This window comes from Tyto alba, unplaced genomic scaffold (assembly GCF_018691265.1).
Source record: "Tyto alba isolate M040663 unplaced genomic scaffold, T.alba_DEE_v4.0 Super-Scaffold_1, whole genome shotgun sequence".
Taxonomy (NCBI): Eukaryota; Metazoa; Chordata; class Aves; order Strigiformes; family Tytonidae; genus Tyto; species Tyto alba.
Genome location: NW_024881261.1, coordinates 36,791,396 through 36,909,109, shown reverse-complemented (window position 1 = coordinate 36,909,109; position 117,714 = coordinate 36,791,396). Strand labels below are relative to the sequence as shown.

The 117,714-nt window shown below is 46.7% G+C and overlaps 4 protein-coding genes across 8 annotated transcripts; 1 reads left to right on the top strand and 3 right to left on the bottom strand.

The window, feature by feature from the left end:
- Positions 1 to 3,267: 3,267 nt before the first annotated feature.
- Positions 3,268 to 21,090, bottom strand: TSPAN15 (tetraspanin 15). Its single transcript, XM_032994594.2, has 8 exons — positions 20,995 to 21,090; positions 15,360 to 15,545; positions 13,098 to 13,172; positions 10,628 to 10,723; positions 9,035 to 9,151; positions 5,449 to 5,496; positions 3,932 to 4,048; positions 3,268 to 3,452 (listed from the first exon to the last, which is right to left on the bottom strand). The coding sequence occupies exons 1-8, from the start codon at positions 21,088 to 21,090 to the stop codon at positions 3,300 to 3,302; spliced, it is 888 nt and encodes a 295-aa protein (XP_032850485.2). The 3' UTR covers positions 3,268 to 3,299.
- Positions 21,091 to 27,408: 6,318 nt separating this feature from the next.
- Positions 27,409 to 37,077, top strand: TACR2 (tachykinin receptor 2). Its single transcript, XM_009972359.3, has 5 exons — positions 27,409 to 27,827; positions 31,197 to 31,391; positions 34,576 to 34,732; positions 35,361 to 35,557; positions 36,850 to 37,077. The coding sequence occupies exons 1-5, from the start codon at positions 27,424 to 27,426 to the stop codon at positions 37,043 to 37,045; spliced, it is 1,149 nt and encodes a 382-aa protein (XP_009970661.2). The 5' UTR covers positions 27,409 to 27,423; the 3' UTR covers positions 37,046 to 37,077.
- Positions 37,078 to 39,533: 2,456 nt separating this feature from the next.
- Positions 39,534 to 88,501, bottom strand: HK1 (hexokinase 1). Of its 2 annotated transcripts, XM_032994557.2 has the most exons (19): positions 88,392 to 88,501; positions 85,707 to 85,815; positions 70,359 to 70,521; positions 65,343 to 65,491; positions 60,421 to 60,540; positions 57,736 to 57,831; positions 56,363 to 56,462; positions 56,088 to 56,271; positions 55,712 to 55,867; positions 53,722 to 53,955; positions 51,867 to 52,171; positions 51,156 to 51,304; positions 50,935 to 51,054; positions 50,281 to 50,376; positions 49,281 to 49,380; positions 46,692 to 46,875; positions 44,458 to 44,613; positions 43,502 to 43,735; positions 39,534 to 42,767 (listed from the first exon to the last, which is right to left on the bottom strand). In XM_032994557.2, exons 2-19 carry the CDS (start codon positions 85,770 to 85,772, stop codon positions 42,623 to 42,625), a joined length of 2,757 nt encoding a protein of 918 aa, XP_032850448.1. In that variant the 5' UTR covers positions 85,773 to 85,815; positions 88,392 to 88,501; the 3' UTR covers positions 39,534 to 42,622. The 2 variants fall into 2 exon arrangements, with proteins under 2 accessions (XP_032850448.1, XP_042642273.1); XM_042786339.1 differs by lacking the exons at positions 85,707 to 85,815; positions 88,392 to 88,501 and adding an exon at positions 77,790 to 77,954.
- Positions 88,502 to 94,262: 5,761 nt separating this feature from the next.
- HKDC1 (hexokinase domain containing 1) lies at positions 94,263 to 116,934 on the bottom strand. 4 transcript variants are annotated; one of them, XM_042790280.1, is made up of 19 exons: positions 116,870 to 116,934; positions 114,490 to 114,689; positions 110,342 to 110,504; positions 107,746 to 107,894; positions 107,535 to 107,654; positions 106,649 to 106,744; positions 105,302 to 105,401; positions 104,479 to 104,662; positions 103,768 to 103,923; positions 102,778 to 103,011; positions 101,810 to 102,114; positions 101,353 to 101,501; positions 101,145 to 101,264; positions 99,331 to 99,426; positions 99,140 to 99,239; positions 97,961 to 98,144; positions 97,099 to 97,254; positions 96,098 to 96,331; positions 94,263 to 95,445 (listed from the first exon to the last, which is right to left on the bottom strand). In XM_042790280.1, exons 2-19 carry the CDS (start codon positions 114,550 to 114,552, stop codon positions 95,301 to 95,303), a joined length of 2,754 nt encoding a protein of 917 aa, XP_042646214.1. In that variant the 5' UTR covers positions 114,553 to 114,689; positions 116,870 to 116,934; the 3' UTR covers positions 94,263 to 95,300. The 4 variants fall into 4 exon arrangements, with proteins under 4 accessions (XP_042646214.1, XP_042646217.1, XP_009964633.1 ...); XM_042790283.1 differs by lacking the exon at positions 116,870 to 116,934 and adding an exon at positions 115,064 to 115,372; XM_009966331.3 differs by lacking the exon at positions 116,870 to 116,934 and having other exon boundaries at positions 114,490 to 115,057.
- Between the last annotated feature and the right edge of the window lie 780 nt (positions 116,935 to 117,714).

Here is a 117,714-nt window from a genome sequence, read left to right as displayed (position 1 = left end):
GAATAGACAGCTGCTCTGCACAGCCACCCCACAACAGGCAGGAAAGCTCTGGGGTGCAGGCAGGAGAGAGGCAACACTGGGCAGTCAGGCATCAAGGAGAGGTGGGGGCGATTTTTGCAGGCAGGGAGCACAAAAATCTGCAGAAGGCAACGCGTTCGGGGGCATGGGGAAAGCAGAAGCATGCAGAGGATGAACCATGGGAAGTTCACAGCTGTCAGAGCACTTTAAAATTACACACACATTAAAAAAAACCATCCCACAATGGTTCTTGGATTTTTGCAGAGTTGCCTCAGCCTTTTAAAGAGCAGGCAAGGAGCATTTTTAAGAGCAGGTTTAAGGATGCATCTGCAGGGAGTGGTCCAGCTGTGGATGCTCCTGCCAGGAAGGCAGGGATTGAATTAAATCCCTGTTCTTCACCCATTTTAAAATCAACTTTCATGTCAGCTGACTGAAAAAGCCCAGATGACCTTCACTAGTGTGGCCACACTGGGTTTCACTTACAGCCAAACAAAAAACCAGACCAGGGCAACATTTTGGGCCTGGCCCTTCACGTGCTTCCAGCCAATTTGCTTGTGGGCACTGGGGAGGCACACATTTAAAAAGAAAATGCTGGCACTTGGGTCACATATATGCAGAGCACCAGCCAGAGACGAGACGTAGGTTCACCAACACTGCACCCCATCCCCTCCAGACCTCGCTTGTGCAGATGAACGGGGCAGGACAGAGCACATCCCTGCAGGCTCAGTGGCTCGGGATAAAAACTGCTACCTGTAAGCACACAAAACACCTTATGCACACTACAAACCCATTCCAACGTCAATCTACTGACGGGACATAGCATGGCACACTGAGAGGAGCTAAGCCTCCTGCTTAAGAGCAAATTCACCCTCTGCACCATGGTCTCCCCATCATCTCCCACAGCCCAGGAAGCAGCTGAGCAGAGACCTGTTGTATCCCTCTCCTCCAGTCCTGACTGGCATCACCCTTCCCTCTGGTCACCATGGGCCTGGGAAGCAAAGAGTTAATTTCCTCAGATCAGAGGGAATGGAAAGGGTCAACAGTATTTGAATCGATCATTTATTAAACAAAGTCAGGCATGTTTAGTTCATGACTGTCAGGTAGACACTCCCCCACACTCCAAACCCTGTGGTTGAGACAGAGGACCGAGGATGGTTGAAAATTCAGTTCAGCCCACAAATTTCCTCGCTAAAAGAGAACTGCTCACTGGTATCCCAAAACGCTTTTCCTGTTCTATTTAAACCACCCAAAGTTCAACTACGCTTCTGTCATCTCATGCTTTCCCACATATCTTGTAAGCGTTGTGGTGGTTTGAAGTACGAGACTCTATTAGTAAAGAAAGAAAAATTACCTTTGTCATTCCCTCCTTCACGATTCATTACAGCCTTCCTGCTGTCTCAAATCGGAGTGTTAGTCCCCTCTTGCTGAAGGCCAGGGCACGGCTCTGGTGACACCTCAGTGCCTGATGCCTTCAGCTCCCACCTTCCCAGCCCATTTTCCACTTTAAACCAATTTCACCTTCAGTCTTCCTATCCTTCACCAGCAGTCAGCTCGGTCCTCCAAAGCTGCCCCCCCATCTTTTCACCTTCCTCTCTCTGTACGGAAATCCACCCTCAGAACACCCCTCGCTTCTTAACTTACCAAAATACATTCATTCAGGACATGGACCAGGAAAATTTAGGTGACAGCAATATGGAACGATTAAATATGTAACCACGTGCGGGACCCAACGCTAGAGTGTGCTGTGTAGGAAATAACCTCGTGCCGCAGCTGATGGGTTTAATAACGCTGCAGGATCTTTCTCTCTAGACACTGTCAGAAACACTGAAAAACTGGATGAGTCATTATTTTGGCTCCTGGAAACGCACGAGGCTTCCTCAGAAATCCTTGGTGAAGGCAGAGAGCTAAGCAGCACACACTGAGTTTTGAAGAAAGAAGAAAACACATCCAGAACAAGGAAATTTAAAAAAAAAAAAAAAAAAAAAAAGCCAGCAAGGAGAAAATAACATTAGATACTCCTCTATGTGGCTTAGTGGAGAGTCAGATGAGATTCACAAAGACAGAATATAAACCAAACCCACTTTATTCTCATCCTAAATTTGTTTATTTGAAGCATCATGATAATTAGGTTTTGCATTTTGCATTATGGCTGGAAAGACTGCAGAGAAATGCTCAGGAAAAAGCAACAACAACAAAAACCCCAGAGCTCTCGGTGACTTCCCCAGTATTGTCTCTGATTCACTAAGAGAAGCAGGCGAAGCACAGACCTTCAGTGACTTTGTCCAAAACCCCTGGCAAGTCAGCACCCAAGCCAGAATCATGGCTCAAGGTATTTTTACCTTTTGATTCAGCATTTGAGGGACAGGCTTAACTTAGATAAGAAAATAAAAAGCATTTTAAACAAAATCTTTGTGTTTTTTTTAAAAAACAAACTTATTGTTTTTATTTGGACAAGAAGAATAAAATTTAGAAACTTCTCAACATAGAGAACTCTTAAAAAAAAAAGAAAATCATCAATCACTCAGTTAATTTACTAAAGAGGAAAAATACAGTATGTACAAGACTCAAACATCCCATAAGTTTATACAAAAGCTGGACAATAATAAATTTCATTAAAAATATATTAAGCATTACCTGACTGATTCAACATTGACATTTGCCCCATTATTAAAAGGCACAAAAGACTGAGTAATGAAAGTGTTCTGCATCACATCCATTATTGTCAGTAAATTCATCAAGATTAGCATAAAAAATTTATTAAACACATGTTTAATATTCACCATGTAGATCAGTAAGAAATCTTTTTCAGAAGGAGTAAGAAAATAAAGTCGGAAAGGACAAACATTTAAATACAGCATCCCAAGACGCAAAGGCTCTTCCTAGAAACCTTACCTTCAGATCTTCCCAGAACACTTTTCCCAGCTGCGCATCACTCAGCAATCATTAAAAAAAAAAAAAAAAAAAAAAAAAGATTTAACGATCCACAAGCCCACCTTCCTGGTGGATCTGGTGGATGACACCGCGGCAGCATCGTCGGCTGCGCGGAGCCTTTGGTTGCAGACACGCCACGAGCGACGAGGCCACGGAGGTATCGGCGCCCTGCCAACCCACCCACCGCCGGTCTGCCGGCTGATTCACTACACCTGCAGTCTGTAACAGCCACAGAAGCCAGCACGGACCAGGACAGGTGGATTTGCCTTTTTTTTTTTTTTTTTTTTTTTCTTTTTTTTTTCTCCTCTCTCTCCTTTCTTCTTTAAAAACTATATTTGAGGTTTCTGAAGTCACCCTGGGTAACACATGCAGCAGCCGGCTCCAGCGAACTCGGGGGCAGATCTCTGCTGTGTTTCTTCAAACAGTCTTTCGCCCAGCTTGTGCTCGGTGATGATATCTTCCACCCGAGTTATGTAAAGCAAGGATAACAACACTCCCAGGAACTGCGAAAGGAAGGGGCATCCCTAGTCAGAGATCAGATACTGCTGACCTAATGCTGCTCGCAGCAGTTTTTACAAAGTATGTATACATACATTGGCTATATGGGCAGCTATGCAGTATATATACAGACAGCAACTCACATTGTTATTCTTCTTTGCATACAGGGGTATAAATGGATCATTTTTGTGAGGAGCTAGTACAGCAGAAGAATTACCACCCCGGTGCCTTGAAGCATTAGAAAGTCTCAGTGGACACAGCTACTCAGAGGAGAGGACTCAAAAAAACCACAACAAAATTAACCCACCAAATCCTGCAATATATCACAGCAATGCTACTAAATTACTGGAATGACACCTCGGCTTATCAGTTACATTAAATTTAAGTAAAATACAATAATACAGTATAGTCAAATGGGATTTCGCATGCCGTAGCAAAAAATCAGACATGCCATTTAATGGCTAATGCACTGGCCCCTTCTTACCTGGGGTAGCAATATGCCAAGCAGCACACCAGCCATGATGCTGTAGTTGTCCAAAAACCAAATAAGCACTGCATTCGTGCATCCACGGACATATATAACGTGCTGAACGCTCAAGCGCTGCAAAATAACAGAGCAGATGTTCAAACAGGCAGTTGCACTACTGTATGATACGGTAACACATGATCATTCAAAATTCAGGGAGGCAAATTTGGTCCTCCTTCCCATCTCTTGAAACTCACTGAATCTCATACAGACCTCATCACTAACTCTTCTGTCTGTTTTTAAGTTGTTCCACACCTGAACAAGTCCTTTTTTTTTTTTTTTTTACACTTTTTTTGCAACTCCTTTTCTAAAAGAAATGCATCCAATTCTCATTTCAGATCACTTGGAAAGTAGAAAAGTCTCTCCTTAGCTTTTATCTCTGCTTCCAAGTTGAAAGTACAGCAGCGGGAAAATATAAATTGTGGACCAAGTGCTTTGCAATAGGCTCTACAAAGGGCAGGAACAAGAGGATTTCAGCCCCAGTCCTGCAAGCTGCGCTGCACCGTGACCTCAACCCATAATATAGAAAGCACTTGAGGGGGCAGAGAATCCTAAGCAGAAGAATGGGGTGAAGTTAAGCATATGCTTGAGTGCTTCGGGCGTTAGAGCCAGGCTGGACCATTTAGGTGATTAAGCCGTAAATTAATGAACCTAAATGAAGACAGGTCACATGGAAAGATAACCAGTAATCCCCAAACCCAACAACTGAAGCTGGCATTGTGCGCCAAGTGCCTCCAATGAGCTGGGGAGAGGGGCTTTCTCAGACCAACCCCCCCCCCCCCCCCCCCCCCCGTGCCAGCACTCCAAAGCTAGGAGTGGAGAACTCGTGGCAGACCCAATCACGGATTTCTCCTTCTTAATCACTCTGCAATTAGCGCCCTGAGCCAGCAGTCTCTACCCTGGAGCCCCTGGGGTATTCCCAAGAAGTCAGACTGAAGAAGGAGGGTGTCCCATCCCACTCCTGGAGGGAGGAGAGGGCTGCCAACACAACCCGGGAAGTCCCACTTATCTTCTAGGAATAACTATTACAGGATTAAAAATAAAACACCTGCTATTGGCATATAAAATACTTAGAAACAGCTAAGTTGGCTTTACAGAAATCAATTTTATTCAGTGAGAAACTTTGACTTTTAAGTATTAAAACCTTTCCCCAGCTCAGGTCACTACGTAAAAGTATGAAAGCAGCTTTCTTGGCATTAATTGTGCAATTAGCTTAAGGGGGATGAGCTTTGGGAAGACGTGCTTCATGCATGTCCAACAAGGAATCATGGAAGACACAAAGAAGGGAAGATACCACAATCGAATAAGATGAGGGATTTTTTTATTTTATCTGGAATAACTTTCATATACTATTTTAATTGCTGATTTAACTGTCTGGTAGATTTAAGCATGCAGAAGACAATTTTTTAACTGAACAAAAAAATGCAGAGAAGCACCACCCTTTGCCACAACAAGGTGGACACCGGTTACGTTACCTCTTTGTCAATGGTTTTGTATCCACACATGGTGTTGATAATGTCTGTCTGTAAACAAAACAACAAATATAAACCATAGCAGAAAGCAAAAATCATTAAAAAATTATTTTTACTCTTCTTGTGTTCACCCAGCTCATATAAAAGCAACAACAGGGTTACTTCCCAGTTCAACACAGTTTCTTCCAGCAGCCCCAGGGTCAGATTTAGATAGAGCTCTACATGATTTTAGAGAAACTAGTATTGCCAGTGTGTCACAACACAAGACATTTGAACCATACCTAGCCAGCAAAACCAGCGTGGCATCAGAAACCAAAGCTAGCTAAAACAGAGCCGTATGCCACAGCTGTTTCCACAGAACAAACAGCTGGTTTTAATTTTAAGGCCTTAATAACTTCACACATCCGATTAAGATAGCAAGGTGTTAACATGGTTGTCGTGCCATCATGATGACAGATTTAAACTCCAAAATATCTAAACCCCCAAAAGCATCCAATACTATGAATGCTTACACGAACATTTTAAAGACCACATTTGTTATAATAGAATATATATTTTATATAGCATTATATATATGAATATAAAATTTGTATATTTTAAAAACGCCTGAGTGCTTTCATTCATCACAGATTACTAACTCATCTTCCATAGCCATTTAATGTTTTGTGTGGGGTCCCAAAGGTCTACCTGGTCTGGCAAAGCTAACCTGAAGATACCACCCTTCACTTACAAATCAGCCAATGTAAAGCCCACTGGCATCGAAGGAAGCAATGAACAAAACCAAAGACATGGAAGAAAATGAGAATATGCAAATGAGGAAAATAAGGCAGAACACACTCTACTGTATTGATATACCCTCCCTCAAAATTAAAACAAGATATAGAAATGAGATTTCTAAACGCTGGTCGCCTCTGAGATGGGGGTTCCCAGGTCACCTCCCCAAGAAGGAAGAGGGACATTTGCAAAAGATGGAAGGGCAATGGATCTTACAAAAGGGCAGAAACACCAGCCAAGAGTCAAAAAAATCCAAAAACAACAAAAAAAACAAAACCAAAATAAAACAAAAAAAAACCAAACAAACAAAAAAACCCCTTTATTTCACAGGTCTGTCAGGAAAACGTGAGGGGTACCCAAGACGCCAGCTACAGGGAACAGATATTCTTGGAAGTCAAAGTTTGCAACAGTAGGCATCAGTGTGTTGCTGCGCTTGCTGTGAGCGATCTCACATTTACAAAACGCTTGGGCCCAATCGACAAACGCGCAGCCATCCCCAAAATACGTGACCACGAGGAACACAGTCACATCATTTAATTTTAAACACAGCATTTGCTAACAGGACATCGTGGCACAAGGAAATGCACACAACAGAGATGAATGCATTAGAAACGGAGGTTTATGAGCATTTGGGGACTATTTGATAAATACTTTGACTTGCAAACAGTCCCTTTAGAGCCGCCCCAAGGAGGAGCCTGGCTCGTGTTAGCACAAGGCTTTTTCAGAGGATCAGAATCCAAGCTCTGACACTAGTGCGAGTTTTCCATGACTACAAAGCAAATGAGTAATCACAAACCATATCTGTAGTTTTCCAGGACAGAAACCAGCCTGTGTTTGGAAACATTTGTCAAACATACAAGATTTATGCATCTTCTGGTTGGGGGTTTTTTGGTGCCTTTTTTTTTTTTTTTTTTTTCCCCCCCCCGAGGCAGCCAGCCACACAGCCACAGTGCTAGTGCCATCCTGCCAAGCACACGTGCGTGACGCTTGGACCTCACAAGACACGCCAACGGCATCCCCGTGCAGTGAAGCCACAAGCCCTAACATACCGCAGCGTCTTGCTGAGCAGCCTACCCTTAAATAAGAAGTTTGCTTGTTATTTTGGGGCTTCTCCACACCTTTCAATTAACTTCCCTGAGCTTAACATTTTGCAGGCTACCTTTAGGCTGTAAATGGTCTCCTCCCCATCTCTCCAGTTGCCAATGAAGATACATACGGAGAATATATTCCCTGTTTTCCTCAGAGAAGTTTTTATTTTATCACTTTCCTGCCTGACAGGTTGCATTTGAAATCTAAGTATCTGAATATTTGTGCCACAGCTGAAAAGGCACCTGGCATTATTAGTCACTGGTTATTGCAGAGCTTCACCTTCACAGTACTGCTTTACTTTCACACACATCAACTAATCTTTTAAAAGAAGACTTCAACAGAGAAACAAGAGCTACAGGAAAACAAGCAGTATTTTCAAATGACCCCTAAAAAGCCAGATTGCTCTTCACTAGCCAGCTCTATTTTTCTTTGCCATCAACTGAGGGCAAAATCCTGAGCTCTCCTGCTCAGTGCAGCTGTGGATCAGCAGACACTATTTTCATATACACAACTTTCTTATTCTCAAACACCTAAGACTTAAAGCATAACTGTTTATCTTTGGTTTCTGAGAATAACTCAAAGCTCCGTGAAGATTTAAACAGGCTCTTTCTCCCTCTTTCTAATTTTAGCTTTCTATTACTTGGCAAGAGTTTCTAGCTTTTCTTTAGAAGGCCACTATTAATCCTGTTCATACACAAAAAACGCGTAAGCATATGTAATGTAAAACCTTCATATTACACACATTTCTCAGCAACACCTAGCAGGATTACTGACACAACTATTGCATTTATTTTCCCTTTTTTTAATTAAACATCCATGCTCAAGGCAGACATTGAAAGGGCAGCACACAGCAGGCATCCATCATGATCTCTACTGTAGCTGCTCTTACACGTACCCGGTTTCTCTGCCTCATGGTCAGACCAAAGACCACAACCCACTGAAGCGAGGATTGCCTATGCTGGTTTTAAGTTGAAAAATAGTTCTTTATCAAATTCAACATTACATCCATTCCGCAAATGAAGAGCGATGAATTTAAACTGTTAAAAGTTACGTAAAGCATATTTACATGGAACTTAGTGCCTGCTCCTAGTGCTGCCAGTTAATACCAGTTCATCGTAGACTGAAAAACTGGTCCAGACTCCAGCTGACAGGGTGTCCTTCCAGGGAGGATTTCACAGGGTGGCAAGGCGGGCAGTTTTCAAGGATGGGCTAGGGCAGAGCAGCAGCTCCAGTGCAGACCTGCCCCCACAAGGGTGCACTGTCCCTGAAGTAATTTGCCCACATTTCTGGATTTTTCTGGATGATGGGGTGGTTCCGTTTGGTTTTTAATTCATGCAGCAGCTGGTGCACTTTGCTCCAACCCCCACCCACGGAAGCAATCAGGGCCCAGGCTTCCTGGCAAAGCTGGAGAAGCAAACCCTTGGGAAAACACCAGCAAAACTTAATTTTAAGCAGCCCTGGCCTAAGCGAGCCATGAGGTTAGAGGAGTTCCAAAGATCCCTTCTGCGTTTCTAGGACTGCGTGGTGTGACAGTAAGATGGACCAGGGCCAACACATCCAATTAATTATTTTCTCCTTTTCAAGCCATCAAGACCCACGGATCCACAGCTCCCGCCTTCAGGAGGGACCCGTTTTCCTTCGCTTCATCCCCCAGACCTCCTAAAGCAAGGTACCTTTTTAAGCGAACGCCGGTGACCGGGCAGAGAGCAGCGATGCCGGGACTTACCTTATTTGTGACGCAGCAAGTGTAGGGCACCCCGCAGGCCAGCGGTCCCGGGGCCCCACAGTTGTGGTACACGTTTTGTGACCAATCTTTATAATCTTCCCCACCGCAGCACTTAAACTGGAAAAAATTACACAGAAGGAAAAGGGGGGGGAAAAAACATAAAAAAATAAGAATTGTATCTTAACAGAAACTCTTCTAATAAGTAAAAAACAAAATAAGAATAAAACAATTTTAAGAACCCTGAGCTAGGCAGCAATTCTGTAATTTTATCAGCAAGGCTCATATGAATGTATATGATAGATATAACTGAACAGAATTAAAGATATAGGTAGCGTTCCTCTATCTCTCACTGAGCTATTGTCCAGGGTGCCAGATCAAAGTAATCAGTGCTAAAAAGTACTCGCACCTTTTCTGAGTTGAAAAATTATCTTTTCAGGTGTGGACATCATTAGGCAATATTTGCACATTCACTCCATCTCGAGCTGTAATATACTTCTTCGATTTCTTTTAAGGATTGTGACTACATTTTTAAATGAGTCTAAAAGACAAAAGTGTTGCTACAAGGCATAAAAATAAACTCATCAAAACATTTTGGTTGTAGTTTAGTAGAACTGCAATCTGGTAAACAACTACTGTAAATTTACACTGGCTTAATACAAATATTTGCTTTATATTTTAAACGAAGGGAAAAGGAGCAGCTTATTTAATCACTAAAATGTATATTTGCTGTACGTATACATAATTTTGGGCAGTGCATGGAAACTTTAAAGCACTCTGAAGTCTAATGACAAAATTTCCTCAGGATGGTTTGCTTTTGACAGACTTTCCATGATAACTTTGTTTTTCAAAGCAGGCTGCCATCTCCATAACGATGTCATAAAACATACGTATCACTCCCAAAGTTAACTTTTTTTTTTTTTTTTTAAATCATTATTTGGCATGGGCCCTGACATCGCATTTCTGAACATTTTCTGCTTCTTCTATAGTCTCTGAACTGCATGGCAGAACTCTTCAATAATCCAATAAACATTTCAACACACCAGCCTTATTAAAAAAAAAAAGGCTGTGAGTCAACCACACGTGCCATTAAGTAATGCTCAGCTGGGCTCAACACAGTTTCTGAATTTTAATTGCAGGTATATACGCTTCCACGGGCATTTTCTTTGAATAACCACCTTGTTAAAGAGCCTGCTATGTGCCCTCGAGTGAAAATACAATGGCCCAGGTTCAAACAGCCTAGCTGCCACCTCATTTCTCTTTACCCGCTGCCTCCCCTTAACAAGATGCTTTTGAATGTCTTGGACCAGCCAGCAGAAATGCTGAGCGCAAGAACTTGGGTGGAATTTGGACTGAATTTGTCTGGATCCAGATGTGGGGCCCCTATAAGCCTACCTGTGTGCAGGATCTGGCCTGGAGCATCCCAATCGTACCTACCGAAGCAAAAGCTACATTTTGCCCCACCACACACCCCCACACTCCTTCTTGCAGTAATTTAGAGTGCTCCATAAAATCACTGGAAAAACTCAGAGCTGTCGCCAAGGTCCTACCGCATCTCGGCACTGAGTTAGTCCCAGGAAAAACAAAAAAACAAACCTGCTTTTGTACAGAATCCATTATGTTCTTGAAGTCTAAATCATCATAGTAATTCTCAATTCCTCTTCTAATATTATCGTTCAGAAAGTTGATTGTCTACAAGGCAAAAGTAAAGCAAGATTCACAGGTTACACATGATGAAACAAAATTAAAAGAGCAGGTTAAAGTGACAAGTGTGTAATCAGTGAGCACAAAAGGAAAGGTGCTTTTTCTTTTTTTCAAAGAAAAAACAAACTCTGGTTAAAAATAAATCACAGCACAGTCCTTCATCCATTCTCTTTTAAGAAGCAGCCTCACTGCTGGTTTCGTGCTGGGAAGTGCTAACAGCACAACACCTCCCCAGCGAGGTGCTGCGTCTCGGAGACCCTCCAAGCATCTCCCAGAGATGGTCCCGTTATCCCCACGCAGGGTCCCTCCCACCGGGCACTGGGGATCCCTGTCACCTTTTGGGTGACAGAACAGCGGGTTTGGGTGGTGGGTGATGGAACCACGGTCTGCGCCACCCCCTGGGCGACAAAGGCTGACTCTGTGTGTCCCTGATCACCATCCTCCATGGATTTTATTTTCCCATTAATTTTATTTTCAACTTTTTATTTTACAAGGAGTCCATAATTGCCAGAGAAAGAGGCTTATTCCACGTTAAGCAGAAAAAAAGTGTGTCTCTATGTTTTACAGTGGTTGTTTTGGGAAATACAGCAGTGGAGCAGTGGCAGATATAAAATGGTATCTCCTCAGCTTGGCACATTAGAAATTAAACCAGCAAAACCTTTTTAAAGTTCAGAAGATGAGAAAAAAAAAAATATATAGTATTTAGTTTTCAACATTCAGCGCAATCACAGCATAGCAAAAACTGGGTCTAATCATAACCAGAACATAAAAACTTTCCTTTTAACCCAGCTTCTAAAATTATCAAACTTAAATCCTACAGGTCAGAAAGAAACCTGAAATACACCTACTAATTTTCTCAGTATTACAAACTGCAACACTTAAAACCAAAACAGAACAAACCCAATTATTGCATCAGTAATTAGAAATAACACGTGTCTTTGCAGGACTATCCTCACTGCCCAAGAACGAACAGCAGCAAATAGCGACGGCTCTCACGCTACCTGTATCACCTCATTTAGACCTGACAGATTTGAGAAGGAAATAGAGAAAGAAATGGGAAAAATCAACGAGACATGCAAAACAATCAGAGTTTCAATAGAGGCCATTACCCTAAGCTTTTATTAAAATCCTTCCTTCTCCTCCCCATACTAACCCAAACTTCTCCATTAACCTCGTAAAACAAGCAAAGAAGCCTGACCCTGAGCATAGCTGTCCTGCTCGGCCAGCCAACACACGTCGGGAAAAGGCTTACTGCACAAAACCCCCAACAATACAGTTTCTTTGTCCAAAAGTCAACAGCAATTCTTACTCGCACTCTCAGCAAATACCATCTTTGGCATTTACTTAATTTTCTGCATCCCAGGATGCCCACACTCTGACACCAGGCAGGCTGATCAGAGTAAATTTACTCAGAGTAAATCTCTGCATGAGGCCAAAGCGACTCCGCCGGCAACGGCTAACAACAGCTTCTAGAAATTAAGATAACTCATCCTCTGCTCTCACAGCTCAAGCTCATGACCTCCAGTCCAGCAAGGAGTAAGAAGAAAACACTAGCTAGGGCGAACATAATACTACTTCAAAATGACAATGACATGTTATTTTTCTTAAAAAAAATCTTTTTAAAGTTGTATTTTTTTTTTTTTAAATAACATACGTAACATCATAGGTATGACTACTTCTTGTGGAGATCAGATCAATAGGATTGGGGTGGGGAGGAAGGAGGCTTTATTATTCAGCATCTCCTTTTAATGCTCATAATTTTGCCGGATTAGAAAAAAATCAAAGCATAGAAATCTAGTACTTGCCATAGTGAACACATCTATGTTTTAAAGCATTCCTAACAGAAAAAAATAATAGTCTGCTGCTATTTAGAAAAATTAAAGTTTTTATCTAATTGTAGCATGCTTGTAAATAATGGGGTCTCCTATAGAAATTAGTTATGTTGCTTATGCATGTGGGCAGGGAAGAGCCGTCCCTTATATACGGTAAAACATTTTGGCTACTAAAAAATAACAGTCTCCAAATCCACCTAAAAACTTCCCAAATCAGCCGTCTGAGAGCCATAAGGCAAATGAGAAGAAAGCACTTTGTAATAGATGAAGTGCTGGGACGTTGTTTTGCTCATGTTACACATTCTTAGTTACCAGATTTTCTCCAAATTCTTTAATCTAGAATTCATCTCCAGAACAGGTGACCAATCCCACCCATCCCCAAACCTGAAAGGCCCTGAAAAGTCTTCAGACCTCCATCAATTAGTGCTCAGGTGACAATTTTAACAGACATTTTATTTGCTCAGTAGCACAGCTGTAACATCATGGACTGTGAGTAATTGGTGGTCAAAACCAAAATACAAGCGGCTCACCTGGTTTCTGAAGATCAGGGCCACCACTCCCCCAGTCAGCTCAATCAGCAAGCAGATACCGAGGATGTACATGAACTGCAGAAAAACAATTGCAAGCGAGTCCTTAACCAGAACAAACCCCAATTACTCTCTCAATTAGTGTCCTTAACTCTGTAACATTCAATTGCCAACAGACTTGGCTTCTGCATATGAGATGACATCTTAATGAAAGATATAAAATTATGGGCTTGTTCTTATAAAACTGTTCACTTAACAATAAAGCATTTTTTTTCCTCACCTGAGTCATTCTGGGTTTTGCCCAGTTGGCAAACACATTATTTTTCTGCTCTGAATGAACTCAAAACCAACAGCTCCAGTTATCACGCCAAGATACTGCTCTCTATAGCAGCACCCCAGAGAAGGAGATTCATAGACTGCTAAAAACCACATGGAACTTTATGCTTTTATGCTTCCTACAAACACAGCACTTACCTGTTAGCTTCCATTTCTTGGGTAAAGCAGTGTTTTAAGACAATCCAAACCACCTAAAACCCAATCCACTAAATTGCCAGTGTTAAACCATAGCAAAACTCTGGGCTTAGTAACTTTTAGTGTGTTGTTCAGAAGAGGGAACGGAGCAGCACTGCATTACCGAGCCAGCTGAGCGCCGAGGCTGCATGGTGGGCACTAACAGGACTTACTATGTGCAGTGGTAAGAAAACTTATACCTGCTAGCTCTCATTTTATTTATTCATCTGTGTGGAATACATATACACACTCACTCACACACAACCACAACAAATGCACCTGTGACTACTTATCAAAGCGCATGCAAAATATGAATAATATGAAGAAATCCATAGCAACACCACAAGACAGCTGCGACATGCCAGTACTCGAAATGTTTTTCCAGCCCGAAGGATTCTTAGGCATAAAATATGACTGTTATGTGAATTTCCGTCTGCTTTTCAACAATTAACTTAATAGGGAGTGAAGTTTTATGATCTCTCATTTGAAAATAATCTCTAGTGCTCCACCCCAAAAGCTGGTTTAATTTCTGTGCTCTCAATATCAGTGTCATGAATTCACTGGACAGATAACTTTTCTCCTGCTAAATCAGGAATCAGCCTGAGCAGCAGACATCAGGATCTTTCTCTGTTTCGATACCCTACCGGCTTTGCTAACACAACAGGAACAGAAAACGTCCTCGGCATCAGATGAGGACACACCACCATGCTCAGAGTGAAAGAGGCCACCACCGCCTAAGGACAGACGCTCAGCAAAATTCCAGTCTAATTTCAAAACGCACACTTAACTCTTGCTTTGGCCTAACGTAACCACACGTTTACCATTTCTTTACATTGAACTGACATGAAGGTGAAAACGATGTTTTTGCTCTTTACTTTTAATTAGTCACACACGCAGCTCCCATCTGCGACCACAGCGTTATACTGGGATTTCCCTAAAATATCCCCGCTCAGAGGCATTGGAGAGAAAAAAACGCGTCCCATTCGGTTCATTTCCTCTCGAATTGCCCTCTGCTGTACAGCTAACATCACACCACACATCCCTCCATCGCCCCCGCCGAAGGCAGGCAGGCGGGCAGACCCCAGCCACTGCCAACCTGACCTGGGGTTTCTTTCTCTACCGGCTTCCTCTGGGTTGAAACGAGAAGCGTTTGGAGAACCGTCGGAGACCGCAGCTCAGTCTCGGCACTTAACGCCCCAGCAAGCAGGTCTGCAGCTTTAGGAAACCCCCCCGGAGCGGCGGGGGAAGCCGCAGCCAGCCCCAGCCTTCTCCCTCGGCCACGGGGCAGCACTATTTCCTCTTCTCCGAAATAGTTCCCCCGAGCAGGGCACGTGCCCACGGCATGGCCAGACCAGATTAAGAGCAGGCACCGTGGTGCCAGGCTAGCGTCAAATGGTATTCCAACAGCTGAGTTTGCACAAGATCCATGCCAGCGGATAATAATTCACATTCCTAGTTGTTTTCTGTAAAGCCCTTAACTACTGGAAAGCTGTTTTTTTCAGCGCCGGGCTCTGACCCTCGCCTGTCCTGCCGCTGGCAAGACGAAATACCGCTGGCTCCCTGATGGGGGGACATCCACAGGCCACGGTTAGGGGACCACTGCCACAAAGCAGTTTCAGATTTAATTAAAATCAAAAAAGCAACCTCATTAAAATATTTTTCAATGCAGACATAGTTACGGGTTTGAGTTCAGGTGACACTGAAAAGCAAAAGCAATGAAAATTAAAAATTAAGAGTGAAACCCCCGATACTTACTGCTTGAAGAAGGCATAAATTGTCTCTTAAAGAAGCCAATACACCCACAAAAGATACCAGGAACATTATAATGCCCAAAAGTATTAAAATGATTGCTGGGGCTAGAAAGGCACTTTCTAGAGTTTTGTACTTCTGTCTTTCAACTTCTGCATAAATCCCAACGGCGAGGACAAGGGCTCCAATCACCTGAAACAGAAAAGGAGAAGAGCACAGATGTTACTCTTTCTCCCAGTAAACACAGAGATGACATTTTGTGAGTGTACATAAACTGTGACTACTCACTTCAGAATTAATTATAAACAATGAAACATTCAAATCAGAAGTTTGGATATAAAAAAAAAAAAAAAGAAAAAGAAAAAAACAAACACAAAAACACAAAAATGCAAAAACGCAAAATAAAACCCTCAAAGATTAAAACAGAATAAAAGCCAAGTTAGAAAAAGCCTTGAGATTTGTTCATTTCAAAAATATATTTAATGACGTTTTAACATTCTGGAAAACAAATTGAAACATACATCACTGGTTGAAAAGTAATTTAATACTCATCTGAGATCACATATATTACATATACTAGCAAATGTCATGGCATTAATGCTCCTCCTTCGCATGTCTGTCCATCCTTCCCTCTCTGTGTGTATAAATATATATACGCCTCTAACATAACACAATTTCTAAGCAATCAACAGCTTACATGTCCCTTCATATCAGCTCCTATTGCATCTAGGCTCAGTAAATACAGCCTGGTGTATCCTATACCTCCACTCCTCCTGCCATCAGGGGAAATGCACCGGACTTAAAAAAAAAAAAAAACAAACAAACCAAAAAAAAACCAACACACAAACCAAAAAATGCAAGTTTGAAATGACATCACTTTCTTGAGTGACTACCAGATAAAGCTGATGAGTGAAGCAAGAAGTGATGCATTTCATTTAACGAGGTAAAGATATTTCAATCAAAATAATTACAGCTAAGTCAAAATCATTTGGTATTAAACCTACGGTGTGCTGCAAGTTGAATTATGCTGAATTTGGAAAAAAAAAAAAAAATGCAGCTCACAGCACTTTATCAGGAAAACTGCAGTGGAGAAACTTTCCTGCCAACTCCAACATCCAGGCACATCCTCAGGGAAGAGCCCAGATTCAAATCAATCATTTTGGCAATCCGATAAACAGCATTCCCCTTTTCTGACCCAACATTTCAGCAGTAACCCCGAGCCTGCTCCCAGCACACCAACAGCGAGGAGAGCACATTTCTTAAAAGTACAAAGCTTTTTTATCTCACACGGTATATCCCAGACAAAGGTCTAGACATACTTAGTTGCAAGATTGTGAGCCCAAGAGATGAAATATTTTTTTAATTATGGGATATCTTAAAATAAGTAACAACTTCCTGGAAATTCTTGATTTTTCTACAGGTAAGAACATCCCAAACGACTTTACGTGAAGAATGCCACCAAGCTCTCATTTAAACAAGAAAAATCTCAGAAGAGTTCACCCACAAAAATAAATACACTGAAGCTATTTAAAAAGCAACTTAAAATTTACACAACCAAGTGCAAAGCAACCCTCCTGATAAATTCAGAAATTGTACTGATTATGGAGGGCAGAAGAGAAAACATGGTGGACAGATAACAGGTACCCAAATTTACCATTTATATGCTTCCACTGTAAAACTGCAACTAGGGTTTTTTATTACCACATGGTCAATTTGTAATGAGTGTTAGCTTTATTCTTTAAAAACTTCAATTATTTGAGTAATAAAGTATAAATCACTGTTCAAGCAGAAGGCAACATAAACAAATCAGTTTGAAGTTTTTAAACACAGATATAAGAATTAAGGAAAAAGTCTCAGAACCATACAAAACAATTACAGAATATAAAATCAGTGACTGTACATGTATATGTGATTCAGGGGTTCTATTATTTTTATTTTTATAAATTAAAAACATTTTAACCCCCCCCAAAAAACCTAGAAACCTGATACCTTCGTGTCCCGACCACATTTACCCTGCTTGAAAAATAGCAGATAATACCATTTAAAGACAGACTACCCTGCAAACTAAAGAACCGTTAACAAGCTCAACAGAGATTCTTTGTTTACAACATTTTTTAAAAAGCCAAAACATCGGACATAAAACATGGGGATTAAATATTGATGGGGATTATCGGAATTTCAGAAGTGTGTTGTTTCAAGACTAAAACATTTACTGAAATGTCTTTCTTAGCCACAGTTTCCTCATCAAAACATTCAATTTAAGGTGGCCTTCAGTTTTAAAGATTCCAAGGTGCCTGTGAGTAGAAATACAAGATGTATTCCCACTTTAAGAGCTTAAGATATATGGACACATATAGACATACTGATATACTCATCCTCTTCCACCTGCATTTTGCTCACACACCCTCCAAGACCACTTCTAGCATTTTAAGTGTACAAGAAACTTCAGTCCTGCCTTTTGTCTTCAGACACCAAAATTCTCCACCCATCACAGCTTTTAGCATCCCAAGGACCAAGGTGGACAACGTCCCAGCCCAGGCAAACGACAGGATTCAGGCTATTTTGTGACCCACGGGGGATAAACGGGGAGCTCCTCACCACCCCTCTGCTCTCTCCAGACGGGCACCACGCCACTCGCTCCGGAAGGCTTCAGGATACCAGACACGGAAATTATGTCGCTCCCCAAGAAGAGGGCCACAAAATATTCACCTAATAAAACTCCCTGGAGCCATCCTAAACTACCAGTTCTGCAATCTGTGGCACGCAGAGGGCACATGCCACGGGGAGGCAAAAAGCAAATAAAAAACTCAAATCAACCTATCATATAGCAAACACACACATCCAAGTTTTATACAGATTTTGAAGCATAAAAAACTATTACCAAGGGAAAAAAGCCCACCTAAGTACACAGGTAAAATCTTCATTCCTTACAATATAGATTTATGCTTTTATTATAAATTTTTTTTTTTTAAGCATTTAATAAAAATCTTTTAAACCTTTAATATGGTCAAACCAATAGCAGCAATCCTTTACACCAAGCAGATGTGCTAACTTAGCAATCATCCCACCTGTTCCTATTCTGTGGGACCGTGCTCTCCCTTCCTGTGACCAGGGGTGGAAACACAACTCTTACGTAGGTAGCCCACAAACATACACACTGTTTACATCCTGCATCCTTCACAACAGCTCCTAATCTGGCAATTCATACTGTGTCCACAGGAAAAATTAACTGATGCTGACTCACATGAAATATCTACCAGCGGATACCAGGGGTTTTCTCTGGGGCTTTTGCACACGCAGAAGTTGCTTTCCCAAGAGAAAGTAAAAGCATTTATTTATAAGATAAGTAGTGGTTTTAACCCTGTGTTTATAATACTTATTCTCAAATAAAGTGCCTGTTCAACAACAGTACCTTCTGTTTAAAAGTGCTGGATGTTTTTTCAGCCAGGCCAGAAAAATTACATTACAGCCTCATTCATCAGCAAAACAGTTGCCAGAAAAAGTTACAGTGACTACTTATTTTTAAAAAGCCCTGGGTGACATAGGAAGACATAGCAGCGACAGGGCCTGTAGCAAACATCCCCTCCGGCACTCCCAGCAATGCTTTCATTTCCTTTGTGCTTTTGGATAAGGCTGATATTTAGTTCCTGGTGATTTTAAGCAATCCTGGGGACTTGAATCCGGGTGTTCATCACTCACAAATGTACTGGAGGAAGAGCAACAGCAGGGAGGAAACTGAATGGCCTCAGCATCCCGTATGTCACAGCCTAAAGCAGCAAAAGAACATGAATCACCTGAAATTTAAGCAAGCCAACCCTTCCACAGCCAAACTTTACTCCCATTTACACCAATTAAAAAAAAAAAAAAAAAAGAAAAAAATGTCACTAACACAGCTGAGGAAAGAACCAGGCCGCTGATATTTACGGCTAATGAGAGCTGCTTCACTAAACTAGAATAAAAGAAAATTTCAAGCGAGGAAGCCCCGCGCCCCACCTCGCGCAGTACGGTGTGTGTTCGGCACGGCAGCCGGGAGCACGGTGCCCGGCACCAGCCTTCCCGAGAGCAAACGCTGACAGCCCCCCATCCCTGCCCTGCCCGCACCCCCCGGCACGCCGGCCACCCCCTCTCCCCCCACAGCAAACTCTCTCCCTGGCAGAGCCGGCAAACGGAAGCTCTTGGTTATAAACACGGGCAGAGCGTTGAAAATCCAGAGCGAGCAACTACAAAGCGTAAATGAAATCCTCAGGCTGCTTGAAAGAGGCTTTGTCCTCCAGGGATACTCAGAGAAACGTTTCAGAAGGGCCCTTTTTCTGCTACCAGATTAAATCTTATATCCCACGAGCAAGGGCCCTGGCTGCCAACGGAAAACTTGGAGTAGACAACGTGCACGGTCCTTCGTACAGGACACGCGGCAAAAAAAGGGTTCGAAAATGAACACCACAAATTTCCCTCTTCTGAAAAATTCCACCTGCGGAATCGCTGCTGTGGAGTAACGCTGGAAACTTCAGGGTCTAAACTCAAGGGTTTTCCTTGGTTGGTTTGTCTGCTAACAAAAGCAAAAGGCAGCCAAGATCCCAAAAAGTCTGAATTACACCCAAACGCTTTGCACTTCAATTTTTGTTCATCCTTAAATCATAGCTTTAATCAGACACCTACTATCAAACCTCGTGGATCTAAACCTCTACTCCTCTGCAACGTGCCAAAAGCTTTACACTCCCACCTTGGAAAGACCGTGTTTCCTAAGACAAGAAATGCAGACCAGCAACACAAGAACTTAGGCGGCGTTTAAACTGAAAGAGCCAGAAAGAAACCCTGCCTAAGCATCTCATCCACCCGTACAGCCTGGAGCCAGCACAGCCGGACAGCATCACCCCAGTATCCCAGAGCCTGAAAAAGCATCTTTTAAGATCACGGTCCTCACAACAAGCCCCGACAACTCCTTCCAGCCCGGGGAGTGCCTGGCCAGGGCAAATCTGACACATTTGAGGAGTCAGTGGTTGCAGACTGGACCCATCGGCTGGGACTTTTTATCACTTTCAGGAGACAGCACGGGGGTTTTACCCAACACCTGGCTGAGGACAGCAGGCGTGGCACACCCCTAGAAGTTTTAAAGCTTCGCAGTAACCTCTAGCCGAGGCTCTGAAAATTAATTATCCTATATACCGATGACTGATTTTGTAGGGCAAAGGCTTTATATTTTTTTGCCCAGCTCACCCAGGGGAAGAAAAAGCGATATTTCAATACACGCATAAATGATTTTATCTGGCAAACTTTCAACTCTTGCAAATCCCCAGCCGCCAAAACCAGTTTGCCGGTGCCAGTGGAAGGCCAAGGAGCTACACCCACGGACACAGGTGTGCCAGCCACCGGCTCAGCAGCGGAAACATTTATTATTGCAAAACCCCCCGGTACCTCGCACACGAGTGACCCCGATTCCCGGGGAAGACGAGTCGCGCCCGGGACCCCACGCACCACCCACACACACACACACACACCCCCCCGCCCCACGCACGCCCCCGGCACCGCCCGATGCGAGGCCGCACGCTCGCCCACGCGTGCACAGCCCCTCTCCGTGTGTGTGTGTGTCTGTCTCTGTGTGTGCGTGTGTCCCCCGCCACGCGTGGGCGGCCGCCGCCCTCACCCAGAAGGTGGTGGAGTAGGTGATGAGGGTGAGCTTGAGGCAGAGGTAGGAGAGCCGCCCGCAGTACCGCACTTGCTCCGCGTCCCCCGCCGCCATCCTCCCGCCCCGCAGCACCTGCTGCTGCCGCCGCCCGCCCTCCCCGGCCCTCCCGCCCTCCCTCCCTCCTCTCCCCTCCCCTCCCCTCCCCTCCCCTCTCCTCTCCTCCCTCCCCTCCCCTCTCCTCTCCTCCCTCCCCTCCCCTCCCCTCCCCTCCCCTCCCTCCCCCTTCCCCCCCTCCCTCCCCCTTCCCTCCCTCCTCTCCCCTCCCTCCCCTCCCCTCCTCTCCCCCCTCTCCTCCCTCTCCTCCCCCTCTCCCCTCCCCTCCCCTCCCCTTCCCGGCGGCGGGAGCGGCCGCCCCGTCGGGCGGGTCCGGGGGCGCCGCCGCTTCCGGGACCGGCCCCGGGAAGGAGGCGGGGGGGGGTGGGGGGGCAGAATGGAATCACACAAGTGGTGGCCCGGAGGAGCGATAAGACGGGGGGGGGGGGGTGGAAGGAAAAGCTCCGAAATGCTCCCGGCTGCGGCTTTTTCTTGTTGGTTTTTTTTTTAAATCACAATTTCCTTTGCAAACGCCCGGCTGCCGCGGGGATGCTCGTTCAGGACTGAGCCCGCTGCTGGAGGCATCAGGAAGAAATACGTCGCTACTGGTGTGGGAGTCGGGAGCAGCGCACGCAACCCCCAAACCTCTGCAAGTGCCCTTTAAGACAGCGTCGGCAAAAATCCATAGAATCACAGATCGGTTTGGGTTGGAAGGGACCTTAAAGCCCATCTAGTTCCCACCTCCCCGTCATGGGCAGGGACCCCTTTCCCCCAGCCCAGGGTGCTCCCAGCCCCGTCCAACCTGGCCTTGAACCCTTCCAGGGAGGGGGCAGCCACAGCTGCTCTGGGCACCCTGGGACAGCGCCTCACCCCCCCCACAGGGAACAATTTCTTCCTTATGTTTCTTCTAATCTAAATCTGCCCTCTTTCAGTTTAAAACCATTACCCTTCAACCTACCACTTAACTCCCTAAAAAGAGTCCCTCCCCCCCTCTCCTGTCCCCCCTTTAAGCCCTGGGAGGCCGCTCGAAGGGCTCCCCGGAGCCTTCTCTTCTCCAGGCTGAACCCCCCCCAACTCTCTCAGCCCAGCCCCCCAGGGGAGCTGCTCCAGCCCCCCCAGCATCTCCGTGGCCTCCTCTGGCCCCGCTCGAGCAGCTCCGGGTCCTTCTGCTGTTGGGGGCCCCCGAGCTGGCCCCAGCACTGCAGGGGGGTCTCCCCAGAGCGGAGCAGAGGGGGAGAATCCCCTCCCTGGCCCTGCTGCCCCCCCTGCTCTGGCTGCAGCCCAGGGCACGGGTGGGTTCTGGGCTGCGAGCGCACGGGGCTGCCTCACGGGCAGTTTCCCCCCCACCAGCCCCCCCAGTCCCTCTCCTTGGGGCTGCTCTCCAGCCGCTCCTCGAGGGCCCAGCCTGGGTTTGTGCTGGGGATTGCCCCGACCCACGGGCAGGACCTTGCCCTTGGCCTTGCTGAACTTCATCGGGTTTGCATAAATGCGTAGCTGCTGCTTGGGTGCTGGGCTTTCCAGTTAAGCCTAAATAAACATTGCAAAGCAGAGTCCCTACACTCTCCAGCAGTGTAATTAAGCAATATCAGAGAATTTACCTTTCATTACAACACCCAGGCAATTGCCTGTGCAAAGAGGGTCCAGTCCTGCAAATAACACTGCTCAAGTGCAACAGTTAATGGGCATATTGCACTGGCCCCATTTTCTGCCTATGCCGGCATTTATCCACATCCCGCTGTCGTGACAGTGGGTCAGTGTTGGATCTTACACAGCAGTTATGAACTGCAAACACCATTCATGCCTATGAGATGAAATAAACCCTTTCAAGCTGGCAGCGCTGCACTCCTGTCCCACAAAGGACTATTTTCCTTGGGGAAAAAAAGTCTCATTCAAAGTGGTAGACAACTGTCACAGAGTCGGTTGTTGCGTCCTGGCCCAGAGCAGAGACAGACGGCATTGAAAATCAGCGTCTGGTACCAGAAAAGATGAAGTGCAGCAGCATTTATTCTTAAATTATCTAGCAAAGAGACTATGGAAAACCTCCGAGCTACGTAAAAGTGGTTGGTCGCATATCATTTTGTTAGGTACGCACAGTATAGCAGTAGTTGCTACCAAAACCTCTTTAATACAGCCTGAAAAATTCTCCTGGATAATTCTGTTATTAAAACTGCCACTGCTTTTACATGCAGTGCTAAATTCTGCTTCTGGGAAACAAATAATCCAGCCCAGGTCCCTGACAGTGACAGACAGCTCATCACCTCTGACGTTTCTGACAATATGTAATACAACGTCCTAAAGCATCCATCTTCTAAAATATCAACAACTTCAGTCTTGAGACAAATTTGCAAATATTCCTGACACTTACCCATGGCGTGCAGGCTGGAAATCATGTCGCATATTGTGTAAGCACTGGGAATTAGAGTCTACCACACGTTCTTCATGTCTCACTGGCATCGTTCACATCCAAACCCGTTCCTGTCACTTATGTTTATTCCTTCTTTGTGTATTTAACCAAATTAATAATTTTGGTTTGACTTTCCTAACGCCTTACCTTGTCGTTCGTGCTCTGATTTCTGCAAATAAAATTTCAGGGCACGACCAGCTGGATGGGAAAGCTGATTAAAAGGAGTGTCCATTTTCCTGTTGTTGTCATTCTGAACTGAGCCAATACGTCAAAACTGGTTCCTGTTATGAAACAGAATGAAAATAATTGAATAATCCTTTTCTTTTTCTGAATCTCAGACTGTCTAGACAATGAAATGGCAAGATCTCCAGACACAGTTAGTATAGTTTATCAGCAAATGGTGGTTTAAAGTAAGATGTTATGAATTGCCTGCAGGGCTGAGGGTCCTCCTTGGTTGCACGCTCTCCCCCTCAGCCCAATGCAGGACAGAGCTGCAGTTTTCCAACCAAAAGTTTGGCATCTCTGCCGGCATCAAGGCAGATTGTGCATCACTACATCTGCTCCCGAGAGCATCCAATGGCTCAGTTAGGGATGGTTTTGTTCATGTTAAGGATCAGTAACTTCTACACTGCCTCCCTCACCTCCAGGGTTACCGAGGTTGTTGCGAGGATGCACAAGGCATGGTAGATCCCATGGACAGTCTTCAAAAGCCATGGTCTGTAGAGCATTTGACCCAGGGCTTTAGGAGGTCTGCAGAAAAGGCAGGTGAACCCACAGCTAGCCCTGCACCAAGCTGCGTCAGAAAGACCCCAAGCTTTTCAGAGCTCCCAGCAGCATTTTTGCTGCTTTCTTCCAGCCCAAGCCTGGCAGATAAAGCCACAGTCTGGCTGCATGTTGCCCCTCCCTAGGTGGATGCTCATGGTCCTCACGTGCCTCTCTCAGAGCTGTTCCCTGGACAAAGGTCCTTCCTTCCAAAACAGAGTCCAACGTGCAGTACAATTGAAGCCTCTGCTGCCTGTATTACCTCGTATTATTTTTCCAAACCACAAAATGCACTTTATTCACCCTTCCTGACCTTCCAGACCCACATCTTTTGTTTGCATCTCTCACCCTTTGCTCAGCCCTGGGATGGGTGACTCAGCACGGTAATGTTTGGCCTTGAACAATCCTGCCCGTAATAAAAACAACAGTGAAACCAGCCATACCCAAAACTCCTGATCTCAGATAGTCCCTCTCCCTGGTATAACTCCAAAATCACTGGAGAGGAGGGTTTTGCCCATAGTGCTTAGCAAGTGCAACTTTCCTGAGGAATTTGGAGCCCGCCTTTGTAAAAAAAATAGCTCCAGTTTGCAAGTCAAAAGGCCAATAGCCCACGCTCTGTCTCTGGCTGGGCTCCAGGGAGATAACCTTGTCAGTGCACAACCAGCAAACGAAGAAAAGGTGTGGGTGTGTATAAAAGAAAGCAAGTCCCTGATGACTTGTATGATGAAATGTTGACCAAAGGGTGGCTGCTCCCCGATTATCACCTGAGTAACAGATCAGGGTCTGGGGCAGACGGTTCAGAAGGGAGCAATGGTGCTTCCTAGGAAACGTGGGCAACCTGACCATCTTCAAAGTCAGACTAGAGAGGCTATGGTTTCACCGCTGAAACATCAAAAAGTACAGCCCTTCTCCTAAGTGCTTGCTTATGTTCTGCTTTCTATAACAAAGACTGTTAAAGCACTTTAGCTCTGCTCTCAGCAAAACATACAGAGGTTTTTGCTCATATTCTCCCTGGAATTTGAAGTGATTTGAGAAAGATAAAGAAAAAAAAATCTGAAGAACGCTATTAGCTGTTGAATTCGTATTGCAAATCACGAACAGCCCTCCTGGACTGTGTACAGAAAGTGGAAGGTTCATAAGCTGTTTAATGAGATGTCAGTGGAAGACTTTCAAGAAGAGCCCAGAACAGCTTTGCAATGCACATGATAAGATACGTACAGGTGTATATTCGCACTTTCCGGGTAGGGAAGTGAGTGGGATTGCCTTCAGGAAAGTCCATCGTGAGGAGGAGATATTACATGTTGTGCTACAAGTATTAATTTCTAAAAAACAACACTTGGGTAATACCGTATCAGAGACGACCTGCTTTAAAGAGCCGTGGTGGTTAGGTGATGGGTTCACTGAAGGCTGCCTCCAGAAATTAATGAAGCAAGGAAGGAGTCCAGGCTGAGCTGGTGGAAAGGATCCTGAGCCGACAAATACTGGCCTGTTACAGAGGTGCCTGGCACAGCTGCAGCTCCAGCTACTACAGGAGCTGGAAAACTACTGCCATCCCAGCGCCACACATAGAGAAGGAGGTTTTTTTTCCTTTATGTTACTTTCTCAGTTCTGAAAACAGATTTTAATGTCTGCAAACGAGTTTTAATACCTGAAATGCTTTCATCTTCCAGCAGATCAGGCGCCAGCCAGTGCCAAGTACTCTTTGAAATCTCAGCCTCGACGTGTTGCTTATGTTTATGTCCTTTACTGCAAAGCTGGGAGCGAGCAAGAGCTCTGTGCTCTGAGGAGAGATGGGAATCAGCGGTTCCCCTTTTCTGCGAGGACCAGATATTCCTTCTTGCAGGCGTGAGGTCAATAAGTTTCTACCGCACACGCTGGGCAAGAGGATGCAGCGGTCCGAAGGGGAAATGCCCCTTGTTCAGCCCCTCAGCACCACAGAGCGTGGAGGCTGGGAGCTGAGGCTCCTCTGGATATTTCTATGCTAGAGAGCAACTGAAGAAGGATTTCTGAAGCTCCGGATGAGATCCTGAGTGCCAACTTCCCATTGAAGCCTTATTAGAAGTCCCAGATCAGGTCTGGCCTTCACAAATGCCTCTCTCCTGGCAGCGACCCTTCAAGCACCAGCAGGACATGTTGCTGTAATTCAAATAAATTAAATCATACCAAATCTACTAAATGTGGCTGGTTGAGTTGTATTATAGAAGGCAGTCACCATTAAGTAAAATGTATGAAAAATGCAGATAGGCCTCCAAATAGTTGCAGAGAGCAAGACCACCTTGCTAAAATTGAGCTGAATATATTTTGTTTCTTTCTTGCTGTGAGAGCTCACAGGCAGGGTCCTGGAAACGCAAGGATTGAAGGAGTGGTAAATCTGGCAAAGTAGCTACCCTTGCATTTAAGCCTGTAAAATGCTGCTACAGCAGCACGTCCATTTCAGAGGTTATTTCAAAACAAATGGGGGGGGAGGAAATAGGGGGAGGGGGAAAAAAGAAGTTTCAAGTACCACTTTGCCATGTTTCATTTGATGTCAAATTGGTTGTTTAGTTTTTGCCTGCAAGAGACTCCACCTCCTTTCAAGGTCCTGTTAAACCTCGTAGAGAATTTATCCCAGTACGGCTCCTGCCTGTGTAACTTAACGGTTACACAGGCAAAGAAAACCAAATGTCCTCAGTCCCGCTGCAGAGGATTCACATACCTGGTGCCTTGAAAAAACGCTGCCCTGAAAAAGAAGGATTTCCACTTGGATTTAAGTATTTTCTGGCTTGATACTTCCATTTATATTTTCTTGACCCTAAATATAATCTAAAGGAAGACATTGCCAGCCACTGACCTGGAAAACACCTTCCTCCCCACCCCTTTTTTTTTTTTTTTTTTTTTTTTTTCCTTCATTTTTTCTTTCTTTTTTTGAGGAAAAAGAAACTCGAGGGGGAGAGTTGTTCTTTAGTTTCTGCTCTTCAAGCGCAGGTTAAAATGCCAGGCAAGGAGGAGGCCTTCAGTATCGCTCATCTCCTCCTGGAACTGCATTGCATCACTCGGAAAACAGGACAGGAGGACACGAGACATCTCATCCCGATGTCTTTTTAACGGCATTTAGTCATATGCATGGGGATTCATAACACCAGCATCCACGTCAAGAAAATGAGCAGATGCCAGAAGATTTTATTTTACACTTAGCTGAAGAAAAAAACATGAGCACATTTTCCATCTTAAATGCTAGCAACGTTTCGCAGGCTGACTCCCTCGAGGACAGTGGCAATTGGACGGCGGTAACCCAGTTTACCCAGCCAGGATGGCAGATTGCTTTGTGGGCTATCACCTACTCCTTCATCGTTATCACATCCATCGTTGGCAACATCACCATCATCTGGATTATTCTTGCGCACAGGAGAATGAGGACTGCTACCAATTACTTTATCGTTAATTTGGCTCTTTCGGATTTGCTGATGTCCACTTTCAATACCATCTTCAACTTTATTTATGCCAGTCACAACGTCTGGTATTTTGGTGAGGAATTCTGCAGGTTTCAGAACTGGTTCCCCATCACCGCAATGTTTGTGAGCATTTACTCCATGACAGCCGTGGCTGCAGAGAGGTAAGAGGCAAACGGAGAAGGTAAGGTCCTAAAAATCCACCATAAATTATCAAAAAATTATTGTGATACTATGTGCAATTGGCCCCCACCTACTGTGTCAGGTGCCTTATCAGCAAAGCAGGAGGAGTGCCAGGCAAATAGACTATGGGGTTAGATGCTAGTTACAGCATGAAAGGAAGGCTCCTCTGTTTTATCCCTGGGCTGAATCACCCCCAAATCTGTAACAAGTGGAAGTGGCTGGTATTTTATCGTTCCCATGTCATTAATCATAAGTTGTTTCCCAGTCATCCTACAAACACTTTTGGTTGTTTGTTTTTTTTTTTTTTTTAAACAATGAGAAGGACCTGTCACTTGGACAGAGCTGGAGCAATACGAGTATGCTGTGGGATGATGAAAATATCAAAATCCACAATCCCATTTGTGAGTCCAGCAAACCACCAGAAATAGTGGGAAGTGGATCAGAAATAGCAAATTCTGCTTCAGTAGTTCACAGGAAGGACTTATTCCAAGAGGGAGGAAAGCAATTACAGTGATTTTTTTTTTTTTTTTTTTCTCACTTCTGAGGTAATTTGGTATTTTCATAACACTCTTTTCCATCTGCCAGGTCTCTTTTACTCAAGCTTAAATTTGTCTGAATGCATTTACAGCTCATTGTTCAGTAGCATAATGCCGTTTTTCTTTTTACTAAAAAGTAGCCAAAAGTCCATGGGAATTCCCTCTCTTAAAGGCAATGGCATGTAAAAGAGGCAGAGGAGCTTAAACTCCCTTCTAGGCTCTCTGCTCTCTTCCCTTCACCTTCTTGTCGTCCCTCTGTTTCTTCCACTCTCTGCCTGGTGCTGGGAACACACGTATCTTCTCCATCCTATGTCCCTGCCACAACCCCATGGCGAAGGTCTTTCCCCGGGCAGCCGGACCCTGCGCCCAGAAATACCTGGCGGCTCGTTATCCAGCCCTCCTGTTGACTTTGCAGTTTCCTTCAGGTTTCCTCCGGTCCGTATCCACAAAGGACCCTTCCAGCTCCCTTGGGAGTGGAGCCAGCATCCCTCCGGAGGTATCCGAAAAGCATCGCTCTGTGAGTCCCCGGAGCCACTTTCGTAACCCCCCGCCTCGGCTCGCAGCTCAGTTCACCCCGGCACACCCCGGGAAGCGAGCGATAGGGACAAATCAAAGCAGATAACCAAACTAGCAGGAGAAAGGTGACGTTACCCTGTGTGCTTGGAACACCCGCTGAAACCCACCGCGGAGCTGGGGACACGGCACAGTACAGGGCAGTGGCCCCTGTGGTTGCTGGAAGGATCGCTCATACGCACAGGGATGAGCGACGTGTTTATCAGCCTGCAGTTGTCCAGATGAAACCAAATCCCTATTTAGAAGCAATGACAGCTCAGTTTTAGACTCGAATACTGTTTTGCTATTCCTGGCTTTAAATCAAGAGTTGTTGGTAACTGCTATTTTATACATGTGGTCTGCCAAAGAATTTTTTTTTTTTTTTTTTTGATAAATCCATTTCAGCCTGTCCTCGTGTATCCCGACTCTCGTTCCTCGGGGACTTTTGGTGAAATTACCTATAGAGCCAAAATTGCTTTAGTCACATGGCATAGATCAGAAAGAACACTTGGCATCTCGCTGCTAACCATATTTAGCTATTCTTTGCTTAACCTTAAAATAGATCTTGACACTGTCTCCTGGAAACTTGCAGCTTCCATTTATTGTTATAAGAACTTCTGTCCACTTGGGCTCCGTTGTTTAGCTGTCTTTTGAAGTGGTTTATTGTAAGGAACGAGACGAAGAAGTGTCAGCTCTATAAGTCATCTTTGCTGTGGAAAAGGGCCTGGCGATATTGCTCACTGGTGGTTTTAGGAGCATTCTGCTTCCCCATTTTGGGCTGCTCTGTGTGCCGGAGCAGCCGTTTCCACTGCCCGCTTTCCACAGCGCTCCAGGCAGAAATGCAGTATTATCAGCTCAAGTTTCGCACTCCAGTTAGCAAAGCCACTTAGGCCCTCTTCAGAAAGTGTACAGGAGCATCTGAAATTCAGCTTGTTTCGCCTGCATGGGACAAGGACCGGAGGAAAAGTGCCGGGAGCCTGGTCCCAGCATCCTCGGACATCACAGGGAGCAGGGCACGGAGAGAGGGCAGAGGGGGCACAGGCAGCCCTGCCACACAGCAAGAGCAGCCAGGAGATCTTCACAGATTTGGGAAACCTCCCAACTTGCAGGAGCTTGCCTAAAAGCACAGCTTGCCCTGTAATACCTCCGGTATCTGCAGCACGGGCAGCTGCGGCAGCACAGCCGCTGGCATCGTTTATACCCGGGACTGCGAGTTCACCGAGAGCCACAGGTTTGGGCACTCCCGTGGGCAAATGTTCTGGAGAATATTCGCCACTTGATTCCTCCCCCAGCCACATTCGAGCACTGTACAATACTGCCTACGACGAGCTGAAGAAAAGCAAGGTGACGTGAAAATTTTATAGCTAAATAAGGCTCTGCTGCCTTGCAGCAGCTCTGGCTTGCTCACTGTGCGTCTGTCCGTGCAGCCACCCTCTGTCCTGCAGCAGCAGCCAGGCAGAGCTCCCTCCCACCAGCCTGGCCAAGAAATGGTCCAGAGTTTGTCAGAGTTTTGCTATGAAAACGAGGAGGCAGTGGGCATTTTCCACTCTATTTTGCCTTTGTAACAACCATGACAAAGAGTACGGAGAGCATGACAAGAAATGCATAATTGATTAGGTACTCATTACAATACCATGCATTTCTACACAGGGAATTTAAAACCACAGAATGCCCCGGGCTTGTAGGTAATTTAATAGTCAGATGTGCCATGAGGGCTCTGAGCAGGTGTGGGACAGAGGGGTCAGCTTTTCCCTTCCACTGCAAGCACAAGCGCTCGAGCATTTACAGGCAGAGGTGGATGGCACAAGAGTTTTCCACAGCTGAAAATCTGTGGGGAAGAATTCAGGGTGGAGGATACTCATGACCCCAGGCTGCTGTTGTGGTAGCATAGGGCATCAGAGATTGGCATAATTAGGAAGAAACAGGGTGCTTGGGTTTTTGGGGGGGAGAGGAAGGAGAAAAGGGCACTGTATTAAAAGGTGCAGAACTCCAAACTAACGTGAACAGTTCACAGCATGAAATTTCAGACCAAACACATAAAGCATTTGAAAAATTAATTTGAAAAAAAAAAAAAAAAAAAAAAAAAAGAAAACAAAAATTCAAAGAGGATTTAGCTCCTTCTAATCATTTATAGCCTGGAACCTATCAAAATGTCTCTGTAAATAAAGCCCACTATACAGTCCTGGTGAGTTTTTACAGTTGCTATATTTGTTGTAGAGTTTACCAATGCAACTGTAAAAGCATTACCTCTTTTTCTTGCAGGTATGTGGCAATAATTCATCCCTTCAAGCCCAGGCTCTCTGCTGGAAGCACCAGAGTCATCATAGGGATAATCTGGCTGGTGGCGTTTGGGCTCGCCTTCCCGCAGTGCTTCTACGCTGAGATCATGACGGACAACGGAACGACGAAATGCATCGTCGTCTGGCCCGATGACGTCGGATCCAAGCACCGGCTCACGTAAGAGAAACGAGAAAACTCCCAATTCGTGCAAAAGTTAACTAGGAAATTAATTAATTTATTCTCCAAACTGTCGGCTACAGGCAGTACTGGGAGAGAGAGCAGGGGGGAACCATGCAGCAGGGGAAAACAGGTCTGGGGCAGCCCATCTAAGCTCAGCTTAAGCTGGCTATGAAACAAGCTACCGGGTGATCATGGGTCAGGGTAAAGAAGGGTGGTGTGCCATCCTACCCTGCTTTGAAAACTGGTTATAAGATCTAGAAATCCTAGATACAGGGCTCAGTGGATTTAAGAGAAACCAGCGCAAAAATTCTCTAAACATGCAATAAATACTGGTTCCAAAGGTTTTGGATTTTCTCCTTCCGTCAGGCAGGAAGAAAGTGGGTATCTTTAATGCTGAGAAGCCACATAATTAGCTAAAAATTATGCTGCTCTTTGGAGGGAGATGGGGGACCTGTAAGAGCATGTTTCAAACATCCTAAGGTTTTATAGACTGACTTATCTGGGCACACATCTGTGCTCCCAAGAGCTCCTAACCCTCATAGCAATTTCCTCCTGCTTTAAAGCAAGACTGTTCAGCCAGATGAAACAAGCCATACCCCGCATTTAGGGGATCTGCTGTGATTAACCATTATTCAAAGCACATGATACACAGAGCAGTTTGAGAAATGTATCAAGCAAAACATGTTTATACGAAATAGTAATGGAAGAGCTGTGGAAAAGGAACAATTCGATTAACAAAAAGGAAACAATTTTTCAGACCAAAACCAAGTGCTAAGCTCCCCACATCCATTCTTCACTGTGAATGCTTTTTCTCAGCTCCATGCACCAGGGACATTTTTTCACTTCTCAGTCTTCATCTCTGGCAGACAGCTGGATGCCTCCTATGGCTAGTTATTGCCAAACAAACTGGTTTTCACACTAATATGTGCCAAGTTCCAGGAGCTTTATGTAAGTTTGGCCAAGATGCAGCATATTCAGCCACTGGCAGTCAGTGGTCCGCAGCCTCCAGAGTCACAGAGGAGCGAAGAGTAAAATCAGGCTCATGTCATGCTGGGTGATCTTCCTCCCAGGGCCCCTCGGTTGCCCTCATGGCACATGCTGGGGAGCCCAGTGTGCCAGGCTCCTGTCGACTGAGAAGGAGGGATAGCAGATAATCACTTGTATACAAGTCTCTGATGATTATTGAATTCAGAAGAAAAGCGTGAGGTTTATTTCTCCCGCATCCACGGATTGGGGAGGATTGAAACAAGAGTTTCCCAGCATGAAGACAAAATCTGCACGGGATGGAAGGGCTGGTCCCGAAGGTGGCAAATAACAGGGCAGTTTCTTTCAGGGATCCCCAGCTGAAGAGCAGCAGCTCCCAACCACGGTGCATCACTTCACCAGCTCACTGTCCCTGGGCAGCCTCAGATTTGCAGGTTTCAGTAGCTTTCCCAGAAAGGAAGTTGGAAGCCATGCTCCCCAGAAATCACCTGGAGTGATGGATCTGTTGGGACAGATGCCTGCAATACAGACCAGGGAGAAAAAGCCACGTGTGGCCATTCATGTGCTAGTCCAAATACCGAGGAAAATAAATATTAAGAAACCCCAAAACCCCCCCCAAAGAAATGGAGAACTGCATTCCTTTGTTGACTGTGGATCCTCCAAATCCTTTATAGTTGAGTAAAACCAGCCTTCAAGATTTCTAGACTTCGGAACAAAGGGAAATCCTTTTCAGCAGGAAAACCATGTATAATTATGATAAACATGTTAAAAAAAAAAACAAACCAAACAATGCATTACTGTGGCTGCCAGTGCCTGAGGAATCTTGGATATGAAGGGTCTTAATTTGTAGAAGTTTAACCAAATGAAAGAACCTTAACCACAGTGGATTTTTTTTTTCTGGTGACAGGTTAACTTTGCAGCAAAGTAGCAAAGCTACAAGACTAAAAGTTTCTTTTTACCACGTGCTCAAGCTTAGGCTCCCATCCTCTCCTCTTCCTCCCAGGATGGGGATTCTAAAAGGGCTTTGCTGGGCTTCACACGCAATTATTAGCCCTTCAAAAGAGGTACCGCTCTGAGAACAGGTGGGAAGGTTGAAAAACAGGTAGGGACAAACTTTCCACGTTTCATAAACACAATATTGTTCTATACGCAACCACCCGAAGGAGCAACCACCGCCGAGGCCCCGACACCCATTCCGGCAGTGCCCTGCAAAGCAGTGGACCCCGCTCGCTAATGCGGCGAGCAACTCCAGCGCGTTGTCATACCGAGAAAGATCATTTGCACCCAGCCTTTTGTGGTCATTGCCAGCAGCGTGCGCCAGAGCCCTCCTGCCTAATCCTATTTTTTACACTGTTTATGTTAATTTGACAGCTGCTGTAACCCAGTGAGCAGGTTGCTCCCTCCCCATAAATGGTGGTTGCTTAAAATAATCAGGCCCCAGCATGAGGGAACCATCAGAGGCTTGCAGGGTAAGATGGAAAGCTAGGAAGGGCCGAGCTAAAACCCAGCCGAAGGAAATGCCAGCACTTTTGGCAGGAGCAGTCACCGCGTAGCCCGTTGGTGATACGTAACTGTGTGTGCACACGCAAATAAAACCAGCCAGCAACACAAACACAGCAATGACCGCCACTCTCTGCATGCTGCCAGCAGGAGATATTCCTTCCTTGCTATCTGCGGCGTCTTCCCCGATGACTCCGTGCACCCTGTTAGCAGCCAGCTACATTTTGCAGCCCGTGATCCAGGATTTTTCACTGTTGCTGAATTAGGCTGTTGGCACTATTACGTTCATCGAGTTACTCTGTAGTTTTCAGAATATTCCTTTTCCGCATTCTGTGAGGTAAAGGTGTATTTTTACAGCCACAAGTCTCAGATGCCTCTCTTCCCTGACTGCAGTGGGATAGCAAGTTCAGCACAGGTGGTCACGGACTGTAACTCTCTGACAAAAGATAAATGATATTACTCCATCTTGAAAGAGCAGTGGATCCAGCCCAAGGACTAATCATCACAACACAAGAGAGATGAGCTTTTGCTGTTTACAGACATCCCTGTAAAGTTGTTTGTAGGCAAAATTTCTGCTTCTTTATGCTTTGAGGTTGAAGTTAATGGGAGCCAGACATACATGTCCAAAAGACAATTTCTGAAAGAGCCCTTCAAGAGACATGCTGACTATGAAAATGTGCTTGTTTTTCTTTTCCAGGTATCACATTGCAGTGATCGTGTTGATTTATTTACTGCCTTTATTGGTGATGTTTGTTGCATACAGCATTATAGGAATTACTCTGTGGAGCAGTGCAGTTCCAGGCAACCACCTTAACAGAGTCCGCTATGAGCACCAAGTTAATGCCAAAAAAAAGGTCAGAAGTGAAACTTAAAAATAATTACCCCCAGCGCACCAGCCCTGCTGGCTACAATCCCAAAACGGAGCTTGCATTTGATACAAAAACTTGCAGGATCGGGTATGACAGGTTGACAAAATATTTTGGGCCACGGGTAAAGGGCATCACCCAGCAAGTATGAAAAGAAATGGTGATCTATATGCAGGAGCCAGCCTCCAAGGAGGAAAGGCTCACCTTGGCAGGCAGCAGGGCAGATCCCAGCAGTCCTTAGAGAGTAAGACCCGGTGTCCAGCAAATCCACGTGTCGCAGGATAAACGGGGGAAAATGTCTGGACAGGGTGGGGAGGGATCAGTGTAACAGCAGTTATCGCATTTCCCTACCACGTCTCTCCAACGTAGCTATAGCAGTTCCTCTGCAGAAAGTCCACTCAGAGCCCTGGGAAACATTTGCTCCAGCTCTCTCCCTGTTCCCAGTTTCCATCATCAGGGCTGGTTTCTTTGCCATAGCAGCCCAGGTCTACATACCACAGAGCGCTTCAGGGGGGTGAAACAGACCCAAAACCAAAGCAGCATTTCCCATTCCCCCAGCAAGCTCAGACGATCACCCAGGGGCTCAGAAATAACTCACTGGTTTTGTTTTTTCTAGTTTGTAAAGACCATGGTGGTAGTTGTGATCATTTTTGCTGTCTGCTGGCTGCCCTATCACATATACTTCATCCTGGGGAGCTTCAAGGAAGACATCTACCAGCAGAAGTACATTCAGCAGGTTTATCTCGCAATCTTTCTCCTTGCCATGAGCTCAACAATGTACAACCCCATCATATACTGCTGTCTTAACCAAAGGTGAGTAGCGTGCATATGTGTGCACAGCCAAAATTAAAATCTCAATATGAAAAAGCGTAAATCTCCGGAGGTGAGAACAACTGTGATTTCCAACTGCAGTCCATAGGCTGAGTAGACAAGTTAATTTATACTCTGCTAAAAATGTGAGATGAACCACACTCTGTGAGTGAGATTTTAACTCGGCCCTTAAGATTTTCTGCCTCTGGATAACGCACAGGCAGCAGGTGTATGGTCAGTGCAGCCACATTTGCACCCACTCCCACGCGCAGACCACCTTCTTTCAAGGAAGGAGGGAGGAATCTGCAATCCCTGCAACGCATTTGCTGACCCAGTGCTGGGCTGGCCCTGCCACCCGCTCCTCCCGGGCCACCACCACCAACCCCCCCAACCCCAGCCCCCCCACGCAGGCACCGGGCTCGCTCCCTTGGGGAATAGGAGCGGCCCACGGGTGACTACCAAGAGTCCCATCCGGGCACACCGCCACGAGCGAGCGGCTGGGAGAGCACAAACCCCATCGTGCCAAGAGATGTCCCTCTTGCTCTGCGCTGAGAACGGGACGCTGAGCGCGGGGAGCCTCCACGCCAAATCCTGCCTGCGCATCCCGCTGCTAGAGCTCTCCCTACCCCGCACCTCTCTTCAGCCTAGCTGCGCGCGCAGAGGGAGCTTTTAGGGTAACAAAATGGTTATCGGCACACCTCCTCCAGCACCTCCAGTGCAGTTTCACTGGGACTCCGCCAGCAGAACACCCAACTCCAGAGCGATGCCAGGAGGCTCGCTCCTCGAGAGCGTTTCGAGCGGCATTCTGCCCGTAGGCTCGCAAAAGAAGGCAGTTTGGCAGCCCATGCAGCTGACCTGCATTTAACGCGAAGCACCTAAACATACCCCCCCCCTTCCTCCCCTCTCAGAAAGCAGATAGCTTCCTCATTTAATTGTTGATTTTTTTTTAAAAAGCTTCCAGTGAGTAAACACACGTACTTGCCTCAGAAGCTCAGCTTCTCACAAATGCTGTTTCCAGAATGGTCAGCACCTCACCGTACTGAGCACATCAAACATCCTGCCGTGTCGCTGATCCTATATATTTACTTAAAAATATAAGGAAATCTGACCATAAACTCTTACTGCGCTTCCCTCCATGGTTTTATACATTTGCCTCTTCACTTCACTCCTTTCATTTCAACAGAAACTTTATTTCCACAATCATTCAGAGGTAGAACCAAGACATGCATCCGCTCTTTCTCTGTGCAATCAAAAAGGTAATTTTCCCCATTTGATTTCTTTTCTTACACTTGCAGGTTTCGTTCTGGCTTCAAATTAGCCTTCCGGTGGTGTCCTTGCATAAAAGCAACTGAGAAAGACAAACTTAAACTTATGTCCCCATATCTTTACCAGACAACACACGGGAAATCAAGAACAATGAGTTTCAACACAGAAACTCAATTGAATGAGAAAGAGAAGACATCATTTACCCTCACCCAGCTAACACTTTGATTTTCTCCTCCCAGTTCTGTCTCTATCTTAACACAACATTTCAAGGCAGCAGATTTGCAGGAGCCTGAGGCAGGTCTTTTTTTTCTGGAGCAACTGTTTCCTACAGGACTTTTTCAGATGCCATCAGCATTGAAAGCAGTCTGCTGATAATACTTAATGTCCATTTAGGTCCAAATATCACCCAGCTACAGATGCAAGAAGTTCATCAGTCCCTTACACCAACAACTGCAATACAGAACAGAGAGATTTTGCCCATGAAGTCAAAAGAGCAGTGCAGCAGACCTGAGGCAGTGCCCATCAGTAGAATATCAATTATTCTCTTCCAGATAGACATCTCCTGCTCTCTGTTCCACCAAGACACTTAAATCTGGAAAAGATGTGATGGACCAGAAAGGCTGGGGCACACCTGGCCCAGTTTGGATGGACCCTCAGGGCTGTGTGGGCAGCTAAGTCCCATGGCTCAGCAGCCCCGAGGCGGACAAGACCGTGGAGCAAAGCTTGTTTATGGCAAAGGCAAATACTAACACATCGAGACTGAAAAGCCTGCCCTGAAAGTTTCCTGAATTCTGAAATTTTCATGCCTGCAATTTCAGCAGCACCATCTCTCATCAGTTCAAAGCCAGAAACAGTTTCTTAAGATGTTGTCATTGCATGGATTTCTATAACCTTGTACAAAAATATGATGTCTTTTTCCTATTAAACTGTGCTCAAGCGACTCCTCCAACTTCACATAGTTAATTGTGGTGCTTAATTTGGAGAGCAGTGCTCTCTGAAGAGTGAGTAGCAAGGTGTGGGTTTGCTCATTGGCTCGGTCAGGGCTCATGGATCCAATCTGGTTCCACCTCCTTTACCTCCTCTTAGTCCTAACCACAGTCCAAGACATCACTGTCTTTTCCCAGGTCCTTCATCTTCACTTTACAGACTTACCCCATATTTGTCATCCCTGTCCTTCTCTCCTCAGATATGAAAATAAAGGCTGAAATATGTTGTCTTCACAGCCTGAGGCATTATGTGCAGTCATGCAAAACAGCAGAAGCTGAAATATAAACATTATATAAAAGTAATAGAGCATTTAATATTGTCATGGTAAGTCGCACCTCACAATCACCTTCGCCTTTCATGACAGGTTTGTATATAATATCACAGAGCCATACCTTAGCACACAAAAGGTTCCTATAGTGGTTGACAAGACCCAGTTATTTTAAATATTCCCCTTTGCTCTGTGAAAGCAAAACTACCAAGTGTTGCCAGCTTTAAATTCTGCAGTAAATTCAGAGTACAGATTCGTGGCTTGAACTTAAAGAGTACTCAGGGATATGATTTTCCCGATTCTGTTTCAATACAGGAACCAGCAGATATATATCTTCTTTCTCCACTTCATCTTTTTCACCTCCCTGGCTCCTGTGGAGAACAACTACGTTACACAGAGGCCCAAGAAACTTGACTCGCTAATGGGACAACAGAGCACAGGGCTGTATGCCCTTCTGAAAAAGTTCATAATTTTAAATCATTCCAGCAGGTAGTTTCTAGTCTAGATGTTATCTGTCCAGCCCTCTGAACCGGCCAGCCAGCTCCTCCCGAGCCTGCGCTGCTGGGGTGCGCGCAGGGCAGAGGGAGAGCAGTAAGAGGCCTTTACAGACACCCACCACCAAGCCTTTCTTCTGAAGGGATTCAAAACAATCTGGGAGGGACACTCTGCAAGGCACCCATCTCTGGGATCAGGCTAGAGGCTGCAAAGACTCTTGCTCCGAGGAGCTGAAGGACACCTACACGCAGAGTCCGCCATTTCATGTACGTAAGCTGTACCTCTCCCATGCCCAGCCTGTGGGACTGCAAGGCCTTTAAACCTTTTGAGCCCTGCAGCTTTCTAACGTGGATCTTTTTAGACCAAACAGGCCCGTCTTGAGCATCCCATCTTCAATCACGCCCTCACGGCCAGCCAGAGCCTATTTCAGACGCCCAAGTGTCACACACACGCACTGGCAGTGTCTCCCCTTGTGCAGTCCCTGACAGGCACCGACGTTTTCTGACAGTTCAAGGCACATCTCGCTCTTAAATCTGAGTGCGGAAAGCGGAGGACGATTTCTTCAGGTTGCAGGCGAAACTCTCTGCGCCCTGGAGGACTCACACTGCAGATCCCGAGAAGTTTCTCTGCCAGAAACAGCACCAGTTAGGAAAGCAGAGACGCTCTGAGCCCTTGTTAGATACTGGAAGAAACGGCATGCCAAGGCAGACTACATTATTTCCTGTGCTGTATGAGGTAACAGGAACACCATGCTCCATAGTAAATACATGCAATTCTTCATATAAATATAGACACGATCAAATACCATGCAGCAGTAAAGCACCTCCAGGTCAGCAATAAATCCTTCCTCTGCACCATTACTCGTGCTCTAAGCAGCAATGGAGTCCCTGCAGTCAGTAAAGAAAAACATTTGAAGAATCTCATTTTTATGGCACAGGAACGAACAAAAAGCACAGACCGGGGTTCAGAAGTTCAGAAACACTTTATTTTGCCTTCTGCTATTTTCTTAAGAAAACAAAACAAAACAAAGTCTGCTTGTTTTAAAACCCATTCAAAAGGCTTCTGAGAGAACCCCCAGAGGAGTAAGGAGTGGATGACATTACAACAGTGGTATGCAAATGGTCTTTTCCCCAGGAAATATAAGATTTTTGTGTTCATATTGCAGTAATTACAGCTTAACAATTAAGAGGACTATGATCTTATTCACCAAGCCTAAAAGCTTTAAGTAAGACATCTCAGTCATTGCTTGGATAACATTGGAGACATTTCTTCAGACAGTTATAGTTTGTGATTCACTTGGAACAGTTTCCTAGGGGTAAGAAGTAGTCTGGAAATGGAAATCCCACCAGGTCTCCCTTTGGAAAAGAACTGCCGTGTCTTATCGAGTACATCACCTATGGTCCACAGTAGGAAAAGTTGCACTGTTAGAAACACAAACTCACTCCCTATTTGTTATGAGCTGGATCCAATAAACAAAACGACCTATGCCAGCATCTCCAAAATTCACAGACACCCTGAGACCAAGTTTAACTTCCACTTCTCATTCACCCTCTATCCTGCACTGAGCCTAGCCCTGAAATGCTGAAGAGCTCCAAACCCAGGTCCCCAGGCACAGCTCACACCACCCCTACAGCACTGCCAACGGCAGGCATAAGATTTGCAAATCTTCAAGCAATTAAAATGCAATGTGTCCCCTGTGCCCGAAAAGTTTCTCACCTTCTTCTGCCTCCTATTTGGGGTCATAGCTGCACATCAAGGGTGTCAGAGACTATTCAAGCTGTAACGTAAAATGGGTTATTGGAGAAGCACAACCTTAGTGTATGCAAAAGGGGCTTTCATATACAACTCCAGCGCTGGCTGTGCAAACCAGAGTTGTAGGAGCACCTGACGCTGCGATTCTGCAAACGTTAACCCCGTGCGCACAGGGAGCTGACGGACTCTGACAGGCAGCAGACTTCTGCGGGGACACAGCGACTGTAACGTACCCGTCACTGTGTATCTGGCAAGGCCTAATATAATCACACCGGCTTCGGTGCAGCGGGCTGAGGTGTTCCTGCTCTGCAGATCCCCCTGCATGAGGCAGGGCATGAGATGCACCCGGACAAGCTACGTGCCCCCTAAGATTTGGGCGTTGTCAGCTCTGTGCCTCTGCTGAACTACATTAGGAAACAGGAGGCATGGGGACCTGGGTGAAATCCACCCTGTTTGAATCTGACCCCGAATGCCCGGGAATAAAAACACACACACAAAACGCAGGCACCACTGGGATTAGGTTGCAGCTCTCCCTACACAATAGCTCTTCCCAAAGCACTAAGCCACCGGCCAACAGCACCTCTTCCAGAAAGAACCACTAAACACCAGTTAACGCACATCAAAAAAGTTTAATATTTTCACAAGTATCACGTAACACTAGTATCGGAGCTACTAGTGTGCAAAGTAAAAAGACTCTCTACCTTTGCAAAACCAGTTAGGCATGCAATTTTTCAGGTAGACACACACTTAAAGCTGCAATGACTGTTTGTGACTCACATGTTACTTTACAACATTCACTCACAGTGCACCATAATGCATATTGAAATGTTATCGATAGGTAGGGCAATCCAAATCTTAGGGGAGTGGAACGAGGACAAAGAGGAATAGCCTGCAAATTTCCATCTACAGTCTGCAGGAAAAGGCAGCAGGGAAAATTCATGCAGACATCTCAAATTCATTTTTGGTAGAAGAGTGGGAATTAAGGACTACTGTGTCGTCTCCCTCTTTGCAGAAAGAGGCGTGACTTGCAAATGTTATTCAACATTTGCCTTCCTAACTGCTTCTCAATTTAAAGAATGCAACTGGTATGCAAATATAATAATGGCATCGACTCAACAGAGGACAGGATACACCAAAGTGTATATGATCTTTGTTGTTGCTTTAGTCCTTGGAGTAAGCTGGGTCCGATTTCGGCTCTGTGGTTTGTTTAGTTTACGCACCCGGGTCCCCAAGGCAAGATGAAAATCAAACCCTCGTATTCCTTTCTGATCACTAACTCTAGCTGAGTGTTTGTGTTTTGAGTGGCTGCTTAACAGTATTAAAGATTAAAGCTCTGAGTGGAAGCAAATACCCATTTTAAGGCGAGAGACGGAAGTATACACATCCGAGTGACACTGCCTAGCTGCAGATTCGGTAGAAGGGCAGCTGCAGTGCCCTGATCTAGACTAACAAGAAGAGATAGAAAATATTTTTTGTAAGAACCCTTAAACAGAAGAATACAGCACAGCCCGTGGAGGGACCATAAATCTACCGACTTCCCAGGTCTGGAGATTTGGATTACCCCAATTGCCAACCACTCTGTTTTACTCTTTAGGGATTTCTTGCCAAAACGTGACAGGTTTCACCCAGTAACACAACACTATTCACAGAAGCAATGGGAAATACCAGTGGAACCAGATCTGTGGGACAAGGGCGTTTACTTTTACCATGACAAAACAAGCATCAAAGAAGCAAGTCGTATTGTCAAGTCCCACTATAGAGTTACGTGCGTGCACAGTGCTGACACACCATAATGTTTTCACAATCGCTTTAGACGAAACAACAGCAGGTAGATATGCAGGAGGGAACTGTTGCTTCCCCTTCACTAAAAGCATCAACACCCAGGTCTGGTGGTCAGCGTGCTGGCAGTGCGCTTAACAGGGATGCTGCAAAGAACACATTTGGTACGATGCAACGGTAGCTCTCAACGCACATCACTTGGGGGCAATTTCGTCTCAGACAACAACCGATTTTGGACAGCTGCAGAAATTATAGACTGATTTTTCCATGACCTACAGACGGGAAAGGTACTGACAAGGTGAATAAGAAACATGCAGATTGGGGTCCAGAAACAGGAGATATTATTAACAGCACACATTCTATCCTGTATCCTAATTTTTTATGTCATTAGTTGATGATTTTTTTTTTTTTTTTTTCCCCCGATAAAGCAGTGAGTTCTGGGTTTTTACCAGTTCTGACTAGGCAGTCGCTGCTTTATGAGAAAGTGCTCACAAGACAGAACCGGGGCCAGGATGTGGAGTTCAGTTCTGCTCGGCATCGCGAAGCCTGCATCCCACCGCTGTGATGAGTGCTGCCCCTTTCCCGCTGCCGTCCTCCGACAGCAGGAAGGTCACGTCGCAGTTGGGTGCCAGGTCTTTGACTGTTTGGTGCATGATCCTTGAAAAGCTGCGGAAGGAAACAACGGCAGTGGGTGAGGGAGGTCCCGCAGCACCCGCAGAGTGTAGCACTGCCACGGGCCTTTGCGGTGCTTCCCCTTTCACCGGGGAATGAACTAAAACGCTGGAAACTAGGGTGGGTTTGAAGAGCGGGAGCAGTGGAAGTTAAAGGAAAGAAGCATTTGCACCCCAGCCCTGCCTCTCTGTCTGCGGGGGGGTTAACCCAGATTGCTGGTACCACAGCAAAGGGGAGAGAAGAGACCGCAGACAGCTTTTTCCTTCCCACCCATCTCCCTCCATGCACACCAGAGACGAGCACTAGTCCTCTCCTCCTCCTGTTGCCAGCTCTTTTAGATTCCTGCCCTCTCCTGCCGTGGCTTCGCAGCAGCCCGGCTCCTGCACACACTGAACAGAAACACCCTCCGAAGAGGCACCAGGCATTTCAGCACTGCTCTGTCATCCCCTTTGCATAGCCAAGAGATCCTTCCCTCGCTGTGCGGCTTCCAACTTGTTCGGCAAGCTGCGTCCCCTTCAGTTTGTCACCGCCCCAAGAATCCTTCGCAAGTCCTTCTTGATCCTCTTGTTGCCCTTTAGAAAGCCCTCACCACCCCTGATTAAGACTTCTTTTCCCTGGCTCTTATCCTAGCAAGTAAGAGAGACCAGTTTGGTGAGTCAAGAGAAAGGACGTACAAGCAACACGCTGCAGACTGCAGGCAAATAAATGCTGAGGAGGCGAATACTCACTGTGGATGTAGTTTGTACAGAGTCCCATCCACACCAACCGTTATCTCCAGGTGCTCTAATCCTCTGTTCTCCCTAATTTTATCTACAACCGCAGCCATCCCAGCGCCGCACAACTGGGCTGCTCGCCTCGACACCGCTCCGCACACCGTCTTGACAATGATACTGTCGTCGCAGGTGCTGTTGAGCCCCAGCTGCTGGAGGATGGCTCGCACCTGCAGCAGGGCTAACCTGTCACTGCAGAAGCAGAAGAGCACAGCGGTAAATTAAAGGTTTCCCCCACTCAAGCCACTGCCACAAACCCCCGCCGCGTTGGTGGCTGCCCTCACGCACCCCACGCCAGGCAGCGAGCAGCCTTTCCTGCCAGAAATGCAAGAGACCTTGGGGAATGCAAATTTGTTCGCCCCAGCACCGTGCTGCAGTGCAGGAGAGGGGCACGGGCAGCAAGGGAGGCTCTGAGTCCAGCTCTGTGTTGCCTTCCCTTCTCTTACCAAAGGGCATTTCAGGAAAATATTTTTAATGACCAGCTTGGGGTTCTTCCCACCATAAAGACTCAACAGGCTTTGAGACTGCTTTAAAATACAGAGTCTGAGCAATAAAGAAACAAAAATATCCAGTAAAGAAATGCTCATTCAGCTAGTGTTCATTCAGTTTAACAATTATAGCTAGACACAGACAAGGGGCACAGGAAAATGGCTTCATTTCCAAGCAAGCAAATAACATGATACAGGAAGGGAACCCTTGACAGCCCTTCCCATGATTTAGCAGTGAGCACTGCTAGAAATTCAGATGATGTTGTAAAGAGTCCTTCTGTGCATGTGCAGGCTCTTACTGAAACCAAAATCATCGCTGGAGAACCAAGCAATGCTCTCCAGCTGTCCCTTCCTTCCAGCCGCGCCACCAGACAAGCGTTGCCAACGCTGTTTCACCCTAAACAGCCTCCCGTGGGGTGCTCTTACCTCTCAATCTGAGAAAGGAACTTGGTTTCAAAGATATGCCTGGTCTTCAGCGTCTCCGAAATCTGACCTCTGAACAGGAACCCCCGCTTGGTGAAGTCGATCAAAATGTTGCGGACTATTTCCCCCAGGTACATCCCACTGATCATCTTCTCGTACCTGCAGTGAAAGACAGCGTCACAGCTCAGAGGGATGCTGCTCACGTCGGCAGAGGCAGCATCGCAGCTGTGTTATCAGCCAGGTGTCCTGCCCACACACACTGGGGACGTGAAATACGCAACCCGATTTACACGGAATGGCCATTTACTAGAAAGATCAAGCAAGAAAATGAAGACTCAGTGGGAAGCCTCGCGAACCCATCTACAAACACTTCATCTGCTCCTCACTACCATGTTAACAACAGCCTGGCTGGGGGAATGATGGCTGGTATTTCTCCCAGATGGAAGAAATGAAAACCTGTCGCCAGGGAGAAGAACGGTGCCAAGATGAGGAAAAAATTTGCCGTGCATCCCCCCATGACAGCCCTGAGCAGGCTGCAGGGAAAAGTTGTCTCTGCCACGCAATATTTGGGAGCCCTCTTGAAGCACGGCTGAGATCATCAACAGGAAAAGCTCAGTGGCTCCATGCAGCAAAATTACAGGAAAACCCAAGGTACAGTCACTGCGAGTGCAGCATTTTTAAGGGAGTCCTGTGCTGCAAAACCCTGTGAAAGACAAAAGATGTGCAAAGGTATGTCCGGCATGTTTGCAGGATCATTGACCTGTAAACTACCAAGCTGGGGGTCCAGGGCTGGTTTATGCTTTTCAGTTAATCCCAGCACCTGGCTTCCAGTAAGGAACCAGTAGTCTAAAAACCCCAGAGAGGAACCAAGCTGTCTTGAACCCCTCTTATCCCTCACTTTATACACAGGACCTGAGTTTCCCGCTTGCAGGCCTGTCCCCAGGCTAGAGAGAGGGAATATCTTCCACCTGCAGACCTCTTCCCGACACACAACAAGGAGAGGTCCATGAACGATGCTCGGCACCAGTACAGGGCAGCCCTGTGCCGAGCAGGGCGGGAGTCTGCTTTGTGCTCCTTCCCCTCCAGCATAATTCTGGTTCCAGTGAAGCATTTTGGGGTTCGTGAGCTGTGCCCTTACTGATGAGAATTGAACACTTTTTCCATTTCTTGACAAGTGCATTCAGCAATGCATCCTTTATTTCACCCCGTGAAGCTCTAAAGCAGGGTTTCTGCCCTGGATTGAGGTGAGCCCAGCGCACCATCCCGCTGGAAGCAGGCCACGCAGTCCATTTAAGACCATGAGCTCTCTCAGGCTTGTACCCAGCAAGCGTCCTCCCTCTCGAGTGCTTAACTCTCCCTGGAATAAATTATTCCCCTGGCAGTCTCCAATCCTGCCTTTGGCTGCTTACTCCATGCCAACTCTGCCGCTGCATCAGCCTCACTCAGCATCTGCCTCTCTGGGTCCGTTTCAGCCCTAACTTCTAAAGGGCTTCTCGAGGGACCTGCCAGATTGTCTGCATCCCCCAGGTTTTCAGGCAGATTTCGTCTAGTCACAAAATCTTTTTAAAAGCTCCTGGCACCAAAGCACTGCTGCAGAGTAATTATGAACTGGGCATGCAGCAGTCTCAGCCCAGTTTTCTCGGTGCTGGGTACACCTCCTTGTCAGCCCTTTCTTGAAGGGGACAGGGAAGCACTTGCCCAAACAAGAGCTGGACCCCAAAAGGGGACCAACCTCCAGGGCCAAGAAAGGCAGGCCCTCTTATTTCATCCAAAAAATTGCCTGAAGTAAGAGCTGGCTGCAACTGCTAGAAAACTCCTGACTGCTTTACAGTGAGCAGCTCCGGCCACACCAGCTGGTCCAGGCTGAGGATTTCTAGAGGCAGAGCCCTCTACAAAGAGAGTTCAGCTAAAAGAGATTAAATTGAGACCAAGAGCAAAAGAATGACAAGCTATCTTAACCCCCTCAGTACAACACAGGGTGAGAAAAAGGGTCTCTTAGTAATTTCAAGACTCTTGAAGTTCTCTCCAAAAACTCTGCTGCAGTCCCATGGCAGCAAATAAGCTGCAAAAAAGCAGCGACCATGAAAAGCACAGAAGAGGGAGATCCCACAGGATAGGGCTGCAGTCATTTTCCACTCTTAACCTCTCCCTTCTCCGACTGGGAGAAATCCTGTTCTCTCTTAAAAGCATTTAAGGCAACCTGGCTTATACTTAGCACACCATTTATCCCACAGTACCTTTGCTTTCCAGCATTTAGTGAATAGTCATCAACGGCTTTGTCATATATTGTCCTGATATCGTCCAGGCATCCATTATCCCCGAACGCTCCCCACTCCGTGTTCACGCACATCCGTCCTTGCTCACCATCCACCATCTCTATGTTTCTCATCTCTTCCATGTAACAGGCATTGCTGCCAGTCCCTGAAAGAAGAAAATACTGAAATTACTCTTTGTATGGAACGAAACAACACTAGAACAAGCACGACAGCCCTGACAAAACCTTGGGGGGCGGGGGGTAGGGACCTTGAATGTACTTTTTCTGAATGATGAAGTCAAAACATCATTTGAAACAACACCAAAAAATCCTGTTCTTCAATAATCCTAAATCAAAGGAGAATATAATATATAGGAGAATATAACTGAAGATCCAGCTGGGCTGAGGGTCCCACGTTACAGAGCGGAGCAGCAGTGTGGCCTTTTTGGCACACCAACCCTCACGTGCTTCTGAACCCAAAACTGCAGCAAGCAGCCAGCTGGATTTGGAAGTTAGGAACCACCTTCCACAAAGCCCACGGACCCACAAAATTCAGGGGAAAATTTGCTGAACTGAAGAACCTCAGCAAGTTCTGAGGCATCAGGCAAAGAAAACCCCAGAGGTTTTACCAGCTAACTGCAGGGTATTTTTTAGTTCTTGCTTGTTTGTTGTTTTTTGGGTTTTTTTTTTTCTGATTTAAATTGCTTAAATAATTTCTTCAGCAGGGAGGTTACTTCCATGTTGAAATGATGCTGTATCTGATTCTGCTTAAAGGGGATCCTAGGGACTGTCACAATTACAAAGCACACTGTGTACACAGAGGCCTTAGGGAGCAAAGCTTTAGAAGCAAAGGGAGACAGCTTTTGCTGCTACCTGGGGCGAAAGTTTTCCTGAAGTTGCACACCAGACTCTCCTTTAACCCTGCGTCACGACTCTGCACCAATTATATCATCAAGTCTGTTTTTCTTTGCAACTTTTTTAGGGTACTGTATCAATAAAGTCTGAGCAAAAATAGATCCTCCCACAGTACTCCCCTGCTGCAGAAGAGCTGAGCCACAGCACAGGGCCTGGGGGAGAAAGTCTAGGGACTTGCAGATCAAGACCCACGTTCGCAGGAACAAATCAAACCAAATCAAACCCAGTTGTGGACCATCAGCACCGGCCAACCTCCCGACAGAGTCTCATCATCCAGAACAATCTACCAAAGGGCTGCTTGAGGATGTGATACCTATTAAATACAGGTTGTTTGACAGGTTTTTAGATGATCTCCTCTCGCCAGCAGATGACAAGCAGAGACCTGGTCTCATCAGTGGCAGTTTCCAAAGTATGCAGCAGCAGCAGCAGCAGAGACTCAAAGCATCGTCTCTCCTGGACAGGAGAGGTGGCACTGGGCAGAGACAGAGCACCAGCGTGACGCGGACTCGTCCTTGCGAGAATATTTTTCCCTGCCAAGCAACAGCGGGAAAGTTTCCCCACCTCCCTGCACTGGGGAGAGCAGGGCGACTGCCGGCTCACGCAGTCGCCGTCAGCGTGGCCAAGGCAATTCAGGCAGGGCAGAGGGAGCTGTCAGAGCCCCGGGGCTTTCGCCCTCCCTATCCCAGATGTACCCAGGCCACCTCCGAGTCCCTGCTCTGCGGGCAGACACGCTGGCTGGAGAGCATATCTGGCACAGCTGTAGCAAACGGTCCTCAGAGGATGCGTTCAGCACCCCAAGGACGCGCCGTCCTCCCTGCAGGGAACTCTGTCCCTGAAAGCACGCCAGCGACGGCGCTGCGCAGACACGGCTTCCTACCCACGCTGCGCTGTGCTGACTCATCCTGGACATTTTCCAGCTGTCTGGAGGAAAAATTGGTGGCGTTTCATCTTCCTACAAGCCACCCCGCAACTGAAAGCGTTCTTAGAGCTTGCAGGTGCCTCGTCCCCCCCTCTCCCGCCGAGAACTCATTTCTCTGGACAGGTTTGGGAATTCACACCGCCCCGTGCCGCAGGCACCCCAAGCGTGGCGTTTGCGAAGGCATGGGCAGTCGCCTGTGGAATCATTTCAGCTGTCTCACTGCTGGGAAGGGAGCTGTCAGTCGCTGCACTCGGTCTGTCGGTGCTTTCCATCACGTGCCATTCGGGAATTGTGGCTGTGCTTTCCAAGTTTATTCTGAGAGACCACGTGCTCAAGGGAAGCTGTGAGCTACCTGAACACCCCAGCAGGGAAACTCTTACGGCTACAAGACCAGATACACCAGGAGCTGGTGAGGCCACACGAGCCCACTTCTGCTCCCTCCACGAGCAGCACAGTGCCCTTCCCAGACAAAACGGGCAGGATTTGTTCAGCTTTACATCCCGTGTGCATCTCAACTGATCGTGGGCAGAACTAGACTTGTCTGCTGAATTTTGCTCTTAACTCCTTCATGCAGCTTGCTTCTTAATGGATGGCTGTTAATCTCAAAATCTTTCACTCCTGGACACCCTAGCTATATTTTCAGTTAACCACGGGGACATCTCCAAGAGAAAACAGACAGATATGTTGACACGCTGTTTAATAAAAAAGCGCCAAATAAAAAGCAGCTCTAACACGTACCCACAATGAGTCCGATTTCACAGTTTGGGTCTTCATAAGCACAAGTCATCATTGTGCCCACCGTATCATTCACCACAGCCACCACATCCAAGTCAAATTCCTTTGGGAAAGAGAAATGCCACTGTCAGAACTCTGGGTTTGGGGCAACCCCTTACAGCGAAGGCGACACAAAAGGAGCACACCAAAGGAGATGCTGTCAAAACACACTGGAAACAAACAACCAAGAATACCAGCCTGATTTTACACATGCAAAAATAGGAACTTAATCTACCAGCAGGTACCTAAGGCTCCTTGCATGCTCTACTTCTGATAGACTGTGTTTTTAGAAGAAAGTATATTCCTGGCTGTCCTCTTTGGCTTAGGTATATCTAAGTACAGATCTCATATACAGTCACATATGATAGAGGGCTATCACCATTCTGTATTACAGCAGCGCGGCAGCAAATCCAGTAGCAAAGGCTTTTAAGACCTCCTTTTCACTTGCTGATAAAAACTCTGCAAAATTAATGCTCTCCCCAGGCTATTTTTCTTCCCTTCGAAAGTTTCTGCTAAGCTGCTTGAGGCTTTTTCAAGATCAAGGGTTGGGAGTGGAGAAAACTGTCATTTAGGGTGCACTGAGGTTCATTCCTACAATCGCTATATTGAAAACTCCTGCTTTCTCCATGCTCTGATGCAGTGAAAATTGCCACAGGGTTTGAAAGAAGCCTTGAAAGTTCTGCCAAATTTAGAAAGTGAGAAGCCTCTGGGGAAAAAAAACAAGCAGTGAAACAAAATCCCCAGTGTAGCTCATTTTGAGTAGCAATTTTGGTCTGGTGGCTGAACTCTTCCATTTCCACTGTGCACCCTCCAAACGCCTTCTGTGCAAGACGGGAGGCACAGCCCGTGTCCTCAAGGCACACAAACACTGTGAGAAGGAGCCAGCCTGACCCATGAGGTTTGTCAAGTCTGGAGGAAAAGGAGAAGGAGGAGAAAAAGAAAACAAAACCAAAAATAAAGTCACCTCTCTTCTTTTAATTCCTTCTCTAAGCAAATACACCACATCTTCTCCCTCGCAGTCTGTAGCTTTGAAGCCTTTTGTCCAGTTGAGAAGAATACCCTAAAAAGAAAGAAAACAGGCTTATCAAGTTTCCTGGTGCACTACAGATTGTCCCAAACATCTTACAATCCTTTAAGGGACGATCACTGAGCATTTTTATCTGATAACTTCCCTGCATTTGCTCACTTCCCCAGCCTGTAAAAGCACAAAGTCACAATGTTTCACGCAAGGGACCACAGGTTACCGCTCACCGCAGCTCTGACCCCACGGTCCCAGCAAACGGTCATGAATATTTATGGCCAGTCAGCACATGGTCTCACAGGGGCCCTCAGCTCAAGGAGGAGGTTCTCCAGTATTCACCAACATGGGTGAACAACCTGTCTTCTCCCTCAGTCACACTCCAGAGTCTCCCTGGCTTGACCAAGCCTCCTACCATCAGCAAGATGACAACATTTTAGAGTTGGACTTTTGAATGTTGCTCCAAACACCACCGCCTAGTTCCTGCTTCCTTATAGTATATGAATATTCATCTTATTTTCACCAAGACCCAAATGTTATTCTGTACACTTGACATTTCATATGCACAGAAGCAGATTCAAAAGATACTAAGGAACTTACAGCATCCAAACTGGTCTGCTTGCAAGGGAAGGAAAACGTGAAGCCAAGAGGAAGACGTGCTCCTTTTATCCCCATATAATCCAAGAAGTCAGAAATGCAGGTAACAATGTGATCAAACAGCTTTAAAGAGAAAAGTCACTCGTTTTAAGTTGTACATGTTACATGCTCTCAAGAAGGTATTTAAAGAGCAGCAGCACTGCAAGAGAAACACAACTACTCACCTCTTCTCCCGTTCCCTGCATGACCTCTATAGGAATGGCATAGATCTTGTTGTGCATCTCAACGGTTCTCCTTTTACCGCTGCGGATTTTCACCAGCAAAACTCTAAAGTTTGTCCCTCCAAGGTCAAGTGCCAGAAAGTCTCCATTCTCTGTAAAAGAATTATGTGTGTATTACTTAAAGAACCATAAGCAAAATTTTTAAAAGTGCTTTCCCCAGGAAGCACTTTGATATAAAATCTCTTAGAAACTCAGTTGGGAAGATCTTCATCAAAGGAGGATTTTAGATGCTGCTCTGATTTTTTTTTTTTTTTTCAGTTTTTGGTGGTTTTTTTTTGTTTTAAACCAACAAAACAAAGAGGACCCACACAACTGTTCCCTGAGAGAAAGCAGAAATTTGGCCAGCCACCCAGAAATGTGAAGCAAACGCCCAGGTTTTGCGAACAGGGCTCTGATGGGTTTTGGGCGATGAGTTCAGCCGTGGTTTTCTCCTGCCAGGCCGTGGCTTGCTTGCACCCTGCGGCAAGGACGTGGCCTTGTGCAACCAGCACAAGGGCAGCGCAGGCTGAGATTCCCTCCTCCGCACAGCTCAGGAGGCTCCTCTTTCATTGCACCAGCTCTGCTCACCCTCCACCGAACCCCAGCGCCGGGAGCCCATTTCGGGCACCCCGCGGCCAAGCCGGTGCCCTCACTCCAGCGAGGGCAGGCCTTTACCTGTCCCATCCGGCGTGCTGCGGACGAAGGTGGGCAGCATTTTCACTTTGGCAGTCTCATGAGTCTTCTTCTTCAGCCCCGCTTCCATCTCCGCCCTCATCCTCTTCTTCACCTGCAGCAGCTGCTCGTGGGTGAGCTTGAACTCGGCCAGCGTCTCGTCGATGAGCCGGTGCTGTTCCGACAGCCGGTACGCCACCGCCGTCACCATCGCCGCTCCCTTCCCGCTGCCGCTCTCCGACAGCAGGAACCGCACTTCCGAGTCGGGCACCAAGCGCCGGGTGGTTTTGTGCAAGCGCCGGGCGTACCTGCGGGACGGGGAGGCTGCCAGCCCCGCCGGCGGCGGTGCCCACCCCCCACGGCCCCCAAAATCCACGCTTGCCAACACGAACCGACCGCAAGGAGAGCGAGGAGCCTCATCGTGCCCAAACCAGCTACAGCCTCCCGAGTAGGAAAACTGCCAGGGAAGAGCAGTTCTTCCCTATGACCTCTTTCCTCCCGAATTTCTAAGAAAAGCCAGCAAAAAGCAGGCGGGAGCATCAGAGTGTCGTCCCCTCAACCTGACCCTAGATGGGAGAAACCCCCTGGGGCTCCAGTGCCGCTCCAATCCCCTCTTCCTGGGGTCATCAAGCTGTCCTGAACTTACGGGTTTAGGTGGCGTGGGGAAAACAGTTCAAAAACAAAAATTGCCCATGTGCGTTCTCTTAACACACCCTAGACCTGCCCATCTGGAAAAGCGAGTCAAAATGGCGCTCTTGGAAATCCGTTTGCCAAAATTTTATGGTTTTAACTAAGGAAAATATTTTTTTTTTCAACAAAACAATGGGAAACTGAAAAATGAAACGTTTAACACGTTTCTCCTTTCAAAAGTTTCCTCCGAAATGACACTCAGGCCTCCCAGCCAGCTCCAATGCCAAGGTATGTCCTGTATGCTGGGCTTCTGCTCCCCTTCGGTACCCACAGCTAAATCCTACAGCCCAGACTGAAAGCTGACTTGTTTATCACCAGTTATTATTTACTAAATAAAAAGCCTTTTACCATGTGTGCATAAACCACACCAGCACACTGCCTATTCCTTCCATTTCTTCATCCTGAACTTGGCAACACTTATGCAGGTGCTCCTCTGCTGGCGCACACACAGGCCAGCAGCCACTCCAAAACATCCGCAGCGTTAAGGCTTAGGCACTGGGGTTATTTTGGACACTAAGATTCACACCAAACCCCGTTACCAGGACCAGGTACACCCACAGCAGAAGAGCTCAACTTCCACTCTGATTTCTACATAAATCTAAACAGCTGTTTGATTAAAAATGTAACTTTCAAGATAGGGAAAACCAAGACAAAGCCAGTTTTTAAAAGGCCATGGAAATGTTATTTCCCCTGGTTTCCAAGTATATCTTCAGAAAGACTAAAAAACATTTAGGGTTCAGCACAGTCTTTTTCAAAACAACTGAGTTTAAATTGGAGATCAAGGTGCATTAATGCAGGTCTCCTCAGAGCCCAATCCACAGGCAGAAGGTAATGTTTTGTACAAAGAAACTCTCCTTCCAAGAGGTCTATTGAGATCCCTTAAGGTATGCGCTCAAACCACCGTAGTTTTCACTGATACTGCAGTATCCAATTACTCAGGGTTTTGGTTCTTTTCTTTGTGGTTTTGTTGGCTTTTTAAAAATCTCACCCTACTTCTTCACTTAAAGACATCTCTCCTTTCCACCCAGCTCCCCATCTCGCACCAAACCCCCATGCCCATGTTGCGGGTTCCCCATCTCACACCCAAACCGCGTGCCTGGGTGACGCCTGGGGGTTACGTGCTCGACCCTTTGAGTCGAGTGTTAAGGGCACGAGCAGAGGGACTCACTGCGGGTGCATCTTGTAGAGGGAGCCGTCGACCCCCACGGTGGTCCGGAGGCGGCCGACCCCTTTGTTATCCCGCAGCTGGTTGAGGATGGCACCCAGCGTGGAGGCTACCAGGTTGGCCGAGCGGAAGGACACGATGGTGCAGACGTGCTGGACGGCGATGCAGTCCTCATGGGACGGCTCCACCCCCAGGCGGGTTAAAATTTCTTTGGCTTTGTTCAAACCTTCTTTGCTCCTACAAAGAGAGAGCGGTAAAGGGTGCTCCTTAGCGGGGGAGCTATAAAATGCAGGACCGAGGCACAGCCGACCGTGGGTGTCCCTGCCTGGGGTTTGAGAAAGAGGTTAGAAAGACAATTTCCTAAGAGATCTGGACTAGGATGTTCCACGAGGCTTGAAATAAAATGCTCTACATATGCATTGATTCACAGATAGCAACAGCTTTTCATTAAAGCCTGGTGCAAACATGCCACCTACACATCATGCAATTCCAGGTACTACAGCAGCCACCCCATGGGATGAATTTCTCCTATAGGTACCTGAGAGCCTGTTCCCCTTCAAGTTCATTTCCCCCAAGGCAAGAGGTACATCATGTCACTGGAAACCCCTTCCAAAGACAATCGCGTGCAAGTCTCTCCTTCAGCGCACCCCCAAGAAAGTCAGCAACTTCCAAGCAGTTTACAGACCTGGAGGAATTAAATGCTTTTCCCGTCACACTGATGCTTTAAACTTCAAACAAGCTCCAGCCCCACAATTCAGCACAGGCCTGAGCACACACCTAATCCCACGCTCACTTGTTCATATATCTCAATAAATTAAGCCCAGTGTGAAAAACAAAACCCTGAGCGAAGGTTGCCTAAGTGATTTCATCCTAATGGGTTTCTTTTCAGGCTTTGACAACCTCACTGAATTTCTGCCTCTTGCACCGCATTTTCCCTCATTAGCACCCAGACTGAGAGCAGAGTTTCTGGCAAAACTTATCCACGTCCAGCTCGGTCATTTCCCAGACAAAAACACAAGGAGTTTATCTTGTCATTACTAACTGCACCGCATACATCTTTTTAAGGACTCCTGCATCTTGCTAACATCAGCTAGAACCTTGAAGCTGCACAGGGATGTGCCCCCCTATTTATAACCAAAGGGCTCTTCAGGAGCTGAGGTGGGATTTCAGGGCAAATTTTGCTCTTAATAACTGAATTTCTCAATAACTGCATTTTTCTCGTCGTTGTTCAATATTACATTGGTACCTCTGTACATTTAATGGAAAGCTGTTCAGATAAGATAGTCTGCAGGGGCGGGAGTAGAACAGGGCAACAGGCATTGTAGAATTTACTGGCTGTTCTCCTGGCGTTGCACTCACAATCTGCAGTACCGCTATACGTGTGCACCCAAATCGGCAGCATTTCAAAAAGAAAAGCCAGCCCGGTGACTACAGTACAAACTACCCCAGTGATGTGAATTTTAAAAACGCAGAGGGGAGAGCCGATAAGCACTGACCAAAGGGGTGATGACACCGTAAGAAACCAACTGGCGCATAGCTCAGAGGTCACCATGTAGCACCCGGCACTGCCTACGAGACTGAATGCTCTGCCTTGTCATGCTTGTTTTCTTTCTGCCCGGCGATCCCGTGGATACAGCAAGGAGCAACACAAGTATTTGCTAGGAGGCACTAAGCCAATTCACTCCCGTCTTCAGCTGCAGGGTAGCAACTTCTGAGTTGTTTTGCGGGCGGGGTGAGAGGTAGCACAGCGCATACCCTGTAGCTGCATGGATTGGTAGGCTTTCATAGTTCTTCCCAACACAGAAAAAGGGAGAAATCCTGTGAAGGAGGGCGCAGACTGTCTGCCGGGGGTCCCCACATGCCAGCTCTGCACTTGGGCTGGAGGATGGCAGCCACCCCCGGTGCATCTCCCCACAGAGCAAAAAGAGATGCTGGAAAATTAACATTCAGAGTCACTGTGAAACCCAGGGGGTGAAAAGGGATAGCCACTCACTTTTCTATGGCAGAAACGTGCTTCGTCTCAAACTTCCCTTTGGTGAGAAGCTCAGGGGTGATTCTCCCCTCAAAGAGCAGACCCTCCTTGGCCATCTTCACCAGGATGAGCCTTACCAGCTCCCCCATATACAGCCCGCTGACCATCTTCTCAAACCTGCAGGAGAGGACAGAGGCAGTCACCCACCCGTCCGAGGGGAAAACATGGAGAGGCAGAGCCCAGCTGTGCCGCCACACCGCCCGGCCCAGCCTGCGGTTTGCCTCACCACGGGCAAAGCCGAGCCTTCTGGAACTGCTGAATGCGTAACACAAGTGGAAAAGGGAGCACAGAGCGAAAAACAAAAGAAGCGAAGCTCACAAGTAACTGCCTCACTCACAGCTGCTTCCCAGGATTAAGGGATCCACGGTCGATCTCCCGATCAAACTCGGTCCTGATGTCTTCTAGCGAGCCGTCATCTCCAAAGGCCCCCCACTCCGTGTTAATGCACATCCTGCCCTCGTCCCCTTCCACCAGGTCGATGTGCCGCATCTCCTCCATGTAACAGGCGTTGGTGCCGGTGCCTTTAGGGAAAGGACATCAGAAGGTGCTAACCAAAGAGGCCAGGCAAAGGGAGAAAAGCCACGTGAATGCTGCAGCAGCAATGTGCGTTACCAATGATCAAGCCAACTTCACAACGCTGGTCATCAAAACCACAGGTCATCATAGTCCCGACGGTGTCATTCACAACAGCCATGATATCTGCATCGTAGTCCTGAGGGAGGAACAAAATGTTACTTGGACGATATGACTTCCCCAGAAATCGTTGCTTCTGTTTATCAACGGTTTGCTCCTATTAACTGATTTCACAAGAAATGGGAGACAAATAATTTGTCTGAATGACACAGCTCAGCTTCTTAAGTATCACCTGTTCCGTCCACCAGCTCCCTCTCCCACAAACCCAAGAAGACAATGAGAGCAGTCTAGTGCACCAGACAAACGAGGAAACAGCAGCAGCGTAATTCTAGAGAGCAAAGACCTGCTCTCACATAAGCACCCTTAGGCTGGAAAGAAAAGGGCTATATATGAGGGAGGAATGAATTCTGCAGCCGAACGTCATGGTGTAATGTGACACAGTTGCTTGACAAGTCAAGCCGGAAAATATTCCCAAGTTACGTATTTCTCACAGAATCCACTTTAAGTAACCTAGGAGTTTTATTTCCTGTGAAAATTTTAATACAAAAATGTAAGCAAATGATGCAACTAAATAAGCTACCCAAATGACATGCGCTTATTCCTTTCCAGCTTCTTCAGTGTCTCCTTCTGCCTGATGCCAAGTCTGATGACAGTAATTAACTACAGTAATGCTGTTTGGTGACAGTAAAACACAGGTTTGCTTAAGAGTCCACAACTGCCCAAATAAAGCAAATACTGCCCAGTTTCCGATGAATTTGGATGCTGACTAATCAACACATCACCTGGCTGCAAGCATTACGCAAACTCAGGTTCATCCCACCTCACACTCAGTGCCTTTTTATTTGTTTAAATCAGCAACCTGGTCACCTTCACCCTCTATAAAATCAGCAGTGAGAAACTGCAGGGAGTAACACAGCTCACTGAGCCTGAAATCCCCCTTCGCTCCTCTCCCGCTCCCAAGCAAGGCAGCTGCACAACTCAGCTGAGCCCAGACCACCAGACGCAGTTTCTCGGGAACGGGACGCGTCGGTACCGCTGAAAATCCGCGGCACTGACACGCAGCACTTTCTCGGTTTTTAGAGAGTGATAAAATTGGTGAGGGTTGCCAGCTACAAACCACAACACAGTAACTCGGTTTTGTGCTACGAGGAAAATCACAGCTTCCACACAGCAACTCTGGCGTCGCTCCGTTTTCCAGCAAACGGCAAAACCACACACCTTCGTGCAAGAAAGCAGAGCCACACCATCACTCAGGTCACACGCTCAAGTCAGTGACAGGAATGGTGGTCCCTGACAAAGAAATGCCAGTTTGCTGTGATACAGAGTTAGAAAAAGAATGAAGTACAATTTACCCCGCGTTTCTTGATGGCCCTGTTAAGCAGCCTCACAACATCTGCTCCCTCCACTCCGCTTGCTTTGAAGCGCTTCGTCCAGGTTATCAGAATACCCTGATGAAACAAGAGAGCAATATTCAACAGGATGTCACCATAAGACACAACCTGATTTTTTACCCCCCTTCAAACAATACTTTATGCTTCAGATGCATCTTCGGGTCTCTTTTCTTATATGAACTAACAACCCAACCTGAGACAATCGGCGGTTTTGATTCTCATTACACTAAGCTGAAAGATGGGAAGTTGTTTTCCCCTCCCTTGCCAGAAAATGGTTTGTTTGCATTTTTTATTTTCAGCTCACTCTTCTCCCCGTTACTCCTCGACAGTTTTTCTTGGAAAACCATTTAATCCTTTTGGGCCATGGAAATCAACTGCTTTCAGAAAAAGCTGACTGCGCGGGACTGACTAAAGAGAAGGGATATGATGTTTGTACATCCAGGACTTGGCTGCAGTGGGGATCAGCCTGATGCACACTTGCTGCCTGAAGTCCCGGCTGTCTGGGCTTGTTTCACTGTAGGATCATGTTTATAGGTTGAGGCAAATGGAAATACTGGAAATAGAGCAATGTATGTCGCCAGCTTACAGTATGGATCAGAAGGGAAATCCTGGTATTGAATTCCTTGTCTGCAAACCGTCATAAAGAGCCTGCAAATCCCCCAAGGCAATGACTACCTCTGAATTTTTTAGATAATGCCTGGATGATTCAGAGCGTTCAGTATATAAGTAGATAATAATAAAAGTGCATTGACAGTAGTCAACAGGAAAGACTACTCAAATCAGCTCAGCTTTTTATACCCACCACAATATTCACATCTGTCACAACAGGAGTCCAAGAAGCTAAAAACCAGAAAAGCTGAAGCCTATAGACACAAGCAGCCATTGCTCAGGTGTACGTTTGCCCACACCTCAGCTTAAAAATCAACCACATCTCTTGTGCACATTCGCCCTCCCAACCAAGATAGCTACAGGGGACAGAGGGGCCAGGGCAGCTCTTTCCAGACCAGGAGGTAGTTTCCTACCACTAAACCACAAGCTCGGTTTGCATACGTTTTGCCACTGTGCTGTGCTGCCCTCGTTAGCATCATTTAGAAACATGGCAAAGCCCCAGTAACTTTTATCATTCAGGAATCTGGTCAAACCACACTGGTGAAGAGCGGCTCCTCTCAGCGAGACCGGCTGCTGTGCTGGAAGGATTTCTTGCTTTTCCAGCAAGCCCTTGGTAGCAGGGAGGAGCCCTTGGAGTGCAGCAGGGTTGAGCGGGACCCAACCTTGTTACCCTTGGAGAAACCAGGGACCACCCTGCCTCATTCTGCTCACCAAGCACAAGAAAACAGCACCCAAGCAAGCACAGCCTCACAGAACCAGCAATCCATGATCCAGTGTGGCCCACAGAATCCAGAAAAACTTATTTTTCAAATGCCTAAAATATCACAAAAACCTCTCAGAGAGTTTTATTATTTTTTTTTATCGAGACACCCTCCCTTGCCCCTCACTATCCTCCTCCACTCTGCCACTTCTTACCTCCAAGTTTCTACAGGTGTTCCCAAGCCATCCCACACGCTACCTGCCCGCCCCTGCCCCACACAAGCCCGACCTCATCCCAGCTGGCTTGAGCAAACCAGCCCACAAACAAGCGCCTCTCATCACGCAGCTAATCAAATTTTCCCAAGGGCACCTCAACTTCACAACCACATCCCCGGCACGGCTCTGCTGCGGGCAGTAGGCTGAGTACCACGGCCAGGCTGGAGAGCTGCACCAAAAACAAGTCATCTCTTCTGAACTGATGGAGGAAAAGGCAGCTCTCTGTTCTTAACCACATTCAGACCCTGAGCTAGCAAGCACCCTCAGTTTCAGCTCTCAGCATCGCTCAAGAAGGATGAAATGTTAATAAAAACTGCCTCACCTGACCCTCCTCAGCACCAAGACCTGGGGAGCTGCTGCACCAGGCAAACCCAGAGACTTGCAAGCCAGAAAAGCAGGTCGTGCTTTAACAGTGCAACCTCTTAAGCATGTTGTGAGGATTTAACTTTCCTGCATTAACTTCCTACACCGTTGCCATAGCAATGCTGTACCAGGAAGATGCTGAGTCATTTGTGGTAGAATGAGCAAAAGAAGGAAAACATCGTAGCATCCTTGTCATGGGAATCTCATCAGTCACTTCATACAGGGCCGGTTATTTCCATCCCTTTTTAAAGCACGTGGCTCCCCGGTGGCTGGCCTGACTGCCCTCAGCACCCAGCCGGCGGCACGGCTCAGCACCCTGACCCGGATCGGTGTCGTGCGCTTGTGAAGTTCAGCAAAACCTGAGCAAACACTGCTGGGCTGGGTCTTTCCCAGCTACACCCCTTGGAGAGGTGAGGAAGGCTGCACAGGAGAGGCAGGAAAAACTGCTGCCATGTTTACATGGTAAACCATAATACTGAGGCGCTCAGGCAGAGGCAGTACAAAACATCAGACGCCTCTTCCTCATCTGTTAATCAGCACTTTCAGACAGAAACACAAACACAAACATGAAGTCTGACAGTGAAATAGAACACTCATTTATCCTGAAAAGGAGACCCGTTTGGGATACTGCTTTCCTAGCAGTGTTTTAATAACACAGTAGCTCTTCTGCATATTACGAAAATCATGAAATCTTCTTACCTCATCTAGTTTGGATTGTCGACACGGGAAAGAAAACGTAAACCCGACCGGTAATTTCTTGTCTTTGATTTGTTGTTTCTCCATAAAGTCTCCCAGGCATTCAGCAACATGATCAAAAAGCTACAAGAAAGAGGAAAGTATAAAACCACCATGATTAGGAACACAATTTCAGGGAGAAAACATTTCAAACTGCACATGAAAACTGTACTGGGGAAGGGAGAAAATATCTGCTCCAATTTCTAAAAGCTATTTAAATGACAAAACTGAAAATACTCTCAGGCAGTGTATATTAACACCTTAAATAATAAATTATGAAATACATTGTCCTTCTACACCCATATAAAAATGCTTTTCCTGAAACAAGTTGCTCTCAAGCCTGCCATAACCCTTCTACTTAACATTTGATGAGAACAAAGATGTTCTTTTAACCTTTCAATAACAGGAAGGAGCATCGCAAAAGAACATTTGGGATCCAGTCCCACATGAGGTTGAGCACTTTTACAGCTATGCAGAGAAGATCAACATCTGCTTCACCCAAGCACTGCTGAGATCAGAGAAGCCAGCACTTTGGAGGAGCCACCCAAAAGGACATCATCTCTCAAATCTATTCCTAAAGCACACAACGAACAAACAAAAAGGAAACTCGGGGGATTTGTCCAAATATTTCACGTGTTCTGAGAAACAACCCGAAATGGGCACATTTTATGCCTTTTTTTTTTTTTTTTTTTTTTTTTTTATAATGCTGGCAGCCTGCACCAGGCTTGCAGGTACCAATTCCCACCTAACCATCTTGACTTGTCACCTCGACGGTGCCCTGTGACAGTGGCACCACGGGGTCCTGCCAGCCAGGCCAGGAGCCAGGCGTGCCAGGGAGCATGTGGGCACGAAGGCGATGGGTGTCTCTCCCACCAAGCTGTTTGGAAAACCCCTCTGGTAGATTGCAACATCAAGGCAAAAATCAAGCCCTGTCAATCAAAGCAACAAAAAACCCACACATTTGTATCTACTGGTACCAAAAAGCCAGACGTGCCTTGAACTGACCCCTACCAGAAATGGATGTCAAACCTATTAACAAGTTGCTACCTGCCCCAGAAGATAACTGCGCTTCACATTTTAACTCCCTGGAAATAAACAAATAAGAAAACCCACAAACAAACAACACAACCCTATCTGCAGCATTGGTGGGATGATGCCAGGAAAACTGCCCAGGAGATTGGGGATAAATAGGAAGGAGTACAAAAAGATATCTGTTGGTTGCAATTAGCTTGCGCAGCTTTATTAAGAACGATTTACAGAGTCTCGGAGAGATGGGAAAGCACTACAGAGAGGCTGCAGCAATTACAAAAAGCGAAGAGGAATATTTTGCCGTTCGGAGCAGATCAAGAAGTGATGTCTGTACTGTTACAATTTAACAGAACACCTTAAACTCACTCCTAAAACGAGGTCAGATTTGATTAAGCCGAAGTACAGTAGTTTCCCAGGGAAAATGCTGCCATTCATTGTCCTGGGCAAATCAAGGACATTTCACTGAGTGCACCCCATGAAACGGCATGGGAAAGCAACCTACACTGCTGTGCTTCTGTAAGACTATTTTCAGCTGTCCTGATGAGGGAGAGAGGAAAAGGAGTTACAGAAAAAAGAACTATAGAGTTAAGTAATAATATATGACAACCTCTCCAGGAGGAACGCAGAAATAAGAGGGGCGTATTATGCTTTTCATCTGAAGGTATCTTGCTAAATACTCAATCCTACTAAACTTTTGGCTGCTCCCAGGGTTATGGACAATAACCAGGGGCCAACCTCAAACCCTTCAGGAATTCAGAGAGCAGGAAACAGAAATACCAACTGTGGATGTTGCTACGAAAAACCCCTCTCACGCAACAAACCCCGACCACGTAGAGAAGGGATAGGACCTGCTTTTCAACTCCGACTGCGAAAGACCCCTGGGCGTTGCTAGCGTGCTCCGGAAAGCCCGCGCGCCCGCCGGCGTCTGCCCGCACACGACCTGCTGAAGCTCACCCTCGGTGAGACATTCGGGCTCTGCACCACGAGCGGAACCCGTGCCACAGCCCGCGCCGGCAAACGCGGTTAACTATTAGCCACCTTCTCGACGCCACGACAGCAGTGCCTATTAAGTGATGTGTGGTCTGGCTGCGCTACTGTTTTTTAATAAGGCACAGAGGGAAGGCACTGCTCCAAAGGAGAAAAGAAAGAGAGAGGCATTTATTAATTTTGCTACCGTTGACGGTGGTACGACTTTTCCTAAGGAGACTCAAGGAAGCATCTGTATGTGCCCGTGCACAGATTAACACCCAAACCTTGTAAATGGCCAATAACTCTGACTGGACAGTAGAGGCACTAGTACAAAGTACCTGCAGATTTCATTCAAGTTGGGCAGGCAGACTGAGGATCAACCCAAATTCCTGCCCGCCCACAGGTGTGCGGTAGGCAGTGGCGTGAGCCCAGTATCATATCAAATGTCAGAGAGACAGACAGAGCGAACGCCGCAGCCGAGAGGAAAGGACCAGCCAGGGTTTACACCCTTGTGGACCTGAAGCGATAGAACCCTGGGACACTGAGCAATATGGTGATCAGGCTTCATTACTTCCTCTGGTCATGAAGTTGCCTGCTCAGGTTGGGCTCCAAGAGATCTCCACAGGGATGGCAGCCAGCAGACTTTGGCAAGCAACTAAAGATCTGAGCTCAAGCCCCAGAACAGAGATTCAAGGAGCAAGGAAAACACAGCTTCAGATCAGCAGAAGAGCCACAAATCCATAACCTGTCTCCAGTGGTGGCAGAACACAAAAAGCAACACCAAAATCAAGCCTCAGGCATGCTCCTGTTCGCCGAGTTGACATGGAAGACAGGTTTCTCATACATTTTAGACCTGCTATTACACTGCTCAAGTCAATGAGAATTTTGCCCTTGACTTTGACAGAGCCGGCCTCTGACCGGCAAAGCTGTCAGCCCGTGCCTGACAGATGGGCAAAAATAGAGGTTTGCATGCAGTGAAGTAGAAAATATCAAAACGAACCGTGCTAGTGAGGCATGAAGCCATAAATCGCAATCTCTTCAATAAGCTGATTATGTATTAGGCTTTAAGAGTATAACTCACTGAAGTTAACGACACAGCTTGCTGAAAAACATATTAGTAGCCTACCCCACGCAAGCAGTTTGGTCCAAGTACTCCACTAATCTGGCTCAGAGGTTTCAGGGAACCTCAGCCGTACGCATCAGTCATAAGCACCAAATCATCACCTGCCTGCGCGCCTCCCGGGCCCCCGCCGTGCTTCCCTGTGAAGTCTCACAGCAAGCGTTTTAGTCGTGCCTGGATATTGTCATAGGACAACTTCGAACCCAAATGCAATTCTGATGATGCTTCCAGTTCTCCTTTTCCCGGCACTTAAATACCGGGAGCGACTGTCCCGCCAGGGTCGGTGGAAGCCTTGCTCGCCTCTCCCTCAGTTTAAAAGCCGTGACAAAGCCTCTCGGTCTGAGCTCCACGCTGCTGGTTCCCAACAGCCAAATGGCCTTTGGATATTTAAAAATTAAAATGTAAACACAACAAACCCCTGGAAAGAATACAGACCCGATGTCTCCTTTCCTGGCTTCTCCTTGCCACCCTTATCAAGCCTAACCCTAAGTCAGCCTGCCTTGCTTCCCCAGGACAGACACTTGCCCCCTGGGCGTGCGGGCAGCCCCGCTGCTCATCAGGTCTCCAGCTCCCAACACCCCTCGACGGACAGGCAACCCCGCGCTCCAAACCTGCCTCCGGGCAGCCCACCCGACTTCCCTGCCTCTACCAGCAACAGGCAGCTCAGCTCAGCTCCCCTCCAAAACCGTCCCGTGAGAAAGCTGCTGCACGACCTTTCGGCCAGATAACAAAGTAATAATGTTCGGAAAAGTCTTTGCAAGAAAGGTATTTTATTGCTGTGGTTCAGATATCACAGCAATGCTTATATCAGTGCTACTTACAAGTCATGATTGCCATCTTCCACTCTAAGAATGCAGCAGCAGGTATTAGATACAGACCTTAAGGGTATTAAGGTGACTACAGAAAATATATTAGGGGTAGAAATGCTGCTTGCATAATTTTTTCTTTTTTTTCCTCTTTCATTTTTCTGGAACAAGCTATAAGTTTCTCCCAGGTCTCATACTCCTAAATAGCACCTCATTCTAGTCAAATGTGTTAAAAAACACTGTTTCCAACAGCGGAAATTGCCTGGTTTGTCTTACACTGACACAGAGACAAACCCGTCAGTAAAATATTCATTGTAATCCACTTGCTGATCATAAAAAGAAAATAAAGTCTTCCAAAGAACCCAATTTGAAACCCAAGTAAGTGGATCCAAACATTTTCTACTCTTGGAACATGGGAGACTAAAAAAAAAAACCCCTATCACTTATTCAACAAAAATTGTGTTGAAGTTGTGCCAAAACATTCTATCAGCTTCCTGTAATTTTTCTAAAGCACTTGTACTTTTCACGAATGCTGAGTTGCTCAGAGAGCCAGGACAGATATGTGGCTGTCATGGGTATTTCTATCCCTCATCTAACATTACAACTGCAGGGTTGGTCATGCTCATTGCTTACAAAGACTGAGTTGTTTTCCTTCTGTCCATTCCTACCTGTGCGAGGTAACTTTTATAGAAAAGTCAGAGTTTTTATTTCTAGGCCATTTTTTCCCTAGCTCAGCCAAAAGTCTCCCACACAATGACAGCAGATTTGCGGCACCCATGCGTGCTCTATTACACGAGCTACTGCTTATTTATTTTCAGTGTCAACAAAGAGCTGTAGTCGAGTCTGTGCACACTGTAGGCGCAACTGTTAAGATGCTAAGGTCATTCTTGCATTGTTTTTCTAAAATGGCAGTGTGAAAGCAGCTAATCTGTAGAGAGACGTCCTACGGAAGAGGTGCTTACCCGTGTTCCGCTGCCATGCATGATATCTTCAGGCGTATTATAAATTTCGCTTTCCATTTGTACCGTCTGCTTTTTTTCATGCGATACCTTCACTCGCAGAATTCGGAAATAAGAACCGCCGAGATCCAGTGCAATGAAATCTCCTTTCTCTATGTGTAAAACAAGACACAGGTGATTAAAAATTGTATGCGGCACAAATCTGGAAAACATCAAGTTCTGTTAAGCATAACGCAGAGGCAAACGTAAAGTGCCTATGGCAAGGAAGTTCTAGCTGCAGGGCGTCAATGTGAAGCACCAACCCAATTCCCTACAATTTAACACGAAGGTGGTGCAATGGCAACGCCAACCACCACTGATACACACAGGCAACTGCAATGAGGGTTTATCCAAAAAGAGCGGACTGACAGTGGCCAGTCTGTATCCAGATCTCATGATGAAGCTGGCAGAGCAAAGATCTCTGGAGAAAGCCGGAAAGATGGTGAAAACAGAGACAGTATAATGAAGGGATGCCAGACCACTGATGAGCAGTCTTTTGCTGTAAATGAACCTGTGACATTTTGGCAAATAACAGTGAATGGTGGCTGGATTGTGCGCTACTCTAAAATCGACAAATTCCACACAGGTGTAGTTAAAGCAGGAACCATTTATTTCACCCCCAGAAACTGAGATCTACTGCAAACTGCAGTCAGATAACAGAAATCAGAGAAATGGCAGTCCGAAAAATCACAGGGTGGCCCTGCACTGCTGCAGGAGTTATTCAGAAGCCACAATCCCTTACACAGAGTTCCTAAACAGCTCCCCAGGAAAAGAGTTAGGATACCTCCATCTCCCTCTGTGGGGGAGAGGGATTTGGATTTCAATGGTCTGAAACCAACTCCACTATCCCTCCCCTCCCACGACTTCAGGGTGTAATTCAGGCAACACAGACGGTGGCCTGGCTATCTGAGGAATGACACTTCCAGTACCCCCTGGAGAGCAAGGCAAATATATTTGACTGAACCTCTTGTTCTATCTCGCCTTATCAAAGAGGGAGCAAACAAAGACAGCGATTGCCAAAGTCTGAGAAAAGATAGTATTTAGGGAAACAGCGCGCACAACTTATCACACAGGAGCGTGTGTCCAGGCTGCAGTTAATCACCGAGGCTCTTTGCAAGCACTAGTGTCTGTGCACGGCACCCCTGGGCTCACCGAGGCTGCTCGGAAGGTGGTGAAGCACACACGGTGCTTTCTCGTCCCAGTTTCCTCATCGATTTGCACCTTCCTGCGGTGTCCGAGGCACGCCGTGCCACAGGCCCTCCACATCTTCCACCACTGATATGTATTGCCAGCCTCATTCTGCAGCACCCTTTGGACTCTTTTCATTCTTCCTTCCAACTTTAAACTAACACTTTGGGAAGGCCATTCCCAACATCACCATCTTTCCATTTCTGCCTGAATCCAAGATGGAAAGACCTGTAGCAGTTGGGAAGTCCGGCACCTTTTGATGTGTCACCTCAAAATTTGACTCAGCTCTCAGAGCCTTCTGGTCCCACACTGTCACCAAAATACCAGATATGCAATTTATCCTTGCGGATTTCCAGTCCTAGACTTGTCTTTGAGATTACCCTGCCCAATTTCAGATCAAAACTCCTAAAGTGAGCTCCTTAGTGAGCTGTTCCTCCACGTCGCTCCATGCACCTCCAGGAGCCCCCTCCTGCTCAGCAAAGCTGATGAGCTGGATGAGGCATCCGTCGGGACAGGACCTCTAGCAGGAACAGCCCAAGACAGGCAAAACCACTGCAGAAGCCCTTACGGTTTTCCAAGGTTGCAGTGTAACACAGCAAGCAAAACACTGTCACGCAAGAAACCACAATAAAAGCTCCATTCGGAAAAAATGTAGCAAAACAACAGCAAGAGCCCAAAACTCCTAACAACCCTCCTAATGTCACTGCAATGCAATGCAACTTTTCTTTCTCGCTGCTTAAGATACGGGCAAACTCAGAGTTTGCTGAAATACAGATCTGGCAGCGCTTCCCTACCTGTTTCTGAACAGCGTGGCTTTAAACATCACTTTGCTCCAGTATGGATGCCATTTAGAACGTGAACATACTCAAACTGTAGATGCAGTTCCCTTTATCGAGTTCAGCCTAACAAATTCAGTAACTCATATTCCCCTTCACAGCAACAAGAACGGAAGCAAAACATTTACCACAAGTGTCTCATTAAGCCAAACACCCAAATACGCTTTATCATATGAGTATCATTTGTCGAATGCAAGCCATTACCTCCAATAAATAATAGAAAAATCAACACTGGACCAGATGGCCCTTTTCCAAGACTAAACACACCTCGGTACATACCTCAAACAAATACAACACTTCAGAAATATCTTCCCTGGCACTAATTAACAGATTAGTGTGCTTGATTTCCAGCACCATCAAGCTCATCACAAGGTAAAATTTATTAATAATTATCCTTTTCAGTTAAAAAGAAAAAAGAACTCTGAACTAGAACGTAAAGCTTTCTGTATGCAAAGTAGCAGTTTTCTTTCGGTGTACCTCAGGAATTAAACCCAAGTAGCAGCATTTAATCTATGCTTTATAACACCAAGATGCAATCAAACCTGCCGTAAATTAACTTAGGAAGATCCTTTGAAAGCATTTTGAATTAATTTGAGATACCGTTCTGGGCACTCCAGACAAAAAAACCTTGTGGCTTTCGTAAATTAAGCAACTCTGAATGAAGCAAAAAAAACCCTGCTAACACCAACGTCTCCGGAGTCTCCAAAATTATTACTCAAAAGCACCTTGTTAATAAAGTACACACGCACAGATCTGAAGCTAAACAACAGCATTTTTCTGAATAGTCAGCTCTCATAATAATAATCAGACTCAGAGGAAAGAGCTTACAAGGCAGTAATTAGAGACGGGCCAGAGAAAAGGGCAGGCTTTCAGCCTCTGGCTTTTACGGAGGGACAGCTGAAGGCAGAAATTGCCGTCGGCCGGGAGCCGAGCCCACGCGCTGGGCACAGCAGCAACACGGGCACGTCCATGAGGGGCCCCCCAGCCTGTGGGAGGCAGAGGGCAGGGGGCTGCGCGTCCGCCCTGGCCGCATCTGTGCGGCGGCTGAGCCAGAGCAGGTGAGTCAGGGAAAGAAATGCCACGGCACCCACCCGCGGCAAACGTTGCTCATACCTGGGGGTCAGAACAGGCCCTTTCTGGGAAATAATGGAGTGGTTTTGCCCGCGTTTCTAGCAGCTGTGTCAGAGACACCCGCAGCCTGCATGCACAGATTACTACCGCGTCATACAGAAATTGGGGCGAAGCACGGCCTTGCTCTAATCCGTGCAGCCAAGACACTGCCCGCAGCGCGCCTGTCCCGGAGGGCCTGGCAGGAGCCAAACGGGCACAGGACCGAGAACTCAACACCCCATACACAGCACACGAGGTTGCTTTTTTAAGTAGGTGTGTGATACATGATCTGAAATGAACGCCTTGACATACAGAGACGCTTGCGCTCGGTCCCAGCGGCATTCAGCAATCTCTCGCACCTCTCCTGGCCGGGCACAGACTTCCCTTTCCCTGTGCCTTACGGCGTCTCAAACCCTCCCCAGTTTGTGCCATGGAACAATTTGCAAAATTATTTGACTCACTGCATGCGGTTCAGATTTGCTAACCTGCAGTCCCTACTGGAGCAGGGTGCTGGGGACAAGTCTGTACTCAACACAAACACAGATGAAGGGAAAAAAACAGGGATTTCAGAGTCTGTAAAAATGCTGGGATTCCACACAAAAGCCCTCAAGTCACCTCACCTGCAAACCCTTAGAGCAAACCCAGCCCATGACCCAGCTGCGTGTGGCAGCTTCTGGCTTTCTCAACAGGCTGGGAATTTCAACACAACATTTCAACATAACAGCCAGCAGTGCTAAATTAAGGGAAACACAGGATACAAGTTTGTTCTCCCTCCATTTTTTTTTTTTTTTTAGACAGAGAATCACATTTCAACTAAAAAGCTTAAGGTGGTAGAAAGCAGCAGCAAAGCAGAACGATCAAAGATTTCCACCTGCCAGGCAGCACCAAGTAACACAAAGTGCCAGGCTTCGCATTCTTTCACCCAATAAATTCTTGATTTTAACTCAAAACAAAGCCTCAAAACAGGTAACTGTGTTGTGCAGTTCTTGCAACTGTGCAATTTCTGCACACAGGGTCGTAATTTGTGGTAGGCACCAAACTACAGTTAGCCAACTCGTGCTACATGAGAAACAAATCCACTGTTACCACTAAATAATAAACACTATTATATAATGTTTATAAATATAGTTATATACTCTCTATATACAGTATTTATATTTTATAAACACTAAAATAAGTAATAGGCACGAGCTTGGTCTCAAATACCAACACAACACCTTTTTGGTTTCTGACAACTCTTTGTGCCACTTCTTTCAGGTACAGTGAGCACAGAAAAAACAAGTCCCTCGAAAAAACTCAGTACACCAGAGCAGCAGCTTTGAAGCCACGCACACCGCAGCCTCCTTGAGTACTGCAAGTTTGCCTTGAGACAGTTCTGCAAGAGGCAGCTACAAAAAGCAAAACGAATGCCAGAAAATTCAAATTCAGCGTGTAAGCGTTCACACTTCCACTGGGGAAAAAATAAGGAGAAGAGATATTGAGTCAAACAGCAAATGACTAAAAGCCACCGTATTTGTTAAGACTCTAGATCACATGAGTGCGAATTGCATAAATCAAAAGTCTTCCTATGGGAAGTATCAATTTTTGGCAGACAAATCTCAGTGTAAATGTATTGACTGTTAGCGAGCTGACTGCTAGGAAGGGCCCTTCCCTTGGCATCAAAATGGGTTTGACAGAGGAATCACAAAGTCCTCCAGCATCTGTGGGAACAGACCTGCACACGAAGGGGAGGCTGTCTTGGAAAAGCAAAATGCTCTTGTTCTTGGTAGCACATTGGTGTATTTCGAACACGTTTCCCATGAAGCACACTCTGATTAATGCAGAAAACAAACACTCAGCTCCTTACCTGAACCATCAGGAATGGACCTCACAAATGTAGGAAGCATCTTCACTGTAGCTGTTGGGTTAAAATCTCTGGAGAGACCGTTCTTCATCTCTCTCCTGAAGCGAGCCATAATGTCTATCAGCGTTTCGTCAGAGAGCCGCATGGCGTAAAGGTATTTATCAATCTGGGGAAAAAGACACCACCATGGAGTGAAAGACTGCCCCGAGGTGCCCACATGGGGTTACACCTCTCTTTAATTGCAAGAATGGCGTATAGCCCCAGCTTGGCCCCGGGGCTCTGACCAAGCTGACAACACAGCCACGTGCTTCGCGCCTTGTCTTTTGACTCAAAATCAAGGAAGACGTGCAAGTGCTAGGAGCTACATGAGCTGAAGCCCACCCCATCCTACTACCTCCCCAAGGCAAGACCCAGTCCCACATTACTCCGACTCCTCTTTTCCACACAAAACCATTCACCCACAGCCTCACACCATCATCTCCAGCCCTCGCCCCACTTCTCAGCTCTCCTGACTGTCCATGAGCTGAACAGCTGAAGCTAAAAATCCCTTTTGGCACCTTGTCCCAGCTGGGGTGATGTGGGTGTTGCTGCAGTCCACAGAGGTGCCTTGTATTTAAAGCCTTTCATTGTGAAGGACTTGCCACAGCGGTTCCGGGGCTACATCCCAGGCTGAGAAATTATTTCTGCGTAGCAGACCATTTTCCCTATCCCACTCCAAAGCCAGAGGGTCAGGAGAGGCAGAACTTGGCTGTGGGCAGGTAGCATCTTCCTCCTCAAGACAAAACATCAAATTAAAAGTTGTTGACTTCTCCCCTGTGGCTTCCCAAGACGGGAACTTTCTTTACCTCCCTGGAAAAAGGGGGCGGTTCCTGTTTTCCAATAATATTGCTGTCCATAATATTACACCCATCAGGAAGCATCAGAAAGAGTGAGAGACGCTCTGATGCCTCAAAAATACAACTTGGCCTTGGGGGGTTCTTGCTAAGCACGCATGTCCCACCCCTTTCACCTCAGCTGCCGGTCTATTCTTGCCTTGTTTCATTATCTGCCTTGGAAATTTGGTTCTGCAAACAGCTCAGACTGAAGCCACACCTTTGGGATCACTTTTGCTTGCAGCTTAGCAGGATTGAGAAAATAAAAGCCTGTCCGTGTTTTCTGTCCTCAGCAAAACTGGAAAAGCCACCTCATTTTACACCCCAGGCCATGTCTGTGCCAAGGCCCTCTGTGTTTCCCTGGCTGATCTGGAAGCCTTGAGAGCAACTTATCCCACCTCTCAGCTGGCATTGTGTCTTACAGGACCAATGACACAGTAAAACACTCCATGCAAAACATACGTATGCGAGTGCTCCATAAACCGGGGACTTTGAGACAGGAAGCGATGATTAATGCCGTTCGCAAAGGAAATGCAGACAATCAAAATGTAATTAAACCCTAAACTGACCGTAAAACCAGCACCAATTTAATTGCTCCTGCAGAAAGTACTTCTGCTGCACGTGGCGGAGGTCTGCACCAAAGATAATGTATCTCCCCGTGCCAGATGCCCTCCCAGCATGACCAAGCATTTACACGGACGAGGGAGGAAGGCGTGAAGGGTGCTGCTGGGTGCAGCTACACGGGGTCTGGATCTGAACCACAGGGCTGGGGGCCAGTCAAGCCTGAACCCTGGGGGCCACAGCCAGAGGCTGCACAAGCCGTGAAGAGCTCAGCGCCACTGCTTGCAGAGAAAGAGCAAAACAGCCATCAAATAGTCACTAAGGGGAAGTTACAGTGCAACAATACGACTCCTCATCAGGGAGCGTAGGGATATGACGAGGGGTAACCGTTTTACACTGAAAGAGGGGAGATTTAGATTAGACATAAGGAAAATATTATTCCCTGTGCAGGTGGGGAGGCGCTGGCCCAGGGTGCCCAGAGCAGCTGTGGCTGCCCCCTCCCTGGAAGGGTTCAAGGCCAGGTTGGACGGGGCTGGGAGCACCCTGGGCTGGGGGAAGGGGGCCCTGCCCGGGGCAGGGGGGCTGGAACTACATGATCTTTAAGGTCCCTTCCAACCCAGACCGTTCTATGATGATTCTATGATTTGTTCCACAAAGCGGTGAAGCGACGGTGCAGGCATACAGCTAACCAGTGGAAGAAAATCTGAGCCCAGGTTCTCTGCAACAGAAGCCAAATGCAAGACCGCGGGGCAGCATCCCCACATCCCAGCTGTGTTCTGTGCCGCCCCGGTGGGCTGACAGCCCCCTCACAGTGACAACCACAGCCAGCCACCGGTGTCATTTCACTCCAAGAACAAAAACCTGGACAGGATGCACCCTCTCTGCAGCCCCAAACGCTGTGGGGATGGACGCAGAGGCTGGTGTCGAGCTGAGCAGGAAGGTCTCTCCTCCATGGCAAACCCTGACATAGTTTTTTTGTAGCAGAGAATGTCAAACCATGATGTCAGAGCATGAGGTTATTCTCTTTTAAAGGGACGGGGGGGAAAAATCCACCTCTTATTAAGGCTGAGCTTTCAGCAGCCCACGCTGCCACTCAGAGGCCCAATACCCCAAATCTCCCAGTGGAAGCTACACTAACAAGTCATTCATGCAGACTTCACTGTGCAATTAAAACACCCCTCTGTTGCATCCTCCTCCCAAAACTAGGGCTGAAGGATTCCCCCACACACATCAAAAGCCCTGTTTGTGAACGCAGGTTTTGGCGTTTGCAGGGTCAGGACCAGACAACCCCGTTCTCCCCACCTCTGCCCCTACACTGCCCGCAGCAGCGAGGGAGAACAGGAGGGAGGGCTCTTTTTCCTCCTGTGAAAAACCAATGAGCGCCGTCAGCGCCCTTACACAATTGGGCTGGACCCTCCTGCGTGCAGGGAGCATCGCCTCGCGTTGCATCGCGTTGTGTCGCATCGAGGCCATCTTCACCGCTGAGACTCACGGGGCGGGGAGGCGGGGGAGATGGGGACTAAACCTCAGTTTGGAATAAAATCACTCCTGTGCGTAACAGTTTCCAAAAGTAAAAAAAAAAAAAAAAAAAAAAAAAAAAAGCAGGATTTTTTTTTTTTTTTTCTCTCCCAGGCAGGGAAAAGATTTAGTCATTCTGGCAGCACTGCTGCAAGGGAAAACACGCTGCTCTCCTGCGCTGGCGGCACAGGCAGCCCTCCGAGGGACAGCAACCCTCCGAGGGACAGCCCTCAGCAAATAACCATAAATAACTATGGGGGGGGAGCTGGAGGCTGGATTACGGGATGGAGGTTTAACAACTCCCTGCCCTGCTTGCAATAAAATCCGATCAGAAAGCAAATCCCAGCCTTCTCCGAAGGGAAGCAGTGGAAGGGTTGGCAGGGATGGAGACGGGAGCTACTGGCAGCACCCAGGCAGCCCCACTGAGGCTCCTGTGGCTGCAGCCCCGTGGGAGACGGGTGCCAGTCCTTCCCAGGGGATGGCAGAAAGCAGGAGCGATTTCAGGCAGGCAGCTGTGTGGGCAAGGAGCAGAAAATATTTCTTTATTTAGCTGCCATGTCAGAGCCACCCACCCCCCGGGAAGGGCATCTTCCCAGAGTGCCATGATTGGAGCCCTCCAAGAGCTCAATCAATAACCCCCAGACAGAATCTGTGAGCAATTTTTTTTTTTTTTAATAGGATTTCACTGTCTGAACCATATGCGTGTAAATTTTTCTTGGTCACATAGGAAAGACACTTTCTGTACTTGGGGGAAAATAAGTTTCTAAAAATCCAGCCATCACAGCAGCTTCCAGTGGAAGTTGTGAATAACTGTAAGTGCATAATGAAACAGGCAGCACTAAGGGTCATTCCTTAAATGCATGTCCCATTCCCCGGACACTCACAACAGTTAGTGGTATCCAAGAAAACAACAATTTCAGAAATCGTTAGCACCTATTTTACTGACACAGCCTTTGCATGAAAACCCTTCACCATGTAAACATTTTTCTGCAGAGCTAGTCATAGTCTATACTCCTTTCAGCATCAGGAAGATTCATCAGGAGCCAAGGCGTGTTAAAACAAGTAGTTTAGACATCCTGAAACTGTTTGTGCTTACTTATAATTTATCAGATCGGTTCCTAAAAAGCCTTTATACTGGCAGGTCACCACTACAGGGCTTTTTCTGACGCCAGTTGCTACATTTTACACTCCATTCCATCACCTCCTTTTCAAGGTTAAACAACATTTAAATGTCACTCTTGGATTGCAAGATTTTTTCCTTCTCTCACCAGGTAATAGGACAAAAAGGAATTGTTCCCCTGACAGACAAATACCAGGCAGCACCTAGAGGCTGCCTGTGCTGGGGCCAGCTACTGCAGGTACAAACCCGTTGGGAACAAAAGGTACTCCAAAGCAGTTTTACAAAAGTCTGTACACAGGCCAGTGGCACAGATGCCAGGGATGCTCCACGACGCCCGTACCCCCGAGGATGGGAGTCAGCCTTTTAGAGAAATCGGGGCCTCGGTCTAGGTTGTGCAAAGTCCTCTGTCCCAGTGAGGACGCTGGGCTCCTGCTCCTGGAGGATCACAAGCTTTCAGGGAACAGATGTTTTCAAAAACATCTGGAACATTTATCCTGCTTGGAGTAAAACCACATGCTTATTTATATGGTACAGGGCATCGCGCATTGCCAGCTTGCTCCTGCACAGCAGGCTGACGTGCAAGTGCCCGTACAAGTGGTTTCATCAGAAAATGCCCCCCTTGCAGCAGCTGCGGGGCCACAGGGCTGCCAGCACACGATGAACAACCCACAGCTCCAACACCACACCCCCACCCTGCCTATTCCTCCTGCCTGCCATGACCCATCTTGAAAAATGCTCCAGGAACTACTAATTGGGGGGGGGGGGGGGGGGGGAAAGAAAAAAAAAAAAAAGAAAGAAAAAAAAAAAAAGGGAGGTGTGTAAAATCCAGCAAAACCAGTATGGAAGCACTGGTTCTTAGACTCAGGGTACCCCCTCAGGGCCTGAAACCGCCAGCCCCAACTGTGCCCCTCGGCAGGGCTCCCGCTGTAGAAAGGCAGCGCTGTGCATTAAGTGCCACGCAGGGATGGGGAACCCCAAAAAAGAAGGATACAGGGTCACAAGGGAAGAAGGATGTTCGCCCTGGGTGCAGCAGAAACCTGGTAACAAATCCATCCCCAAATTCACCTCGTGGGTCCTTTTAATCCTTTCACAGCCCTCCTGCGAGCCACAGGAGCATCCTCAAGGTGACCTGCCACCTGTGCTGCCAAACGCCGAGCCGATCGCTTGCCGTGGACCGGCGAGGCAGAGGAGCAGCAGCCAGGGCCAGGAGCCCCGTGGGTCAGAGTGGCAAGCGGGGGCAACGCCGCAGTCAGCAGCCCCCCGGCCACAAACACGTACCAGCAGAAAGTGCTGCTCATCCGGAAGCGGAGAGGAGAGGGAGGGACCTGAAACGAAGCCATGCAGGCACGTATTCCCCTCAGCGGCAACGCTGAGATGGAGCACAGACCTTGCAAGCAGCACGCTAGAATGCAGGAAAAAAAACAAAAACAAAAACAAAAACAAAAACAACAACAAAAAAAACACACAACAAACAAAAAACAAAAACAAAAAACCAAACCAAACCAAAAAAAAAAAGAAAAAAAACAACTTTGCCCCACGGGGAACCAGGGAGCGGAGCCCACCTCCGGCTCCAGGGCCGCGGGGCAGCAGAGCAGGGTGCAGAGTATCTGACTGCCACAGGAACCCTCCCGACAGGACAGCCAAAAGTGAGGGGGCTCAATATCCGTTCCAAAAGGATATAAACAGGAAAAGATGTCTTACATCCTCCAAAACCAGTAGCCTGCCTTTTTTTTTTTAGTTTCTTTCTTTTAATTGGATTTTTTTTTAATTTTATTTTTCAGACAAAACCAGATTGATCCATAAGAATGCTTTACAGCTTCCCAGCCACACGATTTCCTGTACTGTCAGACAATAGCAGCCTCCTGGTGCCAAACCAGCCTGCAATAAATAACCCCCAGGAACACCACAGAGTTTTTCCCCCCCCACGCCTGCACGCTCCCACGGCGCCTTCCCCACACAGCCTTTCTGCTGCTCCTCAGCCAGCGCGCACCCTTGGGCTTATCTTGGGTTTCTAAATATAACAGGCACAGCGAGACGGAGAAGGCCTTACCCGGGCATGCCCGCCCGGCGCCAGCAGCAGCACTTACAAATCCTCCGGGAAAGAAGAAAATCAGGGGCCTGGGGAAAAGGGAGAGCCACGTTGGTGGGGTCAGAAGGTGCCGAAAGCCACAGGCTGCACGCAGCCTTCAGCTCCTCGCGAGAACCGCCGGGCGGAAAGAAGCAAAAAACCTAAACCACGGAAAGAGACGTGGAAAATATGGGAGGGTGTCTTGGGTTTTATCCAGCGGAGGAGTGAGTATGTCATGAGCGGGGCAGGATGGGTCACCCCCACCCCAGGAGCCGAGGTCCTCGCAGGCACCTCCGGCAGCCCAAAGGGAGCAGGGGATCTCCTCCCGCCGGGAGAAGCCCCGCGACCACTACAAATCAGCCCTGCTAACGCTGTCGGTGAGCTTCCCCCAAAACATTTTTAGGGATGCCTTCGGCAGGCGTTCAGCCATGCCCCGAGGTGGGTCACGCAGCACCGCCGGAGGAGGTGGCAGGGGGGAAGCCTCTGGTTCCTGACGTCAGCCCGGCTTGGTGATATTTGCAATTATTTCCCCAATCTGGGTCCCTGCATCCCTAGCCCCAGGGCTCTCCACTCCCTGCAGCTCTGCAGTATGCTCAGCCGGGACCTAACTGCCATGTTTTTATTTATCCTGTGCTCTGCACCCGCTTCCTTGTGGCAGCGTTAAATCACAGGGTGACACCAACCATCCAGCAGCAGTCACCTAATGCTAAAGAAAAAAGAAGCCCATAGAAAGACTTCTTGTTTTTAAGAATGACAGACAACCACTTCCTGGAAATTCAGAACCTGCAGTGACACATAACTCAAAGGCCACCTGCTCATCGTCCTCGTCACCCCCGTGCCGGAGTGACAGATACCCACAGGCACCCACGGGAAGAAGGGGAATTCCCCTCTCCAGGGATGCTGGTGATTACTAAAACCCTGAAGGGCCATCATCACCACCCCCCTCATGGCCACAGCCCCCCAAACTCCTGCCTCACTTTGCCGAGCTCCCTTTCCGCGGCCCGACCCGCAGCAGGCCGGGGTGCATCACCCACGCCCGGCAGCCTCCACACCGAAACCCCGCTCCGCTCTCAGCCGGGGGTGCTCTGAGGAGCGGGGGGACCGCCTGGCTGGGCTTAAAAACGGCTTTATTCTCCCCTTTTCTCCCACAGCAGGGTCGCTATGGGGACAAAGCAACAAAACCAACACGGGGGAAAAAAAAAAAAAAATATATATATATATAAAAAAAGGAATCCGGCCTGGCAGAGGGGAGGGAGGGGGGCGAGGCCCCGCTGGTCGGGGGGATTTCGATCTACCTTTTTGACCTGATCCTCCTTCAGCTCCGTGAAGTAGTAGGCCAGGAGCTGGGCGGCGATCATCCTGCCGGCTGCAGCGGGCGGCTCCGCGCACGCAGCGATGCGGCGCCCGGGGATGGCCGCGCCGCACCGCAGCACCTCCCCTTCCTCCTCCTCCTCCTCCTCCTCCTCCTCCTCCTCCTCCTCCTCCTGCTGCTGCTGCTGCTGCTGCTCCGGGCCGGCTCCGGCCCCGCCCGCAGCCCCGCTCCCACAGCCGGGCGGGGACGGGGCGGCACGGAGCCCTCTCGGTGTTATTTCTGGCGGGCAGAGCGCGGACTAGGAGGAGGAGGAGGAGGAGGAGGAGGAGGAAGAGGAGGAGGGAAGCAGGGAGGAGAGCACTGCCCCGCCGTACCTCAAAGGGGCTTTTACAGCAGCCTTGGAGACGGGCTGCTGAAGGCTTCCCGCCGGCTCCTTGAAATCTCCTGTGGTACGGGAAGAGCAAACTGAAAAAAAAAAAAAACAAAAAAAAACAAAAACACTAAACCAAAGGTGTTTGAGGAAGACCCTCAGAAATCTTTGAGAAAATAGCAAAGCTGCAGGAACTTCCACTAACACCGAGCATCGCCTGCCTGGGTGCGATGCCTCCCTCCAGAGCGAGTGGGACGGGGCTGCCGGGCCTTGAAAAGCACATAATGGCTCTGACTGTTGTACTTTGGGGGATCCCACATTCATATTCCAGCAGTAAAATCCCCACATTAAATATCTGGCAGACCAGACCTCTCTCCTCCCCACATGTGCTGCCCACATTTTTGCCACGTGGGAGCGCAGCCCCCAGCACCCCAAGGAGGCATCCACCGCTGTGAAGCCTCGGAGGGCCCCACATCCACATAAGCGAAGGGGCACGATGCCCCTCCGAAAGCCAAAGGCAGATGCCAAGGTGACACGTGTCAGCAGCCCGTGGAGTTTTTGCCTGCGCTCTGTCCGTCCGCAGGGACAGAAACACACACCCCATGCGATCGGCGGTGATGCTGGAGGCATGATTTGCATAGAGATTGTCTTCCAAAGTCCAAGTGATTAAAAAAAAAAAAAAAAAAAATTGTTTCTTGAGTTTCCGGCTTCCTTTTCACTGCTGCTTTAATTAAATGATTGCACTGGCAAAAATCACAAGCTGCTTTGGCAGACACATCCTCCTTTAGCCTGGCCTCGTCGCTGCAGGCAGGGCGGGCAGGATTTCCATCTCCACCTCATGGCGTTAGCTTTAAGCTCGTTCTCGGGGAGGTTTTTCACTTGATCTGCATGTGTTACTCCCGCTCGTCTGTTGGGCAAGCTAACGAGCAAACATGCCTGCGCTCCCCGGCGCGGGCACAGCGGCATCGCCCCGCGACCGGGCGCAGCTGGAGCTCACGGGCGGCACGGAAACATGGGGCTGAGCAGCATCGTCCCGACAGCGCCCGGCAACGTCACCCAATCCTTTCCACAGGCTGACCGAGCCCTCACTCAGATATCATTCACTGTTCAGCTACACTCCTCCTCTTCTGACGGTTAGAAACTATCTTTAATTCCCAGCCCAGGCTCGCTCCTGTTTTCGATCCATCTGTCGTCTGCTAGACCTTGTCTTTCAGCTGAAATTTCTCTCCTCACTCCCGGGTGTTCACTTTCTATAAATACAGAGGAAAGTAACCATATACGTCCTCAGCTTTCGCTTCACCAGCCAGACCTAGCCGTTTTTCAGTCTCATTTGCCTGAAAAGCCCAGGCTAGTGTAGTACCTTTTTTCCACATCTGCTCCAGCCTGAACTCATCTCTGGCGAACACGACAGCTGAAGTCGAGTAGGTTATTCCAGAGAAGGCCAAAACCCCTGCGTTGACATTCACGGTTCTCCGACTGGAAATATGTCACCAAACCCTTTCCCATTAACAAGCACAAACCGGGACACCAAGATCCCCCCCGTGCCATCAGCCGCCGCTCCCAGGGCAGGGCAGACCTTTCACCTCACGCCAAAAAACGTCCTGTTCCTGCTTCCCCAGCATGGCCAACGGCATCCTGGCTGCCAGAGGTGTCCTCACCGAGAAGCTGCCCTACAGCAGCCCACATCAACATGTAGAAGCAAAAAGTCACTTTCTGCACGTGTGCATTTACATTTGCCTTTTCTTGCTGTATGAACACAGCCTGGCACTGCTCAGTTCCCACAGGCTCTGTGTTCACAGAGCTGCCTCTACATGAGGCTTACAAGCCCTACTTCTCTATCCCCTCCAGCTCAGACACTTAAACACACCACCTAAATATACAACACTCCCCTCAGTTACCTTGCTGCAGGAATGCTTACTCGCTCAGCTGAAACACTTGGACAAAAGCTCAAGTTGTTTTCAACAAATCTGACCAAAGGAAAGCAATTCAAACCATCCCCTCAGGCTCTCAATGAATTTGAATCAGCCAACTAAGAGTTTGGGGAGTCCAAATATTCAAAGTGGTTATGAATAAGAATGGTCTTCTCTCTGACATAACACCTGTCTCAAGAACGTGACAGAGGAAGACGAGTTTGTTTTCTTCAGCTGCCAAAACTGTAACTTAAAAGTGAATTGAAAATGTCACAAATCATTCAGGTGGCTTTTGGCTCCACTGACCATTTGTCTTACAGCATATTTCAAAATTCACCAAAAACAACTGCCTCTGGTCTCCTTCAAGGTACAAAAAGCAAGAAGTTCAAAGCATCAGTAACTCTGAAGCCCTCTTGGTTCTGTGCTATGAAAATAAAACCCACACACATTACAAACCCCCAAATAAATTAAAGAATAAAGTATACGCTTAAGCAGGAGGCGGTTCATGTGACAAAGTTGAAAGCAATTAAGGGGTGGTTGAACAAGTATTGAAAATAATTTGGTTTGCCATCAATTGCTGAGCATGGCATTCAGTAAAAATGAACTCCACAACCTAAAAACCGTTAGAGAAAAAGTAACAGCCCATCCAAGGCAAAACAGCCGCAGTGTTTAAAAATCTAGTATTTTTAAACTGCTCCTTGCAAGGATAAGTAAAAACGCATGAGCAGCTTTGATGGTGTAACCAGTGCTGGGCTGAACGAGCCTTCCTGCTACCAGAGAACTGGAAGGGCAGCTAAACAGCCCCATGGACAGGCAAACCATTTGCAAGCCCCCTTTGCATTGCCAGGCCAGCGGTGAGCACACAGGTGTTTGGGGGGGGGGGGGGGGGGGGGCTGGGGAGAGCTGTGCACAGGCTCATCTCTGCGACTCTCTCATACCTCCTTACCATCTAGCCCTGGGTTTTCCCTTCTGCTTTACTGGAAGAGATCAATTCAGCAGGCAATTAATTACCAGCACCTAATGTACACTGCCAGGCACCTAGCAGGCTATTTTGAAAGCTACCAGCCTCTAAGACAAATTACTGGAGGCTGAACATGACACCCGATGACTTGCAGCTATTTTGATTGTGCTCTAATCTTATTGCCCAGGTTTAGCTGTACGGAGGTATTTCAACTGACTGAAGCAATTCAGTGCATCAGGTCTCCCGGGTGTGTTTTGGGGTTTTTCGGCTTTGCTTATTTCTTCGTTAAAACTTTACTGCTCTACACAGGTCTGCATTCAGATTTGACTCCTGTACAATGACAGGATTTTGTTTTTAATCGTGTCCATCGTGTAAGTTTTGATGCACCCAGTTGCTAGATGCTTTCTAGTTTTGTAAGGAAACAATGAAGTTGTGGTTGTGTTTGTTGTTCTTTTTTTAAGTGTCTGGAAAAAAAATGCATTTTCCTTTCACAATAAAGTGAAAAAAAAGCAAAGAAACAGCAAGTTCCCTGTTTGTGACAGCACCTCTGACTAACAAAGGAATGTTTAAGTTGCCTTTGCAGCTCCCGTTCCAGGGTAGAAAACTACATGTTTGCACAGCAGCAATCATCATTCATTTATGCTGAACTCGGTGCAGAAACTAATAAGAAAATCTAAAAGCAGCAGAGATATTGACTTAATAATCAATTCAGCCGAACAAGGTTAAATGCATTATGCAATTTCACCTTGCCAAGAGGCACTGCAAGCAGGCACTACCACGTAGCCAGCCATGATGATTTCTTTCATGTTTCCCCTATTAAGAAATGAGATTAGCTAGGAATGCCTCGAGGGGAGCTCATTCCATGCACAGAAAAGGCCACGCCAGATGCGGACGGAGCGGCACGCCCTTGGAAAGTGGTTTTTACACTCCTGGTACAGCACCCCAGGAGTACGCTCCCAAAAGATGAGCGCTTCCCCTGGGAAACACGGAGCCAGGCACTGGATAAACAAAGGGCCAGGACGGGCTCGGAGCGTCTCACTGAGCTAACTGCTGTCGCTGCAGGTTTTGCCTGCACCCCTACGCTGGCAGCACTCGCAGCCAGGGACTGTGTAAGACTGTCCGGACCCTGCTCTGGCAAGTGTGCTCGGCGAGAGGATGGCCACCTCCGGTGCCAGGATCTCCCTCCCTCTCCAGCCCTCCGGTGACAGCGGCTGAGGATAGAGCTAACAACTGGCTAACAGCCAGTTTCTCATTTATAACTTAGTTTTATATTTATTTTATACATGTGATATACAAATAAACCTATTTTTATACGTTACCAAAGTTATAAATGATAATTAAATTCAAATAATTTAATTTAAAAGGTAACAGCATTTTCCATGCCTGGCAGTATACCCAGGCCATCAGGCAGCGTCACCGCCACCCCCCCCCCCCACTGTTATCGCGTGCTGCAGCAGCTGACAGGGGCACAGCACCCACGGGCCGGCGCCCAGCCCCGACGCTGTCCCTCACCAGTCCCCCAGGGAGGGGACAGGGTGCAGAGTCCACACAGTGTTGGGGATAACGCGAGAAATCATCCCACATAGTTTGTCGAGCTGCCTCTCAAGGGGGTTGCTGCAATACCCAGTCGTGGTTTAGGCGCAAAGGCTAACAAGGGATTCTGCCCTGCTTTGTTGGAGATGCTCCAGGGAGCGGGCAAGCTACTTTTTAATAAAGTCCCTTGGAAAAGATTTTAGTACCATCCACTGAACTGAGCATTTGAGGGCCAAATGACACTACACAGGGCTGTGGCTTTCAAGACTGAAATCCCAGTGACCTCTGAAGACAGGGCAGAATTTCCATAAGCTGAGTCCTACACAACTGAGGATCACAAACAGCCATGTCTAGATCGTGGCCACAATGAGAGGAGAGTGAAGAAGGAAGCAAATCTAGGAAAAAAAAAGAGCATTGTCTACTCGTTCACAGGGGAACAGACACTCCTGGGTCAGATGGAGATGCTCCGTGCCTCAGCTCCCCACATCTGAGCATCAGGCAGCTGTGTTTGCTTTTATTTCTTTAAAGTAGTTGCTGTTCTTCAGCATCAGAGGGATGCAGAGAACATGACCCCCACAAAACCAAGAGATGCAAACCAGGAAGCAGATAAACACAAACTCCATCTTCAGATAAACACAAACTCCGTATTCAGTTAATCGATACTTCTAAAGGCTATGGGCTGCATGAGCTACACTGTGAAGGACTTCTCTACCCATATCCTCACATATGTGGGGAAAAGGGGAAATAGCTCCCTGGAGTTACACCATCACAAAACTTAAGCTTTAGTTCCTGCATTCCACAGCAGAGCTATTCTATGCAGCTGAGGAAGTTGCTAAAATTCCATGTTCTTTAGTGGTTTCTTGTGCTTCTTGTGCGTTGTTTCAAGAGAGAAAAAACCCAAATGCACATGAGAGGGCACTAAAGGCAGCACAGCTGAAGGGTCATGATTTATGGGGAGGATGAGTGGCACTCTTTGCACCCAAACCTCCCCTGCTGACTGGAGGTGAAGTGGGATGAGGAGAGGCGTTTCCCTACTGTATGGAGAGGAACCTATTCTCTGGTATTTTATAATGCTTAGAAGCAACTTGAAGCGCCAAATACTGTCCCATGATGGATTCCTTCCCCATAGCAGTGCACCTGATGGCTCCAACACGCAGCTGCTATGGCAAAGGGGCACCTTTCTCACAGCACAGTCTCCCTCGTGCTGCAGGCACCCCCGAAAGCAGCCCTGGGACTAACTGGAAGAGACAGTCCCTTTTGCTGCGGGGCTGATGGATAAACCAGGGGACTGCTTCCCCAAGAGCTGTCATTCCCCAGCAGAGAAAGTGAAGTCACTGCTGTCCTAAAATGCTTTGTGGATGATTACAGGCATCTCCCGCCCCCAGAGAAGAGTCCCCAGCCATGACAACATGTCTGGCTCAGTCACAGCTCTAGGGAGGGCAGGTATAAGCCCGTGCCCTCCCACCCTGCCAACAGCCATGCTGCCGTAACCCATCCATCCCGGCCAAGGAAGTGTGTGGGTAAAGCAATGTCAAGTTAACAGTAAGCAGCCAAGGCAGAATACAACGCATTCCTGTCCATGCAAGATGCTGGGTCTTGTATTAACACAAGTTACAAAAAATTAGGTCAAGAGGTTTTCCAACCCGCTGCGGTTTTCCAACATAGCTCCAGCCTGCTCACGTGCCTGGGCACTCTGCACGTAAGTCTGCTCACTTTGCTCTTCCCTTACACACTAAAAATGAAATACAAGTGTAATCCACCCACACTCATCTCTTTCTTCTTTCCCCTCCTGTCCCATGTACCCACCACACCAACTTCTCTCTCCCCCGTGCCAGAATTACAACTCATTTTACATCTCTGCAAAGGAAAGCAATAACCATCCCAGTTTTCTGGCTCAACTTGGGGCCATGCATTAGTTTAACAATTTTTCCATTGAGGTGAGAATTGATCCATTAAGCAATCACTTTTTCTAGTGCATTGGCAGTAAGTCATTATTGCAGATCAGATACATATAATATAGACTATACACACACACACTCGTGTATTTATATACACACAGAATCATACCGACAAACTCAGTTTATAAGGCAATAGAAGGGCCGTGCTGTTACGGTGATGAACCTAATGTCAATGAGCTGCCTTTCCCAACCAGGAGGTGAAGCATTTGTTTCATTTCATAAAGCATCTCTTGACTCCGGCAGAGTGAAATGAGCACCAATGTAGATTTCTGACACTCTGCTAAATCTCCAGTGCTAGTGAAAAACGTTAAAAGAAATGACACTGAAAAAGGACAAAATACAGAGTGCAAACTGGCTTGAAATTTTGGAGGTCAAGAGATAAGTTTAAAGAGTTTGAAGTTGTTCGATTCAAATCTTTTATCTGGAGAAGAGGCAGTTCAATACCAGTTAAAGGATGTCTCTGTAACCAGCAATTCACTGAAGTGATGAGGCAGTTATGACTACTTAATTTAAGGAAAAGATAACATAATTTATTGCACTATACAGAGACAGCTTTCCTAGATCTGCTTTCAGCTCTTGGCAGATCACAGAACTCGTTTGTCAAAGTTTAGCTCTAACACACTCACTGTGTGAGAAGACTTACAAAAACAAAGCCAACCCTTTATCCTTGCAAAAAGCAGTTCACCTCTGGCAAACAGCTCGTTTCTGTGCACTGGTATGCACTATCCCAAAAATGTTTGAATGGCAGAGTCCAAACTGGTGTCTTTTTAACTATAGTGCATCTTAGCTATGCGAGCGGTAAAACCGTAATGAAGAGCTTGTACTTTCAGCGTACAGAACGGGACCTGCCCCTCTCTTTTGGCTCTCCACTAACACCAAACAAAGCAGTGCCTCTCAACCCAGGCTGAGAGGCCGGTTTCCACCCAGCATACACCTTTCTCCTTGACCCAGCATTTGATGCGAGCAAAACCCAGTTTGCATCGCAAGTCCCAAACCCACAGGGGCGCAGGCAGTAATTGCAGAGGCTTTAGGTTTGTGCTCCTTTTCCAGCAAGACCCAGAGTAAGAGACTCTCTTCCCCAGTCCAGGTTAATACCCTCACAATACAGAGCTCTCCCCAAAACGACCCCCGTCCTTTAGCCCAGAAGGGATGCAAAGCAGGTACTTACTTTGCACAACGGGGAGCAGCAGTAGCCAGGCACGTCCAGGGCGTTCGGCTCCTTCCGCGTGGCCATAGCAGGAGCAGCTCTTGCCACGTCACATTGTCATCACAGGGGGCTGTCGACAAGAAAGGAGGCAGGATTGTAAGTTTTCACATCTGCCTCCCCAACCTCAGGATGCTTTTGAAAGCCCCATGCCCCACGGACAGGTGGTCTCTTAAAAAAACCCCGTCCCGCAGCTGGGATACAGCAGATGCAGACCCATGGTTAGCACCATCCCACGAGAGAGGGGAAAACTGGGGAACATGGGCTGTGGGCCACAAGTATGACCCAGAATAATGGTGGAAAGGGGGAAGGTGTTGGCAAAGCACTGGCCCTTGCATGGCTCCAAGCTACAGTGGTGCCATGGGATTCCTGCTGCGTCCAGGGAAAGAGGGCTTAGCAAGCAAATGTTGCGCGATAAAACACTTGAGTCCTGCTAAGAGTTTGTTACCCTAATTAGAAGAACCCACCAAGCCTTGAAAACACAAAATATTCACGTTAAAAATGAGTACAGGAAGACGGTCACAGATGATGGACTTGCCACTGAACATCGTCCGGAAGCAATTGCAGATTTTGAGCTGCTCTGTGATAATTTGGCGATACGGGCTTTTTTTTTTTTTTGGCCAAAGTCAACAGAGACTCAACAGAGACTGAAGACAGATACAAACAGCACCTCTGAGCAAAATTTGGGCTTCTGCAATTTTACAGGCTCTCATCACAAAACATTTTAGAGTAGGATCAGGAACCAACCAACGAGGCCAGCTCCAGCCAGGTCCTGGGGCATCCATGTGGCCTCGTTGGGGTCCTATTCTCTCCCCACCCCAACACTCGTTCCCTCAAGCCGCTCTGGCTCTCTTGGGTCTTTCCCAGGTGTACGGGGTGCCCGCACCCAGGGGTGCCAGCAGGGCTGAGGGGTCAGGGCTGCCCTGGGGACTCCCTTGCAGCCTGTGGGGAGACCGTGGTGGGGCAGATAAGTGTACTGGTAGGTATTGGTGCACACTGGTAACCATTCTACACTGGGGAAGGTGTTGTTTTAATTTTGTCTTTGTTTCTCACCATCCAAATCTATTTTAATCAGTTTTCCCCGAGCGGAGTCTGTTTTGCCTGTGACGGTGACCGGTGAGTGATCTCCTGTCCCTGTCCCCACCCACCAGCTTCTTCCTCCTCTTTTCTCCCCCACCTTGCTGGGGAAGGGGAGTGCGAGTGGCTGGGTGGGGGTCAGGCAGCCGGCCATGGTCAACCCACCACACCAAGTCAAATACAAACCTAGAAGAGAATCTGGACCCCTATTTTCATTCTCAGATTTTCACACACACACAAAAAGGAGAGGGGGCGTAAACAATTTTCAAAAATTCACGTGTGTCAAAGAAAACTCTTATTTTGATTAAACAGGTTTCTCCATCCCTCTGACCCATTCCTGGTAGTAAACCTGAGAGTCTGGCTTCACGACGTAGCTACAAGAGATGGGTGATGGAGAAGCACTTTTTTTAAAAATCTAAACCAATAAGTTTTTCTTGTCATCTCAGTGCTTTAAACGGGCGGCCCAGCTCTGTGGGCTCCCTGGTCGACAGCGCTGGCACCGGATTTCAGCAGCAGTTCCCAGTACTCGCTGCAGCAACGCGTAACCCCATCCCGCTTGTCTCACCACTTCCTTCCCTGAGGAAGATAAAATTTTTGGCAAAGCAGAAGTATTCTCACAAAAGCCCTGATATCTTAGACCACTACAACTCGTCCCCTGCTAGCTCCTTTGACAGCTGCCATGAGTTCACCAGTCCCGTCCGGGACCTGACCCAGCATCAACAGACCCGTGGTCTCGCTCAGGGCATCTCTGTCACCCAGCAGGGTTACAGGTATTTCTACATTTCTACTTTGACATTTGGCATCGACACAAACCAGTATTTTAATCGCAACTTTTCTCTAGAACCGTGTTTTGAACAGATAACGGCAACAACAGCCTGTGGCCATCAGCCAACATTCGAGACCCAGAACTACCCCCAGCTGTTTTATCACCGGCCCTTCATATCAGATGCTACTAACTCAGGTCACCAGCATGATGCTGCAGGGATGCAGGTCAGGTGTAGGTGAGGAGGTCTCATGGTCAACCTCTTCTTCCTTCCCCCTGCACAGCAGTGTCGCTGCACGTGGTTTAACAGATGCTCCCCTGGGTGGTGGGATGAGCACCCTCCTTGCAGAGCTTTGTCAGCACCTCAAGTACCCTAAGTGGATTTTTTTTTTTTTTTTTGGCCTCTCTGCAGCACTGCATATTCAGAACAACAGGTTTCGACTTGGACTCCTTAAGCTTTGACCAGAGCTGGGACAATAAATCCAAACGATTTCCAACTGCAAAAGAGGAATTTGCTTAAAAATAAAACTGAATTTTTCACATACCCTTGGCTTTATCTGGAGAGCAGTCTGGACAGTAAGACACAACCACCAGCACAAACAGGATCCCAAATATATTTAAAGAGCAAAAGAGCCTCTCTGCACTCGGGTGACGATGGTGCTTCATTTGGATCTGCTTTCCAAACACTTACACAGCACCCCCTTCCAATCACAACATGGCACTTTGAAATGCCAGTACCACTTAGCTCCTGAGTCTATTAGACCATGAAGCAATAAACCCAGAGAAACAAAAATAACCCAGATACCTACTTTAGCACCCAGTTGAGTTGACAGGTGTTATCCCGAGGGCTCCGTGGCAAAAGCATCCTCAGAAATGCCATACCTTGACCTTTGCACAACAGGCGTCATGAAGCTGATCTCCAAAAACCGTAGTGTCTTCCTAAAAGGTGCTAATATTAACTATAGCCCTTTGTTTCTTTGCACTCAAGGTTTCTCCCCGTCAGCTTTCTGGCATTTGCCAGCGTGGTGCACGCTTTACTGGGCAGATATTGAGCTGCAAATTCCTTCATACTTCTCTATCCACAGCATTCTGCAGCTAAAGCACTAGCCGGCCAGCAGATGAAAATGCCACTTACTGCTTATTCCTGCTGCAGTTCGTTGAATTAAAACCTCTTTGTTTGCAAGCTGTAAACAAATTCTTCTTAATCTTTCAATAAAAAATGTCAATTATGCTCTCTAACAATGTAACTTCATTGTGATGAAAGAAGGCATTGCTATTGCTCTAATCGTGATAACGTATCAGCTGCTTTTAGAGTCAATTCCTTTTTGTGCAAAATTTAATGACCATGCAATTATTCAAATTTCAGACTAACAGACTGGGCTTTAGACCTACAGCGCTGCTCCCTTGCTCTGAAAACACACACTTGAAAGCAACAGAAAAGTCTCTAGAGCAGAATTTCCGAGTTCAGAACGCAAAACACCTTTACAATTCATTCAGCACAGCCGGACTCGGGCCCACGTTAAACACGGCTACTTCATTGGAGAGCCAAGGAAAGAAAGCCAAATTCTCGGCACGCTATCGCAGGTGCTTCTCAGGCCCATGGCTTTCATTTGGCTTCACTGGGAACCGTGTTTATGTCCAGCTTCCTCATCTCCCTCTGGTTTCAGTGCATTTCCTGCAGAATCGCTGGCCACAGCAGATGTGCCCTTCAGGCATTTCAACTTTTTTTTTTTTTTTTTTTTTTTTTCTCATGCCAGTATTTATCCCATTTGTTTCCAGAATCAGCTGCAGCTCCCAAATCAGCGTCCATAACTTTCCGCTTTGGAGTATTCAGGACGTGCCTGCTAGGAAAGCATCTTCCTTGTTTACCTGCTCAGACCCCCACAGACTTTCCCTCCGTGCCCTTCCGCCATCCATTTTCTCCTCCTGCAGAGAGCTCCCCTCTACGACGAAGTTGTCCATCACCAGCTCATCTGCTCCATTAACCGCTTACGTTCCAATAACCGCTCTCGGCATCCTAACCGTGCTTTATTTACGCTTTCCTGCAGCCGCAGCCAGAGATGGCTGCTGCCCCAGGCTCCCAGCTCACCCCATAAGGTGCCTTTCCTCCCCCGCCGCGGGAGCGCCTGTGCTAAACTCAGCCCCGCGGGTCTCATCCCCTCCACATCTCCCCGCTCTCCAACTCTCCGTGGCAGCAGAGGACAGCCTTTTTCTCGCTCCCAGGAGGGGACGCAGCCTGCACCGATGAGGACAGTCCTCCACAACGGCCCCGCAGGCAGCGGTCCCGGTCCCACGGCCAAACAGATGGCCCAGCATCGCTGCGGGATCTGGCACTGCCCTGTAGGACCGGGGACTTCCCAGGTGCGCAGAAACTTTGGGCAAGCCCAACGTGCAAATGGCAAGCAGCAAATTAAGAACAACAGAAGCTTTTGGCAAGGCGAACGTGCAAATGGCAAGCAGCAAATTAAGAACAACAGAAGCTTTTGGCAAGGCGAACGTGCAAATGGCAAGCAGCAAATTAAGAACAACAGAAACTTTGGGCAAGGCGAACGTGCAAATGGCAAGCAGCAAATTAAGAACAACAGAAGCTTTGGGCAAGGCGAACGTGCAAATGGCAAGCAGCAAATTAAGAACGACGAAAACAGCCCTCCGGAAAAGTAAACTGAAGCAACAGCACCGATGGTTTTAAGAACTGAACCCTGCTATTTCTGAAACGCCTGAGGCTGGGAGCTACATCTCGCCTCCAAGGCCAAAGAAAATGGATGCCAGTAAGGGAGCAACCCCCGTTGCCTCCCTCCCCTTTTATCCTGCCCACAGAACAATAAAAAAATGAGCCAGTTTACTCAGTTACTTCCCTGCATAGTCCTTGTAATTCACTGCTTTTAATATATCACACCTTGCATTGCTGTCATCCCTTTTCCTCACTATTATGACTTTAAAGTTGTTCTGATAAGCAAAAACAAATTTATGGAGGAGCTTTGACTATTGATGTGCCATACTCTTCACATATATCTCCCCCTCTTCTCCAACCAGCCTTTACCTTTCCCAACAAAAGGAGAAAATAAAATCTAGTGGCAAGTGAAACAGTCTTAGTCTCCCCCATCTATTTTTTTTTTTTTTTAATATAGCTTTGGTTTGGTTTTTGTTTAGTTTTGACTTATGCTTTTCTAGATAAAAATAGGTATTTGGGATTTGGGTTGGTTTGTGTTTTTTTTTTTTTTGTTTTGTTTTCTATTTTTATAATGAGTCAGTAAAGATCAAGGGTGAAAGGACCTTCTTTCACTCCCAGCAAGCTCCTGCTTGCTGAGATTCCCCAGCACTTGGGTCTTCAACTCCTTCACAAAAGACCTCCAAACCTGGAGCCCTTTGTCCATTTTCCTGTAGCCAGTTCCTTGTGCCAGTGGCAAGGATTTTCTAGAGGAACCCATGTTGACTAGGTTTTATACCAGATCTGCTCTCTCCTCCCAGCACAGACCTTTCACTGTCTCTAGAGGTGCCTGGGCTGCACGAGGCCCTTGGACACAAAGCACAAGGCTGGGTAGGGAAGGGGCTGGCTACCTGGAGGATGTTAAAAAGCATGCAACACAATCAAAATTCCTTTGCCATTCCCCTCTCAGATCGACATGACCCATCACGTTTACAGCACCTTCAGTGTGCACTTGCAATGTGATAGTATCAATGAGAGAAAGGAAAACATTAATTAAACTTTTGGTGGTTTTATATCTTGCTTTACATCAGCTTTACAGAGTGGATGCGGTGCTGGGACAAAGCAGACATCTGGTTTCCCTTCCCACTCCCACCCCAACAGGCCACCCATATTCATGTATAGGAATAGGTCTTTTTTTTATTATTATTTAAAAAAATAATATCTATCACTTGACAAGCTACCCACTTGACAAGTCTGAGAAATGCCCTGGATAAGCTCTCAGTGTCAGTCCAAGGCAGTGGACTTGGACTAGAGAAACTGTAAATTTGCCTATAGCCAGGCAACGTTCACCGAACATCCCTCCCACCCCACCTACTGCAATGGTGACATTGTATTTGAGACCCCCCTCAAAAAAAAGCCAGCCCATTTCACCAAGCACAAAGAAACAAATCACAGTAACGTTTTAATTTGGGTATTACCTACATTTCAGCCTCAAACTCCTTTACACTAATGTGCTAATCCTATACAATATTGACTTCCCAAGAAGGGGGATTATGCTAATCAGGATTTCTAAAGGATTTACACATGATCCTATATTTACTTTGGAACTTTGTCAGAGTGACAAAGGGAATATGTCACCACCAAGCTGCTACTGCATTTTCTCTGGATTACGAGTCAAGCACCAGCGCTGTCCAAATCTATAGCCACCAAAATGTCTCTCTAGCAGGCAAATCAAAATATTTAGGATCATCTCTTCCCTGCAGATAAAAGGGTAACTGCAACCATCTACTGGGGGTTTCTGAAAGGCACAAACCTCAGTACCTCCACCCAGTAATACTTTAACTGCACTTGTGACTTAAAGATCTTTCAGCTTTCCAAATCAAATGTACGATCTAAATCTGAAAAAGGATGGTCAGGTCTTCAAGAAGCATTGAAACAAAATCAGTAAATTCAAGCAGTACTAAACATATTGATTGATGGCAAGACCCACAAAACACACAGAAATGAAGCATCACAAAGCTATTCAAAAAGCAGTAGAAAAGCACACCTAAGATGTAAAACCAGAAGAATCTCATTTTATTTTAAATTGACTAACAACTTCATATGATGAATCGTACTACATATTTCTCAGCATATAGGATGCTGTGTCACATTTAGTGGAAGGCATCTACTTTTATTTTAAGCTAGGGCTTTAAACTGAATCACCTCAGATGATGTGCAGAGAAGGGTTTTGGTTCAGCGCCTTAAAATCTATAGAAGGGAGATTGCGAGTTTGCAACAGTCCTTGAGTTTCCACATGTCGACATAATCAGGAACACGATGCTGCATCATTACCCAGATGGAGAATGTTCTGTTCTAGAGTCAGCCGAAGCATCAGTGTGTTTATGGGATCCCTGGGAAGCTACAAGTGAAGTTCCTACGCCCGGTAAAATCCCGCAGTAGCTAATCCTTCCCTTCTCCAGGGCTGCCCAGTGAATCTTTGCTCATTCCCTTTCAGAGAGCAGCAGCCTTCCCAGCTTGGATGCCATCTCCCCGCCTGGCAGATGTGCACCAGAGCCGTGCGGGAGCTGCCTGGCTCCAGAGCAAGCCAGCAGCCTGCAGAAAAGGCAAGAGCACGCGTGTTCCGGGCCTTGGGGGCCCCGACAAGAGCCGTAGGTCGCCGAGCACTTTGTGAGCAGTTTCAGGTTCATGTGATCGGATTCCACGACACCCACAGACTCACTGGGAAAAAAAAAAAACTGCAGATGCAAAAAAATATTACCATGTGGGCCTAGTCTACTGCAGAAAAGGAGTGACTGCAGCTGAGGCGTAAGCTGACTCCATGCGAATATTTAGTTTCCAAAAAAGACTAAAAAGAAAAATCAAAGCAGTGTAGGATTTCTGTCTAGACTTAAAGGAAGGATCCATGCAAGGGGTTTACCTTGTTTCGTTACTGATTGGTACTCCAGCTGTACAGAACAGACTTCGGGATGAAAGTGCAAAAGATATTCTGCACCATACTCACGTGGCCATCCTGGGGCAAGTCCACACCATCCCATCCCAGATATACAGAAACATACTTCGTCCACAGATGAACTTTTGTGGATTAGCACAATCCGCTCCTCCAAAAGGGCCCAAAACTACACAGACAGCACAGAATTTCAAAGTACTGAGGGGAGAAACAGCCAATGCAGAAGAGCTATTCTAGGCCCCACATAGCCACAAGACCTGATGTTTTTTTTCTTCTATACCCAGCCCCTCCAAATTTAGCCTGTTCATCCTCAGGAAAAAACCATCTGTTCCAAACAACTCTGCCCCCACTACATTGCAAGCTTTGGTTTCTGTAGCTCTGTGGATTCTGAAATATAAAGAAAAAGTAAAATACTAAGTTTCTTGACAAAAGGAGGAAATCATTAAACATGAGTTCACAACTTGTCTCTTCCCAATTGCTCAGTACAGCGAGCTTAGCACCATGAGGAATTCCTTCATAAGTGAAAATTACTTCCAAGTACTGCTTTTTACCCATCCAGTGACTCCGACACAGACACAGAGTTGTTGACACAATTCTTTTAACAACTACAAAACAGGAAAGGTCTGTAGCCTCAAATTTTGAATTTGCCATTGCTAAATTTAAACCCGTCTGCCTTGCTACAGATTATTGCATAAACCCAACTGCTTATCCCCCTGCATGATCGTTTTGACCCAAGTGGGCTTAAAGCACATTTCTTGGCCCCATTTTCTGCTGCCAGCCTGAAAGGAAGCAAATACCCAAGAAGAGAAGATTAAAGAAGATACGGGGATACTTGAGAACAGGGAAGAGCAGGCTACAGATTTGCTGCTTCTGTGTATCATATCGTTGTTTCAGTTTATTCTAAGATGGGTAAATCAGGTGAGGGACATTTGGTCACGCAAGGGCATGGGCTCTATTCCAAGCCACCTTTGTAATAACTGCAATGCTGCTGAGCACTGTTACAGATATGTTTAAAGAAAGTTCCCACTTGCCTGCATGTTCTTCCCACAACCCAGAAGAGACACTAAACAGAGAATGAAAGGCTCACAGCACCACAGATTTATTATCAACAGACTACAGACAGGCAGAGCAGCGAGCAACAGAAAATGAAAAACAAGGATAAACTCCTTTCCACAAAATAGAAACTATCCTCTCATGAACAGGCAAGGAGATAACTGAAGGAAAACAAAGAGAAGAATTTCAGAAATTCAGGTGATTTTTTTTTTTTTTCTCTCTACGCAGCTACTTTGGCAGCCCAAAGATAAATGGGTTTGATACTCTCTACGTAGCCCTGACATAGACATAGCAGACCCTGTAGCTGCTTCTACGTTCTCTCTTTCCCCCACTATCAAAAGAATCAGTCACAGTCAGAATCCATCCAGCGCTGGTTTAGGTTTCTCTGCACTCAGATGCACTAATGTATTTTGATACAAACTGATAGTTTGTGGAATTGTGTTTTTTTTCTTTACATTCATCTAATAAACATGCCTGCTGTACTCAAGGAAGTATTACATTACAATACACTTGCAACCAAGGTAGCGGATGTGGGGAGCATCACTGACTGAAGTCCATTAATTTATTTTACCTGCAAATTTATTGTAAAACCTGTGAAGCATTGAACAAATATGTCCAACCAGATAGGTGCAACATCAGGATCTCAATATTCCTTGAGCCAGGCCAAGCCAAAACTAAAACACACATAAATCCTAAGAAACTGGTGATAAATTCAGTTGTGGTGCAGTAGCTTAATCAAGCCATTGTAAAAAGACATATTTGGGGTTGATTTTGTTTGTTTGTTTGTTTGTTTTGTTTTCACTCTCCCATGTGCATTATAGATGCATTGCATGAAGTACAGAACTGAGTAGACTGCAGTATGCCAAGACATAATGCCAGTGGGGAGCAGAAACACCCGATCCAAGTTATCAAAGGACAAAAATCCACAATCCTGCTTGGTCAAAAACCAACTGCTCCCTGAAAACGGGTACCTGGGTACTGGTGTCTGGCAAAGCTATCTTGAATCACCGCTCAGCAAATCTCTAGTGCACACGCCTGGCCCTGCTGAAATGACTTGACCTCTCATTTTTACTTCTGTCCAACATTATGCAATCTTTTTGCTACTGCAGTAATGAGAGCAGCTCCCTTCCCGCTTCCATCTTCAGAAAGCATGAAAGTCACATCACACTGGGGTGCCAGTTCCTTCACTGTTTCCCGCAGGACCCTAGAAAAACTGGAAGGAAAGGGAGAGAAGAACAGAACATTTTAGTGGCTGCTTTCTGGTCCGAGATTCTTGTATTTATCTATTAGCAAAGAACCATAACATCAGCCAACATCTTCCACTGGTTCTCCACAGCATCCCTTTCTGTTTGTTTCTCCTCCTATTCATGAAAGAGACAAGTTTCTGTACACGGTCAGCTTTTAATTTCTATTTCTCCACTTGAATATTGTTCAGCATGATGCCAGACATGCTCCTTGCCTTTAGAGATCATAGGGGAGGCTCTCTTCTCCCAACTCAAAAGCTAATGCATCTACTTCTGGACCTTGATCACAAAATATTGACCCAAATCCAAGAACTCAACACACCTTTCCACATGGGACACCCAGATACTGCAGAAATCCCCCAAAGCATTGGAAAATAAAAATTAGAGGAGTAAGTTCACTGAACACCCCAGAGAAAAGAGCCTCCCAGTGGTAACTGGACTTGACTTCGTGATTTTCGATCCTCTGGCTAGGCAAGGGAAATGACAGGATGCAGGGAAATATGTTAGATCTTTATCCCCTCTCTCACTTTTTATCATCTTGGCAGAAAGCTGGTACAGCTCGGTATGTTTTCACAGTGGAAATGAGCAAGCAGCAAAGGGACGTGATACCAAGGTACTCACTGTGGATGAAGCTTGTACAAAGTCCCATCTACTCCTACGGTGATTTGCAAGTGCTCCACACCTCGGTTTTCTCTCTTCTTCTCCACGATAGCCGCCAGGCCTGCCCCACAGAGCTGGGCGGCTCTTTTTGAAACAGCTCCACACACCTCTTTCACGATGATGCTGTCTTCACACGTGCTGTCCAGGCCGAGCTGCTGCAGAATTCGCCGGACTTGGAGGAGGGCGAGCCGGTCGCTGCGCGGAGGGAAACACGCTCAGCGGCGAGGCATGAGGGGAAGCTTTGGCAGGCGTGAAAATGAAAGTCTTACTGCTGAGACTCTGACACGAGTCAAAGGAAATGGGACCACTTCCCCAACTCTAACACTCTCCAGTTCTTTTAAGGCAGATTCCAGCCTGAATTCAGATTGAAAACTCGCTCCTGGCATGCCCTTTGCTATGTTAGACTGTATTTCCAGAAGGCACAAACAGTAATTATTCACCTAACTCCCACAACCATGAGGCAGCTGAGCCAGATCAGCCACCTGACTGTGTTATTGTTGATCTCAAGGCTGAGACACTGCCTTCCAAGGTTTTCAACAGTATAAAGGGTTTCAAATAGCCTGGAAGACCATTGCAATCATGCACAGGTATGAAGGTAAGCACGTATTCACGGAGTATTCATATACCTCTGACCTTATTTTTTAAATAGGTACTAATTTAAGTCCTATAAGAAACACTCCAAGTATAATCATGCTCGATGGTTAAGGCATCCAAGATAACACAGCTGTGTGGATAGGAAATGATAACTCATATCATTACAGAATCATTCTGGAACTCCCCCAGTTCCTCGTTTTTGGCTTTTATTCCTGGGGAAGGGGAGGGGGGGAGGTGCACAAAGAAGAAAACTGTAATTGACTTCTTGAAGGAAAGGGCTCCACATGCTTGCAGTAGATTATTAGATTATTTTCTAGAGGTCCCAGAAGACCTGAAGGATTCAAACCATGTAAATCTCACAACCTTACCTCTCAATCTGAGACAGGAATTTTGTTTCAAATATGCCTCTTTTCCGGAGTGATTCCGAAATCTGTCCTCTGAACAGCAGTCCTTGTTTGGTTAAGTCGATCAAAATTTGCCTTACTATTTCACCTAGGTACATTCCACTGGTCATTTTTTCATACCTGTTGTGTTATAAAAGAAAAAAAAAATGTGCTTTTAAAGAGATGGCATGTTAGCTCTGTTTAACATGGGTGGTACGTACATGCCCTGTCAACTCCCAAAAAAAGCAGTTAAAAGCTTGCAGAGCAATAGTCACTGAACTCCATCTTTCAACCATCACAAATCTGTTGCAGTGACTTCAACTGCAAACATTAATTACAACATATTTACCTAGGCTGAAGGTAACAGAACTAGAAAAAACACTTGCAATATTAAACAGAACATAGTGTTAAAGCCAGAGTCCGCACTGAAGCGGAACTTTTCCCTGTCCCCACCACGCATTCACCAGTGAATCATATGTAATCAATGCTGCCTTTACCAAACAAAGAACAGTCAAGTTCAGTTTATCCTCTTGCAGGAGTTGTATTTTATCTCTGAATAAGCACTCCAAGAGGAGGAACGTAGCAAGGCCTACACTTTGCAGGGAAATCTTAACAGCCGCACTGTTTGGTAACTGCCCTAAGGTGAAAACAGGGCTGTAGTAACAGAAACAACGTACATCTTTGGGATTTTTTTCTGGATATCTGCATTACTTACCATGAACAAGTGAAATGCAATATCAAAATTTCCTTTCTGATTATTCAGTCATTAAGCACATTTTAAAAAGCAGCCAGTGTGTCTGGAAGACTGACTTCATCAGGCTCTTAGCATCAGGACCATCACATTTACCTCTGTTTCCCTGGGTTTAGTGAGCCCTCATCTACTTCTTTATCATACTTTGTTCTGATGTTGTCAATGCAGCCATTGTCACCAAATCCTCCCCATTCTGTATTAATGCACATTTTTCCTTCATTCCCTTCCACTATTTCTATGTTTTTCATGTCCTCCATGTAGCACACATTGCTGCCTGTTCCTGGGGAGAAAGAAATGACAAGGCTTCATCCAGAAAAGTGAAGTAGCAGCTGAAACACATGGAAGATGACTGCAGTGACCATCTTAAAAGATCTTTTCTCCATATCCCAAATTTCCAAGATCTCTCAGTATCTTGCTAACTAGTAATGCTAAGAGTGCTGTAATTCATCACAACAGAATGTTACCAAGTGAAGCGGGTCCTGTGCAGAAAATTTCCAGCACAGAGGAATGAAGACTCCCTGTTACAGGTCAGAAATAACTTTGGCAATCATTGGCAAGGACTGATCAGTCATTGCTGCCAGTCTGGTTGTAATGCACCACAAATCATCTTGCATGACAGCACGCTCCCAAAAGCAAACACTGCCAAGAGCCTCGCAGCCAGTCAAGCAGCTACCAAAGTCTGAAATGATTTGGTGAACAGGGCCTCATCACTTGCAACATGGGTTACATTAACTAATATAAGGACCAGTTCTCCAAACAAAATGAAATAGCTGGTGCACTTAGCCAGTCAGAAGAGTATTTTCCAACTGGGGCTTCAGATGTTACATGCTTAGATGTATTTCTGGCTGAATACCTGGAGGGACCTACTGGGGGAATCATCTCGCAATCCCAAAAAGAATTAATTCAGATTTTTAAAAAAATATTTTCTTGTTCCAAGGCCTAGGACCTGGCTACACAGTAAACATCAATACATTTGTCAAAACAAGGATTCATGCTCTATCTGCTGTTGTCATATTCTTTTATCATGCATACACTTATTAGGCACCATCAGAGACATGATGAAAAGTTCAACAGATTCAGATTCTATTTGCCGTAGCTGTTGTTATGTTCTCTGATGAATACCATGCAAATCTGCCAAGAACCCCAAGTGACTAGTATCACCATATATAAAGCTCAAGTAAAATATGTTGGTTCACAAATTCCAAAATAGGGCGTGAAGCCTAGCACCCGCACACACGCTCTCTTCTAGCAGCGGTCACTTCAATATCGCCGTACCTGCGATAAGGCCGATCTCACAGTTTGGATCCTCATACCCACATGTCATCATTGTCCCCACGGTGTCATTCACCACTGCTACAATGTCCAAGTCAAACTCCTAAAACACAAGTCACAATCAGTAGTGGGGTCCTGGGGGAAGAGGGTGGGTGCATTAAATACACCAAAAAGAGCAGAAAAAAATAGCTCACATTTCTTCTCCTGATGGCCTCTCTCAGCATATCAACAACATCCTCCCCCTCACAGTCTGTTGCCTTGAAACCTTTTGTCCATCCCACAAGTGTTCCCTGAAACAGAAGAGGAATAAAATCATAAGTGAAGACAGAAAGAAGACTGTACATTCCAAGCATCAGTCTTTTCTTGTCTCCAACCACCACCCTGGGTTTTTTGGGTTTGTTTTTTTGTTTGTTTGTTTGTTTTTTTAAATAATGTATTTCCCTGGACAGATTACTGTGAGTGTCTAGTGCAGAGTGTGTGCATGTGTATCTTTGTTACTCAACTGCTGATGGCAGTGACTCCAGGTTTATTCAGCTATTTTTCAAGACACTGCCCACTCAGTGCCTTCTAACACTCTCATTTGGAAAACATTCTCGTCTCACCTCCTGTGCACATAGACATTGCATTATCTGTGGGGAAGACTGTAAAAATTACTTTTTCTGTAAGTAATTAAACACCCAGCAAACATTAATGAACATCTACTGTTAATTTTTGGCTCATTTACTGAAGGATACTTGGTATGATCCCACTACTCCAGGCAACACTAATTTGTTTCTTTTCGGACAGCGACCTGGACTGACAGAAGTAGGTTACATGAAGTGATTAACCTCTCACTTGGTATCTGGCTCTGGACTGCCCAACTAAGGAAAAAAATACAAAAAAAAAAAAACAAAAAAAGGCAACTGGGAGAAAAAGCTGCTTTTAAAAATACCCTTATGTTCTAGTAAAAGACCAAATACACGGGGCAACATATTATGGGACCCTGACGCAGATGTGTCTCACTCAGTTTGCCACCACTGCTGTGGAATTTGTTTCTTCATCATTTGTCAAGACCTAAATACTATGCTGGAGGTTTGGAAGGCATATTGAGCGGTGTCCCCACAAATAACCAAGTCCTACTGCTATACTCTCAACTGTGACCTGAAAATTAAGACAAAGCAGACTAGCTTCTAAACTTAGAAGCTCTTGTGAAACCCACCAGGACTTAAAAAAATTCAATAAAATAGCAGTCTCTTACTTCTCCGATATCTGACATATTTCACTAGAATTAAGCAGCACAACCTCCCCTGCCCCTCATTGGAAATGCATCAAAATAATTGAGAATGATCTCTTCCTGATTTTTTTTTTTATTCTACTTTTTTCTTATATCAGATCTGGAAAGATAAAGATATGATCTGTCAGCCAACCTTCCCAAGCTGAGCAAGCAAGCTCAGTTCTGCCCACTGACACGCAACAAAAAGAAACTAACCCAGTGCAGAAGTTACACAGTCAGAACTGGGCAGCTCAGTTAGGAAAACATCCTGGGATTGTAACTGAGCAAGTGGGAGGCAGCATCTGTTATCTCTTACTATTGAAGAGTTAAGGCAGCGTAAGAGATTCTTGAGCTATTAAAAATATGTAGTCATTTCACTATCATAAGGGTTTAATCTTTATACAACAAAAGCAAGTAGCATCCATCTCTTATCAGATAAAAGAGGTGAAAGTTCTATCTCCCATAGACATAAGGATGATAACTTTCTCATGAAACACAACTAATTTGCACAGCAGAGCAATTAAATCCCCATTAAACAGATGAAATACTCTCTCCAAAGACTAATTTACACACATACATATACATATCTCTCTGTATCTTTTCACCGTTGTAAAATTCTACTTGGAAGAAAGCATTTAGAAGAATAGCTTTTTGCTTGCAATCTCCAAACCAACAGGTCACCCTCACCCATAACGATGTCATTTAGCAAGCAGATGCACATCTGCCATTTGACCCATTCTGTGTTGCAGTTCTTACCTTGTCAATGCTGGCTTGCCTGCATGGGAAGGAGAAGGTGAAGCCCAGAGGCAGTCGAGCACCTTTAATCCCCATATATTCCAAAAAGTCTGCTATGCACTGGACAATATGGTCAAAGAGCTGAAAGGAAAGAAAAGGCATACAAATCTCACAGTAATCCCATGCAACAGGCCTTGGCTGAATCAGTTAAACATTCATTAGAGGTTACCTCTTCCCCCGTCCCTTGCATGATCTCCAAAGGAATGGCAAAGATTTTGTTATACATTCGCACTGATCTTCTCCTTCCACTTCTGATTTTGACCAGCAGAACCCTGAAATTTGTCCCACCAAGATCAAGGGCAAGGAACTTTCCTTTCTCTGTAAGAGAGGGAATGTATTTCATTTTGATGCTTCTTGTAGCACATTTGCCAGTCAGAATGGCATACTCTGCCACACTTCCCCCAGAAACTCCATCTATGCCAGTGACAGCGCACTGCTCCCTATGGCTTTCATCCCATCAGTCTGCTAGCAAGGGGCTGAAGGGCCAGCCAGGTAACACTGCAGGAAGCACTGGTTTGCCAACATAAATCACTCTGGCATTTGCCAGAATAATTGGCATACTCTCCCTGGAAAACAGACAAACAACTTTCCTGAACCACCTCCGGGTGATCAGGAAATGACTTCACCTGTTCCATCTGGTGTCCCACAGACATACGTGGGTAACATCTTCACTGTGGCACTGGCCTGCGTCTCTCGCTTTAGCCCATATTCCAGCTCGCTCCTCATTTTGTTCTTAACTTCTCTGAGGGTCTCCAGGGACAGCAGAAATGGTGCGAGAGCAGCATCGATTCGCTTGCGCTGAGCGGCCAGCCTGTATGCCACCGCCGTGACCATGGCAGCCCCCTTCCCACTGCCGCTCACAGAGAGGAGGAACCGAACATCACAGTTTGGGACCAGCCTTCTCACCACCTTGTGCAGACGTTTGGCGTATCTACAGGAACAAAGAGACTCTCACAAGGCATTTCATGCATGGTTGACTTCCCATGCACTTCCGATACAGGCACACATCCAACGGCACAAGTGCTGAAGCACAGCCAAGAGGAGCACAAGGTCAGAAACTGGCCTGGGAGAGGGGGTACAATGATCCTGATTTCTGGCTATTCTGCAGAACCTGTACCCTTACAGGAACATGAAGATACCTCGAAACAAGTGCCAGTGCCAAGGCAAAGGGACACTGGAGAAACTGTGGAGAGCCACAATCACAAACAGAGGGTGGGAGTCTCCATCTAGAATCAGACTTCCATCCAGTTTGGGCAAGTTTCCCATTCAAAAATGGGGGTGGGAGAGAAAGAAAAGAGAAAACCCACAGGGAACTGCAGGTGCCCTGGAGGCCCTTGAGGCCCTTGAGGAAAGAATTGCTCTTCCCCAGACCCCATTATCCCATGTGTCATGTTGTTCCCACCCCAGGTTGTAAAGCTCCCAAGACAGCCTTGCAATAACTAAACCAGCCTGATCCTCCTCAGCCCACCACATCTCACCCCAACCCTGCACCAAAACCAGCAGTTCTCTGAGAAGCCACACATATATGCAGATGGAGACTCTTGGCAACATCAACATGTGGCCAGCAATTACCAAATCCTCTTCAGTTACTTACTGGGGATGGGTTTTATAGAGTCCCCCATCAATCCCAACAGTGGTTCGCATCCTTAACAGTTTTTTATTCTCTCTCAGTCGAGTCAGTATGGCTGCTAAGGCGGCAGCACAGAGGTTGGCCGAGCGGAAGGAAACGATGGTGCAGACATGCTGAACAGCGATGCAGTCCTCTTCAGAGGGAAACAGGTTCAGCTCTGTAAGGATCTCTTTCGTGTTGCTCAGACCTTCCTTATATCTACCCCAAAGCAAAAGAATACATCATCTAATGCAAGGATATTAAGGCAACACATTTAGCTCAAAAAAAAATGAGAGGAGACCAGGGCACAACCTATCAGGCAGCATCGTAATTGGTTCCCATAAACCAGTAATGTCTTTCCCACACTATTCCCAAAAGTACCCAGGGAAGAGACCGGGCTTTTAATAGGCTGCTCCCTGGGGTTCAGTTTTTGGTGAGACATAGCAATTAGCTAGCCAAGAAGAGAACGGGATAAAATATTTAGTCTATAGAAGGAAAGCACGGGAATAGATGCACAGCTTCACTCAATACAACAAAGAAAATTATTCCTGGAGTGACAGTGAGGACCAGCATTCCTCTTCAAAACACCAGAATCTGTCAGTTTTCCATGTAGTCATCCATTAGCTGAGCCAGAGTCTGTACTACATCTCCACAACCCCACTATTCCCGTATCACAGAAGCGGAAAACTGCAACAATCATCCCACGTACTCACGTTTCCAAAGAGGTTATCTAAACAACCTGCATCTGTGATTGTTAACAATACCTTTGCCACTGTGGTACTTTGCCAAAACTTTATCTTCCACCAATTACTACCTACAGAAAGATCAATTTTTCTCCTAGGCAAAATCAAAAATTAAGTTGAAAAGTTCAGGACTGTTCCCAGTCTTCACAGATTATAATTACACATTCATTATCATTGCTGTGCTTGTGAAAGACTAACAGCCACTCTCAAACCACATATTGCAGGTTCTTACTTTTCCATTGCAGACACATGTTTCATTTCGATCTTGCCCTTAGTAAGCAGAGCTGTTGACACTTTCCCATTGAAGAGTAGACCTTCCTTTGTCATTTTTAGGAGAATGAGTCTTACAAGTTCCCCCAAGTACAGGCTGCTGATCATCTTCTCAAACCTGGAATGGGGCACAGGAAGGATTACAGGTGCTCACCAGCTAGAAAGAGCTAGGAAAAGTTCAAGTGTGAGCATCCTATGTTTTTAGGCAGGCTGATCCCATTTAAGCATGTACAAGAGGGGTCTGGGAGCTACGTTGTAGATGGGATGCCGTCCTGAGGTCCTGGGACCCAGCAACAGCCCCTCGAGATAAGCAAGTGATTAAAGAATTTTCAAAAGACTTGCGAGCAGCTCAGCCAGTAGAAGCAGTTTTGATGAACCAGGCATTAAATATGCCCTTTGTTTACCTTCCTCCTCTCTTTACCCCTCCACAGCGTCATACCAGAGCAACCACCTATTTTTAACTGCAGCAGCAATCCCTTGGCCTGTGAGGCAGGGAGGTGGGAAAGGTACCCACCCTTCCCAGAAAGGAAAGGTCTGGACAGGACAGGACCAGGATTAGGTCAGTTCAGGTTCACTTAACGCGATTCCTGTTCCAAGGGGGCTCCCGGCATACGCTGGAAATGCACTCGGAGAACTCAGACTGCCGAGGCAAATCAGCCAGGGAATCACTTACAGTTGCCTTCCAGGATTGAGAGATCCCAGATCGAGCTCCCGATCAAACTCTGTGCGGAGGTCATCCAAAGCACCGTCATCTCCAAAGGCCCCCCACTCTGTGTTAATGCACATCCTCCCCTCATCACCTTCCACCAGATCGATGTGCCTCATTTCCTCCATGTAGCACGCATTGGTGCCAGTCCCTGTGCATGTTGGAGACAGTGCAGATAAATTACCTGTTTGTTCACGGTTTGCTTTTTATTAAAGTCCACATATTTGGGAATAAGTCAGTATATTGTTTTCGGAAGGAAATATAAATACATAACTCTGCGGTACAGAATGCTAATATAAAGCCACCTGTGCTTGTTAAATAACCATTTCACTGTGAGTGAAAAAATTCTTGAAATTAATCTAAGGCTTGACTCGTTTAAAAACATTTTTTTCTTTTTCAAATGTACTTCTATGTGCCTTAAAAAAGCCACCACGGTGCACGAAGTGGAGACATTGTGGAAAGCATAGCTGATCCCAACTCCCAGATGTGAGAGGAATTCAGCTTTCTCTGGACAGACAGACAGTAATTTTCTATACAGTCAGCAGAAAAGTTTAGTATGCTGGTCACAACTGAACCCAGACAAAATGGGGACTGTGGTATTTGATGGCAATGTGATCAGCATAAAAACAGCTGCTTTACAGAAGGCAGCCAGGCTTGAAAATCTGACCATTGTTTTTTCCATTTTCTTCCTGCTCATTCCTGTACTGGGACAGTCCCTTCTACTCCAGATTTGTTAGGATTAAACAAATGAGGAGGAAAAAACCCTACTTAGTGGACAGAAAAAAATTACCAATTATGAGTCCAACTTCACAGCGCTGGTCATCATATCCACAAGTCATCATGGTTCCCACGGTGTCATTGACCAGTGCCAAAACATCAACGTCTATGTCCTAATAGCATAAAGATGGGTGATTAACAGCAAGAAAGAAAAACACTACTTCCTTTTATAAGACTATCCCCACAACTCTGTGAAGTAACAAACATCCCTGAATTCTCAAGAGCTTGGCCAGCCAGGATCTTTGCTTGCAGGACTCGTTTTTTCCCCCAATCCGACCTCATTTGCCAGAAAAGCCATGTGTTAATGGTTTGAATTTTGTGATATTCCAGCACCTGTGTATCTGTCCTTATGGGCTGCATGATAGGATAACGTTCTACCACCTGAACAGATCCCACCAAATGGTACAGAAAATATACATATATAAATGTAGCTATTCAACACAAGGCCATGCACCAACATCACACGCAAGTAAAAAGCCTTTCCATCAAAGCTGTGCAGTTTTCCTTCTACACTGAGGTAACTTGATAAAGCAAAATCAAAGTTATCAGAGGATTCTTGTAACTCAGATGCCAACACTAGCAGGATCCAGACTTCACCTGGGAAGTCTCTGATCCTTTGTTCCTGCTAACCACAGCAAGACTGATGCAGAGAAAGATGTGAACCAAAATTAAGGCTGGATTTTTACCATGTCAGAAAACAGAAGAATTACCTCTTTACTACAAAGATGCCAAGGTAGGGAAAGATGGTTTGTATTTCTTAGATGGTGTTACCAATCGCATCAAACATGAAAAACAAGGCTTTCCAAAATGTTAAAACATAGCGTTATTCAAAGATATACGCTAGGTTCAAGGGCAGATTTAACTATGCCTTACTGCCGACCTTAAAATTTACAATCACTCCCTCCATCCCACAGCTGGAAGTGGATAAGCAAGCCCTGGTAGGGTTAGGTGTGCCAATTCGAGATGGCAGCTTCCCCCTCCCAACCTTCATCCCACAGGCCAGGCTACGAAACACAGTGTGTACCTGCCTCTTACCAAACAGGTTCACAGCAGGCTCCCTTTAGCTCAGACAGACAGCGAGGCCATACTGGGCCACTGACACAGCCAGCCCAGCCTGCTGTTGCCATCACTGCTAGACTGACCCGGGGCAGCCTGAGTTGCAGCTGCAGGTTCCCTCCCGTGGCTTCAGCTCCAAGGGAGAGGCAGATCTACTAGATACATAGCCATGCTGGACATTTGTTACCGGGTGTCTTTGAAGGATGTCTGACAGCTCCCAAAACAACCCACACACGAAGAGCTGATCTCCCAGGAGGACAATCTGGGGCCACTCGGGTTCACCTCCTACAGGTACAAAACTTGCCTGATACTTCTGGAGGGCCTTGCGCAGGGAGCTGACCACATCCGTGTCCTGAACTCCACGGACTTTGAAGTGTTTCGTCCAGGCAAGAAGAACCCCCTGCAAAGTAACAGCCCAGTGACCCAAAAGCTCCAACTTTAGCATTCAAACCTGCCACAAAGACAGCCAAGACCTAAGTCTGTGGAGAAGCCCCTTATGTCTCTCCACGCATTAAAATGCAGGCCAAAATAAGTCACAGCAGAACACCTCACCTTGGGGTGCCTGTCAGTACAAACACAACTAAACAGGTACAGTAATAAAGTCCCAGTCCTGCAAATGCTTCTCCCTGTGCTTTGTTTAAAGCATGTGTGGCTTTACTGATGCTCATCACAAACTAACAGCGTTAAGCACAAAGCATTTGCAGGACTGGGACCCAAAGCACAGATCCCTAGAAATAAAAGAACGACTAGAATAAGAGGCCACAAAATAATTGCAACCAGCCCTTCATTTCCCCATGTGGCCTCCCAAACAGCTCAGCTACAGGTCTTTCCTATTTAGAATCAACTTTTAAAAAGAAATTCAATGAGAGCAATTAAAAAAATAAACACACTTCTGGACACAAATGTGTTTTACGGTCTAACAGTCTTCACACAAGGGTACATGGTTACTGTGGAACTGGGTATTGATTAAGTAAAAGAATAGCTTTAAATTATAGATCATGTGGCCTTGAGATCAGAAATGAGTGTTTGAATGGTAGTCTACTTAAATGCTAAGTCATCCGTGCCTCCTTCAGAGAGCTATGTAAACATGACCCCAACAGAAAGGCCACAGGGTAACACTCCCATGCAATAGTTTCTCCGAGTCCTGTAAGGCGCTAGGCTTGCCAATTATATTTCTTTTTACATCTTACCTCTTCCAATTTGGTCTGTTTGCATGGAAAAGAAAATGTAAAGCCAAGAGGTAACTTCTTATGCTTCAGGTTTTTGGCCTCCATGAAGTCTAACAGACACTCAGCAACGTAATCAAAGAGCTGCACAAGAAAGGAGAGGACAGAGTCAGGCTGTATCCGGCAGGCATGCGTTCAAGTACAGCACCACCACAGCAGACCCTGCACGCCCTACCTCAGCTCCGTTCCCCTGTATGACCTCCTTGGGTGTGGGGTAAAACTTGCTCTCCAGCTGGCTGCTCTGCTTCCCGTCATCAAACACCTTCACCTGGTGGGCACGAAACTGGGAGCCGCCCAGGTCAACAGCAAGGAAGTCACCCTTCTCTGCAACACAAGCGGGCAACTGTCACCGGTGATGGCCGAGAAGCGTGGCCCCGACATGCCATGCTGAAGGCCACAGCCCAGGGACCCTGCCTCGCCACGGCCACGGGCTCTCCTGCCCCATCACGGCAGGTCCTTATCCTGTGGGCCTGGGAGCAGCACCAGGAAAGCTGGGAGCTGGCAGCCCTAAGCAAGGGTACCAACCAGGTCCCTCCTGTCAGCTTGCTACGTGGCAGCTAATTGAATTTTTATTTAGCAATCTGGTTTTGCCCACCCTGCTCCTTCCACAAACAGCATGTTTTCAAGCTGCAAAGGGCTAAATGTCTCAGGAAGAGAGGCCCAAAGCAACTGCAAAGCCATCCAGAGCACACAGGGGGGCTGCAAAACTGTACACCTGAAATGTGGGGAAATGGGAGTTTAAGAGCATTACCTACATCCAGTAAAGGATGCAGGATTTTCAGTCATATGTTAAGACTTGGCCCTACTGAACAAGTCAGCTTCCAAGTGGGGCAAGACTAATTTGCCACCCAAAGTCAACCAACACAAGCATTTCCAAATGCCTTTAGGTATTTCTGTGAAAGTGCCATTCTGCTTCTCAGTCAGCAGCACTTTTAGCTCAAACACGTTCTTCTCTAGAGGACAACCTCAGACAGGAGGACAGCCTGGCCTCACTGCTACAATAAAACAATTAGCTATATACGCACAGAAAGCCCTTCCCAAAAGGAAAATGCAGTGGTATGTGCATAGCCTTGCGTGATCTTTGTTCCACAGTCCAAACATCTGACTAATTTTTATCAAATCTTGTCCTGAAAGGAAAGGAAGCAGGAAATTCTACCTGTAATACCATGGTCAGATATCATAAAGGTGAGGAGGCAAACTGGGTTACTCAGTATATTGTGACGTTAGTCAGACCATTAATCCCTAAATGATTAAAAACTGATGATGCTCCAAATGGGTCATTTCAAGTAGCAACACTGAGGGCACTGAAAAATCTGAAAGTTCATTGCCATTGCAAATGGGAAAATCCAGCCAAGTTTGAGGTGTTTAAACCTGATGGAAGTTTTGTCTGAAAACAAAATATCCAATAAGGATTTTGCAAGACAGAGAAAATAGAAAAATCAATGTGATACTTAAAACAGGCTTAACTCTGCAGCATTCCCTCGACACAGCAGAAAGGTCATGCAGGCCAGGAGAGCATTGTCCAAAGCTGGCCTGACACTACATGCAATTTTCTAAGTCTCCTGACCTCAAGGGCTCCTTGTTATTTCAGGACAGGGTCAGTGCCGTGTGAGACCTCAGGACCAGTAACAGTCACTGACATAACAAGGGTTAAGCTAATACTTCTTTTTCTTTTACAAAGGTAGCAGCAAAGGGAAGAGTGACAAGTTCCAGCCAGGCAGTTTGAGGGGATCCTATATAATTTCTCCCAGACATCTCTCAGTTCAAGAGACTAGCCTCCAAACATTCCCTTTATGCCATTAAAACCGTTATTTCTCATTTAATAGTAGGAAAATTACCTTCAGAAGGAGCAAATTCCTGTGGAAATGAGGTACAAAGCAAACATTTCTCTTAAGTTTTCTGCACAGTGACCCAGGCCAGACACAGAGACCTGCGCTAATTCATAGACTTGGTTAAACCTGGGAAAACCAGAATTTTCTGTCAGCCTTCACCTCCAGGAGCCAGCTGAGCCAGGAGAGTTATTTTGGATGTGCATACTTCTCCAAACAAGACAGGCTTTTAGATCCTACCTCACCTCACATCCTCCCAGAGCACACCACGGCGCTTTCTCCCTCCCTGTTTAAGTCTCAGGGGCAACTGGAAACAAGGAAGCAGCTGCGGAAGCAGAGCAGGCTGCTTCCTGGTAGACCCCAACCAGAAGCAGATTTTCCCAATGCAGAAGGCAAGGAAGGGCAGGAGGGGATTGCTTTTGAGGGCAACAGAGAAAGCAGTACAGTGTGTGCTGTCAGAAGCCGAGAGGGGACCGCAGCTCCGAGAACGCAACTTTGCTGCCCCCTTTGTAATTTGGGGAGCTTCACTGCAGCACCCTGCTGCGTTCCCTGCAGCCCCGTGAATACCAGGGCCACCAGCACACATGCCCACACCTGCAGCACACTGCACTGCAGGGACTGAGCTGTAGAGGCTGCCCTTGCCGTGTCCAGCCACAGCTCCTGCAGCAAGGCCTGCAACATTTGCAGATGAGAGAGGCTGATTTCTGAGCACTTACTAGGTCCTTTCCTCAAGCAAGCGGCAGTAGATCGAGATCCATCTGGTGCAGGGAAAAAAACCCTCTGCCAGCACTCTCCCAAGCTGTTGTCTCTTCAATACACACCACCTTTCTCAACAGGAGACAGGCAGTAACCCGAAGCCACTGGCTGCCCTGTGTCATTGCTGTGCAGCAACCCGTCATCCTCCTAAACCAGCACTGCTGGGATGGAGCAGGCGGAACTCACCTGAGCCATCGGGAAGCGAGCGCACAAAAGACGGCAGCATTTTGACTGTTGCTGTGGGGTTCGTGTCTCTCCCCAAGCCCTTCACCATCTCAGCCTGGAAGCGAGCCATCACGTCCAGCAAGACATCGTCGGAGAGACGCATGTGATACAGGTACCTGTCCACCTGGAAGGGCGAAAGGTGTCACTTGGGAGGCGTGCGGGCTCCTCAGTGCCCAGCAGCTGCCTGGCACGAGCAGGGCTTTCACACTACAGAAGGACTCTCCTGTGCCTGCTGGGGAGTCTTCCTTTATTTCTGCAAGCAGAGAAAATGCAGGAACTTCCTAGCCACTCGCACTGTCTTTCCAGCCATGAGGAGTGCAGTTTGGCATGAAGGATCTGAAAATTCAGAACTCCAGTTCCAGCAGCACCCCTGCATTACCCTGGACAAGAATTACCGTGCTCACTCCCACCCACTTGATGGACATGAGGCTAAACAGATCCTAAGGAGACAAAATAATTCCTTTCAATTATGTTACAAATTAAAGGTGAGCATACCACCTACGCAAACCCCACTCCTCTGATTCTACAAGTTAATTTAATTTTTGAGCTCAGCAAACCCCACTTCTCTGATCCTACGTGTTCATGTCATTTTTGAGCTGAGCACCTAAATTCCCACAATCATCAGTGCTAGCAAGCTCCAGAACATCAGAACATTTACTCTTATAAAAACTTTGTTTTGAAAATGTTTAATCAAGCCTTGGTGAATTACTGTCAAAAAGTTAGCCATCTTTTCCGATGGCTCAGTAACTTGCCAACATACATAAGCCCACGAGACTTGCTTGAGACCCTGACAAGCTGTTTTTTACTCCATCCTCTCCTCCTACACATGCAATGAACTAGAACTGCAAAGTATCTCGACCTGGTGAGAATTTGACCTCTCTGAGTCAGGTCCAGAAAATGCCATCAGTACCCAAGCGTGTCAGCCACAACCTGAAAACATCTATTCAGCTACTGCTTCACTCCACAGACAATTAGCTTTGTTGGCACACCAGGCTGGAGCTCAAAGCCTTTTTCTCACTCCAGCTCTGCCCTCCATTCTCTTGTGATTCTAGGATTACATCTAAAACACATTTTTGGGTGCAATCAATATCCCTTCTTAAGGGTCTGTAACTCACAGCATACATCAAAATAAAAGCCAGTTCAATTTAAAGGGAATCAAAGGCATCTATGAAGGAGCAGACACTCCTTCAGATAAACTGGTAGAGAAGCTAATCAGTGTTTCTGTACAGCTTCATTCAGGGCAAAACTTAAGGTTTTCTTCTGCAGGACCTCACACTGCTTGCACTGACATTTACCTGCAGGACTGGACACACGGCTGTAACTAAGGTGGCCTCGAGACTGCATAGCTGAGTACAACAAAGGATTAACAAGGCAAAATAAGGATCTGTCAACATCCAAATGCTTTTCCACTGTGGAGCCAGACTTCAGTGCTGTATGAACAAACACGATGCAGACATAATAATTCTGTGCTCCAAACAGCTGGGTGTCCCCTGGAGGGTAATCCATGTGGACATCCTACTCCCCACAGCATGAGACTCAGGGCCAGAGGCGACGAGCAGGGGAGAGAGGTGGGACAGCTTCCAACTCTGGGTTAGTGCAGACACTCAGCTCTTGCATCACAGGCTACATTATTACACGGATTTATCTGTTCAGAGCATCTCACCAGTCAGGAGGTCTGGAGGGTTGGGAGAACATGCACAAAACAAGTCCCGCTGGCAGCAAGGCAGGATTTAAAAGGTAGCATTGTTTAAACAGAGGAGAACGCAGCCTGTAGATAAATTGGCCTCTTCTGCAATTTGGACTGGCCACCTATATTAATGAGGGACAAACTAATTACCTATTCACAGTCCCATTTTAAACTGATGGTCAGCAATGACCCACCTGAAAGAGCCAGGACACTGAAAGTAACTCCAGCAGTTATCTACCAGCAAAACATACACACACAATGGAGAAAGTCTCAAACTACAAGATGCAATTGGCAAGAAGCAGCAGCTGCCTTTGGTACAGCTGTGCCTTGAGAAGGCCATTATTTAGATCTTTCTTTGGAGCCCTCATTTACACAAGCACTTGATCTCCTCCAAGGCTTTTTTGAGGCCAAATCACTGTGGAGGATCCACCATCTGAGCCCAAGCACCAGCACTGCTTTTTTGAGCACACCAAAAAAAAATGACTGGAGACATACAGCACTGACACACTCTCACACAGACTCAAATAACCTTGTGACAGAAGTCTTTGTGCCAAAAAAAAAAAAAAAAAATTAATAAAAATGACCATGTCGGTCTGCAGAGCACTAGATCCCTACTCTCCTCCCCAAAGAAATTGCATTCCTCACCCTGTTTACCTACAACTATAGGAGAAGACAGTCCTCTCCAAGGAACTAGATAAGGCAGAGCCCAGGAAAGCCTGACGACTCTGTAGCCTGATTTACAACCAGAGCAAGGGCCTGCTCACATACCATTTGCTTGTAAACACAGCAATGGCCAGGCTGTGCAATGTCTTGCTACCTCCCTCCCACCGCACAAGGACAGTCCTTGTTTTCAAGTGTCTTGCCTCAGTTATGGAAACAGCACTGTTTTCATGGCAGGGAGGCTCTTGTTCTTGCCAACAGAGAGCAAATAAACCTGGGGAGGGAGAGGTGGGAAGGCATTCTTTCTTTCTAATTAGTGAGAAATCAACTCTGCTCCATACAGGCTACCCTGGGCTCCTTAAAAGAGAACTTAAAGAGCATGTGGTTTCTTACCTTCAGTCAGGGCTAGCTTACACCTAGTAGAAAAATTTTTTTTTTTTAATGGCTTTGCCAGAATCCTTCTGCCCCCTTCTCTCCACTATCCTCACTTCAGGGAACTCCTCCTTCAGCTACACTCTGGATGTTTCTCTGTAGAGCCCACTCTACCCAAACACTGCTCCACAAGGTCTCTCCCTTTTTTCTTAGCAAAAAGTAAGAAGAAATAGTCCTGTCTAGATGAGAGATCTTAGATCAGATCCTCACATAAGAAAAGGGCGTTGGAGTCCCCTTCTGATCATATTAAGCCTTGGGGATAAAAGGGCTATGACCGGGAGACAAAGACATCTGACTATTGAGATACCAGGACCTCTCTTGGAATGCTTCTCTTCAAGGCAGAATTAGTGGAAGAAGCCCTCCTAAGAACAAGCCACTCCATGTTTAAGCAAGGGCACAGAGAAGACAACCTAGTGTTGCTCACTTTGCTGATGAGCTCAGCGGTGCAGGAGGATCTACCCACCAGGACCTTGGATCTCCCGCACTGCCACGCGTCTGCAGCCAGCCCAGCCTCCAGCTGGCTGGAAAACAAGAGGACAGAGCCTGGCAGCAATGGCCTCCAGAAAGCATTCAGTGGAGATGCCAGGAGAACACAAGACCCACGGGAGACATGTCTAGAAACCAGAGGACCTCTGACCCAAGAAGCTTACAGGTCCCACGTGGTCTTACAACAGAGAGCCAGAAAACCCATTACAGTATGGCAATAAAAGTAGATCAGGGAAGAGCAACCATTAGGCAGCTCGCTCCCAGCACTGATGGCTTCAGACCTGGGCCACCTTGAGCTTTTCCAACTGCAATTAAATGTCACATCTCTTCACATCAGAGTGATCAGCCAGGTCTGGACAACCAGAGGCACAGGCACTTCTCCCACACCAACACTAGTTGGAACTGTCTCTTGAGTCCCAAAAGACCTGGCCCAAAGACCGCAGGAGTTTTCCCTACTCCTGTTACCATGTGAGTGACTGATTCATACTCAGCTTTAGAAATCCCATCCTTCATGCTACACTTGCAAAGAGATTCAGCAAGTTGTTCCCTTCTGCCCTCTGGACTATACCACGCCATGCCAGATAAAGTTTAAGCACCACTTTTCCTTACTGAAGATCGTTTGCTCCATTACTGGAAGAGAACTTACAACGGTGTGGGGAAAAGCACTAATCAGACCTATTTTCACACTCGTCAGATGGTTTAGGGTCCAAATACTTCTTACCCCATTTGGCTGTATGGCTTTAGTAGATAACGCCATTATCTAGTCTGCATTACGTCCTGCAGACCCCACAGTATCTGAGTAACACAGTTCTCAAAATAGGAATCAGCTAATGTTGCATCTTACCTTTTTTATTTGATCCTCTTTTAGCTTTGTGAAATGGAAAGCTAGCAGGTGGACGGCGAACATTTTCTTGAAGCGGATGGATGAGTCAGTAGTGACAGAGCTGCTGTGAGTAACTCCAAAGCGACAGGTCTTTATTCACGAAGCTGGAGCTAGAGAAACTTCAGCTGAGGCATTTCCCCCAGGGTGAGATAGTGGAGTTCCTGGGAAATTGAGTCCAGAAATAAATCCATCCAGTGTGATTGGTTCAATGATTAAACTTCTGTCTCTTTGTATCACCCCCCCACACATCAACCCGAAGTCCCTCCCTCCCCAGCTACACACTTCATTGTGCCAGAGCAGGCACCTGGAGAGCTGCCAAGCTGAAGGGGAGAAAAATCGATTTTGTTACTGCCCCACTTGGGAATTGTTACCACTTCGCAATGTAGTTGCTACGCAGCCTGCCCTGCTTCACCCTGCTTCCTTCCCGAGGGGCTGACAAGCTCCCACCAGCACGGCGTGCAGCAAAGTGCTGCAGGGAAGCTGGAAAGTTAGAGAGGATTTTAGGAGGTTTCTTCCCCCTGCTCAGCACTCCCACTTGCGAGACAAGCTCTTCTGCATGAATTAACTCCGCTCCAGTTCCACACAGCGCACCCTTATCTGCGGCTTTTTTCCAATTAAGCTTCAGCGGTGGAAAGGAGCAAAGAGGCACGCAGACCCCTGCCCCCAGCTGAAATACCTCTTGCGTAATTTCTAGCAGAGAGGTTTTGTACAGATTATTCTCCCTCCACCCCTCCTGAAGACAAGGTTTCAGACCAATGCAGATCCTCGGTATTGCAAAACCTGGGGAGGGGACAGATTTACCTGGCAGCCAACAGTGTTGGTATCAGACTGGCTCACTTGATAAAATGCCTTCAACAGGCAGCACAGAGTGCCTACAGCAAGAGCAGCTTCCTTACACCACCAGAGCCGAATCTGACACAGCCTTTAACTATTACTCTCAAAAGTTCATTCATGAATACACAAGCGCTTCCAGGATTTTGTCATTGTATCAAGTGATATGGACTATGGAAACATCATCCAAAAGGAAACTGGGTGAAATGTTGACACAAAGAGAAACAAAAAAAGAGTGGAGGGAAAAAAAAAAAAAAAAGCTTTCTCATGGAATAATTAGAGGCTCAAACTACATCTAATACTCAGTAATACTCAGTGTGTCTCCCCCCAATTAATGTTCAGTATTTCAGCTGGAACTAAGCACACTTACTGCACTGGCAGACAATTGCCGCCCAAAACTCTGCAGAACAAGATTACAATTAAAAATTGTTTTGATAAATTAGAAAAACAGCCTCCGGGCAGGGGAACAAGAGGGAGATGGAAAGGGGAAAGGGTGCCAAGTAACGTGCGGAAACACAAAGAACTACCAAGCAGAAGTAGAAAATTGTCTACACAGATCCAGAGCAGGGCAGAAGCAGTCAGTTAGCAGAAAAGGATCTCAGGCTATTTCAATTTCTAGCCTGAAGTAGACCCAACAATCTCATGCTATTATAAAAAAAAAGTATGACTGATCATCATTCTGGGCTGTGTGAAGAGGAGTATAATTCACAGGCAGACAAAAGAACACTCAGCTCTAATACTCCGCGCACCGTTCTCGGGAAGAGGACTCTGCCCAGTCCTGGCAGCTACAGCACGTCAAGAAGGCTTGGATCAGGAGGAGGTAGCTCTGCTGAACATCAGGAGCAGTCACAGGTTACATTTTTCAGCCTCTGATCACAAGGAAAAGACTGAAAGAGCTGACGGAGGGGAAGGGGGGAAGGGAACTCCCTCTGCAGAGACAAATTATACAGAACCTCTACTAGGAAAGGTTGAGGTCTTTTTTTTTTTTTTTTTTTGACTCCTCCCTTGCATCACGGATGAGCTCTGGACACTGGGAGATCCCGCCAGCTCTATTAATTTTTCACTATTCTAGAATAAGAGTAAAGCAGACAGAGTGGCTGAACAGTCCATAAATAGGGCTTGTTCTAAAATTAGGCCTTTGATCTTCAAGAGAAAGGGAGAAAAGAAAGAAGAAAAAAGCCAGGCTACCAGCCAGAAAGCACGGTTCACTTCTCCTGTATTCATCTTTTAATAACTGCTGGCTCATTAAGTCAGACACTGACTCCCAGAGGGACTGTCTCTTTCCTCTCATTGTTTACCCATGCCATCCGAGTCACAACCCCTCTGGCCAGCAAAATTGAAAACATCACCTTTCAAGCTCCATCCCACTTTGATCCAGAGCTCATTGTGTCTGTAATACAGTAGATTTATTTTTCATTCTCTCTTTTCTTTCTTTCTCTAACGGATGCCACTGGAAAAGGGTCTCAAAGATCTGAACGTTACTAAACTGGCAGCAAGCTCTGTTAAATACCTGACATGTCAGAATCACTGCGTAACTTGTTCGCTCATCCCTGGTGCATCCTAGCTTCAGGCAGGCTGTTGTGCAAGAAAAGAAAAGACATTATCTCATTTCCATGCAGACAGCAGTTCAGTGCACTAAGGGCCCAATACCCTAATATGTTACAACCATTTTGTACATATGCTGGGCCAGCACAGGGGAAACAATCCAGGACCAAGTGAACAGATCAGCTCCAATTGCATGCGGCTTGGAGGCTTGAGGCAATGTTGGTTTCTCCCTTTGTTCAAGCTGCACCCAATAAAAGCTGGTCACAAACCCTCCCTTCTTACCCTTTTGCAAGGGCCAGCAAGACTTCAAAGTTACAATACTCCTCCTCTCTACTTTCTTCTCCTGCAGTTCTCCCTCCAAACTCTGTCTCAAGGCACAATGGAGAATCCTGAAGAGGCTGGTGCTTGGGTCCCCCACAGCCTTGCAGTCAATGGTCTGCAGAGAAAAGGAGCCAGCTACAATGGGGAAATTCAGATAAATGTCTGAGTGCATCAGCTAAACATGTACCAGTTGCCTCCAGACAGAGGTGTCGCATTAATAAGCATTTTATTGCTGGAGAAACACATCTATCTTTGGTGAGGTATCAGAGGCAGTGGCAACACCGGTTGCCGAGTTTGGCATGCAGGTTAAAAAGGAGACAGTGGATGAGACTACAGGTGAGTCATCAGGAGAAATCCTTCTTCATTATAGCTTGTGCTTCCAAGACCAACCCTTAGAACACGGTTCCCCTCCTAATAGCAGCAGCTTTGTTCCCCATTATATTTCCACAAGTTCATCAAAACTCACAACAGAAAGGGGTTCCCACATTT

Bases quoted from the DNA above. Each gene is read 5' to 3' on its own strand.
- TSPAN15 (XM_032994594.2), bottom strand. From the start codon at position 21,090: ATGGCGGCGGGGGACGCGGAGCAAGTGCGGTACTGCGGGCGGCTCTCC. The intron at 9,152-10,627 runs GTTTGTTTTTTT...AATTTTTTCCAG, and splicing joins TGGATTCTGTACAAAAGCAG to TTTAAGTGCTGCGGTGGGGA. The intron at 3,453-3,931 runs GTAAGAAGGGGC...TTCCTTTCGCAG, and splicing joins TTGGCATATTGCTACCCCAG to TTCCTGGGAGTGTTGTTATC.
- TACR2 (XM_009972359.3), top strand. From the start codon at position 27,424: ATGAGCACATTTTCCATCTTAAATGCTAGCAACGTTTCGCAGGCTGAC. The intron at 27,828-31,196 runs GTAAGAGGCAAA...TTTTTCTTGCAG, and splicing joins ACAGCCGTGGCTGCAGAGAG to GTATGTGGCAATAATTCATC. The intron at 35,558-36,849 runs GTGAGTAGCGTG...TTACACTTGCAG, and splicing joins TACTGCTGTCTTAACCAAAG to GTTTCGTTCTGGCTTCAAAT.
- HK1 (XM_032994557.2), bottom strand. From the start codon at position 85,772: ATGGCCACGCGGAAGGAGCCGAACGCCCTGGACGTGCCTGGCTACTGC. The intron at 70,522-85,706 runs GTAAGTACCTGC...CTTTTTCCCCAG, and splicing joins GCTGCTCCCCGTTGTGCAAA to ATTGATAAATACCTTTACGC. The intron at 65,492-70,358 runs GTAAGGAGCTGA...TTTTACACATAG, and splicing joins GTCCATTCCTGATGGTTCAG to AGAAAGGAGATTTCATTGCA.
- HKDC1 (XM_042790280.1), bottom strand. From the start codon at position 114,552: ATGTTCGCCGTCCACCTGCTAGCTTTCCATTTCACAAAGCTAAAAGAG. The intron at 104,663-105,301 runs GTAATTTTTTTC...CAACATGCACAG, and splicing joins TGAAGTTGGACTCATAATTG to GGACTGGCACCAATGCGTGC. The intron at 96,332-97,098 runs GTAAGGTTGTGA...CCCTCCGCGCAG, and splicing joins TTCCTGTCTCAGATTGAGAG to CGACCGGCTCGCCCTCCTCC.